A 144179-nucleotide genomic window follows, 5' to 3' on the forward strand; every position below is an offset into this window, starting at 1 on the left:
CGCATGATGGAGTCTGAGACTTCAAGCATTCGACATCACCGTCGTTTACAAGTCCGGGAGAAAGCACTCTGACGCCGACTGCTTGTATCGCGCCCCCGTCGAACCACCGCCACAGGACGACCAGGATGACGACACTTTCTTGGGACCCATTAGTGCCGACGAATTCGCCGAACAACAGCGAGTCGACCCGGAACTAAGGAGCCTTGTAGACTACCTGGAAGGCAAGACCGTCATTGTGCCGAAGGTGTTCAGGCGAGGATTGGCGTCGTTTTTCTTGCAAAACGACATTCTCCTAAATAACTTCTCGCCTTTCCGAGCCAACTACCTTCTCGTGGTACCCTCAGCATTGCGTCCAGAGGTTCTGCAAGCTCTCCATGACGACCCAACGGCTGGACACCTTGGTTTTTCCCGCACGCCCGCGAGGATACAAGAAAAATACTACTGGCCTCGACTCTCTGCCGACGTCGCCCATTACGTAAGGACATGCCGAGACTGTCAGCGACGGAAAACGCCGACAAGGCCAGCCGGACTTCTACAGCCGATCGAGCCACCTCACCGACCGTTCCAGCAGATCGGGATGGACTTACTGGGGCCTTTTCCGACGTCGAAGTCCGGGAATAAATGGATCGTCGTAGCTACGGACTACCTCAGCCGCTACGCCGAAACAAAAGCCTTGCCCAAAGGCAGTGCCGCCGAGGTAGCCCGATTCTTCGTTGAGAACATCCTCCTGCGTCACGGTGCCCCAGAAGTCCTCATCACCGACAGAGGTACGGCCTTCACGGCTAAACTAACTCAAGCCATCCTGCGCTACAGCCAGACAAGCCATCGCCGGACCACTAGCCTACCACCCGCATATGAATGGCCTCACCGAGCGCCTAAATAAGACCATCGCCGACATGCTGGCAATGTACGTCGACGTCGAGCACAAGACGTGGGATGCCATCCTTCTGTACGTGACCTTCGCATACAACACGGCCATGCAAGAAACGACGCACATGGCCCCGTTCAACCTGGTCTACGGAAGGAAACCGGCAACGACGCTTGACGCCATGCTACCGGATGTCACCGACGAAGAAAGTATCGACGTTGCCACCTATTTGCAGCGTGCCGGAGAAGGTCGACAGCTCGCCCGCCTGCGCATCAAGAACCAGCAGAGAACCGACAGCCTACACTACAATCTTCGACGACGCTACGTCGAGTACCAGCCCGGAGACCGTGTTTGGGTCTGGACTCCGATACGCCGACGAGGACTTAGCGAGAAACTCTTACGTCGCTATTTCGGACCATATAAGACCATCCGACGTATTGGCGCACTGGACTATGAGGTCGTGCCAGACGGTATTTCGCAATCACAGCGGCGCCGCGCACGACCTGAAGTCATCCACGTGGTGCGTCTTAAGCCTTTCTACGCCCGCTGACGAACTTAGGTCCTTTGTTGCTTTGTTATTTTAGTCCCTTTCTGTACGCGTGGTTTTGTTTTCGCTTTCGTGTTTGTAGCATCGGGACGAAGCTTTTTAAGGGGAGGGTATTGACACGTATACACGTTTATCTTTCACCGGTGGCCGCTTTCCACCGGCTAACAAATGTTAAACGTTATCGCTCGGCGCAGGACGCACCTGGGCCGGTATTTTGTAGCGATGCCTTTAATGTCATAATGCCTTTTCGCGCTTATCGCGCTTTGTAAGTGGTCAGAGCGACGGTCCGCTCGTGTTATCAACGCTGATATCGTGAGCGGACCGTCGCTCTGACCACTGACAAAGCGCGATAAGCGCGAAAAGGCATTATGACATCAAAGGCATCGCTACAAAATAGCGGCCCTGTATCGGAAGTTTCCAGAACGTTATCGATGCTTCCTTCCGTTGCCTGTTTTCACCGACGTTTATGTTATCTGATTGTATGACCGACACGAATTGTCTAGAACTTTCTGGCAGACACGCGGGCACCAGGGAATAATCTGGAACATTCAATGACTCATCTATAAAAGGCGTCGCGTTTCGCTGCTGATCAGATTTTCGACGATCGCCGACTGTGTTCGCCGCTATTGTTGTGCTTTGAGTGTAGCTTGCTTTTCTGGGCACAGGTTCGCCCAATAAAGAGTCAGTTTCGTCATACACAGTTTTACGACTGTTTACTTCAGCGTCACTACTACGTGACTATATATATATATATATATATATATATATATATATATATATATATATATATATATATACGTAGCAAAATGGCCTCAATATAAATTTGCAGTTGAAATAAAGCCCTATTTTAAGAGCGTACATGCACAATTCTGAAAGGCCCGTAGAGAAAGTACGTTGAATTGGCCGCCTCTCCGCTCTAATCAAGTTAAGGTTCTAGATAGAGGTATCTTAAATCAAGTTCGCTCGCAGAGCCCTCGCACACCAGCGGCGCCTCGCCGCTCAGCGGCCCACTCGACCTTATTCTATAAGGTCTATTACAGTGAACTCTAATGGTGGTGCCAAATAGTCAAGAAAATCCATTCTATCTGCCAGTTGCTCTGTCGGGGCATTAGTGAGTGCTCTGCGACGTTCGCGTTGCCTATTTTAGAGCACAGCTCCTCCGTTCCTGCATGCAGCGAGCGTCGGCGTTGTCACTCGTAACGAGCGAACGAGCTCAGCGGATGGAAGAGCGAACGCGGAGCGCAGCGGGGGATGAAAAAAGCCGCGAGAGCGAAGAAAGCACGGGGAGGAAAGCGGAGGAGGAGGGTGCAGTGGATGTATGAGCGGAAAGCTGAGGAGGGCATGGCAAAAGTGTGAGAAGAAAAGCGTAGTGCCACGCAAGATGTGCACTGCGGCGATGATCATGGGCTAGCTCACGCATCTTTATTCCAAGCTGTAACACCGCCGCCATGAAACAGACATTTATGGCCCGATATTTAGGACAGGAGCCTGTTTTTTGCACAAGACATGCCCATAAAATTTATCAAGCATTTAATTGATGGCTACGAGATGGCGCCAGAGTAGCGCGCGTCGTCTGCGAGGTCTGTCTGCGGCTGCTACTGTGAACTGCGCCCATGTGTCTCCCACGGGCTGCTTCTCGCCATCTCCCGATTTGCGATGCAGCCGCGCCACAATCCACCTCTTTCACGACCCGACTAGAGTTACTTTGGTAGCATATACAGTAACTCTAGGCCCGACGGTGCATGCGCCCTGCCCTGACGGATTAGTCGCGAAATATTTTGGAAGGGTCGCGCGCACGGTGGTGGTCGCGCGCGCGGCCCCATCTCGGGGGAAAAAAAAAGTTGCGGTGGCTTAGCTCGGCTATGTCAGGATATACGTAGCGTTAGCAAAGGTTCAGCTGATTATTCTTAGCTTTCCTGGTTGTCTCCTACGCTCAACCGCTAATTGCCAGGCAACTACTTCGGGATCCGATGAGTCAAGCTTCTCCGTTCTTCTGCGCTGTTGAGCAGCATTTGCGCTCTCCTTCTCCATGGCTATACCACACTGGCAAACGCCAGTCAGAAGCGCAGCGGCTCCAGCGCAGTGTCAGACGGCGACTGCACAGCGAGCGCGCGCCGGCGCCAGTGCGTCTACCACGGCTACGACGTCACTCCTCTGGAATGCGCAGACCGGCGGCGGTGAGTCGCGCGCGGCGGCGGCGGAGTGCGCGACAGGTGCCGGCTCCGGTGGCTCCGGTGCGCAAGCCGTGTGACATCACTGATCCTTGCGCATGCGCAGCACGGCTCTTGATGTGCCGCGCGAAACGGGCTTGGCTAGGCCAGTGTAGCTAACGCTACAAAAAAGCGCTCGGACGCGTGCTACTGCAAACACTCGTGCCGTGTACCGCGTTGAAACTCCTCCGGGGTAGCTCGACGTCGGTGCGGTGCCGAAAACGTGCGAAGCGTAAAACTGCAACTCCACTTTTAAACAGTGGCAGCGTGTGCCTCACTTCACGTACTCGTTTAAGGCGCGGTAACACTGGGTGGATACGGAGATCGACGCTCACGGCAACGACTGGCCGACTATTCAGAGCAGTGTGTCGCTGAGACTATTTTATCATTCCAGGCCTACAAGACGCAACCAACGAGTGCGAGTTGTACTGCGACGGGCTTTCTTGTCGACGGCACCGATAAAATCTGCGTTCCGACCATCGTTGAACCGAACCCCGCGCGATCGGCCATCGAACCGATAACGCGATAGCCGCAACGCCTCCGCTTGTATATCTAATTAATCGCGCTCAAAGTGAGTCAAAACATGCCTACGAAGTTGAAATGCACAAGCTTCAACCCTCTCAAGCCGTGCACATGAAGTTTGAGCCAATGTTGATCCTGTTCAGCGAAGGTTAGGCATGGCGTCGTCGAGTTCGTGCACCCGCTATACCGGTGGACCTGAACTGAAAAGTAAGCAAGTTAGCACGAAGGAAACTGCTTTTATAGTTCAGTTCTGCCGTTAGCGATTCGAAATCACTACTATTCACTTCCCACGGCGCGTACATAATAAGTAGCAAGCGGCGACACAGCGCTGTGCCAACATCTGTACGCCACCGTTCACGTATACATATATATATATATATATATATATATATATATATATATATATATATAGGCTGCCGGTCGCATTGGTTACGTAGATGGGTGGGTCTGTACGTGTTGTTATGCTGGCACATTTCTTAATGCTAGAGATACACTGTTTACCTCTGCGTCAAGCGAGAAACAAGAGATGGTGCACTCTGCACAGGATCATAAACAGCCGTCTCGCTATGGTATACCAACAGTGTAAACGACGTCATCCGCGTTTTCGCGAGAGAACAACACGGAATTTAAATGAGCGCTTATGCGAGCACAGTTTTCTCTAATTATGCTTTATGACAAGAGCAAGCATATGATATAGTAAAAGAAAGGCGAGAGTCGCTATAAATTAACAGCCCGATATATATATAACTGAGTCACAGTTGCCGTCGTTTAAGTGGCTCGGCCGCTCATACTGACCCTTCTCACGGCGGAACAACGAGGCTCATATGCGCAGATATGTGTGTTTTATTCGACGTTTTGACATTATTTCATATCAGCAATGCACCTTTTCCCCAATATTTGACGCTAACAACGACCTGTGGCTGTCGATGTAAACAAATGCACCGCTTTGCTAAATCCGACGCGGAAATGTGCGAAATGTGTAAAAAAATAAAAAAAAAGCGAGGTGCAAATGAAGAAGTCAGCGACAACAAACTCCAAAGAAGCCGCGACGGCAGACGAAACCCAGCGTGTCTTTATCGGCCGCACCTTTAACACAACAGCGCACTCAGGCTTGCTCACTCTGTATACGATATATAGTTGGTGAGTGCTACATCGCTTCCAGGAACGACATGCTGCCCCGGAGAAGCCATTAATAATTATGCGCGATCCACGAAACGCACAACCGATGCGCACTCAACATGGGCGCAGGTTCACAATTCAACCGGCAAAAGCCCCGGCACCCTTCCAAAACATTTCCAGTGGAGTGCGGCAGAGGGCAGCACAGGAAAGTATCGTAATCGTCGGTGACTTTTTTCCTAATTGCGCTATCGTCAACAAGTGTATGAAGCGATGGAATGCGTAGGCTGTCTGCTGTCATTATCATCATCATCATCAGCCTCTCCCTGCGATCTCCAATTACCCCTGTCTTGCGCAACCCCTGTCCGTTGTCATATATCGTGCTAAAGCGTAGCACGCGTTATCGTTGTACTACTGAGAGTGCGTAGCTTTGTCAGTACATGATTTTTTAGGCGCTGCAAATATATTTTGCGAGGATAAGCTGTTCATGACAAGCGTAAATAGAGAGTTTTAGAATAGGGTCCCCAAACGTTTTGGGGCCCCAAAGAAATAGCGTCGACAACACTGCGCATGCGCGAGACGCTAACTGCGTTTGGGTTTTGCGTTGAGCACGCTATTTCGCCGATTTAGCGGGAGCCCCAAAAGCAGCCCCAAAAGTTTTGCGTCAACAAACACGGCGGCACCCATCGAAGCGGCGGCTCTCCGAGTACCAAACTCGGCTTGATTCGTGGTAACGCGTGAAGTTCGTAAGCTAGGAGAAGTGACTGCGGTTATCGCTTTCTCTCAACTAACGTGTGTAATGAAGATTGATTCATTAGACGCCGCTGATTCTGAATTCGATTGTCGATTTTATGGCTCGTAGGCCTAACGTGGATTAGCTTGGCTGGTGAAGGCACGTCAAGTTGGTTACTCAAAATTAGGCGCAATAAATCGCTTGCTGCTAATAGAATAACATCTTAATTGCAATTAAACGCAGAACCACGAAAGTCAAAATTATTCTTCCTATCATAAAATGGTATAGTTTATTTTAATATTTATAATAGTTTTTCTTTGACACCGTAGTGGCGCTGCAAGCGCAAGACGCTATTCGCAAACGCAAAGCCCTATTCTAAAACTCATCACTCTTGCATGCCCCAACGCTAACACCCGCAAAGCTCTTTGGGGCCCCAAACTTTTCGGGCCCCTATTCTAAAACTCTCTAATGATTTTGACTATCGTAAGTAGGTTTTTTATCGTTCCTTGGTGAATCGCGATGGCGACCGTCAAAAAGCGAGAGCGCATGAATAAGTGCCTTGTGCGAAAAGAAGCTATATATGTTATCCTAAGCAAAGTGCAATAACGTATTAAGTGCGGAGCACTTTAGGTACTTTAGGCGCCCGGGCTGTCGGCCTCTACCACGTCATCTCACTCAAAAACAAGTGCTCAAAACAAGGTCAAAACAAGTGCAGAATTGATCAAAACCGGTTCAAAATAAACTAACACGATTCAGAATAATTTAAAAGACATAAATAATCAAGCATTGAGCGCATTAATTAACAGAAATTCGTTAAAATCATTTCTATCATCAGCAGAGCTTTGGTTCCATGTGCGTGGTTGTTTGGATCTATGTGCGTGGCGGTTTCTCACCAGTTGTGCCTTAGCACAGCTGTCAAAACGGATGATGGATTGCTAAACACAAACTAAACACAGGATAAAACAAAATAAACACAAGGGAAACACCGGCGAATCACTGCTCCGCACTTCCCCAGCTTTCATGTTGAGTGGAACTGCATTACGGCCGAGTTTACCATTTAGGTCAGTTTCTTTTTGTATTTTTCTTGTGCGAAGGATTTTCTGCGGTCGGCGCGACCGCAGCTAGAAACACTACAGGCACCGCCGTAAAGACAAATTCGCGTTCGACCTCAATAGTGTAGTACTAAGCCGCTTTTGGGTTCGTGTTTGATTGTCTGGCCCCCATGCCTGAAATTTGACTCATGCGGTGCAGCAGCAGCCGTTGACGGTCGACTGCTATCTACGCGGATGCGCCGCTTCAGGAGGTTAGGAAGAACATGGCGGCCGACGCTGGCTGCGTGTGAGAGGTGGTCGAGAGAGGAGGTAGATGTCACAACTTAAAAATATAGGGACTTTAGTGCAGCCAGGAAAGAAGAAATACTGACATAAAGGCAGCCGCGCGCCGTCATGTGGCATGAATGTAAGCCGACGTCAAATGCTTTCGGAGCACGGAAAATGCGAATAAGTGATTTTTTTTTTTCACCGCAGTGAAATTGAAACACTCAACGCTTTTGAAATAAAGCAATTTTTCATTATTTTTGCGTCCTTCGCATACACGAAACTTCTGATAAAAGGGACAATTTTTTCTGTCCCTTTGAATTCAGTTTAACGGGAGTCAACGGTAAGTATTGTGTACAAATTTATCGGGAGCTATAGTACTGTATAGGGCGGCAGAAAACTATAGGTGGGGTGATGAAGTTAGAAAATTTGCAGGCGCAAGTTGTAATCAGCTAGCGCAAGACAGGGGTAATTGGAGATCATAGGGAGAGGCCTTCGTCCTGCAGTGGACATAAAAATAGGCTGCTGCTGCTGCTGATTATGATGATTATAGTACTGTATGATCACTGTCCCAATGTAACAAAACTATTAGTCTAGTAATGTATAACCATTTACAAACTGACATTATTCGGTTTCTGATTGTTTCGTTACTTATTGTTTTTATTGTATCGTTATTTTCCGAGCCATTGAAAAATTATGAGCCATTCCACTCTGTGTGGGTGGATGACCAGCGAAGCTGTCTAGCACACGACACAGAGGTGGCACACAATTTTGAACTAAGGTACGAACACATTTATTGTTTTGATCGGCAGTCATCGTGACGATAGGTACGCACACGCGTTTTCGTATCACCCACAAATCAGTGTCTCCCCTTATGTAATGCCTTCGGGAACTTAAGATGTAAAAAAAAAAAAAAAATAAATAAAAAAAAAATAAATGAGATGAAGGATTATTTTACGGCTTCCTCTGTGCTTCCTCTGTGCTTTTACGTCTTCCTCTGTGCTGTTCGCAAGGCGTATCCCCTTGGAATGAATTCTCAGGACTGAACAGTTTCGAGATATTAATTTTCAAAGCGTCCGACGAAATGCATGGGCGTCCCAGTTAACTTTGCGCTTCGATGCATAAAACTGTATTTTATTAACTGGGAGTTTCTTCCTGCACATCATTAATATATATATATATATATATATATATATATATATATATATATATATATATATATATATATATATATTGCGCTTACTGCGTCTCTGTTCTTGCTGAAATTTCGCATCAATACCGCGTTATATAGGTTCTTTGGTTCAATATAACACTCTTGTCCCTGTTGCTTGCCTGGTGTTCAAGACAGAAAATGTAATAGCCTTCGTTGGCGCCTCTAGTGATCCCAAACACTACAGCAGCGGTAAGCCCAATGTATGGCCTCTGAGAGTAAAACGTTCCGCTCAGCGTGCGCGTCAGCATCTCGAAAGTCGTGCTTATGGCTAAAAGGCGTTTGTTTTCAGGCAAGCTAAATGACATGTGCCGAGCTGAAATACCCAGATAAAATCAGGTTTATTATTCTACATTGAGGCATAAGGGGCCCCAGCAAGTCGCGATGCTACCTAGGAGTAACCAAAGTCAATCTTGAAGGCCATGCTTTTGTGTCATGCAAGCACCAAAAATGCCTTGCTGCCCAGCAATGGTTGCCTCCGAGTAACATCTGAGTAACAGTGACTGATCTCAAAACCTATAATTTTGCTAACTGGAAGTTGAGCCAAGAATACATCAGAGACGCCGTGTTATAAATATTGCTTATTAGTTTACGAGCTTTTGACGGTCCGCAGTCGAGCTAGAGTGTACAATCTAGTACACTCTAGTCGAGCCAAGCGAAGTCGCTACTCATACAAACATTCAGCAAGATGGCGTCTCCTTGCGCGCATGTATTTTCGCGGCACCAGATGCTTTACAAGTCCAAAACGCCGCCCTGGAAAGAAACGTACCGTAACCAATGCAGGGAGAGGCTTAGAAAAGGAAGGCAAGCCTTGTTCGACTCTTTTAGAAGTACCGGAGAAGCATGTCACAGTGAGCAACAACTCCGTTACTCAGTTACAGAGGTTGTTCGGGAGGAGCTGGACAAATTTCATTCTGCGTCTGCCGAGTCGTCTACAGCCTTCTTATCAAGGGGTGAAGAAGGTGCTGCTGCTGGAGTACCGTGGGATGAAGCTCAGGTGAACGAACAGCTAATGGAAGAAACGCTTGCTGCATTGCTGGAGGAGGAATTGAACGTTTGGAAACAGTATGAAAGCATGCTTGCTTTGCAAAATCAGGAAATTGACGCTGCTGTGCACACGTGGAGCAGCGAAATCGTGGTATGTCCTGTGTGCCTCAGGAATGATTTGAACAAGAAAGAAGGGCGGATTATCTGCGCTTGTGGACTGACAATTCCCACTGCACTGTCGCTGACAGAATTCCGGCTGTGTGTCGAGCGTGCTATTGAGTCTCACTCGACACGTTGCCCATCATCTCTAACCTTTTCGCTGATCGAGGCATGTGAACCTGCCTTGGTGTGCCTGTGTAACTGCTGCGACTTTATGAGCAGTGTCCTGTGATTTTTCTGCTATCTTGTTTGAACAATTATCAGTACAAGTTTTTTTTTTTTTACTACGCTGAATGCAAGCTGCAAAAGTGAAAAGTTTCTCTGAAGTTACGTAGTCATGTTCAGTCGACATGCGTTTTTTTTTTTTTTTTAGTTGGTGTTAAAAATTGTGGCATTCATTAAAGAGTTTGAAATTCGGTATCGTGCGATGTTTGTTTTCCCTCAAGAAACTGCGAAGCTTTCGCTGCCAAGTCAATTGGCAGCGAACATCCGTGCTACCCGCAGTAAAAGTGAGTACTGTGCCACGCCACTTAATTTGGCATTAGAAAGAGGCGCTCTATTTCTGTAAAGGTGTAAGCTCGTTAAACATACTTAGCACTTGGCTGCTAAGCAATCATTCCACAACGGGGAAAAAAAAAAAAAAAAAATGTAGCGTTTGTCTGTGTCGGTGCTGCCATCTACCAACACATGTGCGGGCGAACTAGCAAGCGTATCCCTTTGCTGCTTCTGGGTGGCAGCACATCCCAGTGCTACAGGGCTTTGCGATCAGTGATTTAAAATGCCATTCTGCGTGACTTTAGATGGCTGTTTGTTTTGTTATGGCATATATTCTGTCTGCAAAAACAACCACAACTCAATTAACAAAGCAGTGCTGTAGGCATATAACTCTAAAGATGTCTGTTTTTCTTCTTTTTTGTGTGATATTGGTATGGCTACGAAAGATGTCGCCACGCATTCTGTGAAAATTTGGTCCCAAGTAACGAATTTCGCCGTATACATCAAACCATACATTTCTGAAAACGCTCAGCCGGGGCCAAAATATTAAAGATGCTATATTCTTGGTAAATCGGCTAACGCATTTAGGCCATCTGTCGGGGACATCGAAGAAGTCGCTCGCAGATTTGCGCGCGAGAGCGTAGATGAGCTCGCCGCCCCGCAGCTGCGAAGCTCTCTGATTGGTTGCTATATGACGTCACGGTGTTGTTAGGATAAGCGAGGCTCCTGTGAGTGCGCGATGTCCTTTCGTCTCCATGCGCAGTCGTGACTTCTCTCTGCAGCTGGTGGTGCTCGCGAAATAGCTCCGTTAGGTTCTGTCTGGGCTGAATCCGAGAGCAAAGGTAACAACGTCTGTTTTCTAGACATTAATTACCTTAAACCTTTGTCAACCTGTGGTGGAGCCTCTGAAGACATCCGCGCAGGTAGGTTACCGGCGTGTCTTGCGAATTATGCTCCGATGTGCGTCTCATACGCTTCTCACATGTTCACATTCGTGCACTCAGCTAACTGGTACCATCTTGGATGCTTTTCAGTAGGTAGTGGTGGTTTCTTTTATAATGTTTCGGGCTTAGGATGAATGGCAACATCGAGCCAGCAACATGCTCTGCTCCGCGCTCCTGCACAGACTGTTCTCGCTTGTAAGGCTTGTGTTAAATGCGGCCTGTGGCTCGCGCCGGGTTAGGTTTAGCAGCCCATTTGGCGTTTTTTCATGAAGAATGAGCCAGAAAAAGGCCGTTTACTCCTTGACATTTGCGTCGCTATGAACTGTGGTATAATGGCGTTTCTTCTGTTCTCTGTCAGCTCGGAGGCGAGGAATCTGTTCGCGGTCATCTGGCTAGACTGCCACCATTTCCGAACACCCCCTGCCGAGTCACTTCGCTGCAAGGCATGCACGTGTTCTTATGACGGCTGCTGTTCGACAAGCAATCCTCCATCAAGGTTTGTTGTGCTTCATGTGTACCGTTTGGTCATGCGTGTCGTTTCGAGCTGAAATGTCAGTACTGCCCACTTGTTTCTCGTTGCTTTCTTGTGCAGTAGATAAGGATAATTATAAATAGCTTATACCCTCTGTATACGTATATGACTGTGAATATAGACGGCCCTTCTCCCTTTCGTCTTCTCCGCTTTCGTGCCGCGTTCGAAAGCGCCATTATGTGCCAGGCAGACTAACAAGATTATGTGCGAGGAAGACTAATGAGCTTTGTTTTCTGTTGTTGTGCCGCTGGTTTTAATATTCTATAACGAATCGGAAGTTTATAATTCCATGGATATGATTGCCGTACTACATATATATTGTTTACTGATCAGACGGATGTGCATGCAAATTAACGTCATTCGCGCGCGCATTGTTTTTTTTTTTTTTTTTTTTGTAAGCGAAGCGAGAAATGTACTTTTTAGGTGACCTTTACCCGATTGAACAATCGAACTAATAGAATAGGGATACGGCTGTATCGAAATTGCGTGAGAATTTCATCACCTTCAGTAGGCCCATGTGATATGCCGAGAGTTTAGTTTGCAAGTTGTGGCGATTCACTAGTTAATTGTTGCTCTTGACCAACTCTTACGTTTGTAGCCTTAGAAAGAAGGTGTGCGAAATATATCGGCCGTGTTGGTGTCTGTGACATTTAGCTTCGGAAGCCAGCACTTCAAAATCTTGGACATGGTATTGTAACCATTCTCAAGATTGTGTAAATGCAAGTCTTTTTTTTCTTTCTTTCTTTTTTTTTTTTTTTTTACTTTAGGCCACTCCAGTTGGGCTGATTGGGCAATCCAAGTGAACTATGTCAAGCAAACGTTCTGAAAGTGCTCTGTCAGAATGATTACGGATAGGAATTTGTGTAGAATTAGAAAGTGGCATATGTGTGTAAGTGCATCTGCTGAAGCCGTGGGTTCGACCTCACCTGTAGCTGAGGCAGCTGTAGCTTGGCAGTGCTGTAGATTGCACTTAAGCTCGATGTTTGTTGCCCTTATACTGCCTGCAAACACCGTAGTCCAGAAGTGCTTGTGTTTATCAGGGTACCATAGGCACCTATTTCACTTTTCCTTCGTCTGACTTACTTATGGCAAGTGTGGGCATCAATATTACAACAAATAAATCTGCTTATGTTGTTTTCTTCTAAGGTAACTTTCTGAATAGTGTCTGATCAATGGACATTGTTCATCTAAGTCTAAAACACTCAGAACTAAAACGCATTTCAGAACTGTGAATTGTTGCTTGGCAAACTGTCATTTGTATCAAAGAAATTAACATTTATGGCATCTTCAGGCAGGTCTCATTTGGGGAAATGCAGGGGCTGCAAATTAAAAACACTCGCTATAGTGCCATTGAAACAACGAAATAATTGTTTGTACGAAGTGCTTTTTTTATTGTTTTAATTAGGCAATACTTCTTCCTGTTGAAAAGAACAATTAATCTTGTCCCTTATTAAGTGACAGATTCCTTGACCACGCATTCTATGTGCTCTGCCATGTCAGCCATATTGCTTATTTACGCTAATTAAGTTTGTACTTCACTCCCATCAGCTCTGAGCCTGTTAGGATAACTGTAGCTTATATGTTGCCATAGTGATTATCTAAAACTGTTCAATTATAAGAAAGTTGGGGACAGACGTTTTACTTCCCACTAGGACTCTCTACAGATTTTCCTTTTGCATTTATGTGATGCTCCAGTATTGCTAAATTTATTAACATTGTTTTCCCATATAGCACAGCATGAACCTAATACCATTTACATAGTTAATAGGATCTACAACAACCGGCAATAAATTTTCCTATTTGGCAAGGCTATTAGTTGTGTTGTGTAACAAAAACAATTAAGAATTCCCTTAAATAGCAGTGAAAATGTAGATGTGGGCTGTTACCTTCATTTTCTGCAGAAGCGTCTGAAGAAAAACATACCTCTTCCTCTTTCTTTCTCGATTACACTAATTTTTCGAGAGTCACCTGTTGCCAGAAAGCACAAACTGGATTGCTTCTAGAGGTAGACGTACTTGCACAACAAATCTCATTTGGCACTTTGTTGTGAAAAAAAAAAGATTGCTGATTAGGTTTACGAAGTATTTAATTAATTCACAGCAGATATTGCAATGGCGGAATTAGAACTCATGCAGTGCTTATGCCATAGTCATGTTTCAGCTCAATAAAACCACCAGTTTCGAGGGGCCGAATTTCTACGAAATGAACATGGGCCTTGCGTGCTAACTAGCTTCATTTTTGCAGTTGCAATTTATGCACTACAGTAACTTGATAAAAGGTAATTGGGTAGATTTTTAACTAATTCACTATTGAGGTTTGACCTGCAAGTAGTGTTTGACTCTTCACGAAATCCACTAAAAGAAGCAGAACTGCACTGACTCTGGTGGCTTTTAAACATCTGTGTAGCTTTAAAAAATGTGTTTTTTTTTCTCATTGATATTATTAAGGTGGTTTTTTTAGGAAATGCAGTACTGGGGGATATACTACATATGTTTTTGGGTTTGATGTTCAGCATAGTGAAATTCTCTTGCTTGCACATAACATCTCTGAATTTCAAGGAACTCTTCTCATGCAATAACATTTGACTACTGAAGTTATTCTGTTATCAACAGAGTTAATCATTTTGTAACAATTCAAAGATGTTCTATCTTCTCCTTGGCATGCGTTGAGCCATCTAGTTCACCTGTGTACCTAAAGCTTCATTCTGTCCTCATAATTTCAGCCTCTTCATATTTAGGGTCATTAGCTAGGATCATTATATGGTATTGGCTTGCATTAGTGTTTCATTGCTTAATCTGGCTTTTCACTCAAATCACTGTTCTTGCTCAAATTTTGTAGAACAATCGCATTTTGGGGTCCGCTTCGCTTAGTATAACACTTGGCACATTTAATTGCCTGGTTTTTAAGAAAGTAGCGCAAATTTGTTTTCACTTATGGGGATGTGAGCTGCCGCAGTAACGGAGCTAGCATAAACTTGTGTCGCCGGCAGCTGCAGAAAGCAGCCGGTCAGGGAGGTTTGCCGCTTGTTACTGTCGAACGCATGTTACTGAACGCATGTTACTGTTGTGTTCAACAAACTTCAAACTAGACATATTTGGGTACCTGCCAGCCACTAATTGGCTCTTTCTGGCTCCTGTGTAGCCAGAACCGAGTGTTGTGGAGCGTGTTTAACTATCTGTGTAACCTACTCTGCTTATGTACCAGGATCCACTCATGGAGGGAACATCTCAGCAGTATTCAAGCGTTCATAGGAGTTTCAATTTGGAATGAAAGCATTTATACTATACTTTCACTAATAAACACCTGTGTTGGGGGTTTAGAAGCAATGAAAATAGAACCTTGGGTGCGACGGCTATATTCCGGTGTGGGCGAAATACTGAAAATGCCTGTATCCCGTGCATTGGGGGCATGTTAAAGATCCCCTGATGCTCAAAATTAATCCGGAGTCCCCCACTACGGTGTGCTTCATAATCAAATCGTGGTTTTTGCACGTAAAACCGTAGAATTCAATTCTACACTTGTTTATAGCCACAATGAAAAGTTGTGCCTGCAACTTTTTTTCTTGCGAAGTAGATAAGTGCTGAATATCGTATTAAATACTAAAGGGTTCCTCCTTACACAAGAAGACTCTGTGCAGACTCTCTTGATTTTGGGAAACTTCATGTGAAATCCGCAAGAAAGCTGAATTTTCTCGTAATCTGATCACGCAGTCATTGCTGCGCATGTAGGCCATAACGCAAGTTTTTCTGGTGCTTCTAGAACCGTTCGATCGGTATTCCTTTCACCAACTTTTCATCAGAACCTATAACATAACTTGCGTTATCACTGCAACACATTCAAGTAAGGCCAATGAAAAATCTGTTTATTAGCCACGTACAAGTTTTTCTGTCATTGCCATTCGTTCTTGTTATTACTTCATCCTCATTCTCCTTACCCGTACGTCGCTTGGGTGTTCACATTGCTGTACCTTTGTCCAGTTTCTTGCTGCCTGTTGTGCTTCCCAGACGGCATTGCAAAAGCACCAGTAAGCAGCGCCCTCAATGCCACGTCTTTCGGTTTGGGGTATTAAAAACCCCGATCCTCCGCTACGAATGCATGAGACCGCAGTATATGTCTTCATAGAGTTTCTGTAGAGCGAGAAAGGCGCAGGTGTAATTGTTGTTTTGCATTACCATTCGTTTGTTTACACCAACATGTGTGATGGCGCTAAGGGAAATTTTTATCGGCATTCTCCTTGCTGCATGTTGAAAATTACTCTTGGTGCCACGTCGGCCAATTTTGTTTTCTTTGTGATCTCAAGTCACCTGTTTTGCAGACCCCGCTTGCGATGAGCTCTCGCTTAATATGCAGTTTCACCACTCGTAAGAAACAGGCTTCAAGACATTTATAATGTTTTATGCGAGCGAGTTCTGAATTAAAGGGTACTGTGACTGTTTCAGACTCGACGGCACTGTTCGCTTTCTGTATGAAATTGCTAGGTTAAGAGCGGAGTGCCCTTTTGACGAGCTGGGACTTGCACCAAATGTAGATAGCTTTTCCTGTCACTGACCACCAGACTTGTACACGTTCCAGAAAAATAAGTAAACGAGTACAATTTATTCTTGCGATAGCAATTGTATGGGCACTCCATGGGAATTTTTGCCATCTGCATTGCCGTGAGGTTCCGTATATGTTTAGGTATATGTATGCCATATACCATGCCATGCTATATGACATGCGGTAAATGCAGGTTATATTGCTACACCATTCTAGCACTAAAGTTGCTCATACCAGGTCTTGCATTCTTGAAATTATTCCTCAAAATTTTGATAATGGCAGTGCACAAACAAATGCCATGAAACAGAAGACCGACAGCGCATGCATTTTATCTTTGATCTTCTCAGACTTAAATATTATAAGTGGGAAACAATCGGAGAGCTCAAACCTGAAAATTATGGTAATTTTATTGGCGCGGCTGTGCACTACCTCTTCGACCAGCCCAGGAAAGGTTTGAAACATACCCGATGCGTAAAAGTAGTGGCAAAGTTGCCAAGAAAGACATGTGCTTTAATAAATAAACATAAATGAAATTGTCCGATGGTAGCATTCAAACAGGACCCCAAGCACAACAGCTCGTTTTTGCTTAGCTTTCTTTTACTTCAATTCATACTGCCACTACAGCTACGAGTCTTAAACTTACTGTAATATTCTAACATGTTGCTATCGCATTCATTGCTTTGCCCTTATGGCAAAACTGATATTTTGCTTCGTTCGAAAATTGAATTGATTACAGTGACCAATTACTGCAGCTTGAAAGTAATTTAGTCATTACTAAAAAGTAATTGATTACTTTTACGTTACTTTCCTCCCAGCTTCACTAGCATTGCACAAAAACAATAGAACAAGCTGACCTCTGCAGCCCTTCACAGGTTAATCTTCTTTAACACTTGCTTTTCAAAATGTTCGTACTGTCGTCTTCTTTTGTTGTGAAGACATTAGGGGCTGCGACCCTGAAAACTCCTCGATGTGCGCGCTGAAGGGAAGGGCGGTGTGGTAATGACCTTGCGCGCAAGATTTTGGTTACTCAGTGTCGCGATGCTCGCGTCTGTGTCCTTTATGAAGCGCAGCGCTACATTGTTGCAGGGGCTCAAAGAAGGCGCTCCTGGTAGGGCCAATGAAAAAATTGAAAAAAAAAAAAATCCTGCAAGTCGCCGGATTTTTTCCTCAACTTCCGTGTGAAGTGGCCATCCGTATCGAGCCATAGCAGTGCCAGTTTCATTCGTCGGCCAACGTCTGCTGGTGGAGCGTTAAGATAAATACTCAGCGCCGGATTTGCCTGTCTGTGCATGCACATCCGCGATGTTGCGTGGCACGGCCGCGGGCGTTTTATTGTAGTTCCCGCTGAATTCGTGTTCAAAGCGGCGTTGCCTGTTATAGCTTTTTGTCTCGTATAAAGTAACTGGTGGCTGAAAAACGTAATCGATAAATTACAAAACAACTAAAAAATGTCATTGATTACAAGTAATTAAATGTAAGTCGTTATATGCACAAGTCTGCGTGAACACCCAAAGAAGGACATAAATAAGCCTGGGCCGGTATAATGTAACAGCGATTCCTTCCGCTCGATTCTTTGCCACTCTTATCTACCGGTCACGGCCGGCTGATCGCGTTGATAACGCAGCCTGAGCGCTGTTCTGACCACTGACGAAGCGCGACAAGGAATGTCATTGGATTGGAATTGAGTCGTTACGGTTGAATGCGCAAACAAAGCAAGCAAGCTCTACTTCCGGGTGACAGTGACTCAAGTGCGTCGAGCCGCGACTTGTACTCAGCCGACTTCGTCATTCGCCACCACGTTGCTCCACGGTGCCTAAAAGTTAATTCAAACCTCCAGCGGCAATCGGATTTGTAACTCTAAAGGTGTCGGAATATGGGGCGGCGCAAGATTGCAAAAAAAAAAAAAAAAAAAAAAAACGCATGCAAGCAATAAATTTGTTTTCTGACTCGATGTGTGTGACGGACGTTACGTCTTCACTGGTGGGCATTTTCAGTTTTGTTTTTTATTTAATCTCATGGTTTGCCAAAGCGGCATATTTAAATAAATACGTGCAGTCCTTCGTGAATAAGCTGCATAAGTGGCCTGTGCAACTTATGTCCATAATTAAACGTTCGTAGTTTATGGTCTTGTCTGACCGTATCCCAGCACCTCTAAGCACTTTCTTTCTCTCGTGGCCTTTGTCCCTGGACACAGTCGCAGCTGATAGCGAGCATCCACTGCAGTTGAGGGGGCAGAGAACTTTGGGCACTTCAGTCATCATGTGTTGAAACCCCAGGGCCATATTACGAAATGGGTAAGGGCCGCACTAGCCCGAAGTCTCCGGGCATTTTAATTATTGTGCTGTTTAGCACTGTACGCTCGAGTTACCTTGAGCTGCACTGGTTAGGCGCGTAGCTTCTGCGTCCGCCTACATTGACTCGGCAGTCAAATAGACCGCATTTTATTTCCGTGCTGTGAGCGGCTGTGCATATACGTGGGAGCGCCACGATACCCGCCTTTGGGCCCGTTCATCTGTGTTTGGCTTGTACCTTCGGCTAGGTTTTTACGCAGTCTAGCGGTGTGCAGCTGGACGACCTTGAGACGTGCTTGTTCACGCACCTACCTTCACGCGACGTTGCGATGTGTATCCAGCGTCTGGGTCATGCCATGCACGTTTTCTCTATCTCAGATCTTGGCCCTTAAGTTGCGTTATGCGGTAGCCTACGCGCAGCGCGTGTAAGCTTCCTTACTTTGACTTCTTCCTTTTTTTTTTTTTTTTTACCGCACTTGCTTTCAGGGGTTCGTTGCAGTGCGTAGCGTTAGCAGTACGAACGATGAACTGAATCCGGAAACGAAAGGTGGTTCTCCCCAGTGTACAGTTGCAAATAAAATCGCATGGGACGTATACAGTTACATAGTACCTGTTTCAGGTGAAGTGAGAATTTATGGCAGTACAGAAGAGTGGTTCTTTTCTGCAACTAATTATCCCTAACGGAGGAGGTCGCACAGCACGTCAACGCACAGCAGTCTAGAAACAGTAGCTGATTTTATGAGTAAACTTGTCATGAGTAATTCTGTGACATAGGACGCGCGTGTTTCAAGCCGGACAAAAAATATGGAAAGCTTTTACAACCCGCCGCAGTGTATCGCTGGTTATGGCGTTCTGCTGTTGATCGTGGGGTCGCGAGTTCGATTCCTTGCATCGGCGGCTGCATTGCGTTGGGTAAGCTTTGCTAAATGATCGTGTACCGTGCTTTGGGTGCTCGGTAAAGAATCGCAGGTGGTCAAAATTAATCCGGAGCTCTGCACGGCGGCGTTACTGATAGCCCGCTGTCTAATGAGCCTTTCTGCGTTGAAGTTACAGTTGGCCTGGAGCTAAAGTCCCTCTTTAGTAAGCTAAATTCTACAGACTGCTCGAAGCTGAATTTTGTTTTATGGTCAGAGCTTCAAAAAAAGAAAAAAAGAAAGAAACTAAATGCCTTTAGTTGAAAAAAAAGACAAACAGGTCCCGGTAACATCTGCACCAAAAACAGATCTCGCAGTTATGTAAACTGTATGTTAGATCCTTTAAAGATGGCTTATAGCTTACTTTTTATAGCTTAAAGTAGCATCGTTACATTGCATGCGCCAATTCTCACGTCAATCTCGGGCTTGACCATGTCCTGAGATTGCACAGGAGACTCGTTCATACCAGGAACTGTGCGTCAGCTGTATGGCGTATCTTCGCTGAAGGCGTTTTATTCGTAGTTCGACGAAGGATAGCAAATCTTGTGGTCTGACAAAGCTATGATGCGGACTCTGAAAAATAGTGAGCGAATTGCGTGCCCCCGCGCCGCCACTGAGCTGCCGAGTGTCTTGGAACAGCGATCACGTCTGCGATGCGGGTGCATGAAGATCTGCTGGTGTTTTCTTCGTCGTTCCCGGTGTGCCACGTCCCCTGGCTATGCCACTGTTTGCATGGTACCGGTTGAGATCGCCTTGCGGGCGGACCCCTCCAATCATGGTCTGCATCGTGTCTCTCCCGAGGGGCTTCGCTCGGGGTTCTGCTCGCCTGCGCGATCGGAGTTATGAGGTCACCCAACCTGGTCACTGGTCACTAAGATAGGAATACCTAGCGTGCTTGTGTATTCGAAACAAAGCTGCCCTGACCTCTGTTGACTATCGACCGACAGCAGTGCGCGGTTCACTGGCCACGTAGCTGGTGCACCCTCGTTGCAGTTTAGGGCGCGCCCACGCACCAAAACACGACGGTATAGCGCGCGTCCCATGGTAGTCTTGGCTGAACAATTTTTGGCCGGCCACTTCGGCGCGCGTCTTGTTTATCCACAGCCACGTCGTAGTTGTCTTCTGCAGCCTAAATTCAGGGTCCGCAAGACAGGCAGCGGAGACGTAAACTCTCGCCTGAGTACTTGCAGATGGCCGATGTTGAATGCCAAGACAGGCGCGCATCTTCTGGGCCCGCGGCAAAACAAGGTAGCTCGGCGGCCACTTGCGGACTGAACTTGTGTGTGTTGAGGTTGCGGGGAGCGATCGTATTTATTGCTGGCGTCGTCTCTATACCATCAGGCGCCCCAACAAAGGTTATTTTGATGCGCTCAGAGGAGGCATTCTACAGCCTCAAACTGCGCAGCGGCATTTCGTGTTCGGCTAAATCGCCACTCGACACGCAGCGGACCACGTGTGTCATGTTTGCGACTTCGGGAAGAATTCATGCGCACTGCGGGGAAGGCATAGCATGTCTGAAAACGCGTCGTCTGCCACACGTTGCTTGTCGCTGCTCTGCCACACGTTCAGGCATTCCGCGATGACGCCGAAGGATTTCGGATCCTACGGTGTTGTGCGGCGGTCTAACGGCACGACTGCTCGGCGTTCGCCGATGCTTTCTAGGGCACAGCGTTGATAGGGTTGTAATGCCCTCCACTGTGGCGTCCTTCAAAGCCCTGTTCCAGCTCATAGGGACGTAAAACCTCGTCAATAAATCGGTAACGTATACCGCGTTGTCACACGAATGCAGGAATGTTTGTTTGAAAGGTTGCGTGAAATTTAACAGCCCGCCGCAAGGAGTTTCCCGTGTATGTGTGAGCAGTGATCAGCGCGAAATGTAACTGTCGCCTTTGCTGTATTTGGGCCAGAACGCATGTCGTGGCCGTCGGTCGATGCGGAAAAGGTGCCCCATCTAGCCGCCAGCAGTCAATGGCACGTGGCCGGAATGAGTGGCCTCTCGTTTCGTGCCGGGTTACGTTGGTGACGTCACCGACTCCACAGTGAGACGGCCAGCAGCGCGTGCATCACCTGAAGAGTGGCGAAAAAGAAAAAAAAAAAAAAAAAATCGGCGAGTAGACATGAATGAGCGAGACGGCGGCACTGTCTGCCAGCCCCGCGGTTATATTTAGTGCTGGGTCGGGCTGTCGTGCCGCTCTGTTTTGTTTTTATTTTCGGCTTGGTAGGCGTCCAGACTTTGCCCAGGTTCGAACGTCCCCCGGTGCCCTGTTGGGCGCTCTCCCCGCCCGTTGTTCTCGGAACCCGCCCAAGGCCGCAGTAGGAGTTGGAGAACGCTCTCCTGGCCAGATTCGGCGAAGCCATGCGATCGGCGCCCTAGTCTCGTTAGGGAGCCCAGTGCGGGGGGTAGAGCGGCCGAAACCAGTGTATGGTCAGTCGGACGCCGCGGCGTCCTTGTTTGGCTGGCTCCTCCCGCGGCTTCCCATGCGCTGCTGCCTTACTGCGGCATAAGCTTTCTGCTTCTCTCTTCCGAGAATCCCGTCTACGTCGCAGCCGTGTCCCCATGCATGCTCTACGCGAGCTCACCTATCGGATCGGTTTTACCGCCAGAGGGCTCCTGGCACGCACGCCTTTCATGTGCGTATTGATCTCTCGCAGTAAAGAAGCAAAAATGTAGTTTTCTAGCTTGCCGCTGTAGTTTTCGTTGCCGACACGTCTGAAATTGGAAGTACCGTCGTACCTCTCTTCCTGTCCTTTCACCGCGACCTGTTCCTTGTTTTTCGTTGATAACTTTGCTTCTGTTCGACCACGTGTAGTGCAATTTGACTTGCGATTGGCGCTACATATGTTAGCCTCCCAGCGGGTATACATCTTTACTACTTCATCTATAGCACATTCGAACGCATGCACGAGGCTGCGAATACCTTCGTTCATATGTTGCTTTGTAATGATCGCGACTCCGGTGGCGTCGTGCGTTGCAGTTAGAGGAAAAAAAAAAAAAAAACTAGGGAGCATGACGTCAGGCAACCAGCCATCGCGAGGCAACACTTCTGACGCCGTTCTCTCCCTACTTTCACTGTGAGAATCACGGGAAATGCGCACATCGCGCGTTGAATCCCGGGGACAGCATGCCGTATAGATGGCTTGAACCGTGGTTGTCTCGAGTGCCGCTGGAGTTTCCACCCTTTCTCTCGCCGCGTTTTATACACTACTACTAGGCCCGGAACGTCCGCATTATTCACTGCGCACTGGTTTGGTCTGTGGTTTTATTTCCTTGCCTGTTTAAGCTACGTGCGGTTCACGTCACATTTCACCTGAGCTATAGCGCACTGCCACGCAAGCGGCGCAGCAAACAAGACGACAAACACCGCCTGTCATCACGTGCTTGGGCGATTTTTCTCGTGGGTGTTCCAATTTTTTTTTTTTTTTTTTGGACTAGGCTTCATATTGTCACGTGACGCTACCTCCTGTTGCAGCTTTGAACTTTAAGAGTGGTGCCACCGGCAGCGCGCAGCCGTATTATTTGTCTCGAAGCGCACCCACGCCTGACAGAAAGCATGACGCTTCGTAGCGGTTAAAAAGAAGAGAAAAAAAAAAGTTAGCACTGTCACGTATTTTTGTGTCTATAGGGTTGACCAAAACAGTTGAAATATTTCCCGGATTCTGCCTGTGATACAATTCCCAGGAAAGCCTACGACAACGCTTCATGAGGGAGCGCAATAGATCACAGAGCGGCGCGGTGGTAAAGAAACGCACATTTCGTTTTGATGGGCTGTCGAGCGGATCGTTATGGACGAGGCCGTGTTCCCTTGTGTATTAAAGGCCTTAAACCTTGAGGTATTGCTGTACAGAATAGTGCCTGGCTGTACAGGGAACGTCTATATAAAGTGAAATGGGGCATGTAACGGACTATCGATACGGTCCTCGGTTAATAAAGCAACGCGGCGTGGATAAATCCCCTATTTCGCTCCGTTAAACCGCTTACCCTAACAAAAAGAAACCCCCCCCCCCCCCTTCCCTGTTTTTTCATATAGCCGCCCTATCTCATTGCCGTGTTAGTCGTAGGAATCCGTTTTTTTTTTTTTTTTTTTTTTTTTTTGTCCTCATAGACCGCGTAGTTATAGACCGGACGAGCGAGCGCAAGACGACAAAGACAAGCGCACGTACAACTGATTTTATTAAAGCGAAACGTCAATCATACAAGGCCACTAGTCCTCCGTCCCTAGACCGCTCTGAACAGCTTTGAGCAGAATAAAATACAAAGTAGGTAAATAAGCGAACAACTTGATAAATAGCAGTGCGTCGAGTGCTCTAAAGGTCTGCAAATTCTTTTTCCGATAGTGATATCACCAGTTGTTTCCTTTACGGAACATTTAAAAAAAACTTATCTCGACTCCTGGCGTTCTTGCGGATAGGCTGCATGGCTAGGTGGGCATTAGAAGCAAGAAAATGTAAAATTTTTTTAACAACCTAAATATGTTAATTTTTTATTAACTTTAGGGCGCATGCTACAATTGCGAAATTAAAGCAGAACAGTAAAGTCACGTCTGCTTATCGAAAATACTAACACTTTCTAGATATGCGACCTTAAAGTGGGCTGTGATATGCATTGATGTGTCAGTTGTTTCCCAAAAGCGTGCCTCGAACAGTTCGTGGCGATCTGAACTAACACGCCGAGGCATTTTTTTTTTTTTTATTTTGGCGACATATATTTTGAAAGTGGTGCTAGTCTTACGATTTCTGCTAAACAGACATGACTTTATTGCTCTACTTCAGTGTTGCACTTGCAACATGCGCTCTGAAGTTGCTCATTCAAAAATCATTAGCACATTTTAGGTAATTAACGAAAGTAACCTTGAAATTGTTCTTGCTGCTAATTTCCACGTATCCGTGTAACCTCTGCAAAAACGGCGTGGGTTTAGGTACGGTGTGTGTATGTGTGCGCGCGCAGCATAAGGCAAAAAAAAAAAAAAAAAAAAAAAAAAAAGCACCTGGTAGTTCAGAAATGCGGCGCTGGCCAGGAGGCGTATCCTCCGAACTTTTCTGTTCGAAGGATGCATACATTTACCGCGACGAATTTTTTTTTTTTTTCTCAGTTGGGGTACTTACTACATAACAGGTGAAAGTATGGTCAAGTGCAGTGATTCCACTCCTGCGCCAACTGCGCCAAAGTGCGCCAAATGGGATTTACTGCGCCATCCTGATACAATCGACGAAAATTGCGCCTAACTGCGCCAAACAGCCTCGGATTTGGCGGCGTCTATCGCCGACAATTGCACCAACGGGGAATTTGCAACGCGATGATTAGCCTTAGTTGCGAACAGGAGACTAAACAGCACTAGCGCGTGCGTCCCGATTAAGGGGGACGCGGCTTTCGCATCGCGAAAAATGGCTGGCCAAAAAAAGTCGATTTTTTGAAAATCACATTTTCAATTTCTGTAACTCTTATTTTATCTGATTCCGAAATATGATCGCTGAAAACCAAGTAGAAGTGCTCTAAAAAAATTGTATCAGCCAAGGTGCCGAAAATTTCGCGGAAATCGCGAAAAAACGGCGTTTTTCAAGCCACGATATCTCCGGAACGGCGCAGCCGAGCGCCGCCATCTTGGACTCGTTGGAAAGCGCATTTCTCCGTCTTCAAATTTGCCGCTTCAGCTATCTCCTCCATACAGAAACAAGCACACAAAAAGCAAATGATTGAAGGTCGTGCCGGAGCCACCGATTGCCCGCGCCCGCCACGTGACTCCAGCGCGGTTCGCCATTGGTCCGGTGCTCGCTTCGCGATGGCGTCGTCTGCACCGCTTGTTGCGGTCTCTTCGCGAGCTCTGGGCGGTTTCCGTAATCTCGACTAGTATTAGAGCGGGCGCTACGTGGACATCGCAGCAGCGTGGCCGATCCCGCTTTTTGTAGACGTCTCAGACCCGCGGCTAAGCATTCGGAGCATCGGTGACGCGGATTCGCGACCTCGCTTCGGGCACGGAATCCTCGGTCACGCGGCTAAGCCTTTCGCGCGTAGGTGTCTCCGACTCTGCGATCAAGCACATCGCGCGCGGGCTTCTCGGATCCTTGCCTAAGCATTTCGTGCATCGGCGCCTCCGACTGCGCGACTAAGCACCTCGAGCGTCGACTCCTCGAGCCCGCGGCTACGCATTTCGCGCGTCGGCACATCGCTCGGCGAGTCTCGACTTCTCGGACCCGCGGCTAGGCACTTCGCGCGTCGGCCCTGCGAGCGTCAACTCCTCGAGCCCGCGGCTAGGCATTTCGCGCGTCGGCACCTCGGAAGGCGCGACTAAGCTAATCGAGCGTCGCCTCCTCAAGCCCGCGGCTAGGCATTTCGCACGTCGGTACATCGCTCATCGAGTGTCGACTCGTCGGACCCGCGGCTAGGCACTTCGCGCGTCGGCAGCTCGAGCGTCGACTCCTCGAGCCCGCGGCTAGGCATTTCGCGCGTCGGCCCCTCCGACTGCGCGATTACAGAGCGTCTATTATTTGGACCCGCGACCAGGCATTTCGCGCGTCGGCACCTCGTACACGCGACTTAGCACATCGTGTGCCGACTCTATTATCGTAATGCCACGATATCTCGTAACAATACCTATCTACCACCCCTTCATAAAGAGAACCTCATCATGAGCTCTGCTCACTAGACCACTTGAGCTGGCACAGACACCTGGCTGCAGAAGTGAGGCATCATACAAAAGTACAGGCTGGAAAGCACCTAGCAGCTGCATTGCTGCCTATCTATCAGAGACTCTCCTAACCTCCATGTCAATGGAAGATGATTCAGAAGGCTGCTGAGAGCCCTCATTCAGTAACATGGTCGATTCTACCAAAAAAAAAAAAAAAACAATGCCTCACTGACTGCACTAGAGACTGCTATCAATGAGGCAGTCTGCAGGTACAACGCTAGAACTACTGTATATTTATGCCCACATAGTTCTGCACCTCACTTGGTTTGAAACCCAGGCACCATGGTCTTTGTAGAGCAGCAGTAAAGAATGCCATACAAACATGAAAAACGCAGAACAAAGGCACAGCAGCCCAGAGGCCACATGATGCGGGAACGGTCCCCCATTTGCGACGCAACAGCGGTGCTAGCGCTGGCCAGGAGGCGTATCCTCCGAACTTTTTCTGTTCGAAGGATGGCATACATGTACCGCGACGAATTTTTTTTTTTTTTTTTTTCAGTTGGTGGTACTTACTACATAACAGGTGAACGGCCGCAGGCGTATGGGCTCACTAGTGACGAATGACAGATAACACTCACGTGCTGCATTCGCTTTTGTGCAATCGTCCCTTCTTTCATGCGCTCTAAGTCCCCTGTTATGCAAGACCAACCGGGCGTATTTCAATTTTAATTAGAGTACATAGGAAGCAGATGAACACAATAAAAAAAAAAAAACGCGATCTCCTGTGATGGAGTTCAAAACAACGGTAATCCGAAATAAGAAATAAAATCAGATATATTAGACTGGAGGAAGACGCGACTAAAACATGTTGGCTATTCTTTTTAGCAAATTTTCTTTTTGCATTCGCTTGCATAATTAGTCAATAGTAATGGACTTCGTCAGTCCGAAATTTAAGAGAAAAAACTTCCAATGCGGATGTTGTAGAGAATTTGAGATGTCTGTTTCGGCAATATTTAATATCCTATAATGCTAACTTGTTTTTTCGCGCCATGAAGAAAGCTCGCGAAATATGAAAAATAAAAATAAGCACGCGACTAACCGCTTACGCGTCACGATCGCAATGATCTCAATCGGGCGCGTATGAACGAGCAGCGCGGCGACGATTTCAGGTTCTTCGTAACGCTATCATGAATGAACGCGTCTGTTGCTTTCGGCAATGCAACTGAGCAGGCCAGTCGCTTGCGCCAACTTCGAAGTCAAATGTTCTGTCTCTTTCATCGTTCATGACGTTTTAGAGCACTGCGATTGCGGCGCACAAGCGCGTAGTCACGTTTTTTTTTTTTTTTTTTTTTTTTTTTTTTTATTCCGCGGACTTTCTTAGTGACGCAAAGGTATGTTGCCAACAACATACCTTCAGTCGCGCACCTACGGTAACACACCGGAATATTTTTCAAGCTTGTGTAAACTTAGCTGGGACACCCTGTATGTGTGTATATATATATATATATATATATATATATATATATATATATATATATATAGGGTGTCCCACGTATCTTTAGCCATACTTAAAAATTTGCAAATGTCACGTAGCTGGGCAGAACCAAGGTAATGCTGTTTGCTGTCGCTTGGAGATACTCAGATTATTTTTTGCATTCCGCCTAATTAGATAATCAGTCCTAATTAATTAATCAACTTCTCAATTATTATAATTAGATGAAAAGTGTCAATGAGAAAATTGTAGAGCACTATGAAAAACTCCCGATACAGCTTTTTGTTGCTCAATGCGTGCAACATAAAAGTGTTTTTCGGAGTGAAAGAAGCGCGCGAATACACGCAAAATTGCCGCGCACCTGGCCGCTTGAAATTGAAATGCATAATCTACCAATTAAAAAAATCACTAATTAAGTTTTTAACTAATTACCTGATGGCCCATATTGCAATTTACAAATCGTAGCCGTGGAGTTCGCAAGGCGATCCACTTGGAATTCTCAGGATGACACCAGTTTCGAGATATTAATTCTCGAACTTTGCGGAGAAATGCATTGGCATTCCAGTTAATTTTGTGCTTAAATGCATAAAGCGATGTTTTGTTAAGGAACTAACTGGAACGCCAACGCATTTCTTCGAGAAGTTGATATCTCGAAACTGGTGTCATCCCGAGAATTCGTTCCAAGTGGATCCGCCTTGCGAGCTCCACTCCTACAATTTGTAAATTGCAATATGGGTCATCAGGTAATTAGTTAAAAACTTAATTATTGAATTTTTGTTGATTATTCAATTATGCTTTTCAATTTTTGTGCAAGTAATATCCGCCTCTTCGAGTAGACCAGCGCATTAACTAGAATTGGGCTATCTGCCACAGGCAACGTTTAAGAATTTTTGAAAGTGTTCGCTGAAACACCCTGTATATATATATATATATATATATATATATATATATATATATATATATATATATATATAGTGTACGAGAGAGGACGCGCAGAGCCTTCGCTGACCATAAAATTGACACCAACGAAACGGAGACCAACCCTCGAATGATACTTTACGCGATTCTCGCGTCTTGCATACAAATTACGCCCAACAGCCTGAATGGCCTGAAGCTTGACTTTCCTGTAGTGTTCGCTGCCGACAGTCCACGTAAGGAACAAATTAAACAGTTAACCCGTTACAACAGCCGGCATCGCGTCCAAAATATTGTTACCGGCGGACAGATCCTAGTCGCGCAGTACGCCGTTTCTTTGAACGTATAATTTAATGTTTTCGAATCCGAACATGAGGCGGCAGCGGCATTACGAAGGAAGTAGATGCGTGTCGTGCCGTAAAGCTTAGTGGCGCTTGTTGCTTTCAGAGCAGCTGCGCCACCAAACCGGTGCGCAAAGCACAACAGGTGCGCTGTCGAGGCGAATGGCATATGAGAAGCGAATATGCAACCCGTAGTTATTAAAAAGAAAGGGAGAAAAAAGGCGTGAGGGCAAATCTGTACGATAACAGAAAGGACCGTGCCTTGCTATTCGAGGCCCGAGCTGGCTGACTCAGTACAACAACATGCCGAAGCAAACATTCGCAACAGGATGAGGCATATGTTTGCTGCAGCAGAAGTCCGGACACGACTCAGCAAATCGTAATCCAATGGGAAGGTATTCACCCAACGAGACCCGTAGGTAACGTCCACCATCCGGAAGTGCTGGAACTCAAAGTGGGATAGAATCATTAACCGGTCAGCAGTCGAGATAATCAAGAGGCGTTTACAGTATTGGGGAGGGGTGAGAGGAGCAAGGAAGAGATTGATAGATCCGGAATCGTTATAGAGATAGCTAACTGTTGAGTATAGATATAGTTTTAATGAAGAGAGAGAGAGAGTAAAGATCAAGCAGATACCAAGCAATCTAGAATGGCATCGATGGTCGTCATTCGTCTCCAGCTCCGAGTCATTGTCACTGTCGACTGGGACATCCTCGCAATCTTTCTTGGTCTCTAACGACGTCTACGATATCGTCCGCCTTTCCGGGGGTGTTGTCGTCTACTGGGATGTACACCTCTTCCACAAAAGCTTTTCGTAGTGCAGAGACTGTGAAGTCCAAAATAATCTGCAGCCAAAACCAGCGTACTGTTATATACTCAAAAGCAACATTGCGTATATGCCCCACACTTAAGTACGCACTCGCGTATACAGTAGTGGATGAAAAGATGTATTAAATCTTTCGTTCCTCCGAGTTAAACTGCATAGAAAGCTCAAAAGCGTCAACTCAAACAGCTAGCTCCGAGCAATAGCCCCTTCAACACTCACCGCCGTGTTGTTCGCGCCACATAGCCTACATTGTCTGCAAAACTTGCCTATTCGAAGAATGACTCGCAAGGAAATCGCGTACATTGACCAGTATGTCACAAAACGCGCGTACTGAGAGCTTATAGCCTAGTGATAGGCTTGACAGGCTACTACAGATATAAAAGGAGGGATGAAAGATAGAAATAAAAAAAAAATGAGGCAACACACTATAGCTTAAAAAACTCGAGAATGTAGGCAACAGTGAGCAGCATGAAGTAAACAGTGGGAAATGGAGCTATGGCAGCGGCAATAAAGAAAAAAAAAATTATCCGTTGTTGGGGGGGGGGGGGGGGGGGGTCCTTGTGGCGTCAAACGTGCGCATCCTGTTGGGCGCAGTATTGACAAAAGTAGAAGCATGTCTTGTTAGACGTTGGCTGGCAGTAAATTTCGCAGAAATGCCATATTAATGTGTTTTTGTTCACTAATATGTCGATATAGTATTTTCGTTATAAAAGCAAGCATAGCGGATACGTTGGTTATTTCGTTAGAGACCTGTTAATTTATTTTTTTCGATGTGGGAGGGCTTAAGATGCGTGTGGAAGATAAAAACTGGCCACACCTTGATTTCTGCCTTTGTTGCACTGTTCATTTCATAGGAAAGGTGCTTAATGTAAAGGTGCTCGCAGTAAAAACTAAGTATAACAGAGCAGTCTGCTCTGACGTAGCTACTAAAATTTAGACCTTTTATTGGGCTCTACTCGCCGCGTTTTAAATGTTTGCTTACATTGAATTTCCCACCATTGCACATCACTTGGTGTACCGAGTGAGCATCTTTCCCTTTCTCCTGTTGAATCAGCGCCCCGTTTTATGGCGGTGGCATCGCTTGGAGCAGCGACCGACCGCTCGCGCGGTCTTCTCGTCGTGGAAGCACGAGGAAAATCAGTTGGGAGGCGCTGCCCTGGGGCGAGGATGCGCGACGCCATGTGCTGTATCGTTTCTTCATAACTTTTTTATCCCCCTCCATGATTGTGTCGCCCCTCTGCTTCGCTGTGTTTAGCAGTGCTTCATTTCTGCGTGCTTCCCAGCGGTTTAACCGGCTTCGAGTGACGCGACAACTGGGTCGGCGAGAACCAGTGCCGACCGGCTGGCAGCTGTGTGCCTCGAGGCGCAGGTGGTCTGCTTGAACGTTGTCGCCCTACCGACGAGTGAAGGCGCGTTGTTTCCTTAAAAGGACGTTGCAGCGTCCACTAACTGCTCGTCGCGACCTCGCGGCGAGCAAAGATGCCGACTTGCAACGAACACGTCGGCGGCCGCGTTTGGCACACACGACATCTCTGTGCGCACGCGCGCTGAAAATTCTGCCTTTCGCTCAGTCGCGTTATGACTGTCGCTGGCTGCAGTGTCGGACAGGAAGGACCACGGCTGATCGCCGATTTCTGGGTGTAGTCGCGCCGAACGTATTACGCGGCTTTTGGTGAGCTGTTCTCGGCCGGACAGTCTCGCTACCTGTAGGACGTATTGTGCGGAGGGAGCGGGGACGCGACCGCTAAAGTCCCTGGATACTTTTTTTTTTTTCTTTAGAGCAGGAAATCTAGGGACTTTAGCGACCGCTACAGGAAGCAGCCGTTCCTCTTATTTCTTGCGCCCGCTCAGCGGGCCTCTTGCCAGGAATCTTCGTTCCCTGTTGCACTGCGCGCGGTGACTGCATTGGTGAAATTTATGCTCGGCATAAATTGAAACACATGTCAAAAAACGTGCTAGAACGCGTTTTCGCGCGTTCAGCAGCGTGTGTGATGCTGGTGGGATGTATTCGCTGACGCAGGCCCACCGCGGTGACTTCGTGTTCTGCTCATAATGCACGATCATAATGCACGAGGTCGCGGGTTCGATTCCCAGTAGCAGCGGTCGCATTCCCATGGGGGGCCGTGTGCAGTAAGGCTCGTGTGCCGTGGTTTTGGTGGACGTTAACAGAAGCTTGTTTGATAGAGATTAATCCCGAGCCCTTTTGCTTTGGGTCGTTATAGACCTCATAGTTTAATTCCCCAACGCGGGCGTTCGGATGAACGACACGCTTCGCGACTCATGTTCGTCTATTATGTACGCTGATCGCGCATCTAAAATTACCTTGCGTCCTACAGTTCCGCGTAAGCGTCATTCCGAAGTCGTTGCAGCCCTGGAGTGGTACTTAACCCCGTTCTCTTCCGTTTCTTTTGCACGTGTCAATCGTTAAACACACACGCACATGGAAGAACTGGCGGTTCTTTTCTACGTCGATTTCTTACTCGAATCTTTTAGCCTGAAAGGTTGGTTGGGGCCTGTGCCAAGGGAGTGCGACACACGGTCTGCGCTCAGCTTGAATGATATCGTCGCGGGTTGATTAGTAGCCGGCGCAACCACTCGGGGTTGTCGTTCGGTGGTGTCGGGTGTCAGTTACGGCAATATCGAAATTTCAGTACCTGAAGTTTTGTAACCGTATGCTGGCTGTCGCATTTTGGCTCAGTGCAAAAAGAGAAAGAAAAAAAAAAGTCTTGGTGACTTCCAAAGTTTAACTATGCTCAAAGGTAATTCTGAGTAAGCGAACTATACGCCGTCGCAAATAACCTGTTGCGCGGCTTCAGATACAAGCACATACATCTTTATGAAAGGGAGCACGTGAGTGTGCGACTCATGTCGGCCACTTGTGGCGTGGCGCCACGGCGAGATGCGAATGGAGGAAAGGACACCGTTCCTTCATCTGCTTGCACTTTCGTCCCGAGCAGTGTTTATTGTTGCAAGTCCACGACCGAGAACTGCTTCATTCAAATTTGATATTGTAAAAAAAATCACTACAATAGTAATATAACTAAAATAACTTGACCAGGACGGCCGTTAATGTGCACGGGAAACTCGGTATATGGCCTGGTGACAGCGGCCTCGAATATGCCGGAATCATCCAGGTGCGCGTGACACTTTTTGCATAATAGGAAAGCGCACAATGCGCGGCCTCTTCCAGGCTGCTTGCCGGGGATGCAAGACCACGGGTGTGTTTATGTAAGAGTCGCAAGTGAACAAGACTGTCGGCACTCGGTCGGCATGGATTTGGTTGTGCGGCGTCGGCCTGGCGGTTTGTCGGAGACTATAAACCACCGGTGCATTTACGTGAGTCCTTGCTGTAGAGGCGATACTGCGGAAGAGAAAGTCCAAGTGAAAAAAAAAAAAGGGGGGGGGGGGGGGCTGGCTTTGGTTATAATATGGACGCACTATATCCATTGCAGCTTTCGAAGCAATTGGAGTGAACGGGGATTATAAAAAATTTCCCGACGATTACGATACTCCCTAATGCGAATTTTGAACGCAACTGTTCAGGTGTTCTAAATTCGCAATATATTGTGGCAAAGAATTTGATTCTGAACGACAGGGTCCCCTCGGCGGCGGCGCGGAGCCTCTGCTCGGGCAGCTCGTTTTGCAGCAGCGGCACATTTCTACCGGTTGCGTCGTTCAGTGTTCAGAAAGAAAGCGTGAACGCGTAGCTCGCGCGGAGCGCATTCTCTAGCGGCGGCGGCGCAGTGGGTCCGAAGCGCGGTGGTCCGAAGCCCACGCCAGCGCTTTGTTTTCATTTATGGTGTAGGTGGACGCGCTCACCGCATTCCTCCTCACCGTCTCGCCATACTCTCCTCCGCTTTCCTCCTCATGCTTCCGTTTTCCTCCTCGCCATTTCTTCGCTATCGCCGTCTTTCATCCCCCATGCGCTCCGCGTTCCCTCTTTCATCCTTCGCTGTGCTCATTCGCTCGGTTAGGCCGAGGGACGCCGACGCTCAACGCAGGAGCGGTCGCCGAAGAGCTGCGCTCTAAAAGGTAGCTGGTTGCGCTATCAGATTCTTCTATTCTTATCAGCTCGTATGCAGCACCAATGGTATCAACATCTAAAGAATGAAATGTGCAAGAAGGAGCGCAGACAATAGAAGGAACGGCGCCGCCCTCTCCTTTAGTTTTCGTATCTTGCCGCGGGACCGCGCAACATGCGGAGGACGAGGATCTGCCACGCGCGCGCGTATTCAAAGATGACCATAGTACATTCATTTTTCTCGGTTAAAACAGATTTTTAAAAGCTACTTCTGCTGACTTTGTCGTGCGTTTGTGTCTGTGTGTGTATGAACGATAACCAAAATGCTGAATAACAAATTACCACACGGTGCTGCCTTGGGACATGCAAGACCGCTAACTCAATTCACCAAATTTCTAAACATAGATATTCAGAAGCGCGAGCGCTTGCTATTATCACGAACCCAATTAACCTGCATTGAATGTTTACACGACTGGCGCTTGCATTCAAGTGTGCCTAGCGGCGTTTCTGCGGGTAACCAGGGTCTATACGTCCTGACGCCACCCTCTCTTCACACGCATCAATCCACTACGCGGCGCGAAGTTAGCGCTTATCTCCGTTTCTAACATTTGTTCCCGTAACCACGAAAACGCGTAGCGATAAGCATTTGAATGTGTGCCTCCAAGATAGTTTACACGTGGGTCGGGAGCTCTCCTGCAGTTGTCCTTTGCACTCGCATTCATTAGTTCGTATAGTCTACTGTGGTCGTGCATATATGGTAGACTTGGTAACACTGTGGCTCGCGTTTTCATCGTCGCGCATCGAATGAAAACGCAGAAACAGCAGAGCTGCTTGCTTCAAACGCTTGGTCTCCTGTGCCGCTGTTTGGCGAGGCCGTCGTTCTCCGTAAGTTTATCTCTGAAGACATAATATTATCGGACACTCGGGAGCCTCGCTTTGCAAGTAAATGTCATCATTGACGTCATGATTCCGGTTCTTGGAGAAATGGTTTGGGTCTGTTTTCGCAAGAAGTGATTCTGGAGTTGCGGCACAACTTTTGGCAGATGTTTTCGAGAGTAACGAAAATATAACGATAGCTTGCACTGGAAACTTCCACCTGTTCCTTTGTGGTACGTACTTCGAAAAAGCCTGCTGCTCTCTGTCGGGGTTATTTTATCGCAAGTGTATGAATTTCTGTCACTGTCATCCTGTTTACCCACGAGGCACCACCGTGCATGGGCGTCGTGTCACGCGCGCGTGGAACTTCCTCGAAACATTGGCTGGAATCCAGTCATTGTAGTTACTGCCGTTCACTCTATGTATCCGATTTCATGTTGCGAAGTGCAAAACCGGAAACGTATGCTGCCATGCGGGCTCGTTCGCTGGTCGCCGCGCGGTGCGCTTGATTGCTAACCGACTCCCGGCTGATGCATATATACGTACATGTTGATCTTCGAGGCCTGTGCGATGCCAGGAGAGAGAGAGAAAGTGTTGTTTTAATGAATGTATAAAGCTTTAATTTGGGAAAGGAATGCGTCGTGGCTTAATTGGGGAAGACATGACTTGAGGAATGGCGAAGATTTGCGGCAGACGGGGTTCTGGCGGCACGGGTCTCATTGTATGGGATGGTGAATCTATCTCCTGTGCCTTCCGTAGGAGCGCCAACTGTATACCCTGGCTCATTTCGCTTGTTATCTAGACCTCGTAGAAACTGACAGGCAGGCGCTCGGGTGCGCACTTCCGCTGCACCTCAGAGATGAAGGTTGAGCGCGGGATGTGTTTGACTTCGGTTCACGAATAAATGTGATCGGGACATAGTCTTTAGCCCGGAGCTACTGAAAGAATCATGAGCCAGTGACAGTTTTTCTCCAGGTATCTGAACCGTTTACTGCAACATCAGGTACGAGCGGTAACTGGCGAGGGCAGTGATATTAATGTCAAGTTTGTTTCCTCCTTTAAAAGAACGTTGCGAGAACGTGATTAATGGCCGCACCAGCCTTCAGAATACAGCTTGGATCGTTGCGAGCAATGCTTGGGCACCACCAACATTTCGTAGTGAACTTTTTGTGTGGTAACTATACTGTTCTTGCGCTGCTTGTTGTACAACTGTGAGGATTTATCATGCAGCAGTCAGAGCGAAACCGTCCAGGGACTCAAGCCAGGGGTGCCGGTGCCGCCTCTTGCGAAATGAAGGCTGTCGAAAGGCCCATCGTGCCGAGCAGTCTGCTCGTGCTTGCGGGCATCCCCGTCAGGCAGGCTGCCGCGCCCGGAATGTGTCGCGGCTCGGTGTGTCGCGCCCGGAATGTGTCGCGGCTGACCGCGGCACGGTCAAGGCCACTGGCGGCGGCGGCCGTCTAGCGCAGGCCTTGGAGGCAAATATGACTGCGGCGGAGGAAAGCCGCTGCGCGGTTCCGCCTGCGGATGGTGCCTCCGTAGGCCGGCGTCCTGTTCGAGACGCGCTATTTGTTAGCCATTTGTTCGGGATGAGTGCTAGCTGCGTCGTCCTGGGTGGCCCCTTGCACATACATTACAATGCATATTGCCTTCAGACCTTTTCCAAGTTCACTCGGACGTGAAATGCTCATCCCGGACATAAAGTAGTATGTATGCAGAACTGTATGGAAGTGGTTGAATCATACTGTTGCCGTCAGCTTTGTACAAAATTGATAATAATTTGATCTATATACCGTTGTGTCGTAACAGACGACAAAAATCACCCGTGAAGTATTGCGAATACGACGAGTCGGCATGAAAACCAGGATTTAGCCTCAACATGCCAACCTACCACACGATGTCGCACCTTCATCTCTGTGCATGTATGTATAAATATGTAAAACGCTTATTTACAAGAAACACGGAAGAGGCGGTTATTGCTTTCTCCACGTGCATGGATATGCTGCCCTCAGCACCTAACCGTAGTATATAAACGAAAAATGGATTTTACGTTCTTGGCGCAGCAGTCAGTAATAGTAACCGACTTGAAAAGCGTTTGTATATCCTGGAGCTTCGGGTCTGAGGAGGATACGAGTAACTGTGCGGCTTCTATGGCGCGATGCGCTATCGTGCAGGGTGCAAAACACCGAAGCCCTCCTAGCGTGACACTTTCCTGAATGTTCTTAGGCAGAAGGGGAAAAAAAATTGTACCGTCGCCCACAGAGAGCGTCACGAAGAACCGACTCGGCGGGCCCTTCGTCATATGCGTACTTGCACAGCAGCGCAGCATGGTGCCGTGCGCCCACAAAGTGTTGGCGGTCTCGATCGCTCCGACGCCTGAGCCCTCATGTGTCCCATCACTGATCGATGACATTTCGCGACGTACTGTTGCCTGGGCAACTCTGCACGCTACATCAGCTTTTGTCGTGTAACCGGCAGGGCTTACGTTCGCGCTTATCTTACCCCAGTGGCGCACCGACGGGGGGGGGGGGATTCGGGGGTTGTAACCCCCCCCCCCCCCCCTGAGGCCGACTTAACCACCCCTTTTGTTGAACTCCTTTTCTTTCCTTACGGATTTGAGTACTGCAACTAAGATGTAAGACGCGAAATCGTCTGCACACTCGCAAAAAGCACATTTTTTGACAATTTCCTGTGAAGAAATCGAAATTAGTGCTGTTTAGATGGTATTGGCAAACTGTCAACCCCCCCCCCCCCCCTGGCAGAGATCCTCGGTGCGCTACTGTCTTCACCGCTTCGTATACCGTGTGTTTTAGTAAACGTGAAAAAATTTCCGTAACACATATATAGAGAAGATAGTTGTATTTGGAAACGCGTTGTTAATTGTCGGGACCGTCGGGATTTAGATTCGCACTAGTTACCTATTCACGAATAATCAGCAATATGTATTTCTTTAGTTTATCATGCAGGGAACAGGTTTCAATAACCGAATTGTTACTAGTCACTACTAATTAAGTCATGGCCATTTCCACAAGTCCGCGGTCGCGCGCCGCAATCAATATAACCGCGCCCTAAATATGCAGCGACATGCGTGGTGTTTCAACGCATTTTCCCCCCAAGAGCCTTGCTCATGCACTGCAGAGCAAAAATAAGTAACTAACCTACTGCGTGGAACGTCAGCATTTTCGGATCCGTACTAGTGCTAGCGTCCGGATGGCTACTAAATGGACATGCCGTGAACACTAGTCGACTTCAGTTACGCAATTGCAACATGCGCACAGCAGTGATGAATAAACATTTAGCGGAATTTCATTAATTAGCGTGTTACTTATTATGGAAGCCTGGTAGCATTCAGGGAAAGCATGGTAATTCACGCTGCCGCTCGCAAAGAAATGAGGAGCTTTGGTATATTACAGTGACAACAGCGTATATGCAAATATATGAAACCTTAACGGAAACAATTTAATCTTATTTACTGACCCGGATGACCTGTAGGCGTGGGTTCATGGACCATGCAGGCCCGGAGGTCAGACTGAAATAACGAGGTTCATATCACAACCAGATGCCATATTCAAGTCATAGGTCAAGTTTTAAAACGGGAAACAGAAAGCTCTCCCAAAACATGATAAAGAAATGTCAGGGCATGCCAATATTGAACGATGGAGATCAGGTAGAATTGGCTGAACTGTGTAATTGATCAGCAATAGGTTACATTCAAAATTATAGCATTGGAAAGACTGAAGGAAATAGAACGGAGGAGGCATTAGATCAAGACAAAGACGTTTGTTCAATAATAAATAGGTCAATGTCATCAGAACTTTCGACGATACAATAGAAATAGCAGATGTTTATACCGAATTGTAGAGTGCTCAGAACAGTCATGTAGCCGCCATCAGACGTTTAGTTAGATATGCCATAGAAGTTCCAAGTGCAACTAGGAATAGTCAAAAGGGCTTTTTAAGATATGCCCTCGTGAAAAGCGATAATGGCGCGATTAAATAAAATTGGGTTTGCTAGAAGGTGGTGGGAATATTGTACTTTGACAGCTTGCGACGATTTATACGCAATTCCGAATGACCTCAAATGTACCAGATAATTATAAGAATGTCTACATAATGTAGATAAGAAAGAAGTCAAAGAATTGTAGTATGGACCGATTAGCTTGTTGTATTAGCGTAACCATGCGCTCGACTTCAGTCAACCCAGGAAACAGGCTGACAGCATATTCAGTAGTAGTTTACAACGACGTCACTAATCGGGTTATTATTGATGAGTTTGCGGGAAATAAGCATGGGGACCTTCAAAATTGCGAAAAGGCATTCGATACACCGGTACAATAATTCCTCTCAAATGGTGAAGTACCGGTTGTGAAGGGTGTCAGGCAACGAGACACAGTTATGTTATTATTCACTGCTTATTCGCGAAAGGTATTGAGGATAATTGTATCGGGGAGGATTAGAGGCAAGAATTGACGGGTAATATCTACGCGAATGCAGTTGGCAAATTGTTCAGCAGTGCTGAGGGTGATTTCGAATGACTTGCAAGTTGCAACGCATTACTGAGAATCTGAACCGGCAAAGCCTAAGAGAAGGTTAGAGGCTTATGACGCAAAATACTAATGTACAGTAGCCCTGCATAACGCAGTAGTTCGTGGTTGGTAGTCAGAAGAAGCTAATAACCGTGCAACAAGCGGTGAGCCAGAAAATGATAGGTGAAACGTTGCGGATAGCCACTAAGTTCAGAAGGGGAAGCAGGTCATGTAATGCATGGAACAGAATGAGTGCCGGGGGGGTGCACTATGAGGCGGTGATCTGTTGAGTGATGAGATTAGGCTGACGAAAGACAGGATTACTTGCTCCGCGCTTTCTTGTCGCCAGTGTCGTAAATGCAGGCTCATGAACACCGGTGGCGGAACTTTTCCGATCGAAGTTCTTGCGCTGGGCTCTCTGGTTGCGCATCGATCGCAGCCGCTCTCCCAGCGTCGGATGGTGCCCCCTATGGCGGCGTGCCTTTGCCCCCTTCGTGACGGGCTGGCGGACCCTGGGCCGCCCCTGAGAGCGGCGTCCCGAGGCGCTCCGCGGATTGATCGCGGCGCGCTCTACCTGCCGGGCTGCTGCCACCGTTCGCCTGCGCGGAAAGCTCTGCTGAGGCACAGAGACGAGACGGAGCGGCGCGTACGCACCAGCCTTCGGGCTGGCTCGCGCTCCACAATGTGCCGCACTGCCAGCAGTCGGCCCGATTTCGTGCGTGATCGCTGATAACGCTCTTCGTGGGAGCGCCCCTTGGAAGGAAAGGCCGGCCCGTGACGTCATTTACACAGGGACCGTGATACCAATGTCTCGTTAAACTTGTTCCGCGAGTTTCTCCCGTAACTTACGAAACGCAGTTCGCTGGGTCCTGTTGCACACGTATGTACGACGTAATAGCTACCACCCGTGTCAATCAACAGTTAATGCTTTGTGGTATGACGGTTCGTTGTCATTGACTACAGTAATGTTTGGCAAATTGGATGAGACAGGCGACACATTTGTAAAAATATTTCAAAGTGGCTGGTCGGGTGGTATCGGTGTGTGAGAAGCGAGGTTGGACTGTGAAGGGTCTTTCAGGAAATATTCCCTATAGTCATACAGGCACCTTGAGGATTGAAAACTTTCCGCCGCTTTTCTATGCGTCTGTGGTTCGTTGAATTTTGGTCACATTATGAGCTGACACGTTATAATGGCCGTCCCAGGTTGCTGTTTGGTCGTTCGTAGTGCAGACTGAGCATTTGCTCTTCAAGAGTGTTGCTTGTCAGGCGTGAGGCGTATATTGACGATTTGAACTGCTTGTGCAGAGGTGCGCGGTTACTTCTCCGACCTTGTCGGTCGGGCCGTGTAACGAGGGCCGCTCGCGCTCTTGCGTAACCGGGAAGGGTAGTGGAGGGCATGTGGAGAGCCTCCGGCCGCTTGTCTCTGATTGCCGAGCAGCGCTTATCTGCGCTCGACTGTCGCGGGGCTCATCGGGAAGGCCGCCGAGAGGAGACCCGTCTCGCCTCTATCTGGCACCACCGGGGAGTCCGTCTCGGCCGAACTGACGAGTACAGCGTCCGTCCTGCGTCTCAGCTTGGGCAAGTGTGCATGCCGTTCGGCTTCTCTTTAGGGGATTTCTCTTGTATCGGGCTGCGGGGTCCTTCCGCTTTCCGGAGTGGGTGGTTTTTAGTGCAGTAGAAATACATGTAGTACTAAGGGTTATATTATTAGGGGAGAGGGATCAGCTGCAAGAGGTCAATCGGGCCATCGGCTGGCTGTCTTTCAGGTGACATTTCTTGGCCTGCTGAAGTAGGCCGGCTGCTCGCCGCTCGACGTTTGCAGCAAGCGCGCGTCATGGCTGGTTTTGTATGCAAACCTTGGGATGTTTGGTCTCGTCTAACTGATGCCCACAACATATGCTTCCCCCCTCCCACACACGCATAGTTCGCTCTAAACATGTTCAATAGCTGTTCGGCCTGTAGCAAAATGAGCCCTGCGGATAGTGGTGTTGCCATATGTTTTTAATTTAATATGGCATCCAGAGCGCTGCAGCCACGGCGGTTGTTTAGCTTTGTTGACGCGATGTCCCCGCGAGTCATGAGCTTTAACAGTACTTATTATTTGTGGCTGTTGTCGCTGCTGTGTGCGCCTCACTCGTGTGTGTGTCGCGAGCGTATTGTAGTACCTTTTACTCCGCCTGCATTGGCCGACAAGCTGAGATTTCAACTGTTACAGCGCCGCTCACATTCTTTTGGAAGTTTTCCTGCATGATCTTTCAAACATCTGACCTGCTGATACGTGTTTAAGTGATAGCGAATGTGCTACGTTAAACATTGCTTCACCCATAGTTGAACGCGCCGATTGCACCGGCACTCGGTAATTTTACGCATTGTAAAATGAACCCGCCAACGTATCACGAAAGTTTCACTCAAAAGGAAGACATTGAAAATACCGATTGATGCGCGATTATATGTGACGCGTACCATATGTGAATGCCACTTGTAAAGCTTTCAGCGCAACCATTCGTATACCACGTACGAAAATTCGTACCAGCGTGTGTGTGTGTGTGTGTGTGTGTGTGTGTGTGTGTGTGTGTGTGTGTGCGTGCGCGTGTGTGTGTGTGTGTGCGTGTGTGTGGGTTGCAACGCTTGTTGCCTGCGCAGGTGGCCCGTAATTTGAACCGTGCCACTTGTCGCACTGAAAAACGCCTTTAATGACGGAGTGTAGTACGTTATTGTATTGTATGATTCCTTTAGGCTTGTGTGCATCTTGAATACCAGCACGGTAATTACGAGCTTCTGCGTCCCCGTCTTGTTCAGAAGCAATCCGGCATCCTGTTCTGAGTGAGCGCTTTGCGCGATAGCGACGGCGCTCCTTCCTTTTCGCAGTCCCATTCAAATGCCATAGTACCTAGCCCATGTCAGGTGTAAGAGCCACGCACGTTTGAATGCGTGTTTTCCCTGCTCAGAGCGTAGAAAGCGTGCGTTATGTGAATGCAATTATAGACTCGGAAGTCGCTCCGGCGGTCGATATGCGGCACGTGTCGTCGCCTGTGTCCAGCTGCGCAGTTTGCGAGAGCGCGCCGGCGACGACTCATCCGAACGCTATGCATATCAGTCGCGGCGCGTCCTGGGCGAGAGGGTGTCTGATCGTTTGCCGCCGCTGACGTGCTCTGCTCTCGGCGGTAAACAGGTGTTCCTGTCCTTGCGGCGGCTACGGCGACCTTCATCGCGACCGACGCAAAATTGTGTCACGTGTTTAGCGCGCGTAGCACCGCGACAACTGTGGCTTTCGTTAACCTCAAGACGGGACCGAGCGAAGTCTATTTGTTGCATCTTTTACGCTTTGCGCACTCGCGAAAAAAAAAAAAAAAAAAGTTCCCGTGTACAGGCGGCGATCTGTGCTGCGTGTAGTGTGGGTGGTTGCATAGTGTGGGCTGGGCGCCGTGGCACGCCGTGGCCTATTCCCGCAGTTCGATCGGCTCCACTAGGATGTGTGCAGAACGCTGATCCCATAATGCTGCGAGTCAGTCAAAAGGCGGGATTTTATGGAACTAGACACTCGGCAAGTCGCCATCGATTGGGGTGCAGTATGGTTTCGTTGAGCTAAAGCGAGCTGGCGTCACTTTTTCAAAAGGAGGCGAGCGTCAGCGTCAACTCTGAAGCGGAACGAATAATCGTATTGAAACCGTCAGCGGCGCAGCTAACTGTTGCGAGGAAAGAGATGGTGTGCTGCAGTGCGTGTGTAACATCACATTTTCTTGCTTCGCTCGCGGTCGACGAGCGCATGAGCTGTAGCGAGAGCGACCCTGTGACCCCGGTCTCCTTAGCTTGGCGGCCGTCCTGGCAGGAGTTCCAGCTGGCAGGGGCTGACGAAGTGCCCTTCGTCGCGCAGGCGGTTCGCGGCTTCCTGCAGTCTGTGTCCATCGCGCCGGCGTGATGGCGCGCGTGCGTTGCATGCGATAAGGCGATATTTGGCCCATTTTCGCGCGTTTGTTTCGTTATCGCGCAGCTCTCGACTCGTGCATCGACGCTTGTTTCACATCACGAGCAAACGCGATAAAATCGTACCGCGAGCCTTAGGGCGCACTGGAAGTTTCCATGACACCATGGTGTGCTCTTTGCGCTCGAAAATAGCCTCGGGTATAGTGTCATGCCGCTGCGCAAAGGGAGCGCGTGGTATTGTGAATGGGGGTTCGCCGGATGTGTGTCTCGCGTTCTCTGCGCGTGTTTCCGATAGCGGCTTTCATCTCGACCAATACAGGATGAGCAAAACTGCTCGAGTGGCGATCCCGGCTCGATCGGACGCGCAGCATCCGCCGACCGTCTCGAGGGTCGGGTGTCCGAGCACCCGTTGGCGGCTCTGTCGTTGCCGAGGACCTAGGGCTGTTTTTTGTCCCGAAAGCGGTTCGGTGCGCGCCTGGAGGGACGAAGTCAGCCTATGATCTTACGGTCTCTGGTGCCCTGTTTTATCCTCATCGGTGTTTACAAATGCGCGCTTAAAAAAAAAAAAAAATCGCAATGGATGGATGGATGAGGCTGAACCCTTTAAATCGGGCGGTGGCATACGCCACCTAGCCGGGACTATTAACATATTTTGTACTTTGTGGTGGGTGAAATTTCACCCCTGGCCTTGAGTTTAGCCACCAATCGGATAACCTCCGTTTGGTTATTTCTACCCGCTTAAAGTCTGGTTTGTTGGGTTTGTTGCACGAGCGCCACCTGTCTACGTGCATGCGAGGCGTCTGCGCGGCGACGGCTGCAGGTTCACATTTCGTGGCTAGAGTTGCTCAGAAAGCGTTGTAGCTTCGTAGAGAAAACGAACCGCAATTGCATTGTTTTGAGGGACGGGGACATGTGTTTAGATGTTGACCCGGCGCTGTCGTGCTTGGGTGCCGCACCTATCTAATCGCTCAGACTACTGTAGTGGACCTCACGTGTTTCCAGGCGCAGACGCGGCGGCCAGATAGCGCGGCTCTTGCAGGGCCCGCTTGCTGCCGGTCGCGATAAGCGCTTGTCTGCGCCGTCTCCACGGGTGCACTTAAGCGAGGCTGGGTCGACGCAGCCAGTCTATTCGGCGCGACCTTACGTCATACCAAGAAAAATACTCCGCGCTGCTGTTCTATCGTCTCCGCGGCTTTCCCATGGTGTTCGCTCTCATGTCTGCATACGTGCGCCGGTGCGTGGCGTGGCTGCATTAATGCGGGAAAGATAAATGCTTTAACGCTAGAGCAAAGAATTGGTACCGATTATTCAGTTGCATATCCTTGGCCGGTATAATGTAAAGATTCCTTTGGCTCGATTGTATTCCTTATCCTTCACCACTCACGACTGCCAATCCTGGTGATCACGAAGGTGAATCCGCTGACAAAGCGCGAAAAAGAATATAACAGTGGGAAAGAATCTTTAATCCAGTCCTTGATTTAAGCTGCTTATTCTACAGAGGTGTATGTTTATTGCCAAATCTGAAGCGTAGCCGCAGTATGCTGTTAAGTGATGTACAGTAGACCACAAAACTTTATACTGACCACGGCATCTGAGAAAAAGCTCTCCGCAGGCTGGTATTTGCATTTCCAGCCTCCACTAGTATATGCAAACAACATTGCGGGGTACGGTTACACTGGCTACAGTGACAGGCTGCTGGGAAATATATTTTCTGAGATCCCGTAGTCCGTGAACTTTTGGGGTTGACTGTAGGTTTGTGTGCATGCACGTTCACATTGTTTCGTATTAAAATTTATGCAGTTTCACATTCATATGATATCTCCAGCAATATTGTCTCGTTGATCTGGTAACTACCCCTCTTAGTAACATTTTAATTTGTTTGCCCCTATGCAGGAATCTGGTCTTCAGCTTCCAGTCGTGGAATCTCTTAGTAGTGACTGTGCCTTCTGTGCAACTAATTCGGGAACAATGGATCCGACCGTTGTGATCAACACGCTTGATGAGGATGAGCAGAAGCCTGCAAAGCCAGCAGAGATGCTTGTCTTCGACGATTCTGCCCACCTTAACAAAGTGCTTATGAACTTGAACAAGCTGCGCAAGAACAAGCAGTTTTGTGATGTTGTTTTACATGTAAGCATATAGGACTTTCTTTCCTTTCTTTCTTCACTTGTGCATGCAATGACTACTAAACGTTTCATTTTACTGAAAGTGTTCTTCATTCTTCTTCAATCATTTGCTTTTACTCAGTGAAGCATTTCGATAGTACCCTGCAATATCAATTAGCTGCCATTAAACATATGTGCCTCCAGTATTGCTTATGCGTTACAACATAGAGTATTCTAAAAGGTTCAGTGGTACTTACCTAAGTGCTTGCCATATATAGTGTATGAATTATGATGCACACTGAACTTCTTAATGTAGTTTTACACAAGTAGAAAAAACGAAATGCGTAACTAAAAGGACTTGCTATAGCAAGTTCAGGTCTCTCGTGCACATGGTGTTACTAACGTGCATGCTCATCAGTTGCCTTCAGGTGCATGACAAACTTGCGCTAGCAAAATACAGATACTTTGTGCCTTGGTAAAGTTTCTGTGTTTGCTGTGGTGCTAGAGTTGCTGTATATACTTGCATATTGTAACTCTGTGGTGCGACCTAGCTTGTCATGGTTGTTCCCTCCGAGATATCAGTGCACAATGTTGCACCTTCTCCACCTTTCTTTTTTTATGTGATTAGACACGTGACTTACCAGATGCTTCAGACAAGATGACATGAAACAGTCCAAACACTTACTTGCTATCTTAAATGAAATACAAATCTTGGAGGCACATAAAAAAAAACAAAAAACTTGTACATTTAACTGGAATCTCTCATATTCGGCAATCAACTGCATGATATCTCTTGCTCCATAAAATAGTCTCAAGTTATATTTTTTTTTTCTTCCCTGAAACGTTTAGTGACAACTTGGTGCACTATGAACAAAATGCGCACAATTATGTCGCTTATTTTATAAACCTTATAGCTGAGGCATAATTCAAAACTGATCGGTGCATGCACTGCTCGTTATTAGTTCATTGTGAAGTTTTCAAAACAGTTTACTTCAGCTCATACTGGGAGCAAGCTATTTGTTGCTGTGTCATACATGTTACAATGTGCAGTTTGTGAGTAGTTCTGTAGTGCTAGGGTGCACATCACCCTCACTCGGAGCAAATTTTGCAGTCTAATGTAATGAATTTGTGTTTTGTTTTTGACACTGCAATTCTGCCACAAAATATTTATTTTTTTTTTTCGTGGATGCCAGCACTTTTTATGACAAAACAAGGTTTTAGCCCATCATATTTCAAAGGCTGATTGTAACAGCATAAACAGAAATGTTGGAGAAGAAAGAAGACATGCAGTGTGCATCCATACCATAAATACCATGAAAAGCTGGGAAACCATGTGGAATGAATTGCATTTTAAGTCCACCTTCAATAATGAGGCCATTATTCAGGCTATGAAGGATGATGTCATTAAAATTTTGGCACCCATGCACCAGCTGGAACTCCATTTGAGAAATTAACTTTTTTCTTTCTTTACGTTCAAGCTCCAATTACTGTTCCGTGGTTCTGATATTTTGACAGGTTTTATACAAATGAATACACCCCTATTTTCACTGTGTTTCAACATACATGCATACCTTCTTAGTCTCCTGGATTACCCGGGAGACTCCCTGATTTGGACTATTTCTTCCGGTTGTACGGTTGACAGGAAAATCTCCCGGAAATTGCTGTTGTGTCCCGTTCCCACGTCCAGCGCTTTGTCAGGTCACATTGGCAAAAAAAAAAAATCCAACCCAATCTAATTCAGTTAGAAGTTGATCGCGCAAGACATTGTTAAGAAAGTAGTAGGGAAACTCTATACATGCGCTATTTCATTAACCACAGAGCCGCTTCTTATGCTGACGGGGTTGTTGGGTGCCATAGTGGCCCTAGTCCCATTAAGCTAGCCAGCGAATGCCGCCTTCCACAACTAGCAACACTAGACTCTGCATCGTTCTCTTCAGCGTCACCCACTCAGGCATTGCGTAGGCCTACGGTCAATCATGGCTTCAAAAGCAAGGAGCTAGCGCGAAAAGTATCAAGTATTTTTACTGTAGTGCTCAGCCGAAGTGACGCTGGGTATTTTGTTGATACCACAGAGCAATGCAGAGTGCGAGCGGAAATTTAACATCGGGAAAAATGCGAGCTCAGAGTAGTGCCGCTCGTTCATGTGTCGCTCGTTCAAGACGCTGGGAAACATGAACCTCGCAAAATGTGAAAGAATTGAATTTCTTACAATCAAACATTATGTGAAGAATTTTTCAACACCCGCCGTAGTTGCTTAGTGGCTTTGGCATTGCGCTGCTAAGCACAAGTTCACGGGATCAAATCTAGGCTGCGGCGGCCGCATTTCATTCGCGGTGAAATGCAAAAATGCCCATGTGCCGTCCATTGGGTGCGCGTTAAGGAATCCAAGGTGGTCAAAATTAATCCGGAGTTCCCCACTACGGCGTGCCTCATAATCAGATAGTGGTTGTGGGACTCAAGACCCGAGAATTTAATTAGCAACAACGAAATGCTTACAAAAGTGAGACCTCGGTGTTCATGTGGTCATTTGTATATCTGTAAATAAAACGGTAATAGACTGGACCCCCCCCCCTAGTCGGTAGGTCTCCCGGATTTAGTTTCTCCGAACTTGGCAGGTATGCACATGATATGCAGATATGCAGCTATTCTGGCTTGTGTGTTTAAACTCATGCAATTTTTAATTTTCTTCCTTGAAAACTAAGGCTTCCATTGCTAAGCCTTAACAAATGATGTTCTATTTTTATTTTATTTTTATTTATTTTTTTCAGGAGAAAGTAAGTATTCATGCAATAAATTGGTAACTTTGTAACTAAACCGGCCTATGTTTTGTTCTTGTTTTCTATCTTTTAGTTTGTTTTTTTTAATTCGAGGTAGGGGAATAGAGGTGAAAACCAGAAAATCCATTCCTAATGTTTGTGTTGTGGCTTTTGCAATTTTGTACTTAAGAGTGTCCTTATGCAAGCTTCGAGGTCTTGTATGTTGCATAGCCATGCAGGTTTCTGTTTGGTTCACAACCATTGCATATTAGTATACTCGAGCAAGTGATGAGGCAATTATGGCAAATGTTCACGAGAAAGTAACCAAATGTGTTTAGGTCCAATTGACAGGAAGTGCTGTCCTATTGCCATACAGGTCGGTTCGGGTCAGGACATGCACGAGATATATGCACATCGTGCTGTGGTGGCCAGTGTGAGTCCTTACCTGTTCGAGCTGCTGGCCCAGAAAACCAAGGGCACTCTGCAGAACCAGTGCAAGATCAATGGGAACTTTGACATCAGTGCTTTTGAACGCCTTGTGGACTATGCCTACACATCCAGGTGTGTTTATTCTTGCATGTCATTCTTAAGGAGGCATTCACATGACATGAGGCACTTAAGCTCACATCATTCACCTTCACTACTTTTTTTTGTTTTTTAACCAACTGTCTTGGACAGTGCATTGCCAATGCAGAGCACTTCGTATGCCAAATGCCACGAATTCGCCTTGCTGTACGCCGATGGGTGTCCTTAAACACATGCCTAGTGATCACATTTGCGAGCTTGATGAAAAATCACATTAGGTTCCAGCTCTTGGAAGGGCATGATGAGAGTGAAAACCTTACAAGACAGGCAACCACCACTACCATGCATGCATGCTCACCTTGGCCTGAGCAGATAATGTTACACTGTTCAAAGGGGAAGATAATTGGACCCCGTAACTGAGTGCTATATAGTTGTCGAGGCAGGCACCATTGCATGTTGCTCCTGGTAATCATGTCAGCAAAAATATAAACACAGTGACCATTTGTCAAATGCAATCCTCTTTTATTGTCATTTAGTTGAGCAAGAGTGGCTGCTTTGCTATTGCAGAAGTGTCATTCACTTATACAGCCTAGCATACTATTCCTCTTTAGTGTTGAAGCAAGTACTGCCACTGCTTTTGATTTTCTTTTCTTAGAAGAAAAACGTTTTCATATAAGACTGAACAATGGGTGACTGTCATTCTTAATTTGCTTGACCGTTTTGTTGCTGACTTTGTTTTGTATAATTTCTCAGAAAAAGAAATGTATATCTTATCATTTTAAGAGTAGGCACACTGCCATTTCTACCCACTTTGCTAATGGATAAGTCTGCTTAATTTTTAGGTGTAGGAAAATTGTTACCCAAGTTATGGAGATATTAGCACACGCCAAATAGTATTTGTTACTGTCGATATTGGTTTTTACTAGATATGTCAAACCTGGCTCGCGTAGAATTGACGTACAAATTTTGCGCCTTTGTAAGCTTTTGTGTTAAACTTCGTGTCTAAATAAATTGTCAGTTTGACTGTGCACTTATATAATTCAGTGAAAAAAAAGTGTAAATGTGAGCTGGGTTGTGCATTGACACCTGTATTAATTATATTATTGCCACCTAAATTATTGCCACCTAAATAAACTCACCATCAAAACTAGACATCGGGAAATGAACCTTGGTCTGTTATTCAAGGTAAGGCTTGAGATCTGCAGGCTAGTTGGTAGCATCATAGTACTTGGAAATAGAACATTGCAAGTAGTACTCGAATCAGTTTCTTTTTTTCCTGGGGATATCATTACTTGAGCACATGTAGCAAAGGTTACTCGGCATTGCAAGTTTCGAGTGTATTTCAGCAGAGTATTGTCATTTGGATGTAGGTGAGCAATGAATAAAGGGGAATATTTTTTTTTTTTTCGGCCTTTGTATTTTGGCAGTCGTAATTACACAAGAATAGTGCAATGTAATATATTAGCTGTGTTGTGCAGTGATACTTGCAGGGAATTGCCTTAAAACCTGCATTTGCTATCTCTAAAGTTGACTTTGTTTAAGCTATAGTTTTGACATGCAGGCTGGAAGTACCCAAATCAAAAATGAAAGCCATGTACCTGGCAGCTGCGAAGCTAAAGGTGCATCCAGTGACAAAGTATTGTGGGAAGTACCTTGTCGAACACCTAACCCCTGACAACTGCACAGGTAAGTGTACATTCCTTGATGTACTTAGGGTAGCAGTAGATGAACGTGATTGATGCTTAAGGGTCTTGCTCATAATCGACAAGGAGTAGTGGAAAAGCGATTTCAGGGCGAGCAATTTAATTATGCATATTATCTTTCTATTTTACTGTGTCTGCTGCTAACGGCACTTTGAGCAAAACCTTCTCCCTGATTTCTCCTTTTCACGGACCTACACATGTCGTATGCATGTGGCAGCACCTTTATAAGACACAGTTCTAAGGCAGTGCACGTTTCTAAGGATGGTGGTGTTTAGCTCATTTACCTGTCATTGCAACAGCCTGTGGCAGTTTGGGCCACTTCTTGCAGCACTTGTAATGAAGATTGTCCATGTCTGGAGCAGTTGTCCAACACTTCTCATAAATGATCCCCCCCCCCCCCCCCCACGCACACACATGCACACACAAACGTGCACTTATGCCTTGGAAGGATAGTAGAGTTTTCTTGGTTGCCACGCGTGCAGGAGTGCGGGCCATCCTGGTGGAGTCCATGGACCAGGAGCTAGTCGCAGAAGTTGATGCATACCTGCGAGAGAACATAGCCGAGGTGGTGAAGAGCAAGGAGCTGCAGAGCCTGCCCCACATCCAAGTAGAACTAGTGCAGCACAGCAGCTGTGAGATGGATGCTACAAACAACAAGCACCTATGCCATATGGTTCTCGACTGGATGCGCTCTTCTTTTGACCAGGAGGGAGTCCTCATGGAGACCCTCACTGAGAAGGTTATTAAAAAGCTTTGGTTATCAAATTAACACAGCATGGCGAGGTGTAGGAATGCATTTCTTTGCTGGATCTCTCAGTGCAACAGTCGCTGCTACTTGTGATGACCTGTCAGTGTGAAGCTGCTTTCCACACTGTCCAAATCAAAAACTAGATGTAATTTTGTTTGTCATCAACTAAGAACCTAGTTTTCACTCTTGCAACAATGCCTTTCTTGTTAGTTGTAGACTGCAAGTGACAAGAAGCCTGTTCTACAATTCACAAAGCTGCAAATATGGCATGCTTTTACTTGTTGTAGCTCTAGGTCAGCATAAGTATGTAAAAATGTAATCATAGGGGTCCCTGAATACATAACCTCTGAATAGATTGAAGCAACCATGATAGCTCAAATTTTAATTACAGTCAGAACATTAAATATTACAGGAGACTCGGGTGAAAGCAATCTTTATTTTTCTTTTGCAGAAAATCAATTTAACTTAGAACATTTGGCCGTTTTTGTTTTTGTATAAATTTCTCTTTAAAGGGGCTTTTCTGATGGGTCAGCTATCGGTACTTATCATAACCAAAAGTACTTTTCAGTCCCTTGTGAACGTAAAGAAGTTTTCTTGTTAACCTCTGGCACAGTACATCGATGTACGAAACTAAGCACTTGTATGAGCATTTTGCACCTAAATTACTTGCTTTTTCATTGTTCAAAATTAACCACAATGCAGTCACAAGAAAATAATGCCTTGAAAAATCTTGAGGAAGACATTAAGTAATCCGCTTGCATCATTATGTTTTCCATTAATTTGGGCTCCACTCATTTGCCTGCGTTTGTCTGGAGCTGATGTTGGGATACCAATTGGAGTACCAAATTTGCTTGAGAGTAGAAAATTGCAGTCAATGGATTGCCATGCCTTGGTGTCATTAAATGGGCTTTAATTTTTAGGCCTCGAGACCTATTAATTCTTTAAGTTAAAAAATTTGGAGGTTTTGTTGATAAAGTCTGGCAGGGAAAATTTCTTTTTAGGTAGTCGGGCGCCTTGGTTGCAGGAATGCGGTAATCTGTGTTGCATGTTTTGTTATTTAGTAAAACAGCTAGATTGCTTTCTAGGTCCACATGCTCTACCTGAACCTTGACCGCACCTTACATGACTGCAATGACATCGAAACTGGAGATGCAAAGGACACTGAGCTGATCCAAGACTACAAGCGCCTCTCCCGTCGGCTGTCGCAACCAAAAGGCAGTAAGACTAAGGGTCGCTCGGGCATCACAACGCCAGCAAAGCCGCGTCAGTTCCTTTACACCCGCTCAGATTCCAGCGGATCTTCATCATCTGATGAGGAAGATCGTGATTGGAAGATCATTGCAACTACATCCACTGGAGGTGAGTCAGCTGATGTTATTTGGTAGATGAGGCATGGCTATATGTAGCATAAAGCATTGGTCACAATGTAGGAGCATTAGAGATAATTTCACCCATATATTTTTACATGCACTGCTCTACTATTCTCTATTGTAAACACTCTGTTCATATTCCACATTGCCTCCCTGTTTGCAACTGCCGATGGGATTGCTAACAGTTCTAGTCGTCCTGGCTTGGCATTACTGAAAGCACATAACATGCACAATGCCAGATGGGTTGCTGGCACTGGTTCATTTAATGCAGTTCATGGGTTTACACTTTCCACAAAAGTATTAATGTTTAATGTGAGGGTGGGCAGAGCCATCCATGAATTTTGGTGAAAGTGAGCTCTTGAAAGCTTTATAACATCAATAGTTTTTAAATTGAAGCTTCAACTATAGACTGCATCGTTTTGTGCCTCAAATAAGCATGCGGTTACAGTCAAACAAACCTCAGTATAATAAGTCATACTTGCATTGAAAACCATAGTTAAATTGAGAATTTTGTTACAATTGTTGTTTCATCAGCGAAAATTGCTTCACACCTTCTAGAACAGTCCTGGTGGATAGCACCTTGCCAGGAAGCATTAATTAATGGAATCCCGCAAGAAAGAACCTTGATCAGTAATTACAGGATCAAAAGTGTTGGGACATGTGGATGGGATCACCTTGAGAGCAACGCTTCTGGCGCAGACGGTGCCTGCTGCTCGAGGCCGCTGCCACAAAGCGGCATGCATACATGTGTACCATCATCACGGCCAGCCAATGCTAGGCTGCTGTTTGTTACAATGGTGTAGTGGTTGATCATTGTAACGCTGTTCGCAATATGCGTTTGTGAAGGCGACATGCTGCGGCAACACGGTGCCAGCTGCTTTTGTCATCACTGTGGCTCATGAGCTCATCTCCTGGTAGCATTTTCCTGTTCCATTTGGCTGCTGATGCAGAACATATCCATGAGATGATGAGCACAAATTGGATGCACACAGTGTGGTTTCTGTACCTGCATGACAGATGGCAAACACTGCATTGCATCCTCCACTAAACAGATGGCATTTTTCGTCGCTCAACAGCAGCATTGCACACTGCATGAAAATGAATTCACTGTCAGGTGATGGTTTTCTCTTGTTTTTCACAAGGGCTCCATTAATTAGAGACTGCAAAACAAAATTAACTAAATCACAGGTGATCATCGCAATTCAGATAGGGAAATGAAAAAGTTTGTCATATCATGTATTTTCCTAAGTTTAAGTCCAGGTCATTAGCATTGTGTGAACAAGCACATACTTGTAAATTAGTTTTCTCCACCTAAACCTGTGCTTTGCTTTGCAGCCCACAGTACGATGGGTCTGGCTGTTGTGTCAGGCACCATGATCGTACTGTCAGTGGTGCAGAGGCTCAATGGTCCAGCCAGCGCTGGCGACAGCTCACCTGAGGTTTGCAACACTGTGGCGGGATACACCACAATGCCTCCCATGATGAGCTCTCGGTGTGGCATGGGAACAGCTGAATTACAAGGCAGGCTGCTTGTTTGCGGTAAGTACCCACAGCTGTGACCAGCTGGTCACAATATAATATAATTTAAAAATTAAAAGTGGTGGCATGCAAATAGCGCAGTAACTTAGTGGCTATGTCGTTCTGCTCCTGAGCTTGAGGTTACAAGTTTGGTCTTGGCTGTAATGGCCATATTTCGATGTGGGTGAAATGCAAAAACGCATATGTACTTAAATTTAGATGCACATTAAAGAGCCAAATTAATCTGGAATCTCCCCAAAATGGCTTGCCTCATAATCAGACCATGGTTTTGGCACATAAAACCCCAGAATTTAAATTTAAATAGCGAATACAGTAGATTTCCATTAATTTGACTCGGGTAAATTCGATTTTGTTAATTTGAGGCCGACTGACGATCCTAGCCAGCGCCATTTATATGCACGAAAACTTTCGTTATTTGGATTCTGAAATTGGCCTTTGCCAGATAAATCAAATTTGGCTGGTCAGCACACACACACGCCTGCTGACCCACATGGTTACCCCAATGGTGACCCCAATGGCAGCAGTGTCTTTCTTAATGACGCTAGGGGATAGTGACTGCATTGAAGACACATTGTCTTCTGCCAAAAATGATTTCCGGCCTGCCTTTGGCACAGTTCGAAGCAAAGGTGGCAGCTCACAGTGAATAATTAGTAGTATTTGTTTGACTTTAGCATGCACCTTTTTCCTAATAAATTTGGGCTGAAAGCTTCCTGCGTATTACCAGATACAAAACCAAAGCTGCATTTGCAGCATTAGCACCAGCCTACCATCAGGCCCATTGTCATCGTCACCATTCAAGACTGCAACAAAACAAGTTTTTGTACAGGAAGGCAACGGCAATGCACCGAGCACTGCTTTCAGGCTTTAATTGCAAAAGCTCATTCAAAATATGTTATTTTACATTCTAAGCTAGTGGCAGCAGAGGCATCACGATTTGCATGCGTCGCAGGATGGATTGGCGAAGTACTTAGTCTAGCGGGGGTTACCATCCCATTCACGATTTTAGTGAAGTAGTTTGAGAACTGCAGAATATCAATTGCAATGACTGCATGGTTGTTGACATATTGGTGTCCATCGAATCCCGGCCACGGCAGCCGCATTTCGATGGGGGCGAAATGCGAAAACACCCGTGTACTTAGATTTAGGTGCACGTTAAAGAACCCCAGGTGGTCCAAATTTCCGGAGTCCTCCACTACGGCGTGCCTCATAATCAGATCGTGGTTTTGGCACGTAAAACCACATAATCTAATACTGGTGCCCATGGGCAAAAATAAAATGTTGCTCGAGGTTGATGACCAAGGACATTAAGCATACATAAAGTTAGATTCTGTGGAGGTAAACTCTGCAGGTTTTATATTTTTTCTAATTGGGTGTGCGTTGCATTTCAGTCTATATGGGTTTATAGTCTAAACAATAAAGAGTGGATGCTCATTATAATTGGGTAAAAGGTGCCAAATGAAACAGTGGTGTTTTTTTTTTTTGCTGGCTGCTCTTTTAATTTGACCTACCCGATAAATTGATCAATTCCGTCAGTCCTGTAAAGGTTGAATTAATGGAAGTCAACTGTAATAGCTCTCTAATCCTGTTGAATGAAATCAAAAAGTAAAAAGGCAAACGTCTAATTGAGTATAGCAACAATCGCATGCTTAAATGCTTGCAAATGTTGTTCAAGAAGGGTAGCTGCTATATGGACGGCACTTGCTTGAGTGCAGTGCTCTTGTCGGGCACCGAGAATGATGCCAGCAATTGCATTGCCTTTGCGCATGGTGGAATTAAGTGCTGCTGGACCGTGTCACGCTTGTCCATGGACTAAACCAGCAATATTGTCTGTCATGTAAATCTAGCTTAATTGAGCACATCATGAGTAGTTGAGGGGAATGGGCGGCACTTCTTTGCAATTGTTATTTAAGATAAATATTCATTGCTTGCCATTGTTCAGCTTGCTGCTACTCACTTGTCTAACGTTCAACATGTTTTGCTACTTCAGCCTCATAAGTTCATGTTATGCAAGTGGCTTCATTTTTCCAAGTCGCATATGTCATCTTCATGTACTTCTAGAGCAGCCTGTGACTAGCTCTTTCTGCCATTCGATTATGTGTAGGTGGATATGATCGTGGAGAGTGCTTGCGCACTGTGGAGGCCTACAACCTGGCCACAAATCGCTGGAGTTCCTTGGCCCCCATGCAGACCCCAAGGGGTCGTGTTGACGCCACCGTTTTGCATGGCCTCGTCTATGTGATAGGAGGCAGCGATGGCTCCAAGGAGTTGGCATCAGCTGAGGTGTTCAACGGCTTGACCTGGAGCACTCTGCCACCCATGCCTGTTGCACGATCCAATGCTGGTAGGTGTAAGGGCGATTTGGCTGGGCCACGGCTCCACTGCCATCTTGTGTCAGTGCAGAGTCTCAATGGATGTAGTGCCCCTCACAGGTCTTTTGGCACTTCTCTTTACCTTTACTCTTGGTTGAGTTATATGCCAATTTTATAGCATCATTTGTGCTTAGTGCTTTCATCCACAGCATCAAATGTCTTCACCATAGTGGAAAGCTTCATCGAACACCTATCTGCATTGGTGAAACTGGTGTTCTATAAAATTCTTGAGATTAGTTCATGTAGTCTGTTTTTAAGAAAGATGATGGGCAGGGTGCTGTACAAAAGTAAACAAAGGGGAAAGAAACGCCAGAAATCTGAGATGGGCACACATTGTCTTCGCTATTGCACAACGGGAAGAGGGATAAAGGGATTGAAACATCAGATAAGTAATGTGTACACGTTACACTGAGTCTGCTTAACCAAGCATTTTAACTCTCACCAGGTGTAGACCATGTACACAGAATATACTGTATTATTCGAAATGTAATTCAAACCAGAATACAGGTCAATTTTTTGCCCTGTGGTTAAAGAAAAATTTATGCAGGACATTTACCCACAAGTATGTATTTTGTAAGTTTACTCATTAGTCATCTGAGTGAAAACCATACACGACTCATCGTACCACTCCAAATTCTTGTCCGAGGATGGCTGCTTGTTGCATTTGATATCCCACAGCACATTGTCAGTGACATCCATAGCATTATTGAAGCAACATTTGTTTTGAAGGCCTCCATCACCATGTTACCGGGCAGTGTGCGGTGTGCACAGGGCACCTCGGATGCCAGCTTGCAGATGTCATGTTATCACTGGCCAGCCACTCAAAGTGATCACAAACCCTGTTCTTAATGTGCTGTTTTCCAATGATGGCAGTTTACTGTGTGCAAACAATGTGAAAAAGTTTATCGTTTTTGACAACCTAGGTATGGCAGCAGCAAATTCACTGCCATCCAAATCTGAAAATTCATGTACAAGTGTCAACCAGTTAGGCAAACAATTAGGCAAAAAAAGGAAAGACTTTTTTCGACATGGCATTGCGTCCTTGTAAACAAGTTAATCTGCAACGCCGAAAGACAGAGAACCGTCAAGAGTATTGTAATAGTCTTTGTTTTCACATACAGTGGAATCTCAATGATACGAATCTCACGGGGTTACGAAAAATATTCGTATTAGCCGAAATTCGTATCATTGAAACACAATTAAAACTGGCTAAATTAAAGAGCCAGAGGTGAACTCACTCAGGCATAAGCACGTAAAGAGCATTTACAGTATAGACCACTTATAACGTAACCGTTTATAGTGCAGAACTGGCTACAACGCGGCCTTTTCCGACTCCCGTTTACCCTCCAATAGAACTCCATGTATACGCATACCGCTTAGAGTGCAGCCGCATGAAACGAAATACTGGTTATAATCTGGCTTCCGCGTGAAAATCTTGCCGACAAGGGCGGTAGCGAGCACGCTTCTCAACGAGGTGCGCCCAACGATGGGAGAGGAGATCAACGAGGGCGATGCGGGGATGTGGAGCATGAGTCCAAGGGCGATAAAATCGCCGCCGCGCGCCGTATGTGCGAGTGAAAACGCACGGGGGGGACGCGCGTATTCATGGAGAGCGAACGCACAGCCGAGAGCAAACGTGACTTCCGTCACGCGAAAGGCTTTGAGGGAGGGAGAAAGGGAGGGGGGAGGGGCGACTGTGCTGCGACACCAAATGCGTATCTTGCAACCGGACGCAAGGGTAACTGGCGACGCAATCTCCCACGTGAAAGGAGCAAAGCGGGAAGGCAGCGTGGGAGGGAGAGAGGGGGGGGGGGGGGGGGGCTTCTACTCTGCAACAGATGCGTTCTTGTACTTTGGGCCTGTGCTGGCTGTCGGTGTTGTCGTGCACACCGTATCTTGAAAGCGATCTCCGCACGGCTCTGACCTTCGTATGCGCTGTGCTTACGCTGCTCAGTTTTCGTTGAAGCGATAGACCACTGAACCTTCGCTCACTGCGGCGGCCGCACTTCCCCACAAAGCGCAAATAAAAAAGCAACAAAAGCGCCACCGCTTCAAACTGTTCACGCCCAGTCACGGGCTCCGCGCTGTCCGGAGCCGTGTCCGCGTCTCCGTACCAAAACAGAAAGGGAGAAAGCGCGTGACTGCGCGCTGTTCTCTTTCGCGGCCGTCAGTTGGGCGGCGTTTATTCGTATCAACCGACGCGGATCGAAAATCGATTCGTAACAACCGTTCTCTAGCACGTTGCAAAGTAATGGGGCTTGGCCGGGACCACAGAAAAATTTGTATTATCCGGAAATTCGTATTAGCCGTGATCGTATGATCGAGATTCCACTGTACCTGCAAATGGCGGTTGGCTGCACATCCTTCAATATTGCTTCTGGAAGTTGCCTTTCGACACAATGAAAGCTTAGTGATTCCCACTTTGAAAGTGCTCATATCCCTGATTGTCTCACTGACAGTTGCTTTGCCAATGCAAACAAGTTGCGATACATCATGCGTCTTATCTCGTATCCCTTGAATACTGCATACACATTCGTCTGAATGTGTATGCTGAATCTTCATTTTTTTTTATTGAATCATCTCGCATTCATTTGTGTGTGACAACACGGAAGATCCAATCCTCAAGGTGTTACACAGCATTATTGCTTTGCCACCACCAAAAGACATTGCTTTACTGTTAGCATGTGTGCTCGCGATTGGCACCTCCATCCAACAATGCAGTAACTGTTGTGGATTTTCTTGCTGTGCATTGTACGATACATTTAAATCAATGTTTTTATTGCAGATGAAGTGGTTAATAACCGGGCAATAAAATCTGTTGCGTTTACTGCATGTGCTCTATTATTAGTGGTTTGGAACAACAGCAGTAGGAGGGTTAGAACTCATGGCAACAGGTTTGTAAAATTGAAAGTTTAAACTATGGCCACTTATAAGCACTTTGCTTTAACATCATGGCTTTGCATAAAATAGTAACAGTAACACAGCAGTCTAAGATGCACTTCCACAAGTAAAAATATCGGCGTCCCTCAGGAACTATGCCTTGGAGGAGCTTCTACTGGATTCTTAGGTTGTCAAGTCGCATTGGCCTCTAGTCCGCATCGCTTGTTCATCCCATTATTTTTCTCTCCATGCAAAGCACAGAAAGCTTGCCAGCTTTTGACTAATGCAAGTTCTCCAGTGAAGAGAGAAACATTGCTGCTTTATAAAACAATGTACAGTGTAGACCGCTTATAACGTAAGTCACCGGAGTCGCGAATATCCGCACTATAAGCGGTACCAAACTATAACCAAAGCAACAATTTTCAAGGCCCGCACATATGCAAAACATGCACCGAGCCGCTACGCGTATGGGACGCGTATGCGACAGTCGAGGAATGCGGCTAGAACGTTTGCATTCAATTTACAGTCGAATCTCGTTAATTCGAAATAATTTACGCGGTGGCGCCTCCGACCGGCATTGCTCCGGCACCGCCATAGAGTAAAAGCTTAGGAGAGACCCCTCAATGTCGCGCGCGAACAAAACAAAACAAAAAAAAAAAAACGTGGCGGAAAGTTCACCCTCTCTCAAATGGCAAAGTCGCCGGTTCTGTGTTGCGCCGGAACATGAGTGTACGTGCCGACGTCTCAGCCACGCTACCGTAGCCACGCGTAGAAAATGGCAGTGAACCGTTCTATCTCCTTTATGCTTCCTCTACTTTCTACTCCCGTGTTGACCTCGCACTCTGCGGCTACGTCGCAGAGGGAAGCAGCGGCGCTGTCCCAGGCCGGCCAACGAAACTGCCCACGCCGGCAAACGCCCGCTTCCCGATAACGGCATAAAACGAAACTTCAGGGAGCTGGCGCCGGGCCGGCTGGAGCGGCGGCTCCTGCACGGCGGAGGGCGCGCACGGTGACAGTCGAAAGTGAGGGAGCTACGAGGGAGGGCGAGGGGAGCCACCGAAGCGGCGGAGTGGCCGAGGCGAAATCCGCTTCCCTGCCGCACTCCTCCCTCACATTCCACGGTCTCCGCGTGCCCCCTTCACCGTTTAGTGCCGGCGCCGCCCGCTCCCTAAAGTTTTGTTTACTGCCGTTATCGTGAAGTGAGCGTTTGGCGGCGTTGGCAGTTTCGTGGCCCTCCTCGCTATGCGCGCCGTGATATTTCACGACTCGCACTCAAGATTCTGGTTTCAGCCTCACTGGCTGTTCGTTAGCACCACGTGCCCTTCTCCTCCACTTCGTCTCTCTTCCTCGAGCACTCCTTGGGGCGCCCGTTTGAGGGGAGCGTTCGCCGTCTCTGCTGACGTCCGTACTCCCAGGCAGCCACACTGTAACCGGTATTTCGTTTCCCGCAACTGCACTCTAAGTGATACGTGTGTACATGGAGTGCTATGGGAAAATTAGCGGGAGTCTGAAAAGACCGCACTATGTCCGGTCCTGCACTATAAACGGTTACGTTATAAGTGGTCTATACTGTACTTTGGAGCAAATTGAGCAGCTTTGTAGCAGGTCATCACTGCCAACACCAGGAGAAATAGTAATGTTTCCAAGTTCAGTGTGAACAGCAAGACACCTGCAGAATAGTTTTCTGTGAAAGTCTGCGTATTCTATCACATTGTCTTCAAATGCAGAATTAAAGTGGGGCTGAGACCTGCTCATTTTGCGTACACCAAAACGGTCAAAGGCACATTCACATGAAGGTTGTGGAATTTGCAGCAGCAAAACGGACATCCCTTTCCCCCCTCCTACCTCATTTTTTTTTTTTTTCGTAGTTGCCATATGACAATTGAAATTGGGCCAGAGATATCTGTATAAGATGGTGGAGCGACACTTTTCCTTTGTAGTAGTATTTAGAGGAGCCCTGAAGCACTTTTTATCGAAGTGGAGAAGTACATTTGAAGTGAAAATAGCCTATTTCAGAAATACTTGGCCACAAAAAGTACTTCAATGCATGCAGCAGAAGCGGAGTTATTGGCAATCAAGCACAGTCTCCGCTGTGCTCCCGTTTCTTCAATACCTTGTACTGCGAAGTCTACAGCGGAGTGAGGCAGGGCCACAACACTCTGCCTTCAAAATGTCACCGTGGCATGCAGTTCAAATTTCATGTTGGATGTTAACGTAGACGCCACAACTTCCGATTTTTGTGCCTACGGCATGCTAAATGTAAGCCAAACGCGGTTGTCCTCAGTGAGCCACAGTGCGCTTAGCCAGTGGACTCGTGGCAGCACCTTGCAGTGGTCACGGTGTAGCCGACTGCAGCGACCCATGGCAGCCGCGTATAGGAATGTGCTTTATTATGAAATAAAGCACGGAGAAAGAAATTAGGATCATGGCTTTTGTTGAAATGAGAGCATTTGAGGGAAAGGCGACTTTGTGCTCCGCTTGCGAGCTCCACGCACCGCGTACGACAGCAAAACTTGGCGCAGATATTCACAGCAGCATATGCTACCCGCGGACTATGGTATTTCACCAAGCCCGAGGGGTGGTTCAGGGCCCCCTTAAAAAAAAAAAAAAAGTTACTTGACCTATATTTTGGTTTGTACACTAGGTCCCTTCGATCTCAACCATGGAATCTTAGAGTGGTTGGATGGGTGGGAGTTACATAAGGCTTAGGCAGGAGCGCAGGGGCTGCATATTTGAAATCATGCTACATAGAAGGCTGCATAGAACACCTTTGTGGGCCACATGTAGTCTATGGTATTTGTGCTTCAGACCACTGTGGTAAATGGTCATCAAGGTTCGGGAGCTGCTTCACACACAAGTTAAAGGAATGAAACTCTCTGCCATTTCCAAAGGCCATATATCCAAAGTTCTGAACCTATAATTTTGCTATTCATAACCTGTGGGCTGTTAACTCCCAAATTTTTCTGAAAAAAAAAAAAAGTGTACGAAATCTTTTTTAATTCCTTTAGGTTGCCAAATATTTCGCAATAATATGCTTTTGGCAATAATATGTGATAATATGTTGCACGAGATCACAGGTTTAATTTTTTGCCTGCAGCATTCCACCAAAGTGCATTTGACGGAATGCCAAAACACTTATATCTCCTTCAGTCTCGAATTATGATGGACTATCAACAAATATATCAAAGTTGCATAAGTTTATTCTGAGGCACCACAGACTGCATTGAAAGAAAGTCATTGTCGTAGGATGATGTGCTTTGTGCCTTTTGTAGTGAATATTCATAATTAAAGTACAGTCGAATCTCGTTTATTCGAACACACTTAATTCGAACTGCCAGTTTATTCGAACTGATGCTGTGGTCCCGTCAAAGTTATGTGTATTTCAATGGGCGAAAACGCTCGGTAATTCGAACGCAAAATCATTTGCTACGGTTAATTCAAACATACCGCGAACCGACAATGCTCTCAGCAGTGCGCCAAATAACACGGCGGCACCTCTGACCGGCATTGCTCCGACACCGCCATAGAGCAAAACCTTAGGAGAGACCCCTTAATGCAGCTGCGGCAGCCCAGTCCGGCCAACGAAACTGCCCACGTCGGCAAACGCTCGCTTCCCGATAACGGCAGAGAACGAAACTTCAGGGAGCAGGCTAATTTGTGCCGGGCCGGCTGTACCAGTGGTGGCGGCACAGCGGCAGGCGCGCACGGAGACAGTTGAAGGTGAGGGAGGTGCGAGGCAGTTGAGAGAGAGGGTGAGGGGAGCCACCGCAGCGGTGGAGTTGCCGGGGCCAAATCCGCTTCCCTGCCGCCCTCCTCCCTCACTTTTGACGGTCTCCGCGCACCCCCGCCCATCGCCATGCAGGCGCCGTCCGCTCCCAGAAGCGTGGGCGGTTGCACTCGCTATGCGCTTGCGCGCCGCGATATTTCATGACGAAGTTTCGTTTTCTGCCGTTATCGGGAACCGAGCTTTGGCCGGCGTGGGCGGTTGCACTCGCTATGCGCTTGCGCGACGCGATATTTCATGACTCGCACCGTTCGTGCATCGTGCTATAGTGCTCGAATACTTCAAAAATAAGTCCTTACTTTAATTCGGACTTCTTTTAATTCGAACAAATTTTCGGGCCCTTTCGAGTTTGAATGATCAAGATTCGACTGTAATTGATCTATTGCGCAATCAAGCATGTTTCCTCTTTTGCATCCTAAAAATAATGTAATCACCAGCTCAAAGCATGTGCACAGGTTAATTATTAGCTAAAGGCGTTACGACAAAGGGAAACTATTCTTTCGCTATTACTCACAGAACGAACATGGTAGTGCCTTCAGCTAATTGTATGTAGCACTACTCAGCACGATGAAGTGAAATGGAGTCGCATTGGTACGCAGGAGGTTTAATTTACCTGAATCTCAGTGTCCGTAGCTTTTCCATGCCACCACTTGACTTCACTTGGCGAAAGCAAGGTCGGTATATAATGTAGCGATTCTTTCCACTTGATTCTATGCCACATTTATCATCTACTGTTCCCCAGCCAGGTGATCGCACTGATAATGCGAGCAGAGCGCTGCACTGACCACTGACGAAGAGCAAAAAGGAATGGCATTGGAATAGAATTGTTGCATTATCCCAGGCCAAGTTGCGTACACATATGTACACTTTGACTGAACGGAATTTACAGTGAGGTTTTGGCACATTAAAGAACATTGTGTGGTCAGAGTTAGTCCAGAACCCTTCACCACAGTGTCTCTAATCACCAAAATGTGGCTTTTGAACATAAAATCCTATGAAATGTTTGACCAAATAACATAAATAAGCGTAAATAGCTAAATAAAATGCACATGCATCCAGATACTCGCATGGCCTAGGCCCTAAAGTAAGGCAAATGTGGTTTGTTTCTGGCTAGGAAGCCAAAGGGCTTCTCGTCAAATTGTTCATTGCATTACATGACCAAATTGGTTGTTAACCACAGTTTCTCTCCTTACCTTACCAACTTGAAAAAGTAGTATGTATTCATCAAGCCCACATGTTCTTTTAAAGGTTATTCGTCATATACAGCATCTCTGACTGCAACAGACGTTGTTTGGAGATCACTGCATTCACCATCCACAATACAATATGATGCGTGTTGTTACATTTAGCGCATGAATTTAGTTTTTTTTTTTTTTTTTTTTTTTTTTTTGGTGTAGCAGCCATCACAACTTATCACACAAGCCATTGCAATGGCTGCAAGTCATGCTGCGAAGTTCACCAAAGGAACATTTCTAAGCAATTTTGTGCGTTTTGGCACAACTGATGACACTTAAGATGCAGTGCCAAAGACCTTCAGTAGTCTCATTTGGCCGCACATCCTGTTCGCACCAACTGTGCAGCGGCCATGCAGCACAAGAAAGCTTCAAGTGGTAGCTACAGTTATAGTTCACGATCAAAACGCATATTAAGTATTCTATTGTTGCAGTAGCCTTTCTCACTTGCATGATTGCAAATGATTGCATAGTGGATGCAAGGGCTTTGTGGGACTGCAGAGGCTTAGTGTATACTGTAAATTACACTGAAGATATGCTATTTCTAACAGCGATAGTCAATTTTTAACACTACTCAGCTGCATATTATCTGCACTTTTTTCATTGTTTTTTTTTTTTTTTCATTTTGTCAATAATATGTTTTGGTGCTTTCTTACAATACCACAATGCAGTGATAGTTGCAATCACAAGCATGAAATTGTATTTTTCAACATTCTTTAGCAAAATTAACTTTATAGTATGAGCATATACCATAACTGACATACAGTACCCCAAACTGCATAAGTTTTTGGAGCACGAGATTCGTGGGGGAGGGAGGGGGGGGGGGGGGACTTTGTGTGTGTGTTTTACAGCAAGTGCATTGCCCCTCAATTAGAAAGGTGCAAAGGGTACTTCCCTGTACGACCAACACTTTGCTCACCTGTATTCCAGGCTTAGTGGCGCGGAAGCAAGAAAAATAAGCTCTCGGGAATTACGTGCTCCAAAAACTTTCTCAATCGGCTGTGCATGAATATAATGCAAGACTTCTCATGCGAGCGCACAACAAAGTGGAGCCTACCCAACACAGCATGCTAATATGGTGGATATAGATTATTGCCAGATTTAAGAAGGGAATTACTAAAACTGCCAATTGCTACAGCTTGTTATTACTTATTTTAGTTGCAAAATTTTTGCATATGTTTCAGATCGTTTGTCAAGTTGACAAATTTGTACACTTTTAAAGCAAAATTTGTGAGCATTTAAGGAGGCGCATATTCATATCTGCCAAGTCTCCCGGATTACCCGGGAGACTCCTGGATTTGGACCATTTATTCCGGTTGTGCGGTTGACAGGAAAATCTCCCAGAAATTACTGTTGTGTCCCATTCCCGCGTCCAGCGCTTCGTCAGGCCGCATTGGCAAAAAAAATCCGACCCAATCTAATCCGGTTAGGAGTTCATCGCGCAACACATTGTTAAGTAGTCGGGAAACCCTATACATGTGCTATTTCGTTAAACCGCAGAGCCGCTCCTTATGCTGACACCCCGTCAGCATAACCATGTTGGGTGGCATAGTGGCCTTAGTCCCATTAAGCTAGCCAGCAAATGCCGCATTCCACAACTAGCAACACTAGACTCTCCAACGTTGTCTTCGGCGTCACCCACTCTGGCATTACGTAGGCCTACAGTCAATCATGGCTTCAAAAGCAAGGAGCGCTAGCGCGAAAAGTATCAAGTATTTTTAATGTAGTGCTCAGCCGAAATGACGCTTGGTATTTTGTTGATACCACAGGCACAGAGCAATGCAGAGTGCGAGCGGCAATTTAACATCGTGAAAAATGTGAGCTCAGAGTAGTGCCGCTCGTTCATGTGTCGCTCGTTCAAGATGCTGGGAAACATGAACCTCGCAAAATGTGAAAGAATTGGAATTTCTTACAATTGAACATTATGTGAAGAATTTTTCAACACCCGCCGTGGCTTTGGCATTGCGCTGCTAAGCACGAGTTTGCGGGATCAAATCTAGGTCGCCGCGGCGGCATTTCCTTGGCGGCGAAATGCAAAAACGCCCGTGTGCCCACCATTGGGTGCACGTTAAAGAACCCCAGATGGCCCAAATTAATCCGGAGTCCCCCACTACGGCGTGCCTCATAATCAGATGGTGGTTTTGGGACGCAAGACCCGAGAATTTAATTAAATTTGTAAGAATTTTTGAAGGCAAAATTAGCAACAACGAAATGCTTGCAAAAGGGAGACCTTGATGTTCATGTGGTCATTTGTATATCGGTGAATAAAATTGTAGTGAAGTTCTCCTGCAGTACTTGAAAATATTGACGTTGGGGGAGGGGGGGGGGGGGGTTGTGTGACTGACCCACCCCCCGCCGGTAGGAAAATCTCCGGGATTTAGTTTCTCCAAACTTGGCAGGTATGCATATTGCAAGAAAATGAATTTTTCAAGCACTCCGTTCATTTTCATGAAATTTCTTTTATGCCTACTTCAATATTATAAACCTTGGCCAAATTTTAATGCTGTGAAATCATTTTTGGTGATGTCATGGGTGGGTAAAAGCACTGATGGCTAGGTGTGCTTGCGAAAACTATCTTTTAGAAACCAAAAGATGGCTTGTGATATTAATGGCTTAGTTTGGCTCAGAAAAGCCCAGTGTGCGTGAACTGTAGTGTTATTCTATATTTTATTGCATTTCAGAAAGAAAATAATTTAAATGACACTTTGTCTACCTTCGTGCCTAAAAATGTTCATTATTTTATTTGAAAACAAGCTCAGATTTTAGAAACTGAGTTCAAGATTTGCATTCCTGAATAAATTTTGGCCCAGAAAACAATGAATGTTTGGTAAATTTTGTGTAGTATGGAAGTGCATTTTTAAACATTCAGACTTCAGTGCAAAAGCATAAAGCTAGAAAAAATTGTTTAGCGTTTCAGATCTGTACCACTTCATTTCTGGGAGGTACATTTCTTAACGTACCCTTGGTATATTCTGGATTGTCATTCCAGGTTGTACTCTTTCCAAGCAATATCATTGAGCTATACAAATTTCATACCATATATTCAGTTTGCTAGGGTACGGCACACTAGCACAGCTGCCAACTCGATGCTGTGATGAATTAGGAGGTCACTTTTATGTTATTGTAGTCGGCACTACATACCAAAAATAACACTGATGGCCCTACAAATTTTGGTCAATTCCAGCAAATCTTTATGGGCCACTCAAGAGCAGAGTTTTGACCCCGGTCTCTTATGCAAGTGTTACATCAACAAAATAGCGATACACTGCTGTTGCTGCTTGTAGCATCAGTTTGGCATCACTGGTGAGGCCGCATCATTAAGTTACTCAGGCAGTGGGGGCTTTATTTCAAGTTCAGCGACTCTTGTTTCACTGTTGCTGTAGCAGAAAGGAGCCTTTAGAGCCGTAACACTTCGAACATAAGAGAACAAGGGATGCACAACAGTGACCAGGACACTGGTGGTTGCTCCTTAATTCCTTTATTTCACAGTATTGTGAAGTGGCATGGCTTTTCAGTACAAACTTTAGTATCATTTACAACCTCTTATCTCGGCCACTACTCCTCTCATGGCCTTTTAGTACTAGATGTTAGTCTTTCAGTGATATTGAAAGGCTGTAGAGTAAGCTTCGACTATTGGCACTTGATTTATTCTTCACCACGCAAACGCATTGAAAATTGCAGTCGCTCGTACAAGGGCTGCTAGGTTGACGGCAGGTGGTCACTGGAAATTCATTGCGGGTGTCCTAGAGAACTAATGTGAATAACATTTCGCTAACGTAATCTTGAATGATAAAAGAACCGGAAAAAAAAAACAAATTCTGTAAGATCAATTTTACTGAAGAGTGAGATTTCTGCTCCACCCTTCCTAATCTTGAAATCTCAGTCCATGTCTCGTACTGTCCAGCTAAGAATTGCTTTCACGAGGCCACCTTTACAGAGCCATAAAGAACACGTTTGAGGTCCTCCTCGATGTTCACTTTTACCTTTACAATCTCGCGCTATGAAAGTAATCTTGATAAGTTTAAGGTTGGTTTTTGGATGCAGGGGTGTATGTACCCTGTAGTACTGCCATAACTTTAATTGAATGCGCTCAGTGGACAGTAAATATAGTTGAACATTGATTTGATGTGTTTTTTACTTCAGTCTTAATCTCCTAGTAGGTGCATTGTTTTTCTCAATATAGATAATTTTGCATCACACCTTCAATATCAAGTTTTCACACATCCCATTCTGGCAGCCCCTTGCTTGCACCGATGCAGAATTGCCATTCAGAATGCATTGCTCTGCCATACAGTGATGCAGCAATTCATTGGTGCCTATACCTGCTTCATTTTGTCCTAACACGTGGAGCACAGAAGCAGGACCGGATGTAAGCTTCTGTGAGCTGATCACAAAGATATCTAGCAGTGTGCGTTTGATTAGCTTTGGGGTTTACAAGTGGCAGCAGTACTGTAACTGAGACATTGGGCACATGTTTGTCCTAAGTTTTCATGCATAAAGCCACATGTAAACCATCCTTTGGGATTGACCATCCTGTAATAGTCCCAGGACTCATGAAAGACACTTTGGGGCTAGGATGTTTGAGTTTTAAGCTAAGCACTATGACAAGCTATTGTTGACTGCTTTCAGATTGCACATGCGAGTAATAACTGGCCATAACCCTTGTTTGCTCCAAATAGTATAAGTTAATTCTACGCTTGTGGCAATTCTTTTTCTTTAGGGAGCAGTGACGTGTGCGTAGCACATCTAAAAATGCTTGGTGTGGCCCGCTGTCCTGGCTTGTTTTTACTAAAGCGCCTACTTTCGAGATTAGTCATCAGGTCGCTTCATGATTGGAGGGCTTGTGCTGGTGCCACAACTGCGATGCCAATGCGAAGTTTCGGCATCAGAATGGAGAGCACTAAATGAAATATTTGTTATTAAAAAGAGCTGTATAAATCTAAAGCCTGGGTGGTTGCTGGTGTCATGAGTGGGTAGTCGTGTACAGACTTCAAATCTTTTAATTTTGCCACTAATAAATTACGTTAGGCTGGCCCCACAAATTGCTTAAGTGTGTCTAGGTGCACTGTACACTATATTTAATTTACAGAAAGGTTTATTTGTGTACCGTATTTATTAGAATCTAGGCTGATAGTTCTTTTTTTTTTTTTTTTTTCAAATAATCGTATACGAAACTCTAGGGTCGGCTTAGATTTGAGGATTTTGAAAAACGCGCCAGTTTTTAACTGAAACTGATAAATATGGTGCATAGTCAGCGCCATCTAGAAAAGTCAGTATCGCAGCCGCTACTAGCCGCACCAGTACCCAACTGAAGTACACGAGCGACGTCGCCATTTTGACCTGTGTCATATCAGAAGTATCGGTATGGTGTAGCATCGGCGCGTGGCGTGACATTATCGTAATGGCACCAAACAGGTGATGCCACTATAGTACCACTTTCTAACAAACAGTTGTGCTAGCTGCAGAGGCATCGTCAAACGTTCAAGCCGGACGGGACTTCGGCATCGATGAGAAAAATGTCCGTCATTGGAGGGGGCAACGGGAGATGCTTTTTGCGTGCACTGCTAGGAAGTTTTACCCAGGAACTTCGATCGTGCACCCCTTAAAAAGTGCATCATCTCTAATGCACTTGATTGTACTGAATATAGTGCACTGTTTGAAAATGGCAGCGATAAGGAAGATAGCGACAAGGCTAGCATCGATAATGACGTAGAATGAGCTCGGCATGTTCATATTCAATAAATGCTGTTTTCATTTTGTGAACCCTGTCCTCGACTTTTTGTTCTACCTACATTCGAGGTGAGCTTTTTTCCCTTGCTTCCGACTTTGGGGGGGGGGGGGGGGGGGTCAGCTTAGAATCGGAGTCAGCCTAGATTCGAGTAAATACGGTACCTCAATTATTTTTCCAACTTCAGGCACATAGCATACATTTTTGGATCTGGCAGAACTTATTCTGAATGACTATGGTGTATGGTTGCACAGCAAAGGTGGTACACACACACAAAGGCAGACAGATGGAGAGAGACCTTGCACATTGTTGCTTTGTAACAGTGGTAAGCGCAAGTTTGTGTTCGTCTTTTGTTTTTCGTGTTAGTGTTCCTATGTGTACCACCTTTGCAGCACCACGGCCGCTGGATAAAAAAATGTGCGGCCTGCCGCATGCATCGAAAACGGTGTGATCCGCCGCGGCGCCACACGTCGGGGGCTGTTGTCTGGCATCGGCATAGCAAATGCGTCAGGAACGCGCTTGGAACACCGTCGCGCGTACCAGCCGACGGCGCGTTCCATCGCCGATGACTAGCGCCGTTCGGCCCAGCCAAGCGGCCGACAATGCAACTACGGCTGTCACATTCGCTCCCATTGCAACGCGTTCGATGCGGCAGGCCGCACCTTTTTTTTATCCAGCGGCTGTGGCAGCACAGTCATATGCCATATAGTCATGCCATACCAACCATCCCCTGTCAAAGCATTTCTAAATGTTATTGTGAATCTCTTTTCTGCTGCTTTCTGCTTCTATGGTGTAAATGCAAAGAATTATTTAAACTTAAAAAGTTAATTGGCACTTAAAGGCATTATACTTCTGTCGTGTAAATAAATAAAATAGTCTGTAATATGAGTTGCGTAATTATGACCTTAATATCTGATAAAACCTTATCTAAACATCATTCACAGCACGCTATCCAACAGAACTATTCGAGAACATAAATTATCTGCACTGCTAAACCAAACAAGCCTTAGTAACACATTCACTACAACATGGGTCACGGCAGTTATTCCCTGTGTGTGCCAGTGTAGGGCTTTCCTCTAGTGTGCAAGTGACATCTTTACAAAAAAAATAATAAATGGAGGGCAAAAACTCTTGTTTCTGATCGGACGTGTCATGGCACCATCTGTGTGGAGCTCAAGAAAGTTGAAATGGAGTGCGACTCACTGGTGACTCGCTACTCAGGGGTCATGAAACATGGGAATCGGACCTTGAAAAGTGCTGCTGCAGTGAGCATGTTAACAGAATTTCCATATGTGGAAGTTCTTGGTTTCAACTATGAATTCATAAAATTGTGGTTCGAATTTATTAGTTACAGAAATGTTATTCAACTTGCACAATAAGGCTCAAGAGCGGTACAAAATCACTTTAGGTTGGTAAAGTATTCTGTCAAAACTGTTTTAATTTAATTAGCGGAAAAAAAGGGCAATTACTACAGACAAACTGAAGGTCAAAGTTTATTTTCTTCAACTTTGCTCCTTAACTGCAGTGCTGGTATGTCAGTGTGATGTTGCAGATTTTAAAGTATTTTCTCGTATTGGGGCATTTCTGCACAAAGCAATTCTCGGGACTTTCATGGTATAATCTCTGGTAGCCTTAGAATGCAATGAAATCCTTCTTTGTAAATAAATAATTACCTATACCCAAACCTCCTTGACGTAAAAATTGACGTTATCAGCAGTTGATGCAGGAACTTGAAGGTAGCATTATACCTGTCTCTCTCTCTCTTGCATCTTTGCGGGCTTGCCAAGTCTCTCTCCTCAGTAAGATTAACGAATTCTCGTCCAATAATTGTGATTTACCAGTAAAGCCACCTTAGCATTCGTCCTTATTGTTGGTTGTTGTATGGCATGGCCAGTCAACTTGCCAACTCTAACCTCATTTCAATCAGTTTTGACACAGTAAAATTAATGGGCTTTCCTTTGCATAGACGTGTGTTAGGATTGGCGACTCACTTGGACAAAACAAAATTAAACTAAGTTGAATGAATATAAAATTAACAGATTTTGACTAAGGCTGTTTTGTGAAATGTCTGTTTTTTCACTGTCCTAATTTTATTACTAATGCAATACCATTTTGGTTTCATCCAATGATGCCTTCGTGGTGAAATTCCTTCTTTATTACTTGTTCATATGGGAGGCACATTTTATGACTCATGAGAAATGCGTTATTGGGTGAGTTGGTGCTTGCTATACATTGTACAAGGTCAAGGGTATGACAAAAATTTGTCTGGTCAGGTAACATGATAAAGTTGCGATCACTGACCAAGTAAAGATGGTAATGTAGTGTGTACAAGGAACCCATACTGGCTCCAAAACGTCTCAATTTTTTTCACCTTGACTTGGTCAATGTCTAACTTATTAATCAACATCGTGTAAGACACAAGAGAACCATCACAGTGATGGAAAGCACAGAAGCCTGTGTGTTCAGAGTTCTCCTCCGTGCAGTTGTTCCTTTGCACCTTACAATTCTGTGCTTGGCAGTGATGTCCTCTGGAGTGAGTGAGTGAGTGAACTTTATTCGGTCCACGATAGACGCGAGTAAACTCGACGTCACCTGGCTAGGCCCACTCGGGGACCATCAGGTCAAACCTGACGGCCCTCTCACTGGGATGTCTGGCAAGAAAACATAGGACCGTCAACCAGTGATTCAATTTAATTAGTTTTTTAAGTCAGTGTTGAAATTCCAGGACTGTTGCTGTATAGTACAACCTCAATGAAAAATCTGGACATGGGTACTCTGCCAAGTCCAGATTTGTCAGCACAGCAAATGAATTGTTACTAACAATAAATTGAATCCCTAGATTCTCGCTAATTCTTTGCATTCATTGTCACCCTGCAACATATTATTCACATTTTCATTTCATTTAATTTTTATTTCCTTAAAGATCCTGAAGGGCTATTACTTAAGTGGTGGGTTTCCACAGAAGGTATAATTGTCACGACGATTCATGTGAAAGTTACGCTTTGCATGAACCTTGATGGGCAGGTGATAGCAGCGATGTTGTGGGAAAAGCCGTTAAGAGTCTTGGGCTGCTCCGAGAGAAAAAAAAAATGAAAATGTTTTAGTGTGGGCACGTGAATGAGTAACTTGTAGTGCATGGCCTGCAAGCAGTGGTCATGGCAGTGTGTTAAAACAAATTTGTGTTTAATGCAGAACTTTTCATCCTCACTAAGCAGCAATGCACCTGCCAGAGAGATAGTCTGGTCATATTGTTCTGTAGTGTTGTATCGCGTGATCTACTTCTTTGACATTGCCCATGATGAGGCTGCACACTGTTTTGCCACTACACAATGGTTTTTCAACTGTAGTCCAGATTTCCAGGCACCTTTGAGATAGTTAACCATATAAGTGTCGAGGAATAGCCTTGTCCAGTAAATTTCTTGTGAAAACTGCCAAGGAGAAAAGTCCTCCGATGCCGCTGTCCACCAGTAATTTCGAATGCCAGTAGTGAGGCACACTGATTCATTCAATTTGCCATGGTGGCTGTATTCCAATTGGGTGCAGAATGTAAAAACTCTTGTACCAACCTTCAGGCACACATTAAAGAGGCTCATGTGGTCAAAATTAATCCAGACCTCTCCACTGTGGCATCTGTCACTCTGGGACGTTAAACCACATCACGCAGTCAATTGTCCACCTTATTTAGTCATTGCAGTGAGTTCGCTATTTATTTTGCTACTGGAGGAAAGCATCAGCAGTGATGGTTTTTGGTACTTCACACCAAAACGCCAATGGCATGTGGTGCAGATTGCATGGTTTTTGTTATTAGCTAGTTTCACACAGAATTTGGGAATTTAGTATCGACATGTCATAGATATTTGTTTAGAATCCGGAAACAATGCTCTGTTCCATTGTGCAGTGAAATAATTAAGCTTTTTTTATGAGCAGTTCTTTAGATTTTTACCTGCACTTCTTGTGTGAGTATTCTAAAAATTAGCCATTTGCATTATCTTGAAAGAGAGTGAAGTCTGGCTGGGCGTTTTAAATGACTTGCCTATGTGAAGCTGCTTTCTCTAAATTTATCCAAGTACAATAAAAAATGTGACATGGTATTGATGTTGAGCAACATTTTATCAAATAAAACTGATTGCAGTGTGCTTGTCTCCTGAATTCAACATAATCTTTCCAATATTCTTTGAAAATGAATCCTGGCAGTTTTGACTATACTATAGTGAGATCAGATTTCAGAAAGGAGGATTGAAAGTTGCCTTTGGAAGTCCCTTAGAAAAATACCTTATAAGCAGTGAATAAATCTAAGCGAAGTGGTGATAGGTGTGTTTCTATTTCGCTTCAACCTGCACACCTGATGTGTTAGATAAACGATTAAATATTTTACATTTTGATTTATCAGTGCTAGTGCAATGTTATTGTCCATTGTAAAGTTAGATTTAGATAACTGTACTGATGCTTTCTTACATAAAGACCAGTATTTCTTGTGACTTGATTCGAATGAAATTCAATATCGTAGAAAGCTGCCTGACATTGTAGCATGGAGACAAGGGCGGGAAGGTGGCAGAGTGTTGTTTCATTTGATCAAACTTAATTGCCATTGTTCTTCACATTTGTGTCATATAGTTCACATGCCTTTTTCCTTGACACACAATTCTGGGGATCTCTTTTTGCAGGCCTACAACAGACTTTGTGCTTCTTGGCTTTATCTTCATCTCTTCGTTGTGTTTGCTCAAAAGGAGCAATAATCACTACATCCTCTCTGTCCTTGTATGCTGTTTTGTTGCTAGTGGCGTCTGCATGGGTGACTGTTCAGGAGTGTTGTGCCTCTTTGTCTCAAAGTGTGCGTGCGTGTGTGTGTGTGTTTGTGCACATGTCTGTGCATCTCAGTTGGAGGGCAGAAGAATGCCAGCCAAGAGAACTTTTGGGCCCTGCGGCTCAGTGCAGTAAAAGCACGTAATGCTCCGTTTCCATTTTTGCTGTGCTTTCAGGTCGAATCAGCCAGCACCCACTACACTCCTAGTTCTGCCTCCCGCCGCAGCAAGAGAACATGAAACTGTAAAACACAGCAGTGAAAATATTCTGCGCACCAAAGCGGTGCAAACAAAATAGAGGCAGCGCAGGTGAGGACTTGTGAAGCCGACAGTGTGGGCATCCAGGGTACCAAGCAAAAGAGAAGCACATAGAGATGACCAGCAAGTGGCGAGCGTCGTTTACCTTCCCTAGATCGTTGGATTGCAGTTGCAGGCTTCTCTGCTGAGCCACAGCTCTTCTGCCCCCCTCGGCTGCAAACAAGATCCACACTGCTACCCTTCAAGGCAGCAACTGCAACACCAGCTGCAGCTTTTTTTTTTTTTTTTTCCCCTTGCTTCCTCTCGTCTTGTCCACAGCCTTTTCTTGTTCTTTTTTATATTTCAACGTGTTGTAAGAAAACTTGCCTCCTCCTCCCACTTTTCATTCAAGTGCCCTGCTCCCACTTTTTTGTTCTTTCCCTCGCACAAGAGTACAAAGAATGTCGCCACATGTGGAAATTTGGCTTACTTCCTTTGTTGTGAAATACTGGTGTACTCATTAATGCGTCACCAGTCAGTGCTTATATTCACTGCACACTCGCATGGTGCACCTGCTCATATCGCAAGGATGCTTGCTAAATTGGTGTCCCGTTTCTTTGTTTTTGCCTGTTTGTGTGCTGTTTGCCATACTGCTGCACATCGTCAGTGACTTCTTTCAGCCTGTCACACTTGACTGCTTCATCTTTCTTGTGGGCTTCACATGCACATCCTTTTAATCACTTAAATATAGTTTTCGTGCATGCTTTCTGATAAATGTTAGAACCATTGCAGCCTTGTTTCACAGTTTTTTTTTCTTTGGTCAGGTTTTTAACAGCAGGTAATATCAACACATGTATTCAGCCTCCAGTTCCTGTGTTATTTCTATTATGTCCGGCACTGCGCTTGTTTTATTTCGTGTGTGTATGCTTTATAATATCCATTTGTGGCTGTCCTTTAGCTACATTTTATTATTTTTTTTTTCATGGTAGTTTTGAAGCCCGTTTGTCCAGGTTCACCAACATCATTCCTTATTCCTATCCTAGGATGTTGCCAACAAGGAAACAGCATTTCCTGGTGTGAATGAGAATGTGTGAGTGAAAAAAAAAAAAAAAAAACTGCGATGGCGGTCTGACTCATCACCTCAGCACTCTCTGTCACTGGTTGTTGGGGGACGCATTTCCGCAGAGTTACTTAGCTACACTCCCTGTTCCCTGCAGGCGTCTGTAACCTGGACAACAAGGTCTTTGTGGTGGGTGGCTGGAATGGCAAGCGTGGCCTGTCGTGCTGTGATATCTTTGACCCCCTCACCAAAGCTTGGAGCAGCGCTGCTCCTATGCTGCTAGGTAAGCCACTGTTTTTATCTTTTGGGGGGGCCTTCAGAAGTGTACTTGATAGCCATGCCCAGCCCTTTGTAAATGCATCAAGCAGTCATGACCAAGTGCTTCATCTTGACAACTGGCACAGTGTTACTAGAAACGCCTTTTCCGAAAACAATTCACACATGCTGGCGCATTAGGCAGGTTCTTCAAAGTTGTGCTTTCAAAAATTGCAATAAAAAGAGCACATCAGCTACTTGAAACTTGCAAATATTGGAGCTTTAAAATGCCAAATCATATATTGAAGTACTTCATTGGCTGTTTATCTGTTTTATCATATCATCGTTGCTAAGTGCCTATAACAAATGGAAGGTTTAAAACAGTCGTCACTCTAAGAGAATTAAGAGTGGAATGGGGATGAAACTTTGAAATGATAGATGAGTTAGTGTGTAGAACATACAGAAGTTAGAGATGTGGAGTAATGAGATCGCAAGGAATTGTCAGTCATGTTAATTGCAGAGTGTTGCGAGTGTCATGAGGAGGCTAGAATGATTGCTGTGAGAGAAGTGAAATTCTAAGTGAAATTAAAGATTGCAAGAATATAGGGGACATATAGCATAGCATCTATGACGAAAATGCCAAGAGGGCAAGTCGAATGGGGGAGGCACAAGAGTTGGTATTTTGCAGAATGTACTGAGGAAGTTCCAAAGGTGCAAAACTATTGGGAGAGTCACAAGAACTTAAGGAATTATCAAAGTCAAGCTCATTGGATCATGTCATGGTGGTCATTGAGAGACAAACATTAATAGCTCTATGAAAAGCAGGTCAGATCACAATGAAACTTGGCAGGAATACCTGGGGCTTTGCTCAGCTTCCGTTGGGGAAATTTCAAGAAATTAAGTGTTCTGCAGGGCCCACTAAAACACTTCACAAAGAGATGAAATTTATATGCGCAGGCACAATGAAATTCCTTTACAAGTTGTAATGGGCTTTGAAAGCTCTTTAACGCAATTAAGAATATTAAATTTTTATTTATCAGTGAGGTGCACCCAGTGACAGATGGTAGCGGAGGAGCTATCACAGTAGCTGCATCTGTCGTAGGAGTGAACTAGTGTCCAGAAGGCACAGTGCATCATGGTGGCATGGTCTGCTTTTGGCAGGAAGGTGTGACAGTTTCATAAACTTCATAAACAAGCTTCTTAAACTTCACTGATCTTTGATTAATGATGTTGCAAAGCTGCATAGGTCTGCCAAGAGTTCTCTGCAATATTCATTGATGTGAAGTAATACAGGATAACTACAATTCTTGGATGCTTTGGAAAGGGAGGTTCATCACTGTTATGCCAATTTAGCCAGAAATACTAGGTTATTCCTTTAATATTTGGTCCAAATAGTCCTGCTGCAGGAGGCTTCATTTCTGAACAGAGGCGTTGGTTGACCCTTTCAGTGTCACTGATGTATGTTACTGCATTTCTGTCCCACCATGTTCCTTTTGGCATTCTTTTTGTCAGATAGGAATGCGAGGACACCAGGAGAGCATTTATTATCAGTGTCTTTTTCATTTCTGTGCCACCAAAAATAATCTTGTGTTCATCTTGTAATATTTCAGAAAAAGAAAACGAGACTGAAAGGATTCATTAGCAGGCATGTGGAGCAGCTAAATTTGTTTCACGATAATTTGCAATCATTTGATCAACAAAGGTGCTGCATTTCTAGGATGTCTGCAAATTAACTGTTTATGTGAAATCAGCTTTTGTTTCCTCAGTTCTCATCATGTTCGCATCACTTCTGCATGTGCACCTTTTTTTTTTCTCTGGTTTGTTCGGATAGATTTTTAAAAGGTAGCTTTTAAAAGTGCTTTTCCAACAGTTCTGGTGGATTTCTGGAGGAGAGAGCGGGAAATTGCCTCATGAGAAATCACAATGTTCAGGCAGCTTATTATTTATTTATTTGACAATACTGCCAGCTGCTTTTTGGCAGCCAAAGCCAGAGTGGTACATAGAAAAGAAAAAGGGACACTGTACAAGCAAAGAAAATGACGAAATAAAATTCGAACACTGCAAGATCATACACAGTGCAACACAGATCATACTTGTACACTGCGCAGAACAATATCTGCGAAACTAAAGACACGAGTTAAATTAAAATTCGGTACGAAAGGAATTGCGTGCTTCGCTCACATCTGAGAAATAGCTGATAAGAGTCGACAGTACGCTTGTTCGTTACCTCTTGAGGAAGCCTGTTCGTCTCTTATCGTTATGGGAACAAATGAAAATTGATAAGCGACAGTTCTAGCCTGGGGTACAATAAGGGTAAGTTTGTGCTTTCCGCGGGTACTTCTACACGTGTGAAACTAAGTATTTGTCAAAATTCATTCTAGTTTGGCCGTTGACTATCATGTAAAGGCGTCTTCAGACGGTGTAACTTACGGCGTTCCTCCAGTGTTGGAAGACCAGACCTTGAACTGAGATCGGATAGTGACACCTGTCTTCCGTAGGCATTAAAAATGAACCTGAGTGCTCTTTTGTGTACTTTTTCCAGCTTATCTGTATCAGTCTTAGTGTGCGGGTCCCAAACGACATCACCATATTCAAGTAGCGGACGCACCAGTGAAGTATAACCAATTAGTTTTGTTTTGCTCGTACAGTGCTTCAGACGTTGCCGAAGTAACCATAGTCTTTTTGAGGCTGGCGAAACTATGTTTTGAATGTGCGCACTCCATCTTAAGTCACGAGATATTTCAATCCCCAGATATTTAAACGTATCGACAAGCGTAATGCCAACGTCGTTAATTTTGTATGCATGTGATAGTGGACTCTTTTTTGTTACGGTCATTTGGGAGCACTTAGGGATATTTAGGGTCAATTTCCAGGTCTGGCACCAGTTAGAAATTGATGTTAGAGAATTGCTTAAGAGTAATTGGTCATCTTTAGCTTGAATGGCATGATAAACAACGCAGTCATTCACAAAAAATCTACATTGTACGGCAGTGTCAAACAAGAGATCATTCAGATATACTAGAAAAAGTAATGGTCCAAGGACGGACCCTTGAGGAATGCCTGAAAGGACTGGAGCCATTGATGATTTAGAGTCACCTATTTGAACATATTGTTGGCGTTGCGTTAGGTAAGAGTCAAGCCACTGCAGAATACGCTCATTTCTAAAGAGACTCCTTAGTTTTAATATCATTTTGGAATGCGACACGCGGTCATAGGCTTTTTCAAAGTCTAGAAAGATTACGTCGACCTGGCCACTATTATCAAGAACTGCAAATAAATCGTTAGTAATGTGAAGTAACTGTGTCACTGTTCAAAGGCCATGCCTGAATCCGTGCTGACTGTTCAAGAAAAAATTGTTGCCTTCTAGGAAGCTGCTTAAATGTTTAAAAAGAAAATGTTCTAATACCTTGCTAGCTGTGTACAACAACGACACCGGGCGATAATTAGTTACTGTGAGCTTATCGCCACTCTTGTGTATCGGTATAATTTTACCTATTTTCCAGTCAGAAGGAACTTCTCCTTTCTGCAAACTTTCGCTAAAAATAATATAAAGATACTTGGCACACCACTCCGCATATCTAAACAAAAATGCATCTGGGATTTCGTCGGGTCCCGAAGATTTCCTAATGTCTAAGCTAAGCAATGCTGAAAAAATACCTTCTTCTGTGATTAGTAGCTCTGGAAGTTCATACATAGTTGCGTTGCTGAAATCTATATTGTTATCGGCACTGCGCAGAAAAATGGACGAAAAGTAGTCGTTGTATGCCGTTGCTATACAGGTTGGGTCAGTGACGTCCTTTTCGTGTATTTTCAATTTATTAACTGGTTCCTTCTTTTGTGTCAAATGAAGCCAAAACTTTCTTGGGTAGCTGGAAAGGAAGTTGTGCATTTTGACATTGAAAAAAGTGAATCCGGGTGATTTTATTTTCGAACGCAAATCCGATCACAGCATAGCCAAGGTGCCGCTATCTCTCTAGTTTTTAGACAATAGTCGTTTTACGCGCTGCTTTAGATGAAGGATTTCGTGTGTTATCCAGGGGCTTTGTCGTTTGAACTTGTGTTTTTTCAGGATGTATTTATTCATGCAATGATGCACCGCGCATTTCAAGTGCAGCCACAAACTATTAACAGTTTTAAAGTTCCTGTGGCACTGTAAAAAGAAATCATAGTCTTGTTCCAGGAAGTCTAATATGCTAACATTGTCCGCATTATTGAAATCATAGTAGGGCCTTGGCTTGCTGCGCTCAGCTTTATGCCACAGTTGGCTTTTAAAAAGGACAGAGAAATGGTCCGATATACCGGGCACGATATCGACAGTATAACCTAGCTGACTGACGTTTTCGGATTTGAAGACGAGGTCAAGAATCGAACTTGATACCGCAGTTTGGCACGTTGGGGTGTGCACTACCTGGTGTAGATCGAAGGCATATGAGATATCTAGCAACAGATCCGCGTGTTGGCATGTTGAAGTAGCACACATCAAGTCCCAATCTATATTAGGCATGTTGAATTCGCCACTCATTATAACGCAACTGTAGCGCTTTTTGTTGTCGTACAGAAAGTCGTGTAGTGCCTCCAGCATAGAGATGTCAGCATTGGGTGGTCTATAGACAGCTCCGATAACTACGTTTTGGCAGGAAAGTTTGGCAGCTATCCACACCATTTCAGTCTGCTTATTGTGTGGGACCAGCGTATACTGAACGCCTTTCTTCATCAGAAGTGCCACTCCTCCCCCTCTTGAACAGTGATCATGCCGAATAATTTCATGCGTTACAGGTACAACATCTGCGTCATCTATGCTATCGTGAAGCCAAGTCTCTGTTACCACAGTGATGTCGGGATTATAAGCAATGAGTAAACCTTCCAGATCGTCGCTTTTATTTACAATGCTTCTAGCGTTGACATTCATTAGGGATAAAGCTCTTCGGTCGTGAGAAACTATTGGCTGTGGTCGGGGGTTGTTTGGATTGCACTGTTGGGTGCAGTCATCCCAAGAGTGTGGTCATTGACTAGTAGACTGATCAAGTTAGTTCTGCGCCTTATTCCAAAAGTAAAGGGTTCCATTGATTCTAACCTTGTCGAAAACAAGGGTGACCTTATCCCCATTGGACCTGTTTACTTTGGTACTTGCCCAAAGCTTCTTACGGATAGACTGCACCCTAGGCGAAAAGTCCTCCAAAATACTGAATTCTGTATCTCGCAATTTACCACAGTTCTTCAATATCCCAAATTTGTCGCTCCCAACAACAAGTTTAAGAATCACTGGACGACACTTATTCTCTGTTGGCCTACCGATTCTGTGGATTCGTTCAATATCCACGTTGGGCAGCTTCAGCAGGTCCTCAAGGATATCTTTCGATACTGTCCGCTCAAGAGAGGCAATTCGCTCCCCTTTTGCTTCCTTTACTCCAAAAATGATGAGGTTACTGCGTCTGCTTCGGTTCTCGAGGTCGTCAATCTTCAAAAGCAGCCTAGCCTGTCAACTGTCTCTTGCAAGGCATCAACCTTACTTGTATATTTGGTGACCGTTGAAGCTATGTTATCCAATTTCCTGTCAACGGCGCTCAATTTGTCGGTAGACTCTCTAAGTTTACTGTTCGTCGTTTGCTTGAGGTCTCGTATGACGTCGCGTATGATTTTAAGAAGGTCTTCAGTAGAAGGTCCCGAATTAGACTCAATGTCTCCAAAACACGGTAACAAATTAACAAAACAGTGATACATCATCAATGTAAGATCAAGAATGGACCGTGGGCACGGCAGAAGCAAGAGGCATACGTTGTTGCTACGGTAAGAATTAACCAAATGGTCTTGCCTCACCTGCACAATAAACTAGAAGGGATTCGTGAGAAGCATGGTCTCGGTGCTTCCACCGTGCCCACTGGTCGTGATCCGTGCAGTGCAGTCCCTTAAGTACACCCATGTAGAAGACGTAGATGAGGTTTCTATCACGTGAACGTGTGGCGTAGCTGTCCAACCGCGCACGCTCCATAGACAGTCGTCGGCACCGTGAAACGATGTGTCAAACCCGGCAACTTGATGCGCAGTCGTAGTAGCATTAGGTAGATTGTCGGTGTTCAGTGCCTCGACTGGTACAGGTGAAGAAATGAAAAGGACGGCCTGCACAATAAACAAGAAGGGATTCGTGAGACGCATGGCCTCGGTGCTTCCGCCGTGCCCACTTGATAACAAAGCTGTAGGTTCAAAGCTTGATAACAGCGCAGTGGCACTGTAGACTACTCAATTGAATAGCAGGTGAAGCTTTTGGTGAATTTATTTTTGCTTTCGCAGGTGAAGTAGTGTTAACATTGGCTTTGTGTCCAAAAGTAGCTGGAAAGACATTCCTGGAGCACTGGAAATAAAAAATGGCACAATTCTGTATGCTTGCTAGGCAGTAAATTATAGATGACTGCATTTGAACACAGGACAATGGCAGAATGGTACAACTGGTCAACAGTTTTTTCTGGCTTTATATGTATGTGCACCCATGAGCAAAAGTATGCGGACCAGAGGCTTGCCAAAAGAACTTATTTGCAATTCAGATGGTCGAACTGAAATTGAAGAGTGCACTGGAAAGTTCGAAATGCAAAGTTTGCACTGCAGTCCTCAATTTCAAGCTACATTTACAGGTGAAGGAAATTTGCTTTATTATGGAATTCCTGGTCTCGGGGGACTATCTGATATCACTTAGTGTTTTTTGAGCAGATCTGTTTGCATAACAAACTAGCTTTTCCATGTTTCGTATAACTTTGAATGATTTGAAGTAAGAATTATTCAAACAAGTGTGTAGTCTTGTGGAGGTTGAATTGGTGCCATTTGACTGAACAAATAGCATCTGCACAGGGAAAAAATGCCAAGAATCAAATTATTTTTGAAGCCAAAAATAGATTCAAGTAATGCACTTGCATGTCTGGCTTTATTTCTTGTAATATTCTGGGTAAATAATGGTATGGGCCCACAGTACATAATTTGCTAAATGTACGGGATGATCAATGTGCTCCTCTTTTTTTCCCCCTCAGGGAAGGAAATTTTGTGGAAAGTATTCTCTTTAGTTTGTACACAATAGCTGGAAAAATTTTTGCATTGGAACAAGTGCTAACTGTTAAACCCACTATGGTCGCTTCATCAGGTGCATTTGGGACCACTAATGAGGCAAACATTATGCTCATAACAGTTCTTTGTAGGTGTACCTGGTACCATAATGACATTTTTAAGGAAGTCTTCCTTTTTTGCTTGTCTTACTTGGAGACAGATTGGTTGTATTTCTGCTTTCTTCCTTCTAGCATTTTGGCACTGTACTCATTTTCAGCATGAATGGCTTTACATAGTTTGACACAATCTCTATGGGCCTAATGTAATGTAGCGTTGAACAGAACATATGGCACCATCAGCAGCATAAAGCAGTACTAAGCATTTGTCTTGAAGAATGCTCACGCACGGCATAAAGAATGGCACTTCACAGGAATGATGCCGAGCAGTGGTCAGAAAAAGGTGCTCCCACATCTGTATATCTGCATGTATGCTTGACACACAAATTATAGAAACATTGCCTGAACGCTGCTACATAGTAATAAAATTACCTAGAAACCTCAAGAAAAAGCTCAGAGATGTGCTTGGTAAACAAAGGCACATTTCATTTTCAAGCACTGTTGTTTTTCAAGGATTAACATTGACGAGTCCATTTTCTATTTCTTTTGCTATATACACTAAAAGTTTGTTAATTCGACACTGGTGGGATCGCGAAAAATTGCCGAATTATCCTATTGTCAAAATATCAAATGAACAACAAGAACGCCAAATTTTCCCCAGCATGTCATACCTTTATTTGACAAAGAAGTTTGTAATCTTCGTCTGTTTTTTCGGGTTAATTTGAACGGCGACATAGCTCTAATAGCTGTCAGATGCTTTGCTGGTGTCGCCATCACAGCAGCACGCGATAGCTAGGCGCGCAAGCACTGCGCACTACGCTCTTAAAAGCTGCCCAGTAAACACGTCTGGCGAAGCACACAAGGAACACGCAAGAACGATACACGCCAAAACCAGACTTGCTGAAGATAGGGATATCTGCGACATGACTACACAAAGGCAACAAAGCACACAGGCTTCGACCGCTGTAGGCGCCACCAACCTCGCTTTCCAGACGGACAGATGGTTAGTGGCTTAACCCTTTGTACAAGCGCGGCGCGTTTCCCTTGCCAGACAGGGTCCCTCGGTGCGCCGCTGCCGCTAGGGGCGCTGCTGCAGGGGGCGCGGGGCCGTGCCGCCACCGCCGTCGCAGATTCCCTCAGCATCACAGGGTTGCTGTTGCGTCGTGTTTTTTTAATCGGTTACGTGATTTTTATTTACGTGGGTCATGCATTTGTGAGCGGTAGTAAAGATGCACTCTAAGACGAAGAAGAAAACTGAACGCTGGTGCTTCGTTCCTGAGTGCAATTCTGGGTACCGGTCGTCCGCCGAAAAAGTATTTGTTCCCAGCACCGGCGTTATACCGGCGTGCAAAGACGTGTTTCAAAAGTGGGCTCGCGCAATACCGAGATCTGACAGGCAACTCCAAGAGAATAAAGTAAACTTCTCTTGGAAAGTTCTGCAAAGTTCAAATAAACTTGTTCCTGCATGCATGTGTTTTACAGAAAAGCTATCGCGGACACGATCACCCAGGATCGTGTCCGCGTGTAAAAAAGAAAGAAAAAAAAAAAGAAAACTAGCATCATCAGCATTTCGGCTCCATGTGCGTGGCGGTTTCCCCGCAGTTGTGCCTTAATACAGGTGTCAAATTACTCAAGTATTATTGAGTAATGGACACAAGTAATACTTGTATTCCATTACTTCGTTACATTACATCCATTACTCAAGTAATACTTGAGTAATGGATTACCAACTTGCCCGGAATGCTGCTCTCACAGGTGTCAAAACGGATGAGTAACATGACTCATAGGTCATGAGATCACGAACATCACATGCTCGTCAGTTACGTCACGATTAACGATAATAAAATCACGTGGGGCGCATACCCGCATTGGATATGCGCGGGTATGAGCCAGGGACAATAAAGAGAGCACGGAAGAAAGGAGGAAGCTAAGAAAGAAATCACGTGTGGCTCATACCCGCGCTGCTGGATATGTGGGCATGAGCCGCCGAGAAGAGGAGCGGGAGAGATCTCGTCGGCGTCGCGGGCGGACTTGACGCAGCAAACGCACTATTTGGCCATCGCGTCGGGCGAAAACAAGACACCGGTGTCCTTGCTCTTTGACGAACATGCCGAAGATGCTCAATATTGTGACTGGCTGATGAAGAAGACGTGTATGATTACTCCAAAGAAGACGATGCGCTTAATTTCGTGAGCTAGGCGACACCAACAACTACCATCTTGTCAGCTGCTACAGTTATTGTAAATATCCTGTAAATATATTGCTTACGTCTTTTCCCCCGTAACAATTAAGATAGTCAATAAAGATAATATATAAATTCACTATAGCAATCTTCACTACAGCAGACCCGCCATAGTCGCAGCTTCGCTGGCTTCCATCTTCACAATAGTGGAAGGGCTCTGGATTTCTTTTATTTCAATTTTCCTGTGTGCAGAGAAAATGTACACACAATTTTGAGACCAGTGGCATGTAACGGGTCTAAATACATGTTTCTGCAAAGGAGCAGGCAAGCATTTAACAATGGGACTAAACATTAAAAACATGGTTTGAATTAGTTGCAGCGATTCATAATTGTAATTAAAATTAATGCTAAGTTGCTATCAGGAAAAGTTCTGAATAGAGTCTGGAATAAAGCTTTTTCCTGACATAAAAGTTTGGTTAATTTCTCTATAGCTGTAACTATAATGCATAAGCTCATGTATCCTTTCATTTGCACTATTGATTTTTTTTTTTTTTTTCAGCGGAACATGTTTCCGCAAAGAAAAAAAAAGGTGGTGCATTCAACCCTTGGCTAAATGTTTACATTGCGGAATGCAAAGAAAGATCCGTGTCCTGACATTTCTGCACCTGAAAGGAGGAGCCTAACACGATCCGAATGAACGTGTAGCTCTCTGATACACTTTCGCTTCTAAATCAGGTGCTCTTGTGCCGTGTCGAACCGCGTCATCAAATCCAGTTTCTCGTTGGTGCGCGCCACGTCTCACTCCGTCCCCTCTCGACGCGCATGCTTTCACAGGCATCCGAGAAGAACAAGCTGCGCAATTAGAGTGTGCCAATGTTAGTGCAGAAGCTCAGAAAAAACACTTAATACTCAGAACTGGTGCGCACAAAGTAGCACGAGCGAGATTCGTCGGGCGCGAGCAGCGCTGCGCAGTACGCCGTCTGCTCCACTCTACTCCCGTCCTGGCTTCAAACAACAAAGAGCTTTCCCTAGACTTATCGTAGATATTTTCTTTGGCAATTTCGTGCTTGAAAGTTCTGTATGTTCCCAGTGCTGATTTCGTCTGCATCTGTTTTCCATAGATCCCACGTACAGCGCCCCTTGCGGCACCGGCGCGCTTTGGGGACTGGTTTCCGCGGCCGCTTTTCACACCTCCCAATTCTAGCCACCCTAACCTAGCCTACACATCTAACCTTTTCGGATGATGCCGATGGCCATGCGGTTGGCCTATGCGGCTTTTTTTTTTTTTTTTTTTTCAGCTGTACAGTAGCGTTGCTCTTGACAGTGGGCTTTTTTTTTTTCTCTCTCTCTCTTCTTCTGCTTCTTCTTTGCTCTCTTCGTATCGAATGGGCGAGCTCAAAGGTTGCGAGGCTAGGTCGAATTAACCAATGTGTGCTAAAATTTTGCCAAATTAGCGAGAGTTCCGCTCCATAGACTCCTGTATATAATTGTAGGGACCACGCAGGCAGTCGAATTAACCAATTTTTCGAATTAACAGGGGTTATATTAATGAGCTTTCACTGTACGCCGTTTCATACTCGGCAGGCAACACTGCGGAAGCTATGCAAATGGTGCAGTCATGGAAGTCTTACTCCGCATGTACCGCACTGCTGTTTTTGTTCTGCAATGCTTTCTATGGAATGACTACTTCATATATTACAACTATAACTTGTGAATGTAATGTTACCTCAAAGTATATATAATTAGTCCACCCTTGTGCTTCCAGCATGCATCATACTAGTATGTTTTGGCCATGAGTGCCAGTGGTGTGCTGTAGCCTCTGGTCATAGAAACATGTCACTGTGCTCGTTTGGTCGTAAATATATTTCGATCTGCTATGCCTTCCATGATAATAATTATATTTTGCTAGATAAAATTATGACTGAATGTTACATTGAATTATGACACATACCGTGTATACTTGTTTAATGGCCGCAGTTTTTTTTTCTCAAGATTTGGGGTGAAAGTTGGGGGTGCAGCCATTACACGGCAAAAAAGACACTTTCGTAAATGTTTTTTGGGGTACTTGCCTTTATTGCACTACAGTACTCGCTTGTACTGGCCCTGGCTATTTTTTGCTATTCCCATAGTGCGTCACCTGCCAACCAGTGTTGCCAGGTCCGACGAGGTGGCGTAGCCACAAGTTAGAGAAGTTATAGCCCAAATGTAGCCAAACAGAAAAAAAGTGCAAAATATTTCGTAGCCAAATATAGCCATTGTTATTGGCAATTTTATTTGTGTATACATTTTCACATTCGACAATCGCAATCCTTTTTTGCACAACCCGTCGTAGCAAAACGTCCGTGCCGCCGTGATGGTCGGCCCTTTACATCAACAGCGACATCATGCTTGCACAGAACACTTTTTGGTTGGCCCCGGAAGCTCTTAAGTTCGAGCGAATCGCTGCAGAGGGCGAAATCAGTGCTTTTATTTTATGACAGATAGTACTAAGTTATTATTTTTAGTTATTTAGAGCAATATTAACTACGAACTCTGCTTTTTAGCTGTCGTGAACACAAAATAATGTTCAGCGTCATCGATCTCTCACGTTCAGCTGTCCAGCGATCTGCGACGGCGACATGCTCACGGCTTATCTTTTTATGATCTAAAACAAGTCTTTCGTGCTATGATATCTCGCGTTATTTGTCTCATCGTCCTATCTTGTTTTCTCATTTTCTTGTTTTGTTTTTCAATTAGCTTGGCCCCGATTAGCTGGGACACACACTACCTATATAGTGTCAATTTACATCAAACTGGCCGCCATCTTAGGTCTCTAGCACGCCAAGAACATGCGCTAAGAAAAGGGACAGGCAACAGATGCCACTCACTGTCCGAATCAGTGTATGCGGAGCTTTAAAAGATTACTGCGCAAACCGGCACACTAGTGTAAGAAGCGGGCATTCATTTTCGGCGACGAGCACGTCCCGAACTAACTCGCTCGAAATTGTAAAAGCCGCGACGACGTACAAAGAGCAATGGTAAACAACAAATTGATAACAGTGGTAATGTTGTCAAAACCGGTTACTGTCAAAAAGCAAACCATGTTCATGACTAGTAAAGTTTTAGAATAGGGGCCCCTAAAGTTTGGGGCCCCAAAGAGCTTTGCTGGTGTTAGCGTTGAGGCATGCAGGAATGAAGAGTTTTGGAATAGGCGTTTTGCATTTGTGGATAGCCTGTGGTGTTTGCAGCGTCACTATGGCGTCAAAGAAAAGCTGTTATAAATATTAAAATTAAATATACAATTTTATGATAAGAAAAGTAATTTAGACTTTCGTGTTTTTCGCCTTTAATTACAATTTGGAACTTATTCTATTAGTAGCATGCAACTTGTTGCGCTTAGTTTTGAGTAACCAATGTTACGCACCTTCACCCAGCCAAGTCAATCCGGGATAGGCCTACAAGCCATGAAATCGACAATTGAATTTGCAATCAGCGTCGAATAATGAATCTTCATTACACATGTTAGTTGAGAGAAAGTGATAACCGCAATCCCTTCTTCTAGCTTACGAACTTCACGCATTACCACGAATCAAGCCCAGTTTTATGCTAAATTAGAGCCGTCGCTTTGGTGGGCGCCGCCATGTTTGTTGATGAAAGCTTTTGGGGCAGCTTTTGGGGCTCCCGCTAAATCGATGAAATAGTGTGCCCGACGCAAAACCCAAACACAGTTTCCGTCTTGCGCATGCGCAGTGGCTTCGACGCAATTTCTTTGGGGCCCCAATACATTTGAGGCCAATATTCTAAAACTCTAATAATTGCTGGGGTTTTACGTGCCAAAACCACGATATGATTGGGAGGCATGATGCAGCGGGGGACTCCGGATTAATTTTCTCCACCTCAGGTTCTTTAACGTGCACCTAAGTACACGGGTGTTCCTGCATTTCGCCTTGATCGAAATGCGGCCGCCGTGGCCGGGAATCAAACCCGCGTCCTCGAGCCAGCAGCACGACACCTCACAAGTTAAGCTAACACGGTGGGTGAAGTTCATGTGACGTGGTGCACTGATGTCATCGTGGCAAACATGTTTCGATATTAATAGAATGAGTATCTACACCTATGACGTTACGGACAAACCATCCAGAAGTAAAAGCACCAGAACCCACCTTTGGTTCGGGGCTTTGCTCCCATTCTTTTTTATACGTTCTCGCATACTTGGCCCACTTCCCCATGTTTGGATTCTCCTCTCTAAGGAGGATCCGATCTTACGTCCAACCTATCGAAATGAATCTCGAATCTAAGCACGAAGAAAAATTCATCTAGCAGAAAAAGGAAAATGGCAGTAAAGCTTCGCGCAAGATACGTGGAATAGGTTGAAAGCTGTGCCCGGTGAGATACTTCACCCAGAATTAAGACATGGCGATGAACACACTGGGGCGTGTCATCCACCCGTGCTTCCCTTCTTTCATGTCGGCGCCACGATCGCCAGACGGCCCCGACCCTATGTTATTGCTCTCCCTTCCTGATCATAGCCATGTTAGTACAGTGTACTGTGAAAAACCCACTACTCCCAGGTTCATTCCGATGCCTGGGGATCGGGTGCATAACGGTCAAGCGGTGTGTGAGTTTAAGTGCATCAAAGATAAAAGCCACCGTTTCAGACAACGGCGCAGAGAGGGAAAGAAAGGCGGGAAGGGGGGTCATTTTGCGCACGCACACATGCACAGCCACGCGGCCGGCTCAACCAGCTATAACACAGCCTTCGAGATTTGCTTCTACCCGATCAGAGCCACCTCTGGAGCGTGGATTAGGGCGCCACTTATAGCCTAAACACAGCCAAGTCACAGATTTTCAGTAGCCCAAATATAGCCACATAGCCAACTCGTCCAAGTCGACGCCAAAAAAATTTTTCCCGTAGCCCAATTTGGCTATATATAGCCAAACCTGGCAACACTGCTGCCAACTGGAATAAATGGTGATGCCACACATACCAGTGACAGCAGCGTCTCGGAGGCAGCCGCTAAATCTCGGAGGCTGTGCATTTGCTACCTGGAGATGGCGAATCTCTGCACGGCTGCCTTGTTCTGCGACCAATGTAAAAAAAAAAAAGAAGAGCTTCGGAATTCTCGCACCACACAACAGATAACACTGCCAACCTTCTCTAAAATCATGGGTGTCTTACTACACATGGATAATTTTTAAATGTATTTTGGGGGGATTTTTTTTTTTTACTTTTCATGAGGCTTTTACATGGGTATGTCCATTCACAAGTATATACATAAGGTACCTGTCTCTTTCTATCATACTATGTGATGTGCTCTCTCTTGGTCGAAAATGCAAGCAGTGAAATAAGTCTCTCTAGCCTGCTATGTATGAAATGGAGCTTTTGACATGCAGTATTTTCGAACAGGAAAGCATCTGGCCAAATGGCGAACTTTTCTGTCTGGCAAAATGGAGTTGGTGCGAGGCCTTAGATTACCACGGCTGATTTGGCAAAGCAGCATGGCAAAATTCTTTGTGGATATTTTGCTACGTAGAACTGGAAATAGAGCTTATCTCGAAGCACTATAGAAATGGCACCGCCATTTTGTGAGCTGTACAGATTGCAGTAATTCGCTGCCTTGCACCTGCACCATCTTACTAGAAAAGTAGCTTGAAACATACTTTATCCTCTGCCAAGATAAAAGAATTCAGTACTTCATGGGTTAATTAGTGCAGTGCGGGAAAACACTTAATAATGGCGCAATGTGCTCAGTGTTCTTGTTGTCAATTTCCAAGGCCTAATGACACAGCCAAGCCAGTACCAGATGCAAATGCCAAAAAATATATAACTCCAGTTCGTTTTTCACTCAGTTACTGGCTAATGCAGTATGCTGCTCGTATTTCTTATTGGGATCTTCCACTCAGCATGGTTGATAAGATAGTAATTGATTTTTTTTTTTTTTTTTTTACGATACTGTTGGCCATAAGGCCGTTACAGGGTGGGTTTTAAGGCATCACAAAGAGAATTTCGGTGTGAGAACAATAGGTTATCAAAAATATAAACTGGGTGTTACAACAGTAAAATACATCAATAAAGTGTCAGTCATAGAAAACGGGTAAACTCATAATTTGAACAGCACTTATCAAAATAGAATCTGGGTGTTGCAACAGTAAAGTACATCAACGAAGTGTCAGTGATAAAAAAAGAACAGGTAGAATGACAATTTGTACAGCAGTCTAACACTTCTATCAATTTTGTTGCCTCTAATTCACAAAAAACACTCTAATTCATAAAACAAACCATATATGGTATATGGTAGCAGTTCACAAAAAAGAAAAAAAAAAGAAGCATGTGTATTGTGTACAAGAATGGAAGCAAACAAACATTCAGGTTTGGAATGATGTCATTAATCATTTTTCGAAGGTTTCAACTGAGGTGCACTGCATAACGGATGATGGCAGTGCGTTCCAGTCTTTTATGGTTCGGGGTAGGAATGAATTTGCATATGGGGGGGGGGGGGGGACGTCGATATGTAGCTGTGGCAAAACAAACGTCGAGTCATGTTGTTTCCTAAGAGTTCGCTTTTTTGGGGGAGCTAAGTAATCTGAAATATCAAAGTTAAAATGGTGTTTAGAAAGCAAAAATTGGAATTTTAGACTTGCCACTAGACACCGCTGTGATAGAGGGGGTAGTTGAAGCTGATTTAACATCTGTTACCGAGTGGGCTGAGGAATATTTAGACAAAATAAACCGTGCAGCTTTTCTTTGTACCCTTTCGAGTTTGTTTATTAGACCCACTTGGAACGAATCCCATATAGTGCTTGCGTACTCTGACGTTGGCCTCGCATAAGTTAGAAAAGCGGTTAATTTGACTGATTGAGGTGCAAGCTTCAACTTTCTGCGCAGAAACCAAAGTTGTTTTTTTTTTTTTTTTCGGCAGTGCTCGTGATACTTGTGATATGCATTTTCCAGCTTAGGTTCTTGGTGACAGTTATTCCTAGGTATTTCAGTGTATCAACCGTAGCGAGTATTTGGGAGTTCACAAAGCATTTGTGATCCAGAACATTCTTTATCTTGTTTGATACCCTGAATACAACAGTTTTTTGCTCTAATTGTATTGATTGTATTGACCTTGGAGCTATTTTTGCACCTTGAGTAACTTTATTATTAGAGTCGGAATGTTTTTAACAAGTGCTTGAGGCCTCCAAAATCATTCGATATACAGGTCACTTCGTTGTAAAGATTGTCACCACATAACTCGCAATAGAACCGTGACAGAATTATCCCTCATTAGACTGGCCATTTCGTTATAAACACATTCGTTGTAGATGCGCTGGACTGTACTTGCATGTATACTTCCCATCCTTAGGTATGAGAAGTGGAATGCATATGAGTGGTAAGACCTACGTACAACAGTTTTTCACGTGTCAATGGTACTCTATTAATTTTCTAATTCCAGTTTTTCTGATGCAAAACTACAAGTTGTTTTGTTTTTATTTTTTCTGTACTATGCATTCTTCATAATGTTATCCAAATGTTGCATTGACTGATACTTGCGTTTTTCAGGGCGCTACCAAGCAGGAGTGGCTTGCTTGAATCGAGAGGTGTATGCTGTTGGTGGCTGTGACTCCTGGACATGTGTGGCCTCAGTGGAAAAGTACAACCCAATAACCAACACTTGGGCGGAGATGGCATCCCTGCAGAATGCCAGGAGAGGCTGTGGAGTGGTGGAGTATAATGGTATGAGACCTCCTGCTTTTGTGCTTTTTTAAGCATGGGTTTGCAAGTAGGTAGATGTGTATGGAGCTCTCAGTGATTCCTAGTAACTCATTGGGCCAGGAAACCTGACAAGCATTCAGGGATCTTTGAATGTTATCACGTTCTACTCTTAAAGGCGAAGCTTAAGCGTCCTCCAAATTTTTTATTGGGAATCCTTTACTACAACCAGGCCTTTTTACTGACCAGGATGGTTCTGCTGGAACAACCCACCGTGGTTGCTTAGTGGCTATGGTGTTCGGCTGCTAACCATGAGGTCGTGGGATCGAATCCCAGCCATGGCGGCCGCATTTCGATGGGGGCGAAATGCGAAAACACCTGTGTACTTAGATTTAGGTGCACATTAAAGAATCCCAGGTGGTCTAAATTATTCCGCAGTCCCCCACTACGGCGTGCCTTATAATCATATCGTGGTTCTGGCACGTAAAACCCCATAATTTAATTTTTTCCTGCAGGAACAAATAACTTATCAAGAAAAACCCTTAAGTTCCTTCTTAGGTCGTTATGAAAGTTTTTTTATATAAATTTGTTTACTATCTGCATTAATACCCCTGTCACATGGGCACTCGAAAGTCTTTTGAGCAAAAAGACTTCTCCCGAAAAAGAATTTCGCTCGCAGACACACGACAGGGGGTCTTTTCTGGAAGAGGAGTTCGCCGATCTCCTTTACGGCCGAAAAGGAGTAGCCTCGAAACCAGTGGGCACTAGTAATTATCATATATTAAAGAAAGTAAGCAAATGCGTAATTTTCTGTCGCTTAGGCTCATCATAAAAAATAATTTTATGTCTCGCAGAAGGTGTAGTAAACCCAGTAATGCTCATTTTCTTCTGTACTCTCGTAAGCAGGTCGAACGGGCTGGGGATGTCACGTGATGATGCTCTTTAAACTACTACAATAAATCTTTATATTAACGTTTCTTATGTTAAATTTATTTGAAAAACGTGTAAACAATAAGTTTTGACTTTATTTTTCGAGATACATAAGTTATTTTTGGCCGATATTGTTTTGAACGCTAGTGCCACGCTTTCGGTAGCGTGTGTCTGCTGCGCAACACCTCTTCATTCAAAAGTCTTTCAACTTGGTGAAAGACCGCTTGCGTAAAAGAGTTTTTGCGTGCTCGTGTGACAGAGGTATAAGTCAGAATTCCTGGCATTGTTGCTGAAGGTTAAATTTATTGTTGAATTCTAAGATTAAAGTGACATATTTTAAGTGTGGGTTTGCATATCAAGGTTAGCAGCTTGGCAAAGACATTATAGTGACTGACAAGACAGTGTGGATGGTATGATAGCCAGTTCTCTTGTGATTGATATACCAGTCATTATTAGCCTTTGTAGCTTCTTAAATGTGCCTCCACATTTTTTATATTCAGGATTGGTGGGAATATTCCCCCCCCCCCCCCCCCAATTTTTTTTTTCATTTTTTTTTTTTTATTTCTGTTTGTGCAGGCAAGCTTTACGCAGTTGGTGGCCATGACGGGGTACGCTCCCTCTGCAGTGTCGAAGTGTACGATGCACAGACCAACAGTTGGAGCCCTGGCCCCTCACTGACCAGCTGCCGTGCCAACGTGGGCGTTGCCGTAGTAGGTGGCCGGCTCTTTGCTGTGGGAGGTTTCAATGGCAAGGCCTTCCTCAACACTGTTGAATTTCTCGATGCTCGTACCAACGAGTGGACCACTTTTGTGGCCAAGTCAGAGTCCCAGCAGCCAATACCCCACATTGCAGAGGATGACAGGGACTCGTCACGTGAGGGCTCGGCCGAGGAGTGCCGTTAGCAGTCATCGTCTGTCCCCTATTGTCACCTGTATATTTGTTGTGCTCCCTGTGGCCACTGCTCTTCAGTCTTTTATTTTATGAATCTATGTTATATGTGCATGCATCTGTGTGCCACCTGATACACACCATTCCATTTCCAATGTTTTTATGGCAATGGGAGGCGTGCTGTGTACCAAGGAGCCTATTTCTCCTAGATTATTGGCTGTCATTTTCAACCAGTAAATGACATTGAATGTGAACAAGTTGCCTTTGTTTTATAGAAGCACAGCTGTTATGGACAGCAACATGAGTTTAAATATTGACAAAGTTCTCAGAATTGGAAGTAAATTTTGCATGATCCTGTGAAGTGCTGTACTTATGTCAGTGGCCTGGAGTGAGGATAGATATGGGAACAACTACTATTTCCTGCAACAGACAGAAAGCCTGCCCACACTATATTGAGTTAATCATGGTTATCTAAAACGTATACTTTGTCAAACTCCTGCACAAAGTATAGTTATTTTGTTTACTTATTCCCAGAAGTGATAGTGTGTTTATTAGCTCCTTGGCCTCCTGCCTCAAGATCTGTCACATTTTTTCTTTGCCTTTCCTAGAACTGAAGTTGTTAATTTTGATTAGCTGGTTCTCATATTTTACACTAAAGAGCAAGCAAATTGGGTGAACAGTGTACAAAAACAAACTTTGTTAGTATTGTCAAATGTTTGCTCTGGTTGTTGCAGTACATTTAATGTCATATGTTGCATGTTTTACAAAAACGTGGTTAGTCACTTTTTGCTTATCGCAGACAGAAGGCAGAGGTAAGTCTTAAGAGGTACATATAGTTGAATGTCTGCCATGAAAGAAATCAGTTTTGCCTGTTCATTACTATAATTGTTGAGTACTAAAATGCTTTAGACATAAAAGTTCTCTAAATTGTTGTATAGTCTGCCTGTATGAATTGCTCAATAGTGCTGCATTTTTGTTCATATAATCAAGCTGCAACGTGCGTCTAGCTGTGAATTTCTTGTGATCAGATATACTATAACTTGCTGAAAGCAGGCCTGTTAGTTGTACATAGACCGTTAAAATTCAGTTGTCAGATGGTCTTCTAGTGTTGTTGCTTAAGGAACCACTGTGTTGACTATTCTAACAAAGGAAGCAGTGATGACAGCCATTATTGCGTTAAGGTTACAAATGTGAGTACTGTTGAAGTAAACTGTGAGCCAGAAACTGGTACTGGCACAAACATACGTTTTGGGTCTGTTTTCCAATAAAATTGAAAAGAAGATATTGACACGGACCAGATTATTTTTCCTATGAACTCTGCATTTATGTATCTCCTGTCCTCCTTGCCTTTGTTAAAAGCGAATGGGTTGCCATGCTTCTACTAGTATGGCAGCCCCATCTCTTTTCCACTGCTGTTGGACATGTCTTTCCCGTCCTTGAAAGATGAACAATCAGGATCAATGCGACCTGACCATCTGTTTACCGTACCCTACTGTGCTCACTGCCTTTTAACCCAAAGGTCATGTGCCTGAATGCTGTGAGAGCGCATTTTGCTGCACTGTAAAACTTTGTATGTTTTCTTTTGTAATGTTTACAATATAAATTGGCTAAAGAATGCCAAAACTTGCCCAAGTATTACCATTTCCAGCCTTGGGTATTTCGAAAAGCTGGCAAGGAGGTGCGAGAGCCTGGTTTCTACAAATGCAGTTTACTGTTAATTATTTCCTATATGCTTAAGGTACATGACGGAATACAGTGACCATTTTGTACTCGGGGATCATTGTTAAAAGGGAACAGTGTATTTCCTTCTTTTGGAATGTGTACCGGCATAATATGCAGACATGTTTCCCATATGGCTATATGGAAATGCATATATAAATAAAGTGTACATATGTAATTGCAGTGTTTGTTTGTCGTGAAAGCATATAATGTATAGTCATGGGTTTGATGTGTGGCCACGGTGGCAGCAGTTCGAGGCCAAAGGGGAAAAACAAGCGCTTGCTTGAATTTAGGTGCACATTAGAACCCCAGGTGGATGAAATCAATCTGGAGCCTTCTACTATAGTGTCTTTAATAGCTTGATAGTTGCTTTGGGACATTGAACCATACTTATAGTAAAATCTTTAATAGCTTGATAGTTGCTTTGGGACATTGAACCATACTTATAGTAAAATAAGTGCAAAAGCAGCAGAACACTGGCACACAGAGGAGGTCAACCACAAGGCCAAGACTGGCAAGTGATCGCAATGCTGAAGTCCCATGCTAATGTCATTTATGCTTGGACACACTACCATTAAGGTGCTGGCTGCTCGCAGTGACTGCAATTACTGGACGCATTGTCTTATTTAGTATCAAGTGCAATGGCTTATTCACGGCCACCGTTAAAAAACATAATTTAAAAAATCTAAATAAAGTGCTACACCTGGAGAATGAAAACCTGAAGTTTAGATATTTGTCAATAACTCTGGCACTCATTCTCATCAACTCCGTGGTGAGGATCAAACGGCAAGGCCCACAACAGCAGGTAGTCCGCTTGAGAGCCAAGCGGATGTTGTCCAAACTGGATTCCTCACTACGTATAGAAACTGCATTTCAAGTCGTGACTATTTAGAGGAAAGGCAGAACAATGCTGCTATGCGAATTTTTATCCATTGCTGCCGCAGAACTATGAAGGGTACTGCGCCGTTTGCGCCGATAGGCGAACCGTGCTACATCCTGCTACATTTCTGCAAAATGAGAAATCTGTGCCCACCCTACGCTGACAGGGTTGCTTGGACTTTCAAAAATGAAACGGTCCTCGAGCGCCATTTATACGCACCATCGAAAGCGGCATGGTCACCTCAACGCCGCTTGCCACTTCGGCTCTTTATTCTATGGCTTCGACGTGTTGGAGCTTGGCTGCTGTACCTTCGCTACGGTGCGATTTCAAAACTCTGACATAGTTTGTAACGCTGCCCCCAGCCAAAGCCACCTAGAACAAGGAGGCGCTGCTCTAGCCCACTCGCGCTAAGTGCAGTTCAGGAAGAATTAGCGGAAGGATGAGTAGAACACAAATTTTAAGTGCCGTCCTCTCCCACACATGGTTAAATGAATGCAATCTTATCATGTTGTATTTCTACTATGCTATGTGCTTACATGTGGTGCATTCCCCTTCGTCTGAAACAAGCCAGAACCTGTTTCTGGCGTGTACATTTCTCCGGTTAGAGGAGGAGAGCACACGCCTGCAGCTGTCTCAAATTCCCCTGTCTCTCAATGAGACACAACAGCGTTTACATGCATTGTGTGAGGCGACTTGGTCTTAAGCTGGCCTCTGCTGGCACATCAATATCAATGCTATTCACCTGCCTAGCGCATTACCGCCGTTTGTGTGGTTACAAAGCACTACGATTGCTACGAGCCATTTATTTATTTATTATTTATTTATTTATTATTTATTTATTCAGGATACCTTACAGGCCCATTGAAGGGCATTGAGTAAGGGGAGTGACAGTTTCTAAATAACAGAAAGTTAGCATGAAACAAAAAGGTAACAAAACAAAGGTTACAAATAGTGCAGTGCAACATCACTATGCAATGTTATAAAAGAGAGTATTCAGGTTATCACAAAGAGTTTGGACATTTGACATGGATGCGATGTTAAAGCGAAGGCAAGTCGTGAATTCAAATAACTACGTGTCACATGGGTATGTTTTCCTGAAACCATATGTTGATTAACGAAGAAATGGTTATTGGATTCAATGTTACCGTAGATATGAGAAGCTGTAACAATTATTTTACAGCATATGCATGTTTGTGAAATAGGTCGATAACTACCAGGTGAGTGCCTGTCACCAGATTCGAAAAGGGGGATGACCTTGGCAGTCTTCCAGTACTTCGATAATTCACCAGTGATCAGGTAAAAATGAGTCGCAGAATGTCACTGAAAATATCTGTACTATTTAAGCATTTTGGTGTTCATGTTATCAGTACCAGATGAAGTAGAAACTTTAGGACTGGCCTCGACTTGAATCACTGTATATGTGGCACTACATGTGTATGTGCCACTGGGATTATGGGTTATACAAAATTAAATAGCGCCGTTCGCCCTTCTCGCGGGCGCTGCGCACCCAGCCGGAGAGTCGACGGCAATCGCGCAAGTGCGCCTACGTACATGGCACTGTTCTGACGTAACTCGCAGTGACACGTGACCGAGAATTATTCAAAAGAAAAGTTATTTAATTTTGCTTCAAAAGGCGAATTAAAGTTTGGAGAAATAATAGAACAGACAAACCGAATGTATGCGTGTTTTTGTTTTCGTACCGTAGCAACGTCCGTTTCGTCTGCTTGTTCCCACTTCGTGCAGTGGCACGCGCTGAGAACGAAACTATGTCATTGTCTACCGTGCTCCAGCGCGGTGATCGATCATGCTCTTTCATCCTCTCGCGCCTGCCTCGGTACTCGTGATTGTGGCACTGACTTATACCGCTAATCAGGTTATCTCGTACAGAGCGGGCATAATCGTCCGCTGCGCGAAACGAGACAACCGCAACAGCTCGCACGCGAGACCGTCACCGGAAGTGCGCCACTCGGCAAAAACCCGAGAGAGAAAGAAAAAAAAAAGTCGGGGCCCTTGGCGTATTCGTCACGCGATCCTCCGGCTCCGGTATGGGAGAACGCAGGGAAGGAATTTCGCTTGCGGAGGCTAGAAGAGGCAATTAAGTAGAGAGTGTATGTTGGCGGTGACGCTCGCCTCCTGATATCATGGGTTCGCGGCACTTCAAATATTTCTATCTCTGCTATTAACGAACTACTTTTTAAAAATTCTTGCGGTAGAACACTCCTTAGAGGACACCTAACAACTTTCAGTGCATAACCAAAATTTGGTATGTGGCCTGGTGAGGGGCCCGTTAACAAATATGATATCGAGCTGCTGAAGTCGTAGAGCAAGGCGTGGAAAAGAAAAGATGAGCCAAGGCACATAAATGCGAGTAACAACAAGCAATAATCAAAGTAGATCATGTTGATCGTGTTTTTTGACGGCCGTGGAATTGTGCACCACGAAGTACCTGAAGGTCAAAGCAGTTGTCTACTTGGAGGTTCTGAAGAGTATGAAAGATCGTGTGCGCAGCGTGCGACCAAATTTGTCGAAATAAGGGCGCCGGATTCTGCACCACAATGATGCCCTTGCGCCCTCTGCGTTGATAGTGCGTGATTTTTTTTTTTTTTTTTTTTTTTGCCGCGCAATTCCATGACTGTGCTGGAACACGCTCCGAACTCGCCTGATTTAGCCCCCTGCGACATTTTTAATTCGATTAGCATTTTTAGGGCACTTCCTGGGGACTATTCTACCGATCTATTTATCTACCTATATATCTACCTATCAATGTCTCGTCTTCTTGCCATCTTGAATCACTGTATATGTGGCACTACATGTGTATGTGCCACTGGGATTATGGCGCTCTTTAATGAACCCGACACCAACTCGGGCCACTGGGTATGTGCCGCTTTTCAATGAATCTGTTTGAGGCCAACTTGGGTAACTGCATGAGCATGTACCACTGTGTATGTGGCGCACTTCAATGACATCAGTTCATCCGTTTCACACCAGCTTGTGTTACTAGCTAGGTATACGTGCCAGTGCTTATGTGTTGCTCTTCAATGAACGTCTTTTGCGCCGATTTGGATCGCTAGAGCTAAGGGTAACTGGGTATGTGCAACTCTTCAACGAACCTCTTTGACGCAAGAGACAGAAAAAAGGGGAAAGACGGAGGTTAACCAGATGGAAAGATCCGGTTAGCTACCCTAATCTTGGGAGAGAGGGGAGGCGAAGGTGAAGTGACAGGAAAGTAGAGATAGAGAAAGAAAGGAGCACAGACACACAATCACAGTCGGTCACTACTTGGGTCACTGGTCATGAGCCATTTTGTATATGAGTCGCTCTTCAATGACAAAAAATCACTGACGATTACGATACTCCCTAATGATTTGAGCGCAGCTTTATACGCGTTTTCATTTCGCGATATATTGGCTTGCGCTGACAATGTGTCTCGTGCGGCACGTTGCAAACGGAGCGGAGTGTGGCGCGATTGCCTCGCTAATCTGGAGATCGCGAGAGCCAGCGCATGGGTGACGCGTGGGCGCGATTCACAGTAGCTGCCCCCGACAGACCTCCCAGACGACGCGCGCTACTCAGGCGCCATCTCGTAGTCATCGTCGCCGCTCTACGCTTTTCTTTTCACGCTTTCGCCCTAACCTCCTCCTCCACTTTCCGCCTCGTGGTTCCGCTGCATCCTTTTCCTCCTCTTTCCTCGCACTCTCTTCGCGATCGCGGTCTTTCATCCCCCGCTGCGCTCCGCGTTCGCTTTGTAATCTTTCGCTGAGCTCGTTCGCTCGGTTACGCCTCCGACGCTCGTCGCATGAACGGGCGCCTAAGAGCTGCGCTCTAAAACAAATTTAAATTTCTGCGGTGCTGGGCGGAGTCGAACGCGCGTCATATATGTATATTAAAACAATCTTTGAATTTATATTCTCACACGATCCATACGGGGACTTCACTGCGGCGGCGCTAGTTGGCCCAGCGTGTCCGGATGGGGAGCGCGAGAGGGCAGCCCGGCTGCATACACACCTCGTACATGACGCGTTTCGGCGGTTGCAATACCGGGTGACGAGGCATTGCTTCAATGCTAATCGCACTATCGTCGACATACAATTGTGAGATGGGCTCTGCCGAATTTTTTGCTCCTCCAAATGCGAACTGGTGTCTGGGGGCGCCATTTCGGGCATGTGACGACAATTCAAAATGAAACGGCATGGCTGCTGAAGCGCTTAACAGGGCCGCGATCTTATAACGGCTTGGAAAGCGAACCGTTCACTGGCCCTCACATGATTGATCAAAAAATCAGTATCGCGCTTTCGTAAGCAAAAAAGTCGCAGTTTCGCCCAAAAGGCGAAGCATCGATTGCGATTGCAAATTAGTAGACAAGTATGAGAAGTAAAGATAGAAGTTCTAGCGGCCGTATAAACTTGTAAACGTTCGCTTACTAATTAAACTAACAAGCATGGTGTCACGCGCGCAAAAGCAAACATGAACACATCTCACTCGATTACCGCGGAAATTCGCTGTCAAAACGCTGGAGTGAGGAAGCGCGGCCGCAGCAACGAGCAAATTGACTTTCGCGCTACTTCTCGCTTCAATGCGAACCAAATGGCGAAAACACAGTGCACGGCAGATTCTGTCCCTGCAGCAAATTGCTTTCAAAGTAGAGCGCGCGTGGCCGCGCCATCCGCCGGAGTAGAACGCCGCCACTCACTCCCCTCCACCCGGTGCACGGGCGCGACGGAAGACGGCTCACTTCCCCCGTTGCGCGCGCGATTCCGCCATCGTCGGCTCACCCTCGCGCGCTTTCACTCGCACATACAGCTACGGCGCGCGGCGACAATGTTATCGCCCTTGGACTTTATATACGGAACATCACGGCGACGGCAGAAATGCGCCTGGAGGGTCCATATAATTGCCATCGCAATAAAACGTGATTTTGACCAATCACACGAGGACAAACGAACGGTTCGCTTTTTAAGATCGCTCCCCGGAATAGCACTTCAAATGGTGTTTCCAGCAATGGAAGAAGAGATGAAACCAGTGTATTGTGTCTAAGAGGGAGTATTTTGAAGATAACCATATAGGTTGTATGCACGAGGAGAAGCACGTACTGCCGCAGCTGCAAGTCAGTAAGTAAATGGTGTCATGTGCTGTAGTGTGTTGCAGAAATCATTCCGAATTAAAGGAAAATAAGCTAAAGATGAGACAGTGGAAATGTTTTCTTCAGAATTCCCAAGGTGTCGCACACGCGAGTGCGATAAGACCAGGGAACTTTCCGAACAGCAAATACGCTATGTATCTCCCGTATCAACACGTGTGGACTCGCTGTGAATCCTGAAAAATACAGGGTCTGTTCTCGGGCACTTCTTATCAGCTACGTGAACCATCGGTGATTTGACTATGTGTATTTGTCGCGTGCAAACGTGTCGGATCGCGGTCATGCACATTTTGCACTGCGGTTTTAGAGGCTGCCGCGGGCAATATGCGCAAATTTAGCACCTTGTTAACATGGCGCAAGTGTCACTTCTTGCTTGCATGTGTCGCTGCATAGTTTTTAATTTTGGAAACACGGCATGTAAACGAGACTCCACTTTATTACATTTTGGACTTCTTCATTGAGTGCAACCCCGTCTGAGTTCCCTCACAACACATGGGGTAAATATATAACATGTGCTGTATGCACCCGCCGTGGAGAGCTGAACAACTGCTTGGTAATGGTTATCCTGAAGGGAAAAGAAATAACAAAATAAACCTTCTTTGTGAGGAGTTTTAACTCACACAAGAGGTACACAGTTCATTCCTGACCGATCTTCCGCACAAGCTTTGCTAGTAGTCTGGTCTCTCAGGATGCAGCTTGTGCAAATATCTTTATTCGTACTATAGAAATACTGTAAGCGCCCGAAGGCTCCAGCGTAAGTGCAAGGTGCACGATTATAGGTCAGCTTGCTTACACAGAGAAGCTGATTAAGCACGATAATCGAGTATGAGGAAGTGGATGTTCCCCGACCGGGCAAACATTACCACAAGAGCCTAGAGAATGCAGAAACAATGGAATGAGGCGTTTGCTGAATGGAACTAGGCGCTTGCTGCAAGTAGTCAAAACAAACGTTCCCTGCACAATAGGTGCATACCTTTTTTCACACTTGCGAAGTCGCGGCTTTCCCGCCTAGCATGGTCATCACTGTGGCTGATATTAACATGCTACCAAATCTGCATAACTTTTTTTGGCATGTTGGAAACCAGAAGAAAGGCACATATGTTGTATATTTCGGATTTTCTTTTACTCTCTCTACGTTCAGTGACTACTTCAGATCAGTGTCTGAGTGTTCACTCTTGACAATGGTATTGTTAACGGCTTGAAAATCTTCCAGAAAGTGACTCCAGGCGATGGCAAAAATTACTTTATCAGAATTTAGAATTTTGTCCCTTCTTTTATTGTCCCGTTGATCTAATCAAAAGAAGAAGAAAAAAAGCTTGCGGCCCCGATAGTATACCAAATGATTTTCTTAGAAGGTATGCAGAGCGCGTTGAAAAGTATATCTTTTTTCATTTATACAAAATCACTAGATACCGGTTCAATTTCCACAGTTTGGAAAACATCCCGCATTATCCCCATCTGCAAAGGTGGGGAACCCCTTCTAGCTACCGACCCATCTCATTGACCTCTACGTACAGCTAGCAAAATCTTAGAGCATCTTCTAAAACACGCCAATAACCTTTTTGATTCTAACCAACACAGCTTCGGGAAGGGTATGTCCCCGAAAACGCAGCTAATCGAAACATTACAGGACTTCGCGTCGGCAATGAACAGTAAAAAAGCAAATTGATGCAATATTTCTTGATTTGTCTGAAGCATTTGATCGAGTGTTGCGCACTAGACTCGTCTAGCAGCTTGTCAAATTTCTTGGGAAAAAACAGCGCGACACTCTAGTTGGAAGATTATCTCACAGAAAGATCTCAGTATGCACTTGCCGATGGATACGATTCTGATCATGCAGCCGTGTTGTCTGGAGTTCCGCTGGTATACAGCTAGCTCTAGCCCCTATGCTTTTTTCTATCTGTATATAAATGACTTTATTCATGGCACTGATGCAATTGTGCGAATGTTTGCCGATGATTACATTATTCACAAAATTAGCAATAGCCCTGAAGACCAAAGCGCGCTGAACAACACACAGAAAAATAACTAATTGGTGTCAGGAATGGCAGATGCAGATCAATATAGAAAATACAGTGTCTGTGATAATACATAGAAAGAAAGAGCCCTTCATTTATCAATATGAACTACAAGATATATAGTCTGATCAGGAAGGTTCGGGAATACAAGAACCTGGGAGTATTTATAACCTTAGATTTAAGACGGGAAAGACATGTTTCTTATAGTAACGGGAAAGCCCTTTCTATTCTTTATTCGGTAAAACAAATGTGAAAATCTGCTTCACCTGATACCAAAATGTTAGTATACACTTCCCTTTATTAGACCAATACTAGAGTACGATATAATCAGTTTGTTTACCTACCCTAGGCGTTGAGTCTTCATTTTCCCGGAGAATGAAGGGGGGGGGGGGGGGGGGGGGGGGGGGGGGCAGAGGCCCGGCGAGCTTTTCCTATCCTCTCTCATGTACAGGGTGTTTCCCGTAACTTCAACTATAGGCGTATCTACCGGGTGGGCAGAGGGGGCCAGTGCCCGCCTGCCCACCCGGTAGGTACGCCTATGGTTCAAGTTACGTGAAAAACCCTGTATATTAGAAGATGACGCACGCAGGACCCGTCTTTATTTTCCCAACGTGTCGGCCGAGGTCTGGCCTCCGAATGATGTTACATTAAATTATAAATTAGGCTCCATTTCGATGTTTTACGTGCCAGAATCACGATCGGAATATGAGGCACGCCGTAGTTGGGAGCTCCAGATCTATTTTGACCACCTGCGCCCAAAGCACGGCAAACGAGCGTTTTTGCATTTCGCCTCCATTGGAGTGCGGCCGGGAATCGAAACCACGACCTCATGCTCATCAACGCAACCACTGAGCCACCGCGACAGAATAAGCAGTGCAAGGTGAAAGGAAAGCAACGAGCTCAAAGCACCCGTGTAAGTGTCGCACCCCTAACTTGGCAGCCCAAAATTTGGAGAAAAGAATTTCCAACGGAGAAGCAATCGCGTTCCGTGCCCCGATGGCGCGCGCAAGCATCGGCGAACTTCCGCGCGCTGCGTACTTCCGCATGCCGCTACTAGACGGCGAGTGCCGGGGTGTGCACAAGTCACCGGCTGGGCCGGCACAATCTTGACCAAAAAGTTCGGTCCCGCGTAAGAGCCACACCTCGTCAAAATTGTGAAAAAAATGTGTGGTCTTTACACGAGGCCATACGGTACACGTCTATTGATACAACTCAATTTTTGCTATTTTTTTCTTTCTAATTTTCCTATCGCTTGTTTTCCAACTGTCTAAACCGTATCTTTTCTTGCTTCCTGTTTTCTGGGAAAATGAGGCCCCCAGCATTGACAACGTCTGCTTAAACGTGAAGATTCTTTTACACTTTTGCTACCACTTGAAAGAATCGGCAGGACCCCATAGCCGTTCCCGATCGCTATTACAACTAAACACTCGCATTTTAGATCATTTTGACTTCCGTCATCTTATTCGATTGTTCCATTGTGGGTAGGGGAGAAGGAAAACAGTTTAACAGCCGCGCGTTTGCATCTGGCGGCCGTGGCAGTTGCCTCGACGAAGACAAGTCCCATTGTCAAAACGCTGGCTCGAGAGACATCCCTTGTTCGACTACTGTTGATTACTTCACGTGAATTGAAGAGAGAGAGAGGAGTTCGGTGGGGGAAAGATGGGTGCTATTTTTTGCGTCCCGGGTGAGAGCACGGCTTAGCGAAGGAAGAAGCCGCCACGTGCAAACGCAAGCGTGAGGTAGGTAGAGAAGTGTGGAGCGGAGGTGCAAACGTGTCGAATCGCCTTGACGTGGGCGTGTCTCTTCCGGAATGTGTCCATTCACCCGGCGAAGCACCAGACGTAAGAGTAGCGTCCAGATTTGTACTACATGCCTTAGGCGCTAGACACATGGTGCGATTTTGTGTGCAATCCGCCGCACGACGCGTCGAAGACCGACTTGCCGCATACGACGATTCGGAACACATGGTACGAACGAGCGTGCGGCGCGTAGCTCCGCCCAGAACCGGCGCCCCTGCATGGACGCTCAGAATACCGCGTAACTTCGCAAAGTGAAAACAAGCGTCTTTGCACAGTTCTCTAGTTTCACACAAACGATCACAATAAAACAGGTCTGTGCGAGCAGCGTAGACGTGTTTAGAGCTTGTCTGTTATACCTGTCTTCTTTTCGTCCTCATCTCTTTTGCGCCGTTTTTTCTTCAAGTATGTTACACCAACTCGCCCACATCAAGCTCCTGGTGTTTCCGCAAGGCCGCGTCCGCAGTGTGGGGTGTGGGCTCCGTTGACAGCCGCCGATGGCTAGGAGCCGCCAGCCTAGCTCGCTGAGCCGTCGAATCCACGGTGGTAGAATTAAAATCCCTATATAAGAAAAGTACCGCCATCCTTTGATCAACGCCGCTTCCTCTCTCTTGTATCTCCGATTGGACGATGATAGCGCGCGCTTTCACTTCTTTATTTTTATTTTTTTCTTTCCGCCTTTCTGACCCTTTTCGCGGCGCTCCCGTGGGCGCTGCCATGTTTGATCACGTGGTGACCCGTCCATTGCTTGCCTCAGCTGCCTCGGTCGCCTCCGCGTTTACAATGCAAGCACGTGACGCCGGTGCGGCGCAGCAAACCTCCGTTTCGACGCATATCGTAGACGGTGGCTTTGTGCACGACACGAAGCTTTGACCACAGCCACGGAGGACATGCAAGTGCTTTCAGAGCTCATTGCGCCTTGTCCAAACGGTGCGAGCAGCGTATGCGGTGGTGCTTGTATTAAAATCGGGGCTAGAAATGTATTCCATGCTGTCCAAACTTTCCGCATATGAATTAAATCGGGATTAGTGTGCTCTTCGTTCTTTATTTGGCAAACATTTTGAAACAGCGGCTTATGTTTCTGACTCAGTAAAGTTCCTCGATGCAGCCACTAACTGATTGTTTATTTTCAGCCTAATCGCTCGCGGGTGTGCTCTGCTGCGATATATTTGTTCTTGCTGCGCACAAAGCTTGGAATGTAAATGCTCTGTACTTTGCGGTAGCTTGTAGCAAAGACGTGTTATCGCTAGTCCCTCGGTTACTCTGTGGACCGTCACGAAACGTTCAGCTTGAAACATTCGTGTCTTGTCGGAGTAGTCGCCGTCACTCATGCTTCGGCACATTGATTCAAGTGTGCGCCCATTCACTTATTATTGATACTTTGGCGATAGGGTGGGTGGGTGTAAGTTTGCGTGCGAGTAGGCGTGGATGTGTGTAGATAACGTGCGATAAGCTTACTATACCAGTAAGTGGCGCTATACTTCCTTTTGTAACGAGCGGTACTGCCTCTTAAGTGCCGACGTTCTGGAGTTGAAGTCCTTTCTTTGGAGGTTAGCTATACAGCGCTGGCGGATTAATTTTCTTTTTGGTCCTCGAGGAAAGCCTTGCATCGCGAAAGGTGTCAACACAGGCAGTCCTTATGTAGCAGCGGCGACACAGGTTGATTCCATTCCTTAATATGTGAATCACTACTTTTGCAGCGAACTACCGCACACGTCTTCCTTTTATCGTTACACGTTTTGCAGCATGAATTAGGCACAGTGCATTTGATGCCGCGAGCATCAAATAGCGTGAAGCCCTGTATCGAGCTGCCGCCGCTAGTAAAGCCGTGTATCCGTGGCTATTCGCTCGGGAGCGCTTGAGTAGCGGGGCGCGAGCGCGCATCTATTTCATATGTCGCTGGCTTATGTTTTTTCTTAGAAAAAACAACCAGGCACACTTCAGCACAAAATAAATGCTTGATTCGGGGGTTTTTTGAGGTGCCCAACAACTTCGTAATTTGCATGTTTGCGATTCAAGCAATAATTAAAAAGTTCACTAATTAAAATTCATGAATTAATTAGTAGTTCGTGATGAAAAAATACTGGCTGTAAGTACACACGACTGTCGCTACTATGCAGTCAGTACGATTTCTCTAGAGCTCTTGGTCCTTTTTGAAATCTTGGTCCAAGTTAACTGGGATACCCGGTATATATATATATATATATATATATATATATATATATATATATATATAGAAGTAACTGGATATTTCAATGGGCCAAGCGTATTTAGAAACAAATGTTACAGATAGCAACACGAAGTAAGGTGAGCGGCTTTGGTAGCAATATGAATTGCAGTAAACATGAGCTGCAGGTGTGCTGCAGCGTAAGTAGACCGACATGAAGAGAGACTCGATGACCACGAGAAGGCGCGTGTGAAACGGTGGTGTTAATGAGAAGCGCTTCCCGTGGGCAGCGCGTGCGAAGGGACACACCTGTAGCGCTGCACTGCCGATCCGGGCAGCATTGCATGTGTAGCGTGCGTTGGAAAATGTGGCCCGACTATTACTAACTGAATGAACAAGCGTGGTGTGAGCGCGCACAAACAAACATGAATAGATCACACTGAATGACTGCAGACAACGACTGTCAAAACGCTGGCAGCAAGCGCATACGCCGCATCGGGCGAAGGTACGTGCGGTCTATCGCTTCAACGGAAACTGAGCGGCGAATGCACAGCGCATACAAAGGTCAGAGCCGCGTGGAGATAAGAGACGGTGGGGGCGAGCGACGAGCACGGTTGTTGGCAGAGTAAAAGTGCGCCCCCCCCCCCCCCCCCCGCTCCCTCCGGCGCTGGTTTCCCGCTTCCTCGCTTGCGCGTGGGAGATTGAGTGCGTTCGCTCTCCGTGATAGCGTGCGTCCCGCACGCTTCCGCTCGGGCATACGGCGCGCGGCGAAGATTTTATCTATACGGAACCTCACGGCGACGCCGACGGCAGAAATCCGTTTGAAGTGTCCATATAATTGCTATCGCAATAAAGATGAGAAGCACACACAACTTCGCGGTTATCTTAGGTTTATTTACCCAACAGTTTCGGTCGGTGGACCGACCTTTTTCAAGGGATGCAGGAAATTCTCGCAACAGTCTTTTTATATCTTCAGGTAGAGAAAGAACACGCCAAGAAAATAGAGAAGGGAGAGAGAGAAAAAAACATGAGGGAGAGAGCCGATGGCCAGAGAGATTACTTGCTGGAAACGGGGTTCTGCATGACGCGTTCCTGTCATTATTGGCAGTGGACAGGTCTTTGATACGGTCCCCGTTACACGCGCTTTTACCTGATCGACGACGATGCACGGCGCATTCCCATCAACAGTGGCAGTGGACATGTCATTGACGCGGTCGCATTTATGCGTGTTTGACAGACATGATTGACGAGCACGCCTGCCATTTTGAGCTGAACGTGAAGAAAAGTAAATAAATAGATAGAAAAATATAAAAGAAAAATATATAAGGGAGAGATCCGATGGCCAGGGAGATTACTTGTTGGTAACGGGGTTCTTCACGACGCGTACCTGTCATTATTGCCAGTGGACAGGTGCTTTATATACTGTCCCCATTATGCGTGCTTTTACACGTGAATCATCATTGGCACCGGACAGGCCTTTGACACTGTCCCCTTTACACGCGCTTTTACATGATCGACGACGATGCAGGGCGCTTTCCCGTCAACAGCGGCAGTGGACATTTCATTGACAAGGTCGCTGTTAAGCGTGTTTGACATACATGATTGACGGGCACGCCTGCCATTTTGAGCTGAACGTGCAAAAAAAAAAGGAAAGACACTAAGACCTGGTCGTGCCAGACAAAGAAAAGGGGTAAAACACGAAAGAAGAAGAAATAAACTGCAAATAAAATATTAACAGCGTGGCGAAATAAGCATGAAATAAAAAAAAAAAGCAAGGCACAATAATGTGGGTGGTTCGGTCCGCTCCCCCACTGAAGTAGTGGGCATTCTTTCAACATCACACACGTGGGAATGCCTATGCGGGGATTCAGTTCTTATTTAGGTATACTTTAACTTATGGACAAAGAAACGAGAGGTTTCCCATGTGTTCATTTATGCCGTGCGTAATTGTTCTAAATTTGTGGATAAAATATGACTCTCTTTGTTCCCGTTCACGAGAATAGCGGAAGCCTGACTGGAGAAGAGTGACACCTATTTTGTCAAATGAATGCTCTGGCAGACTGATATGTTTTGAAAATGGGAGATGTGGTAGTGCGCGGGTGTGAGCTCTGTGGTTATTTAGACGGAGTCTGAACGCGGTTCCAGTCTGGCCTATATACTGTTGGTCGCAGACTTCACAATGGAGCATGTAGATCACATTGCTTGTGTCACAATTTAGAGGTTCCTTAATTTTGAATGTGAAATCAGAGGAAGTAGCCTTAGCAAGACAGGTTGAAATCATGTGCTTACAGACCTTGCAGCGTGGTTTACCACAAGGTCTGCAGCCTGATTCTATGTTTTGAACCGTGGTTGTTCTAGCTCTGACGAGGATATCTCTTAGATTCCTTCACCGGCGATAGACAACTCGGGGTGGCTCTGTGAAAATTGAAGACAAACGTGTGCTCTGCTGAATAATATTAAAGTGTTTGGCTAGGATGTTGTTCACGTGTGGTAATGTAGACGAGTAACTGAGGACAAGGTTGGTTTGGTATTTAGGATGGCGGGGCTTTGAGCCCGTCAAAATTTCATTTCTGTCTAAGGCTTGTGCTCGGCTTATAGCATCAACAATACTTTCCGGGTAGTGCTTCGCCACCAGGGCCGTTCTGAGTTCCTTTGCATGACATTGGAAGTGTGTCTCGTCAGAGCAGATGCGGCGGTATCGGTGGGCCTGTGAATACGGGATGTCTTTCTTGCAATGTTGTGGATGGCTACTTTTGAAATGAAGATATTGGTGGCGGTCTGTTGGCTTCTTATATAAGGTTGTGAATATGCGATTATCTTTCATTTGTACAGTGGCATCAAGGATGTTTACAGCTGATTTAGAATAGCTGTATGTGAAAGAGATTGACGGGTGAATTGATTTAAAATCTGCTACAAATTCAAGGAGACTTTCTTCGTCGTGGTGCCAAATAAAGAATATATCGTCTAAAAACCTTTTATAGATGAGCGGCTTCAGAGGTCTGGCCGCAAGAAAGGGTTCTTCAAGTGATGCCATAAAAATATTCGCATAATTAGGAGCCATCTTGGTACCCATTGCCGTTCCGCTTATCTGGAGGAAGTGTTTCTCGTCAAATTCAAAGTTATTGTGCCCTCCGCAGTAGCGTTGACAGCGTGTCCTCGTCTAGACTTACAGGCGTGTTTGCCTTCATGTAAGCGTTGATTGTCGCGTCAATGCCATCTGCTTGTGGTATGTTTGTGTGTAGGGATAGTACATCCATTGCAACCAATAAGTTTTCTTTTGGGATTGCGAGTCCAGTTATTGTTCGAAGAAATTGGTTGGTGTCCTGAATGTAAGATGGAATGGTCGGAACTATGTCCTTAATTATGAAGTCCAAGGCACTTGACATTCTTTCGGTTACCGTACCGTTGCTTGAGATAATAGGGCGACCGGGATGGTTAGTTTTGTGGATTTTAGGAAACAAATAAAAACGACCAGGGGCTGGCTGGATCGGCAGCATTGCTTTAAGCATATCTCTAGACATTTTCCCCTCCTTAAGCAGTAAATTTAATTCGCGGCATATTTCTGATTTGAACCATTTAGTGGGGTCCACGGCGAGTTCCGTATAGAAGTGCTTATTTTCTAATTATCGATATCTTTATTTCGGGTAGTAGACCTTATCCAATATTACTATTGCGCCACCCTTATCCAAAGGTTTAATTACCACATCTGATCGGCGGCTCAGCGACTCCAACGACTTGCGCTCTTCGTACGACAAGTTTTGTCGAAAGGGTTTCACTTTTGAGCATGCCGTCATGATATTCTCTGTCCCTCTGATCAGGTGGCGACCAATTTGTTCCTGATGCTCCGAGGAATGCTGTTCGGCTGGGTTTATCATGAAAATATTCCCGTAAGCGAAGATTTCTTGCAAAATTATCCAAATGCTGATAAAATTGAAATTCATTAAATTTACCGCTTGCCGGACAGAATGCAAGAAGACTAATTTCGGAGGCCGATAACCGGGCAGACGAAAGGTTAACTACCGTTGTTTCTACGCCATTCTTAATACTTGTGATGGTCGCAGGTGCATTCGCGCTGATGGAAATCATCTGAGGTACGCCATCCCGCTCTAACTTCCGACGCTTGCGCTCTTTTGTCTCCCCCTTTTTTTTTTTTTTTTTTTTCATACTCAGCTAGGTCGTTGCCCTCTATTTCGCTGAGATCTCACTGGTATTTTAGTGAGTGTTCAGCTTGTTCTACTTCGTGAGATTTGCGTTCACTGTGGTCAATAATGATTTTCATGAGATTAAGCGACGCTTCATGAAGTGTTTTGTCCCACTGTGCCTGCTCATCCCGATCTAGTGTTGTCATTGCAGGATTTAGCTTGGGGCACAAGCCTTTTGGTACCAAATTAGAGGCTGCATATGACTTAAGCGTTGTACTGTGAAGATTGTACTTTACGCGTTTCTCAATCATTTTCCTGATTTGCTGAAATGAGCGTGACCGTGGATTGGGGGAGCGGACCATACCTGAACGCTGCAATTGTCAGTTCTGCCGTGGCTGCGTCGGTCGCCGAGTGACGTCCGCAAAGCTGCGCAGGTTGTAGCCCATCTGAGGCGGTCCTGGAGGGGTGGTGGACTTCTGGGCCTGGGGTGGTGGCGTGCGCGACGAGTCGGCATTCGTGGCACGCTGTGGAGTACCGGAACCCGCGGCGCTCGCCATGCCGGCTCCCGGTGGAGTCTGCTGGCGTGTTTGCCAGCGGCTTGTCCTGGTGATCAGCAGGCGTCTGTAGTGAAGCGGTAGCATCGCCAGCATCGCATGCTATCGCATTCTGGCGCTTCACTACAGACGCCTGCTCATTTCTTTAATTCAATTAGTAAGTACGAGTAATTTCCCCTATATTGTCCTTGGTGCACGTCATTGTTTGTTGGCTTCTTATGATGTGATTAATAATAATCGGGCCCCTCGGTTTTCTTTCTTCTCGTTCATTACATAACGAGGGCTCGAATCCGGCAACATTGATGCCTTCAGGTAGCATATGTGGGTTTATTGACCAGTTGCCATCACCCAAAAAGATCACGTGCTCGTGACGCCTGCGGCAGAAAGGATGTTCCACATCTGCCGCCATGATTTGTGAGTGGTGGCGCTGGCTAACTCTCAGGGTTAGTTCTAGTTGTAAAACATAAATACCCCAGAAAGTGTATGGGAAAACGGCTCCGCGGTAGCTCAATGGTAAGAGCATCGCACGCGTAATGCGAAGACGTGGGATCATTCCCCACCTGCGGACAGTTGGTTTTTTTTTTTTTTTCATTCATTTTCATTTCCATTAATTTATCATTTCTTTAATTCAATTAGTAAGGATAAGTAATTTCCTTATGTTGTCCTTCGTGTCATTGTTTGTTGACTTCTCATGATATGATTTATATATATATATACATATTATCCATCGTAGAATATCCCTGAAAGTGATATTCTACGATGGATTATATCCATGTCATCAATCAGGTAATAGAGAAATCTGCAGAGTACAATCAACCTCTCTATATGGCTTTCATAGATTATGAAAAAGCATTTGATTCATTAGAGATACCAGCAGTCACAGAGGCACTGCGAAATCAAGGAGTACATGATCGAGGCATACGTGAATATCTTGGCAAATATCTACAAGGCTTGCACAGCAACCTTGGTTTTCCACAAGAAAAGTAGAAAGATACCTATCAAGAAAGGGGTCAGGCAAGGAGACACAATCTCTCCAGTGATATACACTGCATGCTTTGAAGTATTCAAGCTCTTAGACTGAGAAGGCTTAGGAGTGAGGATCAACGGCGAATATCTCAACAACCTTCGGTTTGCAGATAACATTGTCCTATTCAGCAACAATGGGGACGAATTACAGCTAATGATTGAGCACCTTAACCTAGAAAGTGTAACAGCGTGGTTGAAGATTAATATGCAGAAGACAAAAATAATGTTCAATAGTAGCCTGGCAAGGGAACAAGAACTCAGGATCGCCAGTCAGCCTCTAGAGTCGGTAAAGGAGTACGTTTATCTAGGCCTATTACTCACAGGGGACCCTGATCATGAGAAAAAAATTTACAGAAGAATAAAATTTGGTTGGAGTGCATACGGCAGGCATTGCCAAATCCTGACTGGGAGCTTACCAAAGTCGTTGAAAAAAAAAGTGTACAATCATTGCGTTCTACCGGTACTAACATATGGGGAAGAAACTTAGAGGTTAACAAAGAAGCTCGAGAACAAGTTAAGGACCGCACAAAGAGCGATGGAACGAAAAATGTTAGGCCTAACGTTAAGAGACAGGAAGAGAGCGGCGTGGATCAGAGAACAAACGGGGATAACCGATATTCTAGTTGACATTAAACGGAAAAAATGGAGCTGGTCAGGCCATGTAATGCGTAGGATGGATAACCGGTGGACCATTAGAGTTGCAGAATGGATACCAAGAGAAGGGAAGCGCAGTCGAGGACGGCAGAAAACTAGGTGGGGTGATGAAGTTAGGAAATTTGCAGGCGCAAGCTGGAATCAGCTAGCGCGAGGCAGGGGTAATTGAAGATCACAGGGGGAGGCCTTCGTCCTGCAGTTGACATAAATATAGGCTGGTGAATATGATGATGATGATATTGTCACGTAGTAGTGACGATGAAGAAAACAGTCGTAAAACTGTGTATGACGAAACCGATTCTTTATTGGGCGAACCTGTGCCCACAAAAGCAAGCTACACTCAAAGCACAACGATAGCGGCGAACCGAGTCGGCGATCGTCGAAAATCTGATCTTCGGTGAAACGCACCGGCTTTTATACATGAGTCATCGAATGTTCCAGATTAATCCCTGGTACCCGCAGTGTCTTCCAGAAAGTTCTAGACAATTCGCGTCGGTCATACAATCAGATAACATAAGCGTCGGTGAAAACAGGCAACGGAAAGAAGCATCGATAACGTTCTATAAACTTCCGATACAGGCGCGTCCTGCGCCGAGCGATAACGTTTAACATTTGTTAGCCGCTGGAAAGCGGCCACCAGTGAAAGATAAACATGTATACGTGTCAATACCCTCCCCTTAAAAAAAGCATCGTCCCGATGCTACAAACAAATGTGAAAGCGAAAACAAAACCACGTGTAATAAATAAAAAAAATAAAGTAACAAAGTACCTAAGTTCGTCAGCGGGCTTAGAAAGGCTCAAGACGCACCACGTGGATGACTTCAGGTCGTGCGCGGCGCCGCTGTGATTGCGAAATGCCGTCTGGCACGACCTCATAGTCCAGTGCGCCAAGACGTCGGATGATCTTATATGGTCCGAAATAGCGACGTAACAGTTTCTCGCTAAGTCCTCGTCGGCGTATCGGAGTCCAGACCCAAACACGGTCGCCGGACTGGTACTCGACGTAGCGGCGTCGAAGATTGTACTGTCGGCTGTCGGTCCTCTGCTGGTTCTTGATGCGCAGGCGGGCGAGCTGTCGACCTTCTTCGGCACGCTGCAAATATGTGGCAACGTCGAGATTTTCTTCGTCGGTGACGGCATGGCGTCAAGCGTCGTTGCCGGGTTCCTACCGTAGACCAGGTGGAACGGCGCTATGTGCGTCGTTTCTTGCACGGCCGTGTTGTGTGCGAAGGTCACGTACGGAAGGATGGCATCCCACGTCTTGTGTTCGACGTCGACGTAGTACATTGCCAGCATGTCAGTGATGGTCTTATTTAGGCGCTCGGTGAGGCCATTCGTCTGCGCGTGGTAGGCGATGGCTTGTCTGGCTGTATCGCAGGATGGCTTGAGTTAGTTCTGCCGTAAAGGATGTACCTCTGTCGGTGATGACGACTTCTGGGGCACCGTGACGCAGCAGGATGTTCTCAACGAAGAATCGGGCTACCTCGGCGGCACTGCCTTTGGGCAAGGCTTTTGTTTCGGCGTAGCGGGTGAGGTAGTCCGTAGCTACGACGATCCACTTATTCCCGGACGTCGACGTCGGAAAAGGCCCCAATAAGTCCATCCCGATCTGCTGGAACGGTCGGCGAGGTGGTTCGATGGGCTGTATATCCGGCTGGCCTTGTCAGCGGTGTTTTCCGTCGCTGACAGTCTCGGCATGTCCTTACGTAATGGGCGACGTCGGCAGAGAGGCGAGGCCAGTAGTATTTTCTTGTATCCTCGCGAGCGTGCAGGAAAAACCGAGGTGTCCAACCGTTGGGTCGTCATGGAGAGCTTGCAGAACCTCTGGACGCAATGCTGAGGGTACCACGAGGAGGTAGTTGGCTCGAAGAGGCGAGAAGTTATTTAGGAGAATGTCGTTTTGCAAGAAAAACGACGCCAATCCTCCCCTGAACACCTTGGGCACAATGACGGTCTTGCCTTCCAGGTAGTCTACAAGGCTTCTTAGTTCCGGGTCGGCTCGGTGTTTTTCGGCGAATTTGTCGGCACTGATGGGTCCCAAGAAAGTATCGTCATCCTGGTCGTCCTGTGGCGGCGGTTCGACGGGGGCGCGAGACAAGCAGTCAGCGTCCGAGCGCTTTCGCCCGGACTTGTAAACGACGGTGATGTCGAATGCTTGAAGTCTCAGACTCCATCGTGCGAGACGACCTGAAGGATCCTTCAAGTTAGCTAGCCAACACAAGGCGTGGTGGTCGCTCACAACTTTAAAGGGCCTGCCATAGAGGTAGGGGCGAAACTTTGATGTAGCCCAGATGATGGCGAGACACTCCTTTTCTGTTGTGGAATAATTTGCTTCCACCTTCGATAGCGACCGGCTAGCGTAACTTACAACCCTTTCTAGTCCGTCAGTCCTCTGCACAAGCACGGCGCCGAGTCCTACGCTGCTTGCGTCGGTGTGGACTTCGGTATCGGCGTTTTCGTCGAACTAACTTAACTTATGGGGTTTTACGTGCCAAAACCACGATCTGATTATGAGGCACGCCGCAGTGGGGGACTCCGGAAATTTGGACCACCTCGGGTTCTTTAACGTGCACCTAAATCTAAGTACACGGGTGTTTTCGCATTTCGCCCCCATCGAAATGCGGCCGCCGTGGCCGGGATTCGATCCCGCGACCTCGTGCTGAGCAGCCCAACACCATAGCCACTGAGCAACCACGGCGGGTTGTTTTCGTCGAAATGCGCAAGTATTGGCGGTGATTGCAGGCGTCGCTTCAGTTCTTCAAATGCTTCGAGTTGTGGCGTCTCCAACTTGAACTCGACGTCGGCCTTCGTGAGGTACGTCAGCGGCTCGGCGATCCGTGAAAAATCCTTGACGAAGCGCCTGTAATAGGCGCACAGTCCAAGAAATCTACGCACTGCCTTCTTGTCGGCGGGCGGAGGAAAGTCAGTGATGGCCGCCGTTTTCTGTGGGTCAGGGCACACTCCAGACTTGTTTATGACGTGGCCCAAGAACAAGAGCTCCTCGTATGCGAAGCGGCACTTTTTTCTGGCTTCAACGTGAGTCCGGAGGTCTTGATTGCTTGAAGAACTTAGTGGGTCTGGCGGCGGCATGGCAAACGGTTCTTACAAGCACGTCTGCTTCTTTTTGCAGATTGCCGCAAGTATCGCTGGCCCCTATCTTCTGAACAACGTGCCCTCTTCGATTTTCCTTCGCAACGACTGTGCGTCTGGTAGCTCTCCCTTCAGCAAAGCTATCTACCTGGCAGGTGGCAATGCGTCCGCATTTTCGACCGATCCTGACTGTGCTTCACTCGACTGCGCATGGTACTGCACCGGAACGACATCGACATGGACACGGAACGATATAAAGCCGACACTCCGGCCAATCCTCTTCAGTGGGTCAGGCGGCGGCATGGCAAAAGGTTCTTAGAAGCACGTCTGCTTCTTTTTGCAGATTGACGCAAGTATCGATGGCCCCTATCTTCTGAACAACGTCCCCTCTTCGATTTTCCTTCGCAACGACTGTGCGTTTGGTAGCCCTCCCTTCAGCAAAGCTCTCTACATAGCGATACAGTTCTGGCGGGTGAGAAAATTTCTGCATCATCCTCGAGGAAAGCCGTACATCTCGAAGTGCCGGTAGCACGTTCGGACAGCTGCAGCAGCAATCCGCGAACTTGGCCACACAGATTCGTTGCATTCCTTAACATGCCAGTCACTATTTTTGCAGCCAACTAGTGCACACGCCTTCAATCCACACGATTCAATCTAGCATGATTGGAACACAGCGCGTGAGCGAAAACTCAGTTGCATTTCAGACAGCTGATCGTACAGAAGCAAGGTAGGAGCGGTAATAGTTTCGTATTCGTGCGCGGTCGCATGAGGAGACGTATGGCGCGCCGCCGTAAGCGCCATCTCGTTTCGCTCAAACAAACTGCTCCGCGAAAATGGTCAATAGGCGCGCCATGAGTGGGACTGCAATGTTCTGTGTATGGGAGAGGAGATCGCCCCCATGACACCCCCCCCCCCTCCTCCCCTTCGGACCGCCTTCGCCTTGCTTTCGCACTCAAGCTTTCCTTTTTATCAATGTCTCTCTTTAGAAGCCCACCTCCTGAAACTTTCTGCTCCGTGGGAAAAGGAGAAAGGGGGGGGGGGGGGGGGGTTCGACCCTCCAAACCACCCCTCTGGCTACGCCAATGTGACGGTCATATTGTGTTGGGCAACTTAATAGTGTGGAAAGGCCTTCTAATATTTCGCATATTCCCAGCACATCCCTGTAATACATCTTCACTGCAATAAATCTTACTCAGCTGCAGTGAAGATGCAATGTAAGGCAGCGTCCCATGCGGCCGCAATACAGTGACGAAGAACTCGTACCCCTTTCCGCCAATATCCGAACTGAAATCCACACCGCGCCTATACCGAAAAACGTGAATCCCTTGTACCGCCGAGTGCGCCGCGACGCCAGAGACAACTCACAAAGCAATACGGAACCGACCCAGACACACTTTACACGGACGCAGCCCGCTGTGGCACACATGGCTTTTCGCTGGCCGTCGTTGGCTCAGCCCGCAGGCCAGGTATATATATTCACCTGCGCCTCAGCCAACAGTTCGGCAAACACGGCGGCGGAAGCCCTAGCGGTCGCCCTCGCAATCAAAACCAAAGAAATGAGGCAGGGGTCTCTCAAATAGCATGCGTTATTTCACTAGCGGCCGCGTTCCTGCGTGTGTAGCCTGCCTCTTAGGTACAACGCTCCATCACGAACACAGAATCATATGGTGCCCGGGACACATCGCAGCCACGGGAAACGCCAGAGCGGACAGTGCAGCTCGAGCTATGACTCACCGAGCGAGTGTCCCCCGTCCAGACACCCTCATCCTGTCCCAGGCGCCCCACACGCCCCAGGATATCTTAGAACAGCAGCGTCGCGAAAGACAGCGCTACCCCCCCCCCCCCCCCCCGCCACACCCTCGTTTGTAAGGGAAGAGTATGAGTGGCGCTGCCTGCAGACAAATTACATACCCGCACCTACGGTTAAAACATGCCATCCACCCCACCGCATACGCGTGCACTTGCCCGTCATGCGGAGGCCAGCCAAATCTCGCCCACATTAAGTGGGAATGCGAGCTCATGCCACCCAAAATTAATACGCCACACATTCCGGCGCAGAAATTCAGAGTGGAGCATTGGGAGACCTAGCTCACCAGCGAGGAAAACGAGACCCAAGCGGCACTCCTCGACCAAGCACACGTTAAATAACCTCAGGGGGTCCAAATTATTACGGAGTCCCACACTATGGCGTGCCTCATAATCAGATCGTTGTTTTGGCACGTAAAACCCCATAACTGAACGGCGGGCTGCTGAGGCCAGTGGAGCTCTGGACTGGGGGCTCCACCCACCTGCTTCACAAACCCTTTTTTTATACAATAAACGTTTTTCAATTCAATTCAATTCATTTGCAAGATTTAAGTGCGAGCTGTGCCCGGCACGTGAGCAGTAACCTATATGCTGGCTGGAATTCTGCATGGAAAGAGCCTCGATTTATACAGGAAGAAACAATGCAAAACTTAAATCAGTCCAGATATTCGTACTACCTACATGTATTCCCCGAGAAAAGTATCCAGCGCTCAAATGCAGTTTGGAGAGAAAAAAGGTTAATTTCCTCTGTACCCTACTACCTTAAATACTGTGCCTAATAACGTAAAACATGACGGCGAAGCCCTACGCGATAGTTCACGAGCCATTGCCTTCAATGATCACTTCGTTCATCAGTGTACCCAAGCAGGCTGCCTTCGCAGTAATTCTGGTTATGATCTTCCGATACCATATAATAATAATGAGTTTCTCGTTCTTGTGCCTACACTGACGTTGCAGAAGTTTTTTTTTTTTTTTTCATGCGTTAACGGTGGGTCAAACAGTGAGAGCAGAGATGCAGGAGGTAGGCAAAGTGCACCCGTGAAATACGTCCTTGACAGTTTATCTCCAGTAATTACACAAATTTATAACGTGAATTCAAGTTCTAGCGTTTTTCCTGAACATATGCAAATTTCTCGAGTTATTTCTATATTTAAGCACGCTGGCAAAACGCGTTTTTCAAAAGATATATATCAACGTCAGGCTGTTGTCATAATTAAACAGGCATAATTTATTACACGATTTCCAGTATGGATTTCGAAACCATCTATAAACAGAAACAACACGGTTGGCACACAAATAAATATTTTAACAGCATCCACCATCGAAGAACTCATTGCTGGTATTTATGTTGATTTCTTCAAAGGAATTCGACCTTATAAACCATGCGGCGCATTGCGAGAGATGGCGCGAGCGTCGCGATGCTAACGCCACCTAACGGCGGGGTTACTTGGGAGCGAAAGGTCGAAGGCGCTTCCTCTTTGGCTTGGGATCGGCGACCAACACGCACGAACGCTTCGCGCGTGCGCCGGCCCGCTTCGCGGGACCGTCTCCCGAGGCTAGGAGCAGGACACTGGTATGAGCGAACACGGATCGTTCGAACATGCCACCGTTCGCGTGACCGTACACGTGAACGACTAGGCGATGGTGTCATAGCATGGGGCGAACATATTCGCTCGCTATCCGGTCGCGGTGAGTCGGACTTCCTCGATTTTTCGCGCGCCCATGTGACTGTTCTATGCGTAGTAATTCGGCTAGCATGCATTAGTGTATGAAAGGTGCAATAAATGCCCTTTTGACTGTTTGCACTACTGTGTTGTCGTTCCTTTTTCCCAAGAGCATGTGTGAGACCCCCACATCTGGCGCCCAACGTGGGGCTCTCGGGGCATTGGACGATAATTTTGACAGTTTTGCTCGGTTCGAGACAACCTTTGTTTGAACTGAAGCGTATTCCTAGCGTGGATTTTGATCGCTAGAGTCGGCGGCGTGCTTTCTTCTTGAGCGAGGCGACGGTTGCTGTAGCGTGTTTGAACTCTTCAACATGCTAAGCCTTTTCGCGAGTGTTTTGGAGTACACTCATCGGTACGAGAGCCACGTGGTCTGCGTCCTGGGAGAGCGAGGCCTAGCGCCTGCAGAGCACTGGCAAGCCTGAAGTGAGTGAATACGGAAGCCTCGTGGGTGGCCCGAATTTCTTTTGTAAATAGCTTCTTCTATCTCTTTGACTTCCGAAGTCGCGGCTCTGGGGGCCGGGTGGCCGCGGGCCACGGGTGCCGCTACGGGCTGTCTGGTATTACGGCCTGGCACCGGGCGCTCCGACACTGTCTTGGACGATGGGCACCGTCAACTCGGATGCTGTGTGCACCGAGTGGTGTAGGACCACCTCACAGAGCTAACGTCTCCTCGTGGCTGCCCGTTCTTGTGCCTATTTTAGGCGTTGTTTTTGGATGCCGGTTGCTGTCAGGGTAGCGATGCATTAGGCCTAAGGCTTTACGAAGCCGCTTGTCGCAACTGGAGGGACACAACTTGGTGGACCGTGGTGTTGAGGTGTCGCACATTGTTTCCCTCATTAGTTCGCCTCGCACGAATTGAAATTACGCGTTCTACTCAAGAAAGCGAGCTTTGTTCACGGGAACTTACATCTGATAGACGACCGAAATTTTGCTAGCCGAATTGGACATCGTACCACGTGGGCGATGCGCATGCAGAATTCCTCTCCCTCGCACTACTTTAGTGTTTGTCGAGTGCGTTGAGTGTACGCAGCGTGAGCACCCCTGGTTTGCTGTCACCTGCACATCGTCAGCGCTGCTTCCCCAGACTACAGTCGAGCTACCCCAGGCGATGCAGATGCCTGTGGCCAGTTTGGCGCAGCGATTTCGGCGGCCGCCGGTGTCCGGCTCGCAACCCTCGGCGGCTGGGAAAAGAGCCGGCAGTCACCAACGGCCACAGCGGCTCTCGCCAGCAGGGCGCGTCGGCGCGAGCGACGCTTGCTCGTGCCGACTTCTGCGTCGCCGTTTCCGGAGTCCCGGGCTGGAGTCGCACCATCGAATCTGCAGAGGTGGTGCTGTGACCAACGGACGCCAGCGGTGAACCCCAGAGACAATGTCGGCTCGCATGTTGTGGATAACGTGTGGACATTTCCTCGGCGCGGCCACTGTCGCGCGTACTAACTTTCGTTCGCGACGACAAAAGACAGACCGTGTGACATGTTTCGCCGGAATATGTGTAGTTATTTAAGGTTGGGGGGATGTGGGGATGCGCGACTCTCACGCGTCCCTTGATGTTGTTTTCCCTGCATAGCTTGCGTCTCCTGTAATCCGGCTTCTCCGCGTGGCTCAGCGCCGGCGGCGGTCGGAGTGCACGGTTGCGGCGCATTGCGGGTGGTCGCGATGCTAACGCCACCTAAAGGCGGGGTTACTTGGGAGCAAAAGGTCGAAGGCGCTTCCTCTTTGGCTTGGGATCGGCGACCAACACGCACGAACGCTTCACGCGTGCGCCGCCACTGCCGCTTGCGATTATTCGAAATTAAATTGATTCAATAATAATATGTGGTTTTTATTGGCGCAAGGGCCAGATATGGCCAAAGAGCGCCATGACAAATGGTGATAGTTTTTCTTTGCACTATAAATAGAGTGGTCTATGAGTTAAATGGTTGATGTAACGTGGCTGTAAAAGGGCCTAAAAGAAAGACGCTGTAAATTGCGTAAAATATATTGGTATTAAAATAATGACAATGACTAATGATTAGAGTTATGACTATAACAATTCCGTTACGAATTAATGATGTACTAAAACGTATACAATAGCACTAGTGTCTCAGGAGGTTCCTTGAAAACAAGGGCTGTGAGGCACGTGCTGTAAACACTTTAAATTGCTTCAAAATTAAATCTGACCGTCACGGTAAGACAATGAATGGCTCATACCCCCTTAAGCAATGGCTCATATCCCCACAAACGCGGTCTCCCCATTACGACGACAGATGAGAAGTGAAATTCTACGCTGGAATGATGAGCGGCAACACAGCCAGCTGTGGAAGAAGACGATGACGAACGCGTGCCGAGCACGAACACGAGCGCAACCAGAGGGGCGCCAACGAGCCAGTTGCGGAACAAGACGACAATGCTTGAGCCTATGCTAATGATGATAGTTTTCTGTGTACAGGCAACGGACAACGCTTTTTCGTTTGGCCTAGCCATATAAAGCTTCGCTTTAATACGGTGTCCGCGCGATGCCTCATACGCTGCTTAAATATTATCTCTCCCACAAAAAGCAGTTAGTAAACATCAACAATCCCCTACATTTGCAAAATTCGTGCGGTGCACATGTCCTGCAGGACAGCATACTGGGGTGGTTTCTATTCTTAATATATAGTACACTGTATTTGTGATGTCAAAATGATCTCGTATATATATATATATATATATATATATATATATATATAGTGGCCTTGGCAAACTCTGCGGTATACGCAGTTCCGCTCAACGTGAAAGCTGGGGAAGTGCGAAGCAGTGATTCGCCTGTGTTTCCCTTGTGTTTTCCTAGTTTTTATCTTGTTTTATGCTGTGTTTATCTTGTGTTTAGCAATCCATCATCCGTTCTGACACCTGTTCTAAGGCACAACTGGTAGGAAACCACCACGTACATGGAGCCAAATCAACAAGCACATGGAGCTAAAGCCTTTGCTGATAGTTAGAAGCGATTTTAACGAATTTCTGTTAATTAATTCGATTAATTCATGAGTATTCGTATCTTTTAAATTATTCTGAATCATGTTAGTTTATTTTGAACGAGTTTTGATCAATTCTGCACTTGTTTTGACCCTGTTTTGAGAACTTGTTTTTGCGCGTGACCACGACGACATGAGATCACATTACAATATTTTCACGATTTTCACGACTTTATGCTAATTAATGCGCTTAATGCTTGATTATTCCTATCTTTTACATTATTCTGAATCATGCTAGTTTATTTTTAACCGGTTTTGATCAATTCTGCACTTGTTTTGACCCTGTTTTTGCTCGTGACCACGACATGACACGCCGACAGCCCGGGCCCCTAAAGTACTTTGCACTTAAAAAAAAGAAAAATCCGAGGACACCTAAGCACTTCTTATGAGTTGTGAATTTGAAAGCATTAATGTCCAATTGAACGTCGCTGAGCGGTCCTTCAAGTATTGCGCCGCGAGTAATGTTTTCGAGTTCTGCTGCAGGGCATGTTATCGAGTTTCGCGATTAGATTGGCGTGGGTAATTTTTTTTTTGTACAGTTTCTACGTTAGCATGTTGGCATGTTAGCATGTTCTGTTAGCAGGTAGGTGTTCCAACGACAACCTGTCTCGCCCCGCGGCGTCGCTTCGCCGTATCTGTTCCGTCGAGGCGTGCCGGGACGTGGCATGGCGGCGATGCCCTCTCCCCTCACGCAACACCTGGCACGCTATCGGGGCAGAAGGTAGGTGTTCCGATTAGCCCGCTCTGCTCCGTCGAGGCGCGCTCATGACGTGGCGTCGCAGCCAATTGGAATTTAGGTGCCGTTTCGCTGCTACAGACGACACCGGCTTTTTCACTCAATGGGCCATGTGATGCTCTCGCATAAAAAAAAGTGTGCGGACGGCGATCATTTAACAATAAATGCCGCTAAAACCAAAATGGTTCTGTACACACCTAAAGGTAAAACATCAACGGGTATACATACTAACTTGGGTAATAATGTCATAGAAAGCGTTAATACCGTAAAACTTCATATGTAATCTTTTCTAAAGATATGAACGACCGACATTAAATTTCATTTTTTTTTGTTGGCATCATCTCGCGTGCGAGACTTAAGGTTGAACTGCTTCTTTACAGCTCATTGGTACTGTCGACTTTGAAGACAATGTCTTCCTTGGCGAGTTACCGCCAGTTTTCCGTATTGGCTATGTCTGTTTCTAACCTCTTTTTCTAGCCTTTCTCGTGGGCCGATCCCAAAGATAGGGCAGCCTAAAGATATGACAAAACTGATGATGTCACCTGATGATGAAACTGATGATGAAAACTGATGATGAAAACCGATGGCGATGATGAACCAAATAATTTGTTCTGATAGCCGAGCTGATAATGACTATGATAATGATGATAATGATGAATTATGATGGCGATGATAACGATGACAACTGCTGACCCCCCACTCGCCCAGGAGGACATTGTCTTTAATTGACTTCAACTAGAGGTTGAATCTCCTTCCAACTTCCAACTTTTTTTCAGTATTGTAGCACTGTCTTGTGTACAATTGACGTGTCCAATTTGTCGAAAGTGCACTTACACCAAGAAAAGGCTGTTTGCTGTGTAAAGGCGAGCACCTTTTCAGTAGAAAGAGCAGGCTTCGTCTTGGGGGACGGACCAGGCCTTCAGAGCATAGAGACAGCACGTCAGATCGCCTTCTACTTTATTCCTTTCTGGTGCGCATGCTGCGTGGCACGCACGTTCCTCTCAACCTTTACCTTGTTTCGTGTCCGACTACACTGCGTGTAGCAGACGTCGCTATACTTGAAACAGGCATTTCAACATGCTGTATTGCGAAAGTGTCGTTTCTCTCCCACAGTGGCAGCCTTTCTTTTTTGAAGTAAATTTTGCTCGTATTTTTAATAAACAACTATAGGTTTCGTTCAGTAATTTCGGCCATCCATGCATGGGCTCTTTGAGGTGTACGCGCGTTTAGGCAGTCCACCCACTATCGGTGTGCGGCTCCCGCGGTCAGGCATCGAACCGACGTCGACGTCGAAAGAAAGCGACGTCGCACGTTGTGAGTAAATACCACGCGATGCGAAGTCTGTTGAAGCCGATGCTGCAGCATCAGCATCCAAGACAGCAGCAGCTACCACGGCAAGGTGAATTACTGTAGTAACTTTGTGAGGCAGCCAACTCACATATTTATAACGTTTTCTCAATGAATGAATGAACGTAGTAGTAGTAGTGAACAACTTTTTCGGAAAACCGTCGGTTTCCTATACGAGGAGATAGCTGTCAGGCCATGCCTGGTCATCACCTCCTCAGCGCGTTTGATGGCCCGGAGCTGAGCGTCTAGGCTTGTAGTCTCTAGGGTTCTCTCCCAGCCTTCACTCGACGGTGACTGTCCTAGGAGGTCTGGTGGGGGAGTGTCCTTGCTGCATCCCCAAATGATGCATGTAAGCACTGCGGTAACTGCGCACACTTCGTATTTACCTCATTTCAGCCCCATATTTTACGATAGCAATTATTGGACACTCAAGCGAATTTCCCCGTCGCCGTGGTGTTCCATATAAAGTCCAACGGCGATAAGAATGAGCAGCCCGCGCGCCGTATATGCTGCAAGTGCGAGGAAGAGCGTGCGAGGGTGAGTCGAGAATTATGGTCGCTTGATGCGCGCTGTTCTCCCGCTCCCAGTGTTGGAGGTCACCTGATCAAGCGCGCTCGGGGAGGGTACGCGTTTCCTCCTTGTAGCCCGGCCGTGGCCGGCACGTCATATCTTGGATGTAACCTGGGCGGGTGCAAAGTTAAGGGCGAGCCGAGATGGCTGGTGTTTTCATGCGCGCCTAGTGTGGGAAGTCACGTCATCATAAGTTTCCGAGACGCGGTGAAGCGAGCCGCAGCAGGAAGCGTTCACGTCCCACTGCCGGCACTCTTCTTCACGCCAGGGCGCGAGCCCACTCACTGTTTGATCTGTTCATGTTTGCGCGCGCGTGACACTATGCTTGTTAATTTAAAAAGTAAGTGAATATTTACTTGAATTTATACTGCCGATAAAACGTGAACCTTCAGTACTTTGTTGCGGACTAGTTGGATCGCAGTGAACGAGTAACGTATATTGCACAAAATACATGTATTTTGCGCTGTACGTTACTCATTCACTGTGGACCTAATTACTTCGAGTAATTGTCGAATATTTTGATAGTAGAGCTTCGCGTTTAGGGCGAGAGTTCTTGTTGTTTGTCCAGGACTGATTTCATTTCATTTCAGTTTTATTTTCCAGAAAACAAAATACACATTTATGTAGGGATACCTGGGCAAAAAGCTGGGTTTTTTTTTTTTGTTTTTTTACAGCTTGACTGGGCCCGGGCAACCTAGAAACTTTTAGCAGTGGTGACGTTCAGGAGATCAAACAGATTAATGATAAAAAACATAACCATTAATAACACATACAGATGACATGCACATATTCTTGCACATATACTCACATATATACTATAACACACGTATATATTGTAAATACACAAATAAACCGATTATACTTCAACAGATCACAGATATACCAACAGTAAAAATTTATAACATATCCATTTCCAACAATAATATAGGTTTGAAAAGTTTAGTCGCGATTGAAAATAGAACCACTTGTACAATTTGCAATTGCATCCTGATAGTTAACAGTATTATAAGGCTACATGTTTCGGAAATAATCTTTAAGCTGTTCCAAAATAAAGCCCATGGTATGCTTGTACCTGTTTAAGATACTAGGTAAATTATGTTCCAGAGTTTGTAACTTGTAGTTCGTGCGGAAACGCGGTGTAAACCACAAGTCCGTGTTTCGTGTGCATATGTTACTTAGTGCGGGTTTTAATGATGCTGTGTGTGTAAGGAATTCGTGAAAGGAGCTAGCCGAAAAATAGAACGAGCGCAAAATACGAAAGTTGTATATGTGATGAGAGGCCATAATCTTATAGGCCTGAAATGCAACGCCAGTGTGTGATAAGTACCAAATGTTTGCAATTTATCGAGCTATCTTTTTTTGTAACACGTGGATTTTCATAAGTCTTAGTACTTGTTAGCCATACTAGGCTACAGTAGTTGATATGTGCCTGGAAGAGTGCGTGATATATTTGAATTTTGACAGATGTCGGAAAAATTGTGCGACAACCTGCCATCAGTCCAGATGCATGAGATCCCAAGATAAACAGGCTCGAAAGTGACGCCCAGTATTTTGTGTTCGTGGACGAATTTGATTTCCTGCCCTGCATAATAAACGGTGCGATTGATCGTCAATGGCTTGTTTCTTGCGCGGAACACAATGATTTTGGTTTTAGTTGGATTCACTGCAAGTCTATTTTGTTGGGACCAGTAAAACAACTTCTCAAGAAAAATGTAGCATTTTCCTACCAAAACGTCTGCATCTGGACCAGAAAATAAAACAGTGCTATCGTCAGCGTAAATAAAGAAGTTAAGGGAAGTGTCTATGTCGGGAATGTCTTTTATGAATGTACTAAATAAGAATGGGCCTAAAATGCTGCCTTGCGGTACACCAGTCTTAATTGTGAGATAAGAAGACTGGTCTTCACCTGTTGATACTGTCTGACTTCTGTTCGTCAAATAGGTTTTAAAAAGTTCAAGAGCGTTACCGCGTATCCCGTATAGTGAAAGCTTTTCTAATAAAATATTATGGTTTACACAATCGAATGCTTTTATGAAATCAATGAAAAGACCTAGAATATAGTGGTTTTTATCTATATTGCGTAGGATATGTATATAACACTACACAGCGATGCTGTGTCGTGTTAGAAGCGTTCGACTAGCGGCAAGCTGCTTCGAAACTCTGGCGAGTTCATGCGTGAAGCCAAGGGGCGCGCGAGGCGTGACACGCCGTCACGGATGACATGCCAGGCGCAGTGAGAGAGAACTCTATCAAATATAACAAAGGACGTGCATCTATATATCCCGCCGCAAGAAGGTGCACACTGGATCTAAGCACGGCGCGATGAAATTTCGGCTCGATGACGTGCGTTCTTCGAGCCCGACAGCACTTAGTGGAGGTCAGTGGACGAGACTCTCGACGAAAAAGCGCGATACCTCAAAGATGCTGCCTCTATAGGCAAGGCATAGGCCGTAAAGCTTTCATTTTTGGGGGAGGGAGGGGGGGGGGGGTGACCAGCTTTCTGAACCCCACCCATATATATACAGGCTGCCCCAACTATCATGCACCAAACCTAAAAAAATATGCAAATGCCACGTAGCTGGACAGAACCAAGGAAATGTTGTTTGCCGTCACTTGGAGATACTGAGATTATTTTTGCATTCCGCCTAATAAATAATTATTCTTAATTAATTCATCAACTTCTCAAATATTATAATTAGATGAAAAGTTTCAATGAGAAAATTGTAGAGCAACATGAAAAACTCCCGATACAGCTTTCTGTTGCTCAATACGTGCTACATAAAGGTGTTTTTCCGAGCGTGAAAGAAGCCCGCGAATATATGCAAAGTGCCTCGAGCGGCCAGTTGCTCGGCAATTTTGCGTGTATTCGCGGGCTTCTTTCACGCTCAGAAAAACACTTTTGTGTAGCACGTATTGAGCAACAGAAAGCTGTATCGGGAGTTTTTCATGTTGCTCTACACGTTTCTGTTTGAAACTTTTCATCTAATTATAATATTTGGGAAGTTGATTACTTAATTAAGACTAATATTGTAATTAGGCGGAATGCAAAACAATTATCTCAGTATCTCCAAGCGACGGCAAACAACATTTCCTTGGTTCTGTACAGCTACGTGGCATTTGCATATTTTTAAAATTTGGTGCATGATAGTTGGGGCAGCCTGTAGAGAACATCTTTGTCGTTGCTCAGTGCGCAGAGATAGCGCGAAAGGAAGGCCGCTCTCTAATCTTCTGTGCTCCGGACATTGAAAAGGTGTATGACAGCGTACCCTCTGTACTATTCGCGCGCTTAGTGGCGTTGAGCTTGCTAGCGGCTCTGCTGTCAACCGTTCACCGATTGTACGTATCTGGAGAACACGGTCGCGGCTAAGTTCGGCCTCGTGGAAACGGAATGCATCAAAGTGTGCAGAGGTCTTCGTCAGGGATGTCCTTTGTCGCCACTCCTATACAGGGTGTTTCATTTTTGCTGCACCAAACTTTTAAAAAATTGCCTGTAGCAGAAAGCACAATTATAATCCTTGATATAAACTACTCGATGAGGCGGCCATTACTTCCATGAGAAATCAAAACGCCTAATTGAATAATTAACATTACGCTAATTAACTTTTTTCAATTATTATTTTACGGCACATCTATCAATCTACGAATTATAGCCGCGGAGTTCGCAAGGCGTATCCACTTCGAACGAATTCTCAGGACTGAACCAGTTTCGAGATAATAATTTTCAAAGTATCCGCCGAAATGCATGGGCGTTCCAGTTAACTTTTTGAGGAGAACGCTGTTTTATGTCATTTTTTTACATACTCGGGTACCGACCTATTGCGCATGGTAGGCGACTAGGTCAACTACCATGTCCCTCCAAAGGCCCCTGCAACATCAGTAAAAATCATGCAAAAGAGACCCAGGCGTCGCAAAAGAAAGCGGAGGGTCGATTTCAATGTCGGCTTTTTAAATATGAACGGAGCCCGCCATGAGGAAAAATGGGAGGAGTGTTATTGCATGCTGAGCGCAGAGCGCATCTGACTGCATGCCGTTGTAGAGACTCATCTCAGAGACTTAGAAGCAGGGTGTCAAAACGAAATGCTTTTCGTTCTGGTTTTAGTTTCGTTCCACTGAAAAAAGTTCCGTTCCGGTTCTGCTCCGGAACGAAAAAAAAAAAAAAAAAGAATGATCCGTAACGGTTAATAACCGTTTTGATTCGCATGCAAAAATTTTCAAAGCAAAGTAACGATAAAAACATAGTATTAATTTTTCTCAAAAGGTGAATTCTGAATTCTCAGATCATGCTCAGTGCCTTGGTCTCAGAAGCAGCACGTCATCGAGTGTACTCGTCGTAATTAGAGACCCAATAAAGCGAACTTAAACGAACACAAACGAAGGATAAAACTTCGGTAACAAAGCGTTGTACCCGTACAAAACGAACAGATAAGCTCTTAGCGTGCAAGTCCTGGGTTTTGCTACGATGCCAATTTGCTAGTGCACCGAGTGGCAGGCTAATGGCGTTTTTCACTGGTCGATCTGGAGCGGCCGCCGAAATCCTGGAGCGAGCGCTCGCAATTCACCAACCCTAATCTGCCAGCGGAGAGCGAAAATGCTCCACGCTGGATCGTACCGGAAGTCTGCGCACACTCATCACAAAAATCAACTTTCACTCTGCATGTTTCTATGGCCACCAAGATCGCCGTCCCCCACCGAGCGGAAGTGACATATCTTTTTGTCCTATTTCCGCCCGAATCCGCGCCTCGGCAGCGGAGCAAGTGAGAGCGATCCGGCACGGAGCGAGTTGATCCGAAACGACCAGTGAAAAGCGCGAACCCGCTCCAGATCGACCAGTGAAATTCGGATTCGCAGCCGTGGAGCAAAAAATCCTGCTCCAGATCGACCAGTGAAAAACGCCATAAGATTAGTCGACTGGCTATCGCTCGCACTGTGCCTGCCTGAGGTACGAGCTTATCGGACCCCTTAGATATGCGCTAATTCTGACGTTGCCTGACGTCAGCTGTTTCGGATTGCTGACTTTGCCCTTGGACCAAAAACCGATCAAAAATATTCCGGTTTCACTCCGAAACAAAATAATAAATAACGTTTCGGTTACGTTTTCGTTCCGGTGAAAAATATCCTTTTGTTTAGTTTTTCGTTGTTGTTTTCGTTCCGTTCCGACACACTGCTGCAACACCCAGAATGGTGTTGGGCGGGCACGAACAGAGACAGCAGCAGCCGTAAAGACGGAGATGTCGGAGTCCTATGGAGGCGATCTCTGCGCTGGCAACGTGACGTGGGACACTGCACCGAACATATGTGGATAACTGGAGAGCTGCTTGGTGTGCCTGCAGCAATTTGCGTAGTGTATTGTTCTGCGCACATTGTACATAAAGCCGACAGTCAGTCGGTGGAATTCCTTTGCGGAGACATCAAGCGAATGGCAAACGACCAGGGCCTACTTATATTAGGTGACTACAATGGTCACCTCTCAGAGTTGGACGGATATACAGATGCAAATGGCGACCATCTTAGACACCTTGCCGAGAGCCTGGATGTCCACATCGCTAACCTGCACACGCTTTGTCAAGAACAGTACACATGCTGCACACGCGGCAGCGCGACATGCATCGATTATGGCTTGGTGTCCCCGCGCATCTCCGAGCTAATGTAATGCTTGGACATTGACGAGGAAGGCATACACAGCATGGGAAGTGATCCCAACCGCCTGTGCATAGACTTCAGTCGGGCTCCCTGCAAAGCAGTGAAACAAGCAGTGAAAACTTGGAACTTGTGGAGAGTGGCGCGCTGCAAAGTCGTACGAGGAATATGTGTCAGTGCTCAGTGGGATCATGCGACGCCGCATGGTGCATGGCTGGAAAGCACGAAGAAGAAAAGGATGGTAGGGCAGATAGATTGCGGAGGCGTGGCGTGGGAGATGCCAGGCAAACTAAGAGCATCGACGAGCACTCAAAACCGGGCAGGCAGAGTTCACAGAAATTACCTGGAAACTCTACCTCCAGCTCAAGCGGGCAATGCAGGCCATGGTGTAGGCTAAACTTGCGGATGAGAACATGCGCCATATGGAGAGCCTCTGGGCCGACGGCAAATCGACTGAGCAGAGTTTCTGGCGATGTTGGATATATAGACAGAACCGGTACTCTGTGCAGATAACTGATGTAACAGGCCAGCCCGCCACGGACCTCAAGGAATGCGTAACTCACCATCTTGAGAGGCTCTACAGTTCAAATGCAGCAGAGCTTCCATGTACAACAATGCAATCGGAACTGGTGGACCAAGACGAGGATAGCGGGGGACCAAGGTGGGAGTTTACGCTTTGCACCATTGATCGAGCAATATTGCGCCTCCACACACAAACAGCGACTGGTCAGGACGGCATCACGGCCCGCCTCGTGAAAGGCCTTGCTCCCAACTCAAGAGAACAGCTGGCCGATTTATTCACGGGAGTCCTCACTGGAATGGCAATACCTAGTGACTGGCGCCAGGGCAAAGTGTCCCTCATTATGAAATGCAGAGGAAAAGCAGACAAGCTCCGAGACTACCGACCCATAACGGTAACAAGCGTCCTCTATAGAGTCTTTGTACAGGCTTTGTAGGGATGGATTGAGGGCTGGGCAGAATCTGAGCGTCGTCTCACGGAATTACAGAGCGGTTTCAGGCGAAACTGCTATACACTATACAACGTTTATATTCCAAAAACGTGGGGGCCACCAGATTCGGTACAATAGAAACTAGGAGCGTCAGGGTGAACAGCTAGAGGACTACGTCAAAGTTACTCCCTTTCGCCGCTCTTGTATACTTACTGTACGTATCGGGCGTTAAGAGAGCCCTCCCGCGGTCTGGCCTGGGCTTTGGTCTGAGGTACACGACAAGCGGTATTGACGATAACCGCCGGATCCCAGGCCTGCCATATGCAGACGACTTCTTGTTGATGGAAGAGATCCCTCGCGACTTGCAGAACTTACTGGACATATGTGCAGTTGAGATAAAGAAGCTCGGCCTTCGATTTAACGCTAAAAACCCCACAGTGGTTCAGTTGGCCAGGAAGTTAGCAGGAGGTACTGTTCTACGATTGGAGAAAGAGGTCCTACAAATTGCCTCATTAATCAAGTACTATCGGCCAAAAAAAGTTTACGTGCCAAGGGATCTGAGAAAAAGCTGAATATCTCCGCAGACTCAAAGCGCAGCCTGGTATTCCCATTTCCAGCCTCTACTGGTATATGCGAACAACATTGTGATGCACGGTTTCACTGGCTACTTTTAAAGGCTGCTCGGATATTTAGCGTTTTATGAGATCCCGTGGTCCGTAAACTTTTTTGGTCGATAGTACATTTTGTACAATTACCAGTTGGATTTTCGGAGCAGTCCAGGCAGTCACTGGGTCGTGCAGAAACTAATCGTATCTTCTGTACCTGCTGCACAACGGTGTTAACTACAACTGGATCGGGCTTTCAACGACTACGCTGCTTCACAGACCGGCTGGATCAACTGGTGCTGATAACCTGTCAGCGAAAGCTACGCCCTCGATGATCGAAAGACTGCGCCTGAGTCCGTCGCAATTGGTCGACGTCATTGATGGGCTATAAAACCACCTCATCGGAAGAAAGCCGACATTTTTCGAAGCAGTCCAGGCAGTGGTTGGGTCGTGCAGCAACAAATCGTCTCTACTGTATGCCTACAGCAAAACGGTGTTAACTAAAACTGGATCGGGCTTTCAACGACTACGCTGCTTCACAGACCGGCTGCATCAACTGGTGCTGATAACCTGTCAGAGAAATCTACGTCCTCGATGATCCAAGGACTGCGTCTGCGTCCCTCGCCCGTGGTCGACGTCATGGATTGGCTATAAAACCGATCAAACCGCCTCATCGAAAGAAAGCCGACATTTTCGGAGCAGTCCAGGCAGTCGCTGGGTCGTGCAGCAACTAATCGTCTCTTCTGTACCTGTAAGTGCGCACCAGCTACGTTTCCTCACGTGTAGAGCCTATAAGTGTTAGCGTTACCTGGAATGATCCGCAAGTGCTATTTGTTATTGTGTCTTGCCAGAAACATGAGTGGCGAACCTCCTACAACAATAAAGGAACTTATTTCTTAGCGCAGCGTTAAGGCGCGTACACACTAGCGGAAAAAAATGAAGGACACTTTGTAAATTCCAAAGTGTGTTCGGCGAAAGCCTGTGGCCGTTGCATGTGACGCCGCCGCTGTGCCATTACGTGATTGCTGAGATAGTGTAAGGGGGAGAGGCCACAGCTGTGGCGGCGCGACTGTTGCTATGCGCCGCTGTGCCATCACGTGATTGCTGAGAGAGTGTGAGGGAGAGAGGCCACAGCTGGCACCGTTCCAGGGCACGGACGGACGGACGGTCGGACGCCGCGAGTATGAGCCATTAAAGGCTTTCGCCTTAAAACTTACTTAAAACGCGCGCGGTGCGCCGCCGGCGGCAAAACGCAGCTGCGGCAGGGCGGCCACACCAACCGGCGGCGCGCCGCTGCGGCAGTCACGTGACAGCATAGACTTCTCCCCTCTTCTCGAACTATCCGTCAGACGCATTCTAGCCACCATAGACGCATGCAGACGATAGTGCGAAACGAGTTCCCGGCTGACACCGGACGCGAGTACGAAACGAGCGGTCGGGCGGATCCGCATGAAACCAGTTTCCCGCACGCACGTCACGGAAGTGGTCGTTCTCATTGGTCTCCTTCATCCGCGGCATGCGACAAACCACGAAAAATCGGTCCAGGAGCGATCCACCCCGCGGCTAGACTCTACCGCGGCAAGAAAAACCTGCTTCGCGGCTGCTTGCGCGGCGCGCCACGCGCGTTTTGCCGCTAGTGTGTACGCACCTTTAGCGGACTTGAATGCACGTCTTGATGCTAAAAAATGTCGCAGTTTCACCCGAAAGGCGAAGCATAAATTGCGATAGCAAATTAGTATAGAGTTAGTTATACGGAGTAAGGATAGTAGTTTTATCAGCTGTATAAACTTGGACATGTAGCAGCACCAGCAAAACGCGCAGAACTGTTGTCGACGCCGTCGGCGTTTTGCCCGCGTTCGCACCGAACGCGCGCGGCGTTGTTGACTGTGGCCGGTGTCTCTGGCGGCGGCTCGGAGGTTTTCGACGAGATCATAACGGGACACTCGTCGAGCAGCGTCGGAAGTCTTTGCCCCTTCTCGCCTCGCAACGTTTTTATATAAATACACATTTGGTGCCGCAGCTAAACGTCGCCTCCCCTCCCTCCCTCCCGTCCCCCCCACGGGCTTTCGCGCGACGGAAGAAGTCGCGTTTGCTCTCCGCCGTGCGTTCGCTCGCCGTGAAAGCGCACGCTTTCACTCGCACATACGGCGTGCGGCGACGATTTCATCGCCGTTGGACTTCATACGGGACCTCACGGCGACGGTGACGACGACAGCAGAAATCCGCTTGGAGTGTCATATAATTGCTATCGCAATAAAATGATAAACTGAAGAAAGATTTAAAAGCAATAATGGAAGCAGAGATAGAACTGATAAGGCAGTCGATTGAGCGTAAGCATGACGTGCTGAAAAAAGACTTGTCTAAACTAATGAAAAAAGAACTAAAACCCATAAAAGAAGCTACGGAATTTATTAACACGAAGTTCGAGGAATTTAAATCGGTAATCACTGACATGAAAAATGAGATTGACATCGTTAGAACTGAGAACAAGGGCGTCAAGAAAGATATCAGTCGACTCACGACTGAGCTAAGCGAAACAAGAAAAGAACTAACAGAGCTACAACAGTATACAACCGCCATAAAAACGTGGAAATTAAGGGTGCCCCTGTACAAGAAAGAGAGAACCTTGTGGCAGTGATCAAGACCCGTTAAGGTCACCTGAAGGCTGATGTTAATGAATCTGATCTAGAGATTGTACAACGAGTTCAACCAGAGAAAAGGCACAATTTAACATCATCACTATAAGTTCATCTCCCGTACCCCCAGAGATAAGCTGAATGAATTCTGAGGTTTTACGTGCCAAAACCACGATTTGATTATGAGGCACGCCGTAGTGGGGGACTCCGGATTCATTTTGACCACCAGGGGATCTTTAACGTCTCCCCAATGCACGGGACACGGGAGTATCGAAATGCGGCTGCCGCGGTCGGGGATTTGATCCCGCGACCTCGTGCTTAACAGCGCAACACCATAGCCGTTAAGCCACCTCGGCGGGTAGAGATAAGTACATGAATGCAACGAAGAAACAAAGACTGACCTTTGAAGGTTCTACCCCAATCTATATCAATGATCATCTATGTCCAGCTAACAAAATACTTGTGGCAAAGGCACTGAAGGCGAAGCGTGAAAACAATAATTGGAAGTTCACGTGGGTATTCGGCACAAAAATCGTCATGAGAAAGACAGAAAGTTCGCGGGTTTTGCACATAACATGCGCAGAAGACCTATCCCAAAATGCCCGAGCGATGATGTTTGATCTTGGAAGAATCGACCAGGTATGGCACGAGCGTAAAAACGTTTCAGTTGTTCATTGCAACGTTCGAAGTGCACGAAAAAACCTTGACCGACTCTGTGCTTATCTGTCCCCTCATTCTTTTATATATGATGTAATCGCAGTTACTGAAACTTGGTTGAAAGAAGGAGAATCTGCATATAAAAAGATACACAATGCTATCGCTACCTATAAGCAGTTCTTCGCGTGTCGGTGGTGTTGCTCTGTTCTTATAAAAAGGCATCGATTAGCAATGCATGACTCCAGAAGCCAGCCTGAATGTGAAGCTCTATTTGCACATTTGAAATGCGACATTATGCTAGGCGCTGTTTATCGCCCACCCAGCGCAACTAACTGTAGGAGGCTTCATTTCTAATATGGAAACTATTTGAGACCATTTGATTACCTACAACCTTCCATTAGTTATCTGCGGTGATATTAACATTGATTACTTAAAGATGAATGTCCTGACTTCGTTTTGATGCTTCAGTCATATAATATAATTTTCCGATACTGTCTTTGACTATGGGACCTCCTTCTGTATACTAAACACTTCTAATATGTCCCAACCTTTAATAATAAATTCTGATTCTGAACGTGATCACTGCCCCTACGCAAATAAGTGACAATTGTTCTTCACTGATTGATCACATGATTTGTGGAACTGACATGACTGTTTCCGCCGCAGTGTATGACATTACCGTTGATCACTGCCCCACTTCTTTGTTTACACCACGTGCGTATTTATATCCTTCATGTCATAACTATTCAAAACGAACTAAGCGAATAAACTACATACTGTGCGCAAATTACTTAAATGTACAGATTTTGAAGCCTTGTACGACAGTAATGTTGACATTGAATGGAAAAACTTTATTCGCCATATAATGAATGTAGTTTGTCAAGTAACGCAAGAATACCCAGGCCGCAAATACAAGGAAGCAATAGGTCCATGGATAACACGGGGCATTCTGGATGTGATAAAGAAAAAAGATACGTACTTCAGTAGATGGAAACAAAACAAACACATACTATAAAAAGAGTTTAAGTACTTTAGAAATAAGTCAGTTGGGATGATAAGAAAAGTTAAGAAACAGTATTACAGTACTATAGGACTGTCCAATACAGCGGTGATGTCAAGCAGGTATGGAAGCTTGTGCGCGCAGTTACGGGTATAGGTGAGAAAAAGCACATTAATTACTCCTCAAAACCCTTCAACGAACACTGCTGATAGGTTCAATAAATATTTTACTAGTGTTGGTAACAGTCTTTCTGCTAATTTTCAAGCAGACCCATTCCATGTTTGTCAATACAAAAGAAACTGGAAATGACTTTCAGCTTGCAAGCGTCACTGGTGAGGAAATTAGGTCAGAAATCCTAAATCTCCCGTTTAATAAAGCCGTTGGTCATGACGGTATTCCTGCGAACGTAATGAAAGACAATATAGATCTTTTTTTCAGAGCCACTTTGCCACATCATAAATAACGCACTCCACAGTGGTGGCTCTTACCCAAACATACTCAAGATTGCGAGAGTGGTCGCTATATACAAATCTGGGGACCCAGAGAACCGGAGCAGTTACCGACCCATCTCAGTACTTAGCATTGTGAATACGCTTTTTGAAAGAATGAATAGGCCTTGTCTTGGCCGATTTCTTAACGAAAATTAAATAATCTGCTCTGAACAACATGGTTACATTACCAATAGGTCGAAAAGCACAGCTGTCTTTACTCTGGCACAGTTAGTCAACTAAGTACTCTATAACAATGAAATAGCCGTCGCCGTTTTCTTGGACATAAAGAAAGCATTCGATGCGATCTCGCATTCCATATTACTAAAAAGTTACAATCTCTACAGTTTTACTAACAAGCCACTTCAGTTCTTTTCTAGCTATCTCGCAGATCGGAAACAATGTGTTGTATTTGACGACATACCCTCCGAACTTAGAAATATTACCTGTGGGATAATCAAGAGATCCGTACTAGGCTCTATATTGTTCCCCTTGTACATAAATGACCTCCCGTCTGCTCCGTCATGCAAAACTATATTGTATGCCGACGATACTGCATTAATTTTTCGAGGCAACTCTTTCTTTATATTATAAAAACCAATCACGACAGAGTTAGCAACAGTTACCACGTGGTTCTGTCGTAACAAACTAACAAGAAATACTGACTGAAATACTTTTTTTCTCTGTTTAAAAAAGCTAGGCTGTTATGTATATGCACCCGTATGTCTAACATATTCACTGCACCTGTGCTTTTAAATATGTTTATACAAACTCGTGTATTAGATTGGACCGATGACTAGCCGTATAGGCTAACGGTGCAAATATTTCTGTAAACATTTATCCTGTGTTCATGGACAATAAATTCCAAACTTGATAATTTGACAAATTTGTTAATACCTTGGAGTTAACTTGTGCGGCGGCGAGGACCTGTACGGGTTCGACGAAAAAAAAAAAAAACTGCGAGAAACTGCTCTTATATAGCCCTGTGCATATTGCGACGCAGGTGCTTATGGGGATGTATCTGCTTCGTAATGATCAGAGACTTGTGAAAACAGATTTATGTTCCTGCTCTAACATTTACAAGGTTGTGTGCCTCTTGGCGAAAGGCCGTCATATGCTTTAGAGGCGACAGCGAGAAGTCGGCCGAATAGCGGCCGGGTACCATGGAACTGTGGCTAACGAAGCCGCCCAAGGTGATTTAGGTTTGTCTAGATTTGCTGCACGCGAGGCCTCAAGTAAGCTGGCCTTCTACAACCACTTGTTAGATGTTAGATGTGCATCGCGACAGGTGGGCGAGGAGAGTCTTCGACTACTTGTCGGTAACCTGTCTTCGCGTGCAGTGGACTCGGCGGGTACACCACTGGGAGCAAAAATGCGGCCTCATACGAGACCCCATACTGGCGGAATCGGTCGGAGCCTACGCCACGGCAGTGTAACAAAGAGTACGGGACGTGGAGGACGCGGCGTGGCAAATGGCACCAGCTCATAAAGAGACTCTGTCTTTCTACCGCAAACACAACAGCTCCATCAAGGCCGTCATGACAATAGCGTCGGGAGCGCCCTGTTTTTTTTTTTTTTTTTTTTAGGCTAGAGCAGGGGCGCTGCGCACTCGGACGCGGCAGCGTGCGTTCGATAAAACAGTGACGTGTGTGTTGTGCCGCTCCTATGGGAACTCTGCTGAAACAATTGAGCATCTGGTGCATCAATGTGACGAGCTTGGCGAGTCTGTATCTGAAACGGTGCTAGCAGTAGCGCTCGGCTTCGATGACTCTGAGGGTGATGTGCAGGCTGCGGTAGCGTCCGTAACTAAGCGACGCATTGAACGGTGGAGGGCAGCCACAGTGCAAAGCAGGCGGTTGCCAATAGTGTCAATGGAAGACCGGGGAGAAGTGTCCGTGGCAATGTGGGTGTGCGCTGAGGGTACGAAGTCGCCACTCTTCCAGGAATACGCCCCTAATTGTAGTGGTTTTTTTTTTTTTTTTTGCTCGGCCGTCATTGTAACGGCCGCTCGTTTCAAAGGGAAAGGCACCACTTCATCATCAATATTTAAAAAAGGCCATGGAGATTTACAAGAATGGAAAGAAAGAAATTACAATGAAAAATCGGTACGATAACACAAATGGCAGTACCTCGCTATTTGAGGCTCGAGCTGGTTGCCTAAGGACAAAAACATACCGGAGCAAATATTTGCAACAAGGCGCATTTGTATGATGCAGCAAAAATCCTGGGACCACTCAGCACACCTCAATGGAATGTGAGGGGATTCACCCAGTGAGACCCGTAGGTAGCGTACACCTTCCAGAAGCGTACGCCTTCCAGAGCTTGGATTTAAAGTGGGCGAAAGCATCAACCGGTCAGCAGTCGAGATAAGCAAAAGGCGTTTAGAGTATTGGTGGAAAAAAGCAGGAAAGAGATTGATACGAGTGAATCCGCTACAGGCATAGGTAGTGGTGCAAGGAAGATAGAGAAGTTTTGAGGAAGAAAAAAAAAGGTTAAGGAAATGTATACAAAATGCTAGAATAAAAAAAAACATGGATAGCATACCTCATTAAATCAAGCAGGCTAGCTGACAATTTTTCAGCGTGCGTCTCGTTTCAAAATGGATGCCAGTAAATCATCCAAGTGGCTTGTGGGGCAGGTCAGGCTGCTGGCTTGCTGGTATTGGTCGTTTTGTTACCGCTGTCGGGGCAGGATTCATGTGCACGGTACTCTAACATGCCTACAGATATCTTTATTATGTCACCAGGAAGACCGCGAGGATTCAACTGACAAAAAAAAAAAACCTTTCAAAGAAAGTAAGCTTACATTGTTTATTGTCAATGGTGCATGAAACAGTACATGTCCACAATTTTCGTATAGGCCAGGTGGACTTAATTCTGTCAGTTACTGAGTTTACAACATACAGAAACACACATAGCCATCTATTTAATGGAACTGAAAACTGAAATCGAGCGAATCTTTTTTGTCGTGTTCGGCATGCCACTTAAACCAGGAAGAACGAAGCTTCAGACAACGATACTTATGCTGGGCTACCCTCGTACTGTAGTTGCGTACAGTGCTACTTGCCGTGTTTCACACTATACGCATATTGTCTGCATTCGATGATTTCAGCTAGATTTTAAAAAAAGCACCATAAAACCTGCTCGGCGAAGTTGTAGTGTCAACAAGATAAACTCGAGCTCTCTCTTAGTATGTTGTACTCCCTTAGCCGCACGCTTTTATGCTTCCCGTGTGCTAGGGGGTCAGGGCTCCTCAAGCTGTTCTTACAGCTTTTACCTGTCCTCCTCGTAACTTTTTCTTGTTACGGAATAAAGTCAATTCAATGTCCCATTATTTTAATAACACATACGTACATTGGCGAGAGGCACGTAGTGTAGGGAAAAAAAACTGAAAAACGTTATGCTAAATTTTACTGTACATATTGTCTGCTCTTGATATTTCTGCTGTACATTTAGTGTTCAGATGCGGCAGTGAAAGCTTTGACACAAGTGAAGTACTCATAGGAAAGTAAGGAACGTTATGGAGACAACAGTACTTACAAGGACTTCTGCAAAGATTCTGTGAAACAAGGACACTAAATAAACACATAAGCAAACCCAATTAATGGATCGCAGATCCTTGGAAAACACAATTTACGGTTTCATGTTTAAGCAAATCTCAGTTTATGTACTCAAACAAGGCAAATATATTGCAAGGAAGCCTCAGCCTGGAGCCAACGTTTCAGCAAAGAAAAAAATTGTGAGGGCCGTGCTTTATTTCCACGCTGCGGCTTCCCTTGCTCGTCCACTGTTTGGCTAAATGTTAAGCCGAACTTACTATCCTCCGAGTACATTTCAAGAACTTATTGGAAACACACTGTGCTCAGGTTTGTCATCTGCTGTTTGAAGAGAAATAAAAATTGCTTTTAGTGATTTGTCATGTTTGTGAAATATGGAGTTGGCCGGCTGTGTGAGCTTGCCTTTTCTAGCATCTCTTATCTTACTGTGCAGGGCTAGCCTAGTTATTGACTTCATGCAAACTGTTCATGAACCATGTAAGAGCGACTGCCAGAGATTCAAGCACCATGAAGTGTAATTTCCTCAAAATTGCATTGAGCACTTTTGGTCGTTTTAAAATTTGCATTTTCATGTAACAAATTATCGTTGTGAGGGAGCATGTAATACTTGGTGGTGTTGCCCGTCAAGCTGATTTGCAAAGAGCAGAGGACACTATTTGTGAATTAGCAAGTAGGAGCTTGCTACCTTGTTTCTGTTTCGTTCGCCATGGTTGTAATCACTAGGAAAGAAACAAGTCGGGACTCAACACGCTACTTATCTGTTTGTCATAAATGACCTTAAAAGCAAGTAAGCTTGTATGTCAAATTTTAGCATTCCTGATCGGTATAATACAAAACTGTAGACTGCTGCTTTCCTGTATAGGGCTCACACCCCTCCACCTGCCTGGTAAACTTGCAAACATTTCATCGTGAGGCACGGAGTTCAAGCGGACCTGTTGGCATTATGGTGACCGTTGAGCTTCTTATGGCTTGGCGTGGGCAACTTGCAGAATAATAATCTCTTTCGTCCGTGTTCTGGAAAAGACAAATGATGAAGCCATGACAAACATGCAAGTAAAAAATGGAAAGTAGAGTACACCTTCCAGAAGCACTTAGATTTAAAGTGGACGGAAGCAGCAACCGGTCAGCAGTCCAGATAAGCAAGAGACGTTTAGAGTATTGGCTGAAAAAAGTAGGAAAGAGATTGATACGACTGGATCCGCTATAGTCATAGGTAGCGGCGCAAGGAAGATAGAGAAGTTTTGAGACTCGTCTAGATTTCTGTCAAAACACAACAGAACAGGTAGAAAAGGGCGCGACGAACCATTCAATATATGCGCCAACGCGGACAAAAGATACTCTGAGTCCGGATGACCTGACCCCACCCGACATTCTTTCGCCGAGGCAATGACCCCAACCCTTTCTACTTCTCTCCCATTTACAAACAAGGTAACTTCGCTGGCAAACTTGAGCCTT

General features: G+C 45.9%; 2 protein-coding genes and 1 long non-coding RNA gene across 5 annotated transcripts in view; 2 read left to right on the forward strand and 1 right to left on the reverse strand.

Moving 5' to 3' along the window:
• The first annotated feature begins 9181 nt into the window (after positions 1-9181).
• LOC119436414 (RPA-interacting protein A) lies at positions 9182-10088 on the forward strand. Its single transcript, XM_037703256.2, has one exon. It carries the CDS (start codon positions 9211-9213, stop codon positions 9898-9900), a length of 690 nt encoding a protein of 229 aa, XP_037559184.1. The 5' UTR covers positions 9182-9210; the 3' UTR covers positions 9901-10088.
• Positions 10089-10901: 813 nt separating this feature from the next.
• LOC119436415 (influenza virus NS1A-binding protein homolog B) lies at positions 10902-96730 on the forward strand. Of its 3 annotated transcripts, XM_037703257.2 has the most exons (12): positions 10902-11086; positions 11466-11603; positions 44814-45050; positions 48158-48342; positions 49868-49992; positions 50492-50748; positions 51843-52116; positions 53463-53666; positions 55768-56007; positions 75916-76041; positions 92866-93039; positions 94522-96730. In XM_037703257.2, the coding sequence occupies exons 3-12, from the start codon at positions 44889-44891 to the stop codon at positions 94845-94847; spliced, it is 2073 nt and encodes a 690-aa protein (XP_037559185.1). In that variant the 5' UTR covers positions 10902-11086; positions 11466-11603; positions 44814-44888; the 3' UTR covers positions 94848-96730. The 3 variants fall into 3 exon arrangements, with proteins under 3 accessions (XP_037559185.1, XP_037559186.1, XP_049513633.1); XM_037703258.2 differs by lacking the exons at positions 10902-11086; positions 11466-11603 and adding an exon at positions 40424-40574; XM_049657676.1 differs by lacking the exons at positions 10902-11086; positions 11466-11603 and adding an exon at positions 42478-42540.
• Positions 96731-143637: 46907 nt separating this feature from the next.
• The window catches only part of LOC125940986 (uncharacterized), a 19883-nt gene continuing 19341 nt past the window's right edge, over positions 143638-144179 (reverse strand). Inside the window, exon 3 of the long non-coding RNA XR_007464137.1 lies at positions 143638-143738. This is a non-coding gene — a long non-coding RNA (uncharacterized LOC125940986). The remainder of the gene's footprint in view (positions 143739-144179) is intronic.

The sequence above is a fragment of the Dermacentor silvarum genome, chromosome 1 (genome assembly GCF_013339745.2).
Source record: "Dermacentor silvarum isolate Dsil-2018 chromosome 1, BIME_Dsil_1.4, whole genome shotgun sequence".
Classification (NCBI taxonomy): domain Eukaryota; kingdom Metazoa; phylum Arthropoda; class Arachnida; order Ixodida; family Ixodidae; genus Dermacentor; species Dermacentor silvarum.

What these genes read in the sequence shown, in the direction of transcription:
- LOC119436414 (XM_037703256.2), top strand. Translation starts at nt 9,211, where the DNA reads ATGGCGTCTCCTTGCGCGCATGTATTTTCGCGGCACCAGATGCTTTAC.
- LOC119436415 (XM_049657676.1), top strand. Translation starts at nt 42,493, where the DNA reads ATGCTGCGAGTCAGTCAAAAGGCGGGATTTTATGGAACTAGACACTCG. An exon ending in GACTATGCCTACACATCCAG is followed by an intron (nt 48,343 to 49,867) that starts GTGTGTTTATTC and finishes TTTGACATGCAG; the next exon opens with GCTGGAAGTACCCAAATCAA. An exon ending in TGTTGCACGATCCAATGCTG is followed by an intron (nt 56,008 to 75,915) that starts GTAGGTGTAAGG and finishes TGTTCCCTGCAG; the next exon opens with GCGTCTGTAACCTGGACAAC.